At 43.0% G+C, this 144,179-nt stretch overlaps 6 protein-coding genes across 8 annotated transcripts; 3 read left to right on the top strand and 3 right to left on the bottom strand.

The window, feature by feature from the left end:
- Positions 1-31,628: 31,628 nt before the first annotated feature.
- pax3b (paired box 3b) lies at positions 31,629-56,192 on the bottom strand. 2 transcript variants are annotated; one of them, XM_041940000.1, is made up of 9 exons: positions 56,108-56,192; positions 55,327-55,562; positions 54,965-55,094; positions 54,338-54,481; positions 40,855-41,054; positions 39,917-40,082; positions 39,172-39,386; positions 35,807-36,086; positions 31,629-31,663 (listed from the first exon to the last, which is right to left on the bottom strand). In XM_041940000.1, the coding sequence occupies exons 1-9, from the start codon at positions 56,190-56,192 to the stop codon at positions 31,629-31,631; spliced, it is 1,491 nt and encodes a 496-aa protein (XP_041795934.1). The 2 variants fall into 2 exon arrangements, with proteins under 2 accessions (XP_041795934.1, XP_041795935.1); XM_041940001.1 differs by having other exon boundaries at positions 31,646-31,663; positions 35,802-36,086.
- A 4,929-nt stretch (positions 56,193-61,121) lies between these two features.
- On the bottom strand, positions 61,122-64,084 carry LOC121609043 (E3 ubiquitin-protein ligase rnf152-B). Its single transcript, XM_041940560.1, has one exon. It carries the CDS (start codon positions 64,020-64,022, stop codon positions 63,252-63,254), a length of 771 nt encoding a protein of 256 aa, XP_041796494.1. The 5' UTR covers positions 64,023-64,084; the 3' UTR covers positions 61,122-63,251.
- Positions 64,085-66,206: 2,122 nt separating this feature from the next.
- Positions 66,207-78,592, top strand: sgpp2 (sphingosine-1-phosphate phosphatase 2). Its single transcript, XM_041940559.1, has 5 exons — positions 66,207-66,589; positions 67,578-67,739; positions 73,695-73,874; positions 77,154-77,243; positions 77,840-78,592. Exons 1-5 carry the CDS (start codon positions 66,362-66,364, stop codon positions 78,383-78,385), a joined length of 1,206 nt encoding a protein of 401 aa, XP_041796493.1. The 5' UTR covers positions 66,207-66,361; the 3' UTR covers positions 78,386-78,592.
- A 532-nt stretch (positions 78,593-79,124) lies between these two features.
- farsb (phenylalanyl-tRNA synthetase subunit beta) lies at positions 79,125-93,331 on the bottom strand. The gene is made up of 18 exons (XM_041940239.1): positions 93,245-93,331; positions 92,733-92,788; positions 92,354-92,508; positions 91,950-92,022; positions 91,745-91,860; positions 90,780-90,930; positions 90,581-90,689; positions 90,231-90,301; positions 90,079-90,140; positions 89,328-89,379; positions 88,720-88,781; positions 88,033-88,240; positions 87,850-87,930; positions 87,368-87,460; positions 86,846-86,963; positions 86,209-86,361; positions 80,605-80,752; positions 79,125-80,136 (listed from the first exon to the last, which is right to left on the bottom strand). Exons 1-18 carry the CDS (start codon positions 93,300-93,302, stop codon positions 79,347-79,349), a joined length of 2,556 nt encoding a protein of 851 aa, XP_041796173.1. The 5' UTR covers positions 93,303-93,331; the 3' UTR covers positions 79,125-79,346.
- Positions 93,332-95,397: 2,066 nt separating this feature from the next.
- Positions 95,398-125,142, top strand: acsl3a (acyl-CoA synthetase long chain family member 3a). Of its 2 annotated transcripts, XM_041940216.1 has the most exons (15): positions 95,398-95,505; positions 100,551-101,117; positions 103,549-103,726; positions 107,431-107,540; positions 108,381-108,519; positions 110,620-110,770; positions 112,609-112,732; positions 113,493-113,564; positions 117,935-118,074; positions 118,203-118,375; positions 119,818-119,892; positions 120,402-120,593; positions 121,024-121,138; positions 122,825-122,982; positions 123,112-125,142. In XM_041940216.1, exons 2-15 carry the CDS (start codon positions 100,743-100,745, stop codon positions 123,267-123,269), a joined length of 2,160 nt encoding a protein of 719 aa, XP_041796150.1. In that variant the 5' UTR covers positions 95,398-95,505; positions 100,551-100,742; the 3' UTR covers positions 123,270-125,142. The 2 variants fall into 2 exon arrangements, with proteins under 2 accessions (XP_041796150.1, XP_041796149.1); XM_041940215.1 differs by lacking the exon at positions 95,398-95,505 and having other exon boundaries at positions 100,459-101,117.
- Positions 125,143-126,720: 1,578 nt separating this feature from the next.
- Positions 126,721-128,460, top strand: kcne4 (potassium voltage-gated channel, Isk-related family, member 4). The gene is made up of 2 exons (XM_041941329.1): positions 126,721-126,764; positions 127,349-128,460. Exon 2 carries the CDS (start codon positions 127,388-127,390, stop codon positions 127,931-127,933), a length of 546 nt encoding a protein of 181 aa, XP_041797263.1. The 5' UTR covers positions 126,721-126,764; positions 127,349-127,387; the 3' UTR covers positions 127,934-128,460.
- Positions 128,461-144,179: the final 15,719 nt, after the last annotated feature.

The following is a 144,179-nucleotide window of genomic DNA, read 5'->3' as shown; positions in this document are numbered from 1 at the left end:
TGTCATACAAAACAACACATAATGCTAATTCTCCCCCATCCCCTCAACCCACCAAGCCAACACAGCTCAAGCCTCAGTCAGGGGGGTGGTGCTCTTTCAGGTACATCCACGGGTGGCTTAGGGACACCCCGCCGCTCTGTCGTTAAACATCCCCCTTGTCACAGACCATGTACCCACACTCTTTTCACCCCACAAAAAGAGGATCCAGGCAGTTAGACGGGTCTGCTGGGGTGCAGGAGTAGTAATAGGAAGGGGGATGTTGATTGAGGTTGTGTGTGGGTTTGTGTTCCCACCCAGGTCCCCTGCAGCTAAAAGTACATAGGCTAATTCACAGTCAGCAGTCCCCCTACACACACATGCACACAAAGAGCCAAACAGACACACACATACACACACAGAGTTGTGTTTTACCCTAAAGGTATCCTTATATTCTCTGGAAGATGGGTTTTAAACTGCCTTGTTCGTGTTTCTCCCTCAGTGCACATCTTAATTTAGCTGCTCTGTTTGTTTCTTTGTGTGTGGGTGTGTGTGTGCGTGGGTGGGTGGATGTGTGTGTGTGTGTGTGTGGGTGCACATTCCTTTCATTCAGAGAGATAAGAGTGGCCTCCAGACATTCTTGATGCCCCCCTGCCTTGCTCTTCTTTAACCCAACTTAAAATCCATCTATCCCTTTATTTCTGCTTCTCCTGTCGCTTCCCTCCAACCCTCAGCACACACACACACAATGACTGTAGTGTTGACTTCATTGTTTCCTTCCCTCTCTCTTTTGCTCTCTCTTTCTATTTGTGTCGTCATCAATTTACACTACATTACAGTTTCCTTGATCCTTTGGCCCTGATTGATAAACACCATTTATCAAGGCAGACTGATGTTTGCACCTCAAATTCAAACAGGAAAGTCAGACTAGGGCTGAAAAATGGCATTCCTTAAGGGTGGAAGAAGAGCGTGTGTGTATTTATGTCTGTGTGTGTGTGTGTGTGTGTGTGTGTGTGTGTGTGTGTGTGTGTGTGGCATGTTATGGTTGTTTTGTCATGATCCCATCAACCTCCCAGTCTCTCCCAATCTGACCTGTGACATAAAAACACTCACAAACTCGTGCTCAGGAAGTCACACTTGTGCACACATTCATGAAGTCTCTGACACCTTCGTGTATGCTCACACACACACACACACGCACACGCACACACACACACACACACATATTCTTTGATCCACTCCTACATGCACCTTAACACAGAGACACACACACACACAAGCGTCCAGTGTCCAGGTGCAGAGTCTCCCACTGACAAAAGTCCAGCAGGTCACAGGGAGTCTAGATAGATCTGCTGGTTCTGTCTAATGAATGTGTGTGTTAACATGGGAAGTAACATGGCTGTACATCTAAACATTTACACGCCTGACAGCAGAGGCGAGATTGATCACTGTTATCCTGTCTGCACTCTGCGCTTCTTATCACAGAGAGTTAATTAGAGCTTTGACATATCAGATGAGACAGATGACATCACAGCTCAGTATGGCATCAATCATTAAAATGGCATTGAAATGCATCGCATCAGAAAGATGAATTACATTCCTGACAGTGAATTACCAGATCGAATTCACTAATTTAACTGCCATATACACAAAGAGAATCACTGGAAACATAAAATCAACGTAAATGATGGTGACTTTGAATTAGATTAAATTCGATAGGGTTCAGTTTCATTGGATTAAATTCTCATGATCCTCGTGAAGTAAAACTGGGTTATTGCAGCCCGTCCTCTCCAGAAACACATCCATATAGGTGTGTGCAGGTAGGTTATTTTGACCCATATTTAAGTTTAGAGTTAAGCTGCGACCTCTAGTGGCTGTAGTAATTATGACAGGAGCAAAGGAGGAAGTCAGGTGACATATTATAAAGTGCAAGAAAGTCCTACTATGGAGGAGGTGGGGTGTGGGTGTGGTGTGATGCCACTGTTTGTGTCCCGTGTGAAACTGAAAGTCACCTCAACTTATTGAAGTTAGACATATGGAACAGCAATGTTTTTCACCCATGAACCAAGTAGTTTTGGTGTCTACATCCACAGATGTTTCATGGTAAGTTACGAGTAGCAACAAGTAATTCATGTTAAAAGAGCATTTACTTGCTGTTGTCACAGAGCTAAAACATTAGGTAGAAGCAAACTACTACATCACTAGGTAGTTAAAATTGTTCTGACAGCCAAATCACAGGTCATAGGAACATTTTTTGATGTTCATTTTTCTTCCTGTCTACTGTAACAAACGCTATATTTACATTTATACTCATATTATACACCATTAGAAAGCGAAGATTCTGGTGAATCTATTGATGCAAACCATTTGTAGATACAGTTGCAACAGTAGGCACAATAAAGGCCAACAGCAGACAAACAACCATGTTTCAAATTGATGTAACATTGAGGCAACTCACTATTTAAGTCTCTCTGTGATCCACAAATCAATAACACTGCGACAAATATATATATATATATATATATATTAAATGACTGGTCCACTGACTGGTTTTATTTTGAGACAGATCGAAGTCGAACAGTTTCACTTTCAGTTTCTGAGCCGCTTTATTTTCCAAATAAAAGACAACCTGGCTTGTTTAGAAACTCATTAGTTACTTCGGTGAGTACACAATTTATTATAACTGATGATGATGACCAAATCTATGAAAGAAAGCTGTAAAAAAAACTGAATTCACCTTTTAGGTTGAGAGTCCGATCATGTGGCAAGCAATGGTCAGAAAATTAATATCAGATTAAATGTGATCATTTTCCAAATGTGGAATTAAATTATAAATTATAATTTATACTGTAGCTTCTTTTACTATATGGACTGAGCAAGAGTAGATAGATTGCGGAGGCCCTTTCTTTTCAAACAGAGCTTTTCTTATGGCACTCCACTTTTTAGAAACTCCTGTGGTTGCCAGTGTGTCTGAGAACATTCATTGTTTTGACACTGGCATTCATACTGGCAGTTTGGTAAGGCTCAACATTTGAAACATATTGCTTTGCAGGGCTGACGGATCAAGGGTCACCTGGTGAGGATACCTCCAGGACTGGGTGAGTGGAGGGGAGAGCTGGCAGATATGGTTTGGGAGGGGAGTTGAAAGGGTGGCTGTCATTGTGTAACTTCATTTTCACAGCTCTATGATGCAGGTACATTTGTCTCAGTGTTGTGGTGGAGAAGGAGAAATGTCAGACCACCCTTTCTCATCAGACCTAATTTCCTGACTCACCACAAAGCATCACCCACCGGCCCAGTGTGTGTGTGTGTGTGTGTGTGTGTGTGTGTGTGTGTGTGTGTGTGTGTGTGTGTGTCGGAGAGAAACAGAGGGAGATGAAGATATTTTTCCAGTTCATGTTCTAGTTGTTTTTCACAAGTGAGACAGAGAAATGTCTGGAATGCTTGCGATGAAAGGTTTTGTCAGCACACCAAGTGCAAAGTAATGGAAAAACGTTTTCTAACCACAAGCCACTAAGCATGCCACTCTCACACACACTCGTGTTCACACACACGCCCTCCAGCAGACACTAAAAAAAGAGAGTGTGTAAGAGCAGGAGACTGTAACCTTGCCTTGAGTTACTGTGTGGATTTTGTGACTTTGCTCTAAGATCATCCCACACCAAGCTGCACCTGTGATTCTGCAGCTGTTAGTTGATGAGCTCACTGATAAGTAAATCTTTTCTGCATCTTATCCCTCCGTGGCTATAAAGACCAACGGCGTATCGCCGTGCCTTCAGGCCCTAAATCCCGGGCTCCGTCACCCTTTCACCTCTGTCTCCCACGGGACTCCAGCCTGCTCTAACCAACTGGACAGCCGGGTCTGAGGCGGAGACGGCTATGTAATTGACCCATCTGTGAATGAATAGGGAAACAGAGGGGAGCTCGTCAATAATTAGGGCAGCTTCTGTATTATCAGGCATTGATTATGTGCGAGTCATCATCTGAGGCAAGAGCCAACTCTTGTTCCGCTTGCGTTAGCCCATTGCTGTGGATTGAATGATGAATTACCGATCAATAGTTGGGATGGCACTGAAACTGGATTTTATTTTGTAATTCCCCTTGATGTAGTGGTAAATCTAACTTTTTATAGGCTTTTTCTTTCCTGCAGTGGGTGGTTGACTTCAGTCTTGGCAAGACTGTGTATGAATCGCTGTAACAAAAAAACACGTAAAACACTGCAAGCTGTAATGTTTATAAAGAAATAATTAGCAAAGCACAATGGAGAGGAGTGGGGGAAAGACTGTAATATTTATGATGCTGATAAAAACGTGTGAAATACCACCATGACGACATGTGAGCAGCATATTCATTTGGTTAAGTGATCTGTGAGTTGCAGATGAAATAGTGTGGCAGGGGCTGCGAGTCAGGCCCCGCCAGGGGCCCGTGCTGCCCACTGGTTATACCCACATTTCCCGTAGTTGATTAAGGCATCCCATCCTCCTTCATTACATTAGCTCATGAACCATAGGGCCAATTAGAATGATTAAAATCATAAAAGTGCCCGCAGCCATCCTTCTTCTTAAGGTTTAAGCAAAATGATGTTGACCACAGGCGCAAATGTCCTCATTAAAGCATGATAACATGAAGTTCCTGGATGCCACCTCCATAACAGTTCAGGTGACACTACTGTTTCCCCCCACGCCCTCTCCTCCTCAAGGAGAGCCTGGCCCCGAGCACGTAAATGTAATTATCCAAATGACTGAGGTAACCTTTAACATTGGCATAATCATGTTCCGGGTGTCCCATTTGTGCAATCTGTATAGCTGGTAATTACATATTTAAATTCTGCTTGCCCTTGGATGCATAAAGCTACAGATAGAGACATTTGCTGCAAGCATGTGTGTGTGTGTGTGTTTCAAGAGGAAACAGGAAATGGTAAAAGCTTCATCCAAAGCATCCTTCCCAGCAGGCACAAATGTAAACACAATCCAATCCTTTCTCCTATGGACACACTCCAAAGAGAATAATTTCAATCTTTTATTCATGCTGTTTAATGTAACCCTTTAATCTGGGTGGGAGCCCAGGGGGCCTCTAATCCAGGAGTGCCAGCCGCCTGGTGTGTGCTGTATACCGCTCTGAGTACATGAGCCCCTATTGTGGTTCCAATCAATCACACACTCATTACACCAGCACTATAAATGCCAAGGCGTGCCAGCAGCTATGCCCCGGGCCCCAGTCGGCAGCTCTTCCAGATCATGTTTCTGCCAGGCTTAACAGTGTGTGGGCATGATTGCCACCTTGCCAACCTGGCTATACTGCTGTGTCAACATGTCCTGAGTGCGCCAGTGCTGTATTGTTATGATGCATGGGTTCTGTCTGATGCCGCAAGGCAGTGGCACACAGCAGTGCTTTCAGGCTGGAAGAGCCTTCTGGTAATGCCAATGTCTGTTCCAACCACCTGTGATTATTCGTCCTCATTTGCCTGCCAGCAAGCTGCTGCATGAATGGAGAAACGCACAATGGAATGATGGGGTATTGTCAGATTTGCATGATTGGCGTTTTTATTCATAAGGTTTGTTTCTGTAATTCAAAAGTAAAAGCAGGTTGCAGCACCAGGGTTCGTCTACAAAGGCTATCGTCTCAGACGCACGGTTCCCACAGTGGTGATTTCCAAAGAGGCGTTTGTTTCACAAGCAAACTTAGAAACAATAAAATGTCTTTTGCTGCTTCTTTCGCACTGTTTCAAGAAGCATTCTGAGAAAGTGCTGTGAACGCATCACAGCAATTCACCTCCTCCTTCTTAGCAAGGAATGACCTGCATGCTGGCCAGGAGGCGAGAGGGCCGAGGGGAGAGCAGGGAGGAGGTGAAGGGGAGGACAAAAGGCAGAATGCCACAACATTTGGACCCACCTTTACCTCCCACAGCTTTCTTAAGAGAGCACACTGTGCCTAATGATGACCTTTAACCCTTAGTGCAGTCTGTAGACAGATATTTATTTCTAAATGAATATGTGTTGTCACTCCGTTGCTTATTGCTAGAGCCAGTTCATGTACGATTTTCATTTGTTGAGGTGCACATGAGTGACATGTTTTTATGTTTTGCATGCTTTATGTTCATACAGGCAAGTTTTCAAGTGATCATGAGATGCATGCATAAGTTGGGATAGAAACAGGAATGCCTGGAAAATGTGAAAAGTTGTTTTGTGCCATCAACAGCACAAAGTAAACGGTGGAAAATGCTTCCTGAAATCTTTTTCACAGCCAGCGATGTTAATGGATGTTACTAATTTCAAATGTGGAATAAAGGGGTGCTTGCATGCATGGAGAACTTTGGTGCTTCATGTTAATGGTTTGGGACAAGCACTGGCCATTGTTCACTAGCTGCAACAGTTATTTTTCTGTAGTCTGGCTTAGCATTATTGCTATTGCTGCATTTTTCACTGGAATTCACTGTCAAAGTGAGGCCAGGAGTGAAAAAGATGTGGGAATGCAGGGATGAGCGTCGTATACAAAATCAACTCTATACATTTAAACACTAAACATTATAGAAAATGTCCATAGGCAAGACAAGATGAGCATTAGCATACCTCTACTGTCACCTAACAGAAAAATTAAAGATAGAACTGACAGAGAAAAGAAGACATCACCACAAAATCCAAAGAAGCAGCAGCATTCACACACTCTGCAGATGAAAGAGGCGGTATCATGTGTATAAGATTCATGTCTTTGTCCAGTAATGGACAATCTGTGGCACACTTTCTGTTCACAAAAGGTCATTATCAATAATATGGTTCATGGCAGTTTGGACGCTGACTGATAAGGACATGTCATGCTTGTCTAAATTTCAGTGAAAGATGCAGCAGGGTTAATACTTTCTAAGAGCAGAAAACTCTTATTGCACACATAGTCACACTATTTCATCTGATGAGGCATGACGTTGTATCTCTGAGCTACAACTCATCTGGATGAGCAGCGGATATACAGGAACAAACTGCCTCAGTTTCTATGTGGTCAAGGCCTAAAATAGAAAATGGAAAGTTGGAGAATGCCAGCTGCATATACTAATGCAATTTCTCAATAGCCTTTACCTGGAATGGTTTATTACAGTAAGGTTAATGGTGTACCTCAATGACAAAAATTTAAATGAAATAGGAAAGAGTCCAATAATGCTTTTCTGAGTTTAAGATCAATTGGGGGAAACCGAAGAAGGCTGACAAAAATTCCCTCAAAAGCTATAACCACTGCAATCAATACATGCAAACCCATTAACACAATTACTATTACAGCCATCTCCTTTTTTTCCATGAAAGTGTTGTACGCTGTTCCTTTTCAGCCCCCGACTATGAGAAATGAGGTCAAGTCTGACTCACATTCTTCTGTTCGTTTTAAAAGTTCATCTTCTTCTCTTCCTCTGCTGCGGTCATGTGTAGCTTGTCACCCCCTGCAGGACAGTTTGAGATGCCTCACAGGCTGAATGCTCAATGCCCTCAGAGTGGGAAATGCAACAAGCTTAAGAGGGTTATTGAAGCACTTTGTCTTGCACTCGATGTAATCACAAGCCATCGCTGCTCCTAATTACCTTAAGGCTTCTTTACATAAAAGTTACAGCTATCCCCTAAATTGTAAGGAATTGTTGTAAAGGATATACAGCTAAGTGAGAAATTTAAGGTGGAAGGTGTCGGGCTCTCCAGAACAGCTTCAGTGCTCCTTGTCATGCATTCTTCTAAGATTGTGGAACTCCCTTCTTCTCAAAGATTATCCCTGATTTGGTAATTTGATGATGGTGGTGGAGAGCAGATGTTGAGGTGCCCAGTTGGATTGATTCAAGATTCAATTCAAGATTCAAGAGTCTTTATTGTCATTGACCATGACATGTCAATGAAATTTTCATTGCAACCCCCATGTTAGAAACAGATAAGAAGATTAGAAAGAATAAAATTAAGATAACTACAATAAAATAAACCAACGTGCAATAAAAATGTTCGTAAATGCAATTACAAATATACCAGAATGAAAATATACTAAGGCAATAAAATATACTAAACTATAAACAATAAAATATGCCAGTGAAATGTGCCAACAGAATAAGATATATCAGTGAGATGTGGCGACAGTATTTACTTTATGTGTTTATATTGCACGTGGCTAACAGCTGTTAAAGAGACTAAAAAGCACTAAAAGATAAAAGATACATTAAGCAAAACAAAGCAGTGCTTTTAAAAAAATGCTGTAGTACTAAAATAAAAAACACCATATCTACCCACATGTACATATAAACACACACGTACAACACATATAAACACACACACCTTCTTCACTCTGTCCATTCAGTGTTTGCTGGGTAGCTAACGCTAGCCAACTGTCTGCAGATATTAGGCTAATGTCTTGCCAAGAAACACAGATATCTAGGAGATGAATTGGTGTGCAGTCTTTTCCTTTCAATCTGTGCTGAAACAGATTATTAAAGGGGATGTCTGCTCTCTGCTTAGTTGAATTTGGCACTGAATGAGATTTTTTTTGTTGAAACGAAGGAAAGTCTGACGTTTTTTTCTTGAAAAATGACCCGAGCGATGAATAATTATCAGAATAGTTGCAAATTATTTTCCCGTCCGGCAACTAATTGTTTCGGCTCGAACACACACGTGCACGCACACTGCTCACATGCAGATACATACATACAACATGAAAGGTTTTTCTTTCAATTTGGTGACATGGATTTGAAGCAGGGGTGCTGTGTATAAACATGAATAAAATTAGTTTGTTCAAATATGACTAGTTGAACATTATTTTACTGATTTGCTAAGTAGCCCTAAGCCTGTGACTCATGGCCAAAGTGTCATGATCACCAGTTAAACTGTAAATGTAACCATCTTACCTGAAAAATTACATCATTTAAAAGTTTTTTGATTCATCTACTTTGATCTGTCTTCAAAATCAGGTGCTCTCTTTGTATTTCAACACTCAGGCCTCTGTGTCGATGGCCAGAAATCAGGGTATGCATAAGCAGACCATTAGCCCTGCTGATAGTGGAGCATTGCCACCATTGATTAGCGTGTTTGTCTTGGTGGCCAGCCCAGCACTGGCCTAAATGAACTACTACATACAGCGTGCTTTAGGTTTGGAACACCAGTGCAGGGATCAGCCAAAGAGTGGGCGACTGAATTAACAATTAAAAATGAAACAGCTGTACAATAAATAGCATACGGTGGATAACGCGGCGCTAATACAGCAGAGCACAGAGAGCTAGGCCTCTGAGCCAGGCGAGGACTAGAGGCCCATGTGCTCTTCCCTGGAGTGCTCGTCATATTGACCTTCCAGCAGTGACAGAGATTATTAGGATAAGCATGGCTGCAGTGCTGAAAGGAACGCTGTTAAGCCATTTTGCTGCAATGTTCCTCCCAGCCTCATGGCGTAGAGGGATATTGTGGCAGAATTCATTGACATTGCTCATTCAAGCCTTTACGACCCTTCCTGATTGGCACCATTGTCTCTAAAAGAGCCTGCTGTAACTGTTTTATCATTTCAATTTAGCTGTTTCACCTCTCGTATTGTGTTTAACTGCAGCTGAGAAAGCCGGGGAAAATCAGTTGAATTCCAGCACTTCTATCAGCCAGCGTGAGACCAGCTGAGGTATCAAGGGTACAGACAATGTCAGCGCAGTTGTATTGGCAGCATCCTGCAAGCTTGCCAAGTCTTAGTCCGGCTTTAATGGGTTTTTCGCTCAATAACAATGAAGAGAGAGAGCACCATAAAGACAGAATCAGCCAATCCTTTCGGAATCTTAATAAGGACGGATGCATTTTAATACGACCGGTTGTGCGTCTAAGCCTGCTTTCCATGTCGAGTTCTCATGCACTGCCAATCAAGCAAGTTGCAGTCATTTACAGTCTGGCAAGAGTTTGGGGAAAATCGCCCAGAGGAGCTACAGTGCGCGTTTGCTGTATGAGCAAGGGAGCAGAAAGGCTTTTCTAATTACAGTCGCCGAGGAGGAAAATATGTCCCAAACAAGTCTCTGCCGTAATCTAACCCAGAGCAGCCACACCCAGCCCCTCCATGCATGAACAATCAAAACATTCATCTTATTTTTCATGCTTTGGACGACGTATCAGGCCTCGGACAATCAACCATTCCAGTCTAACAGTGTAATTCAGTGTTTACAGAGGAGAGGGTGCATATTGCTGTTGTGACTCAAATAAAACTATTCGCGTATTTTTTTAAACCATGCGCTCAATTCTTGAGACAGCTGAAACTGCTTGTGTGCCAACTCAGGCCCCTTTAGCAGTTATGACATGTGGCATGCAAGATACATATATATATACATATATATATATATATATATATATATATATAGTATATTGAAGAGTGTACAGATATAGACAAGCAGGTGGTGTGAGCTAAACAGCAGATGCCGCATTGCATGGCCAAACCATGGGCTGGCGGTGTGGTATAAAGTGGGTTAGTGGGTCGGGGGCTCGCTCTGATAGGAAACATATACTTTTCACACACGCTAGCTGCCCGTATAGATTTAATTTATTATCTTCAGCCGCTAGATGTCGAGTCAGCGTACAGCACCGGAGGGCCAATAAAACATTCGCACACAATGGTGGGAGAGAAATCAAGTCCAATTCAAGCTGGATTCAAACTCTGAAAAGAGAGCTTTGTGCGTTCACTCGTGTCATATAAAGGGTTATAAAAAAGTAAAGCCAGAAGAGGCATAAATTATCACACACATATCGCCCTTTGGTAAATGACTCATGCTTTTCTATTTGGGGGTCCTTGATATATAAAAAGTTTGCCTTCCCCTGATGCTGTTTTTTTTTTTTAAGGAGAGAAGTTCTTGCTGACTCACTCACAGAGCCAAATCATCTGACAAGCACACTGTGCTCAGGCCTCGTCAGCAAGGACGCACGGTAAACTGGAGCTTCCTATGCACGCTTAGGGAGGAAATAAGCACCGGGAGGAGCAATCAGTGTGGCACTTGATTGAGACCCGAGGAAAGTTTGCTTCTTCTCTTCCACTCTTGGTCAGATTTTATATTTCAGCCACGAAGCAACACTTTCTTACTCTCTAACAAGTTTTCAGACTGGAATATTCAGTTTTATGGCTTATTCTGTCATGAAGTGATATACATATATACACATATGCTTTTTGCTGAATTCCCTGTTCCCAGAATGCAGCCATGTCTCCCATCCAAAGCACAACATGTCTGTCTCTCTTTGGAAAGACTGATATCTCTGCTTCCTGTAAAATGGATTATTGGCCCGTGTGCCTGCTGAACATCTGTGCAAAGTGGCGAGTTTTGGAGAAAAACTTGTCCTTGCTCTTTGATTGTGAGGGACTGGCACCATACGCTGATTTTAAATAATTAGGTGATCCCCTAACTTCTCCTTAGAGCCACCCTGAGGTTCACATTTGTGGTTTTCACTACATTTTACTGGATGGATTGTCATGAAATTTGTCATCATGTGCCATCATGTGCTATAGATTTAATTGATTAGTCGATCGGCAGAAAATCAGTCAGCAACTGTTTTGATAATCAATCACTTGCTGCTTTCAGCCACACAGATGTCAGGATCTGAAGCTTTTCTTCATATACTATGTATACATAGGCATTTTTCACTGCTTTATGATATTTTCTGACAAAACAATTAATTGATTAATGAAGAAAATCATTGCTAATTAGCAAAAATTAGCATGTTGACTCTTGAAAACGTTCAGTACTGTCAGCACAGTTTGAATTGCTGTGCAAGAGTAGAGCTGGAAGAAACAGGAACTTATGTTCACCTGAGGAGCTGAATCTAGAGAGGGTAAATGATAAATGAACCCGCGAATGACATTCAGAAGGTTATTACAGCAAACACTAGCTGGCCTTGTGAATCTGGCCATTACACCATCTTATACACAGTTAATAGACGACAGCTTGTTTATGTAAAGAGTGTGAGGGAAATCAGTGTGTGAGAGGACACGATGTGAGACGCTGCCCTCCTCCTCCTCCTCCGTTCCCCTCGCTTTCTGCTTTAAAATCTCCTCCAGCTTGTCCCTCTCAGTTGTACGCCGAGGGCAACAAATTGCGGCGAGACCCATTTCCCCAGTGTTTGTGTTCCTGCAGCGAATTGCATCATCCGTTAAAAATGGGTAGGTGATGCATCTGGAGGGATGAAACATTTATCGGAGGACGATTTTTCATTAAGGCAAGGAGAGAGCCTCCATCAATATTTCAATGGCCCTGCCTGCCCACAGTGTGTCAGTGTGTGCAAGCCCCCGTGTGTGTTCCACTACATTTTATAACGACCGAATGTCCTCACCGGTAAAGACTGAATCCTCCACAGTAAGGTCAATGTGGCCGTTCTCACTTCTTCTGCCGTCTGAGTTAGACTGAGAGCAGAGATTCAATTTTAAAATTAGAATTAAGACTAAATTTAAGACAAAATGAGAGCAGTAATGCTCTGTGAACATCAATAAGCATAAGAACGTGACTGCATATTTAGAAGCAGATTCATGAAGACCTGCACCCTTCTGTTCACCATTTCCCTGATAATACAGATGTGTGTGTGTCTATACGCAACAGTTTCCGGCCTGCCGACCCTGCCATGCTTCTACACACTCACGTGCTGTCTCTCTTCTCCTGCCTGCCTCTCTCAGACGTCTCTCGGAGTAGCGGCTCTCCCTTCGTTTTGCTCCTAGATGGCTGTTGTAAGCCGCTCTCCTTTGAGCATTTCCAACTGTCACATTTTTTTCAGAGTTCACAGCGCCGGTTTTAGTCCCCCGCATCAAATATTCATAGAGGGAGAGTCAGGAGAGGCAGGTTCGCCACGTGCTCCTCCGTCCTCCACCCGTCTTCAGATGCCCCTTAAATCTCCCCCGACTCCCTGGTGTTCTCCTTCTCCTCCTCGTCCTTCCCAGAAAGAAACATCACTAAAATATTCCTAGGTTATTATTTAAAATGCGTCTATGATACAACAATAATATTTGGATCATGTTTGAATGACACTACGCCTCTGGCAGTGATGGAAGAAGTTTTCTGATTCTTTTATGACAATAAAGCAGCATTATTGATAACTGATATTTTTGGCCTATTGGGGGCAGCAGGACAAGCTGTCAACTTTGCCATCACATCACTTCATAAAGTTTTTATGGTGAACATGTTAGCAGACAAGTGCCATTTGACACATCCAACAGATGCAGAGCAACATTAGCATCCATTTGGAGTAGTGTTTCTAGCCACAGGACAAAATTAAGGTCAATATTGACCTTTTACCTCAGATTTGGTCTCCACCAACTTCAATTGTAATATCAAAACAAATTAACAGACAATATAAAGAAATAACTGCATAATAACTGAGAAGAGTTCACTCAGCTTGAAATATGTATTATATTATATATAACCCCAAGGTGGATAAATGTAAAATGTTAACACATACCTTATATGAGCTGACCTCAAAAGGGGTTATAACAGTAAAGATTAAGCTCTTTTAAGTTTCTCCTCCCAGGCCCCCACCTCCTTCTGTTTGAGCCCATAGCCTCAAATAACTCCATAATCCATATATCTTTATATGCACCACACCACTGATGTAGCTGAGGCTGAACACTGACACTCGCATTAAGGAGGTCTCCAAAATTGCTCCACCTGGTCTGCTGCAGCTGGTCTGCTGCTGGGTGCAGGGCAGGGAGTGTGCAGTGGGCTTACCAGAGCTTTTCACTGGAAACAGCTGCCTGCTGCGGCTGGAAAAACGGCTGATGAGAGCAGTGAGACTGGACCAAAACAGTAAAGCTGTGGTATGTAAAAGCAAAACGATGAGCAGAGAGACGCTGAAAACGCTCCACATCGCTGAGGGGAGCTGCAGAGTTGAGCGATGATGTCTCTACACGAGCCCTGAGCGAGCCCCTTTGCTTTGGACACAGTCATTTTATCAATTGTTAATTTAAAAATATTGATTAGTGCATCTTTAGAATTGAAAATACAGATTACGCAGACATGCCTTTTCATATTGTTTTAGTATCATATCATATCATATTACTGGATTCATATTAGTGATGCATTAATGCGGAGGCAGCGTTACAATGTTGTAGCTGGTTAGGGTGGAGCTGATTTTAATTTCTCCACATGCTGTTGTATATGTTATCCTACAGCATTAAATGATATTTCATAATCTGTTCATATGTTTTATATGTAAAATCAGGATCTCGGGAAGTCAAATAAACATCATGCATTAAGAAGTCCAATATTTCCCTTTCAAGTGGAGTAGAAGTATAAAGTAATATTAAATGGAAATACTCAAAGTACGAGAATCTTCTTTCCACAACTGGCCCTGTTATTGAGTTTAGTGATCCCACTGTGCTTTTTGTGATTTATATTATCTTTATGATGTTGCTGTTGGATTTACATCGACTCTGTCAGACAGTGCTATTTGTTATAGTTTATCCTCTTTCATATAACTACATTATTATTATTATTATAGGGACTTATAGTGAGTTTATCATGACATGATGATGTTAGGGTGCCCCAGGGCAAAAATGTATTGCTGGGCCACTATTGACCCCCCACCACCTTTTGCTCACTGTATATCATGTATATAGCCTGTTCCAATTAACTAACAATATTTGTCATTACTATAGTATTTGCTTTCCTCTGTGGGTTTCTGGAAGGACGACAAGCAGTTACGCATCCACTCAGCGTCCTTCAGTCCAGGATTACTCGTCTTTGCTTTCAGCTTCACTTAAGATGCATCAGTTTTGTTTTGTCATCACATGCACATCACGTTGAAAAGAGTCAAAGTGTTGCACTGCTCCTTTGTTATCTCAGTCAGGAACCGACTGGAAAACACTCATGTGCGAGTGCATATCACTCGCACATGATGTGTCACCTGCATGTGAAGTGTGACCCATACATGACACAGATGCACTTGTGCAGAGAGTACACTGTGCCATGAGCGGGCCGACAGAGAGATATGGGAGCTGAAGTATGGAGATGTGACATGTGAGGGGGCGAAAAAGCATCAGTGGGAGCGACAGAAGTAAAAATGACGTGATGTGGGGGTTAAACACACCGGGTAATGGAGAGATGAGGAGGGAGACGGTGGGAGGCCGTATGAATATTTGATCTTGCGATGAGGGGGAGCTGGCAAGGTGGGGAGGGCAGTCCCAGAAGTCCTCGTGATGAGTGGTGCGGTAAAAATATTTACCTCAAACACAGCACTGTAGGACATGAGCAGAAAGGAGGAATGTGATGTCAGTCCTTCCTTCCTTGCTTCCATCCTTCCTGCCATCTTTCCTCTCCTCTCCTCGTTGCTTCCTTCTCCCCTGCTCCCCGTCAGATAAAGTGGGTCAGCATTACACATCAGTACAGCACGCTGGAGGGGAGGAAGGGGAGGATTTACGCTGCAAGAGAGATAGATGGGAAAGATGGGAAGAGGTAAGTGCAAAAAGAAAGAGGTGCAGCAAAGACAGAAGGGTGAAGAGCAATGTTTAGACATAGAGAATGAATGGCAAGAGGTAGAGGCGAGTATTTGTAGGAGTGTGAGAAAAGGCAGGGACGCAGGAGATGAGGAATACAGGGCGAAGAGGAGCATGGCGGAAAAGGCAATGATTAATTCATCTTTATGTTTCGGTGGACCGTTAGCAGCGTGGGTCTGGCCCGCAGGCCCTAAGAGGCTCCGCATGATGGAGAGTCAGCCATTACCATGTTTAAAGAGTTGCCTCCCAACACTCTTCTCATCGTCCTCCCATCCCCTCTCACTCGTTCATCATTTCGATCCTCGGGTTTATGCAGTTTTGTTTTCAAAGTGTGGGAGACGATGAAGCGGCGCAAGAGGAGAGCTCGGGGAAAGGAGGAGAGAGAGAGAGAGCGAGAGAGGCAGATGAAGAGATTGAGAGAAGGATTAGTTCGGCCATGTGTCAGCCTGCGCCCGTGGGTGTATTTACCCATATCCAGTATCTGTGAACACATGTTTACCCACCTCACAGACATCCGGAGGCAGCCTCGTCACATTTCCCTCAGACATCTCAGCGTGCCCCACAGGCCAGCACAACATCAGAGCTGGCCAAAATAAGTCACCGACTGGTTCTTATTCTGGGCAGAGACCAGAACGCAGGTGATAACAACTAAAAAAACACGCTCTGTTATCTTGGCAGTTTGGATTTAGTGATGCTAAAACGAGTTTAACTCATTTTACTCACCTTTTATGAGGGGACAGCAGGTTACCATGTGGATAAGAGAAAAAAAGATATATAATGGTTTTAAAGGGTCAGTTCAATGAGTTGTTTTTCACTGTGCTGAGCACCACAAACATAAATCCACTCACCTCTATTATTTTGGGGTGGATGCAGAGATCTCCAGGATTTTAGAAATACTGAGCTCATTCCCCCCCACCCACTTTGTTTTTAATGAATTTTCGCTTTGTATTTTCTGTCATTTTCATGCCTTCACATTAAGGTCTAAATCTAAATTTAAATCAGTGGTGAATCACTCTGTGGGGCATTTAAAGGGCTGGGTGAAGAAACTCAACACATTCTGATCAGTCAAAATGCATCCATGGCATAGCATCCATAAAACCAATGCAAATGAGAACGGTGGACTGTGCCACGAACGATGAAAACGACTGAATAAAGAGGTAATTACAGAGCGTAAAAAGCTCTATATCGTTTAAAATACTGATCATAAATAGTATTACAATTGTGGTTTGATTTCATGACAATCTTATGGATTATATAGTAACTTGTGGCACCAATATCAATACCCAGCCGTATTAATTTTTATTTTGTTGGCATGAAAATTGTCCAGTTATGTGTATGGAGACTAACATACAGGGGTCTGTAAACTGTCCATTTTTAATTGAAGAATACAAACTTCTACCTGATTGTTAAACCCTCAAAATACCAGAAATAATAACATATAGCATAAATACTTAAATATTGTGTTCTGAGGTACAGTAATTACAGATCAAAGCAATTATTCCTTAATGATTTTCCTTCAAGTTCAATGGGAGATGCTGACACATTATAAAAACAGAGATGATTTGAGATGTTGATTTTGAAAAACAGCCTGCAAAGCAGTGACAAGAAGCCATTTTGTACATTCAGTCTAGTTTCCCCTCCTCTCTGTTTACCACTACATCACCTCTTCCACTTTCTGTTTAAGCACGTGCCAAGACAAATCCAGCACATCTAAGGTAGCTGAAACTGTGCAAACACTCGGTGAAGTACCTTTGCCTGATGCCATCCAAACCCACCTAGGTCCCCTATAAGCCTGCCAGCCGAGATGAAAACATCAGGACTTTTCTCAGGCTTTTCAAAAAAACTACAAAGCAAAAAGGTCTTTTTAAGTCTGGGGCCGGGACACCGTCGTGAGTGCCTCATCGACATCAAACGGTTGGCGGAGGGTTTGCCAACCAGCTGGTGCAGATGGCTGGACTCAAACGGGACATTCTAATGAGAAGCAGGTAGGGCATTAGTAGTCTGGGCAGGGTGGCAGCGCCCAGGAGACCGCAGCAACACACACATACATGCAGCTCGAACCAGCAATATGCAAAGAGGAGCGTATGCATGCTTTACAGGGTGAGGAGGGGGGGGCAGAAACCAGTGTGGAGCCTTGACGACTTACTTAATCTACAGACATATTCACATACACACGCACATAAAGATACATGATCATTCCACAGGCCAGCCAGGCAGCGTACCACGTCAGGGTTGAAACAGCATAACATAGGCTCATGTCTCTGTTAGTGCTGCGAGGTTGAGGTGGGAAAGTGGGGGTTAATCGGTTCATGAGCTCCAGTCAACAGAAGGCTACCACTGCCACCTGCTGAGCTTACTGGGTAAAAACATACCACGCCATAAAAGACAGTAAGGGCTTGTGAACAGCAGTAGGAAGAACATGCATGCTATGTGGATACTGTGTGGGGGTGTGATGTGAATAATATTTAAACTAGAAATTTAAGAATTGCATTTCAATAATGTAATTCCATAGAGGGGATGAGGGCTCCCTGAATGATTTGATGAGGATAAAAATGATATTAATCATATGCTACGAGCTCAGCCCAGCTCAGTAACTGTGGCAGATTTTGGACCAGCACTCTCCACCAACAGGATTAAAAAAATATCTATGACCAAAAGCATGGAAACTGCTCGGGAGGCAACACCTCTCTAAGACATGAGTTATGTTGCTATCCCTGATTTGTCAGCCATCATTATCTATTCATATTCATATATTATTTAATTTTGAGAATTCTTAATATTCATACAGGATGTTAGACAGCTATGACAGTTTAATAACAAATAATTACAACTGATTATCACAATCACAAAGTATAATAGTAATAATAATAATAAGAAAACTGTATCCATATATATATGTATGTATGTTTGTCTTATGTGGTTCTGAGGAAGCTTAGTCAAGTCTGAGAGAGTAACCCTGATGATGTCACCAGGGTTATCCAAGCTTGGGGCTTGAGACCTAATCAGATTCATCAGAGCCAGAAAGTCTTCTGCACTGGTGGCATGTTGTTAGAAAGATGCAGCTTGTCAGGGAGGACCTAATGAAAGATGATGAGTTGCATCATGGGAATTGTAGGATCCACTGGACCAAAGTTCAGCCTCTGCTCCGTCTGTTATGAGCACTCTTTTTTACTTGGGAATTCACAAACTTCACCAATTTCACCTCTATTAGCGAACAGACAGGAATACATTTCAGCACAATATTAATATCAACAGCCTAAACTGTAGTACACTAGACAGTCCAACACGGCTGAGGGTCTTATTTGTGTCCAGTCAGGATCTGTACCATCAGCCACAGCATATGAGCTGGACTCTGGGTGAATCAAAGACAACCAGAATGTTGTTTACAGCAAGCAGCCAGCAGAGGTCAGTGTTCAGCAGTGAATGTCCTGCAGAGCAGAGCAGCCACTGCAGCAGGAAACTGTGGATAATGCTGCATTCAAGGTCTCCATGCCATTATTTGTTTCCAAGTTTGGAACTGAATAGGCCATGTTCAACATTTCAGTAGGTGCTTTCAGTGAAAAGGTCATAAAGATTTTTGATGCTATGTTATTTTATATACCTGTTGTGTTGTTTTACATTTCAATCAGCACGAATGCAACACTAGAATTTATTTTTTTAAAAATTAACAAAATTGGATTTATTTAGTAACCAAAAGTAGAATGAATTAATTAATTCTACCTCAGTGATTATACCCGTGAAACATATGAGTATGATGAAGGTACAGTCCACATAAAAAAGTGATTAGCACCTGTACATATTCTACGTTTACACGAAAAAAAAAAGTTTTTTAAAAAGTTGATTAAAATGTTTCTTGTTGTTCTAGTTTATATATTGAAATGTAAATAATGTTAAACATCATATTAAAGTCATTGATCCAGTCACATCACTTTCAGCATTATTTTGTTCACATGGTTTTGGACCTGACTTGTCACACCACATTGATAATGTTCATCCTCCTGGTTGGATTCATTTTGTTGGCTTATCTGTGCGCACTGAACTTTGAATTTTAATGCGTCCGACTGTACTTGAAGGCAGCACAATATGGAAATTCCTTTGGAAACTAGAGAAAAGACAGGGTGAAGGAAACCTTTGCACTTGGATGTAAACTGAACAAACCTCAGTGAGGGAAGACTTATAGTAGCTTCTGTACATTAAGTTGAATGAAATCAGGTTTTGCATTCAAGTGATGTGAAATCACAAAATATCAGAATTTCTATAATACATCTTTGGTATGTCTGAGCTGAACTGAATAATTTGTATATTTTGCTTATTTTCCCATTATTGTTCAGAGTTGATGAAGCAGTAAGACTTCAATTTGTTTGCAGACTTTCCTTTTATGCACAGTATTGAGGATTTTTTGGAGGCTGCGCATCTGCTCAGTGTGACTGAGCCTCTTCCATCTGAAAGTTTGTGTTTCCTGTCTGTTCATAATTATCGCCCTTTGTTCTGCCTTCACAAAGATTGGATTTATTAGATGTCTGACACCACAAATACAAAATCCTGCCACAGCGATTTGACAGATGTCAATATGGCCATATTTCAGAGAAGATTATCTTCTGGGGACTATAATTAGCAGTCCGTCACAGTGTATGAAACTGTGGCGCACTGCTCTGGACACTGGATAAAATCATGGAAATGTTTATGAACATGACCCCAAGCAGCCACAGATGTTTATGGAGAGATTATGTCTTACATACAAACTTTGCTCGGTGCAGTTTTTGTGTGCTTATTTTCAGGAAAATGAAAAAGTGCATGCATATGTGGAATCTTAAAGACCTCCCAGAAAAAGGCTTTTACTAACACCTTCCAAATAATAACAAAAATACATGCAGTCATTTCAGATGTTTAGTATACATTATTGCTGATGCCTATTTGTTTGAGCACACTTGGGGAAAGGGATGAATTACCAGCTGAAGAATTTATTTCTTTATATATTCAAGCTATACAAGTTTAAACTTTGGAAATGTTTAAATTGTATTGATTCAAAATTAGTCTAGAACGTCTGTAAGTAAACAACCATTACGGTGTGTATATTTTCTGGAAATAACTCAGCAGGAGCGTCACATAAAGCTCGATAATTATCTGAGTCCATTAAATGCTCCTTTTTCCTCGGCCCATCTCTTTAGTGGCCTGTAAACTCAGATCATATGGGTTCACTATGGGTTGAAATCAGTCACAGTCTGTCGAGCTTAAGTCGAGCAGACAGGGATGATGGGCTTTAGGAAACCTTTCATTGCGGCAAACACACACGTTTCAAGGCCCATTGAAACAGCGACCTGCTCAGATGATCTGAGGGCAGAGTATCTGTTGCTCTTACCTCACGGCTGGCTCCTTTTCGCTTTGTTGTCTCCCTTCTTTCTTTGGTAATCTTTCTCTCATGCTAACCAACTTATCGCTACTTAGAAAAATTCAGATTTTTTTTTTACTTTAGTTTGTGGTTTTCTTTTTTTTTTTTTTCAAAGACACCAAAATTGTGAAAACTGCTGTTGAAGCTGAACTTGGTACAAATTGAAAATCTACAAGTTGGACGAAACTGCACAGAAATGACAGTGACCACAATGCAAATAAGTCTTCAGAGTTATTGTCTGATCCTTGATATGTAGACTCGATGTGTGATTTAAATCTCTGTTCAACCTCACAATAGCAAATAAACGTAACTAAAAACTGCCAAGTTGTCTTAGAGGTAACCTTGTTAATGTCAAAGCTGCTTGCTTTAGTTGCTGTTTCCAGATTTAATGCAGTGATGCTACAACAGTATTGTCCGCCCAGTCCTCCAGTGCCACCAGTGTATATACATGCTGGTGTAGTTTTATTACTGCTGTTTCATTAAAGATATAACACACACACACACACACACGCTGGACCAATCATTGCCCTGGACATATGTGGTTACACCATCTCACCCTAATAAGCATTTATTAACATTTTGAAAAATAACAAATCAATTATGAAATGTTTTCAAGACCAAAAAAAGGAAAAATATAATGAACCAGTGAAAAATCAATGAAATAGTAAATTAAACTACACTTCAGTGTTTTTGATTCACTTATCGAAATAATAGTTAGGTTTTAACATCCGATTGGAGGTTAAAGTGCAAAGCTTTGTATTACACTCAATTTTAATTATTTAACTGATCAAATGTTTTGACTTATTGACTCACTTTTGAATGTTTTTCTCCATACGTGCCTTCTTTACCATAAAACAATTAATGTCAAAATTGCCACGACTCTTTAATTGTTTCACATCGTATGTTTCTTGTGCACTTCGTGCATATAAATCTAAACTGTTTCGTATAAAATGCTGTGTTCATGTGCATATTTGCTTTCGCCTGCACTTCCAGGTTTGTATCTGCAGTGCACATAAGAGCCTGTTTGTTCTCATCCTCCCTGTGTGTGTGTGTGTTCCTTCATCCCTGCCAGTGTCGAGCCAAGGGCCCATCTGGCTCCTATGAGGGCCTCTGCTTCACGGTGCCTCAGCCTGATTCATGGGCGCTGGACAGCCTCAGCTGCTATCCCACTTCCACCGTTTTACATCACATACCTCTCCAAAAAACACTCCGCATACCTCCCAGCTCCCACCGCTCTCCCACCGGCATTCAAGCTCTGCAGAGATGCTTTATTTCTCCGAGTAGGTAGAGGAGGTCCTGCAAAAAATGTTGGCCATATTTACATATTCCTCTGTCCATCTGCATTACAAAATCCCTGCTAGTTCTTGATCTGGGAGTTGCTCTACAAAGCCATCTTTGTCTTTTTCTCTCCCTTTGCTTTCTCTCAGGGATTACCATATACCTCAAATGCCACAAACCCTCTGTGCCACGCCCTTGTGGAAGGATGTGTGTGCAAATTACAACCAACTTTCCTCCCTGTGTTGTTTTTCCTTTCTCTATCCCTTAATTCACTCTGCATCTTAATCACTCGCTTACTTTCCCTTGTCTTTTCAGCTTTCACACTCGCCAACATGACGCAACCACAAGTACAGGGTTGCCAGTTTGTCCTCAGACTGCCGGCCAGACCTCACTGCACTGGCTGCGTAGCTCATGGGCCATTCTGTTGCACAATCTGCAGCCACGAGGCGCTCATAAAGTCTCAGGTATGCACACATAGGCGCTCCATTATCAATCACACAGCAACAGCACAGAGCCCATGAGAGGACAAATGCAAATGCAAAGCGTGGATTCTGAATGGACACCGGCGGCCGCAGCGGCTTCATGTTCTCTGCTGATGTGACAGTATGGCAACCTGAAACACACTGTACAGAGAGGAGCTGTGTCTCAGCAGATTCACTTTTACTGTGTGCAATGTAACATGCAGTCAGCATTTAACCATTCCATGAAAAACAAACAAAAGAAACACTGCAAGATCCGTTTTTGTCTACTTGTTGCTGTGTTTTTTGGACTTCTTTTCCACACCGCATGAGTCAAACTGTGCTTTTCTTTTAATTCTCTCCTGATGCAGTGACCACATTGTAAAAAATGCCAACTTTTATTCTTGGATATGAATATATGTAGATTATAAGTTCTTAGTGCCTAGAAAATCATCAGCATATGAGTGATTCCTGATAACATCTTTATCTGGGATCAACTGCAAAGTCAGAAAGTTCTTTCAACTTGTCTTATTTTGTTTTGGCGTTCAGGAAAATCAGCTTTCAGACTTGACTCCACGATAACTTTATAACACATTCACTGTAAAATCACATTCAGTTATGTTAAATAAAGTGTCCTCTTATTAGTAACCCAGTGTAATTTACATTTTCTAGTTATCATTTTAAGAACATTCTTCAATAACTTTGTAGCATAAAGTGACGAGCACACTTACTGTCCAGCTGATCATTCACTGGTTAGATGTTGTTGTCATATAACACTTGATGTTTCCCAGCATGCATTGTAGTTGGATTAAAATGATCCAGAAAGTCTTTTTTCTCTCTGCTTTTTGAGTTTAAAGGGCAGTTTGGTGGGAACGCAGACACATACACTCATAAAGAGAACACACACTCCATGCCTGCACACAATCTTATCAAGAACTGAGCCAGAATGTGACAGCAGCTCCGTCTTAGAGCCTCACAAAATAGAAATGGTCAGACAAAGGTGTCAAGTGATCAGACTTTGTGTGATAAGTGGAACTTTTTGCTGCTGTTAAGTCTGCAAACAAAATTGTCTTTTCATGTGCAGGCGAGCTTAAGATGATGCATCATTTGGTGATGAATGAACATATAGAGGAGCACTGCTGAGCATCTCATCATTGTTCTGAGGGATTTCTGAGCATTTATGGTGTGCGTTAGGGATTTGGGGTCATTCTCAGTTGGCAACTTTTCCTCTTTAAGTCTCATGTCTAAAATCTGTGAATTAACTTATAATACAGCATTTTTTTAATGTGGAAAGTAAGGGCAACATATTCCAATTTACATACAAATTATAACCCTTTAAAAGAATTAATTCTACATATAAGGAAAAAAATGAAAGATTGATACCACTGGGGGGCAGGACCGCCCATCCAGAATTTGGCCCACCCAGCAGAAATCAGCTATTACTGCTATTATCACGTTACATTTTATTGTTGCTATTGGATCGACAGTGATTAATCCAAACGCTTCTTTTCTATTGAACTTGTACATTAGTGTATAGAAAGTCATTTTTTTATTGAGGGGTGAAGCATCTGTTTCTGATAATATCGTCACAATTAGTTCATAACAACTGAACCGAGTTTAGCTGTCATCATTGAAATGTACAGAACATGTATTGATCCTCTCATCTCAGTCTTAGCAGGAAAGAAAAACGTGTATGTCAAGCTAGTCCTGTAAGTCAGAGTCCAGCGAGCTCAGCTTGTTTTGTAGTTGCTGCTGCAGTTAAGGGGTTTTTTTGTCTGCACATACTGACTGTTGCTGTTCATGAAATCCAAGCATAAAATTCATCGCTTCCTGTGACCCAGGAAGGGCCGACCAACAGAAAAAGGCAAAGTGAGCGTTGCAGGGCTATTATCAGCGGAGTGGAAAAACAGATATGACCTGAACAGATATTTTTTTTGAAGCTGAGTGAAAAGTCGAACAGGAGAAGCCGTGGGTAGAGTCATCTTAGACAGAAGTGGATCCACATGAGCAGGGTTTTGCCGACAGATGTCTGTACGTCGGTCCAAATGACTGTCGGGAGAGATTAGACAGACGTGAGACCTGCCAGGAAGCCTGTTTCGACTTCTAATGTTTTCGGTGCTTTCCTGTTTGTGCTTGCAATTAACGCTCAATAATGTCACCTGGTCGCATTAGAACTGTTTGTGGTGTGTTACTGTACTGTGATATCAACATTGGTCCTGTGAGTCAAATGCAGCGCTGTGCACAGATGCCCTGAAGGCCCCGCTCAGCCCCTGATAGTTTCAGTGCCCACAACACACACACACACACACACACACACACACACAAGACATGTGATTTTCTCTGGGCAAAGTAAGATCCTGAAAGCAGTGCCAGTGTGCAGCTGAGGGGCGGCACAGCGCCCATATTGATGCAGTCACGTTGCTCTTGTTTTGCTAGCTGTCAGAAATTCCTGTCTGACTTCATTCCTCCAGCCATTTCCCTCTGATCTGCGTCACTGTCTGCCAATTGTCTTTTTGCCTTTACAGAGAAACACGTGCAAGCTGGAGCTCACATACTTTACATCGCTTCCTCTGACACACATAAAAAACAGTGTACACTTTGTTGTCAGCAAATCCTCTGCTCTCCTTCCCTCCCATCAGTCCTCACTCATCATGTGATTCCATAAAAAATGAATCATGTCGGTCCTGCTTTCCTGTCTGCCTCTGTTGAATGTCGTGGATCACCCTTCAAGTGATACTCAAGTGATTTGAGTATCACTGAGTGATGGCTTGATGGCTGGAAAAGGTCTGTAGTTTCCCTCTTCTCATAGAACAGCAGCTGTGGTCAGCTTGGACATCATGAACCACATCTGAGATGTCCATCCATATGTTCCAAACACTTGACCACATAATATGGCTAGATTCACAGCTGCCAGCAGAGCTTTGAGAGTCAAAGAGCGCAGCAGTGCGACAAGGAAGCGGTGTAAAACATAAATAAAAGACGACAGTGATAGTTTGCTAATCCTTTCTGACATATACTCAATATATTCAATGTTTGACCTCATTATCTTCATTGATTTATGTAGATATCTGCTTATTCTGAATTTGATGCAGCAACATGTTTCAAACAAGTTATGACAGGAGCAACTAAAGATAAGATAAGATAAGATAAGATAAGATAAATCTCACAATGGAGAAATTCACTCTTACAGAAGCTCTTCAGAACTCTTTTACAACTGTGAAAGTTTAAAGTGATCTTTGCCCTGCAGTAGTGGATTTGGATGTTTATAATCAGAGAAAAACAGAGGTTATTGCACATTATAACTATACATTGGATTTTACAGTCTGACAGGGGAGGGAATGAATGAATGACCTGTGGTAGCGCTACAATAGGAAGAACTAGTACAATATAGGTGCAAATAAGAACAATAAGTTGTTGAACGCTCCAAAAACACCTGTTTGGATCATTCCACAGGTAAACAGGTTGATTGATAACAGGTGATAGTATCATGATTGGGTATAAAAGGAGCATCCTGGAAAGGCTCAGTGATTCAGAGCGAGGATGGAGGGAGGTTCAACACTTTGTGACCATGTGATCGTAAAAAGGATGTTACTACATGGGCTCAGGAACACTTTGTGAAACCCTTTGTAAACGCAGCTTGTAAATGACTGCTTCCTGTTTTTCTTTACATTTTACACAACGTCCCATCTTTGGAATTGGGGTTGCATTTGAAGCTGCTTTACTCGACATTTTTACAAAGTGTGTGTATGTATGTCCAGCCAGCAGACAGGCTAACGGGCTGGAGTTAGCATTTAGCAGCTAAAGAGCCAGATATTCCTTCAGAAGTTGGTAGAGACCAAAATCAGAGCTAGTGCAAGTGTGTGTTGGACTTTCATATGACAGACACTTTCAGATAAAAGTGATGTTCTGCTGGCTCTATTTCTCACAGAGAGCGAAGCAAAGCTGAGTCTGATAAATGAGTTTTCTCACACTCCATAATATTTCTGTTTGCGCCTCTTTCAGTTAACTTAAAACAAGTGATGGTGGAGCTTCATTGATTCCCACAGGGGAAATGCAGCAGCAAAGCCATGAATGTACTGGAGCTGAAACTAATCTGGAAAAAATACAAGATAGAAAAGAAAGTTTGAAAATCTCCAACTAAAACAAAGGAAAAATGACTGTCTACATGAAAACCTTGTCCTGCCTACATGTCAGACCTGGTGTCACCTGAGTAAAACGGCGTTGTTTGTAATTCAACCACCGTGCTTTCATCTGTTCCTCTCAGGCTCTGAAAGGGTTTGCGAGACAGTCAACCTAAGGAAAACATATTAACTGCCAGATTTGGTACGTACAAGGCTTTTACATGACAAAAGAAATACATTGTATGGACATATTCGAAATTATGTTATACCCAATAATGTGGAAATGTATCACTTTACAGTTGTGTATCATCTGTTGGCTGTCTGCCAGTCTCATAAAGGCCCACTCTGATCCCTCATCCCTCTCTGTCTGCCCCTGTCAAACCCCCCCTCCTGGTCGGATGCCCTCCCTCTCCTCTGTCGATCTGTTTTTCCGTCTGGAGGTCCAGAGGTTAAGTTGTCCCCAGCATGTGTTAGTGCTCAGGTCAGCAGCAGCCGGGACCTGTGATGACAGAGTGTGTGAATGCCGGGGAGTGTCAGGGGTTAAGTGTGTGTACAGGGGTTGTATGGCAGGCGGGGGTATGCAGGAGACACCTTCCTTCCACCTGGTTACCTCCTGTGCAGGACGAGCAGGACGGATCCAGCGTTGACTGTATTTATAATAAGGCAAAGTGCAAACGCTGAAATTCAAACAAATCTATATATGAGTTCATGCTCGACAAAAAAAGATCACATCATCTGTTATCAATGGGAAGAACAATCAATCAAAAGTCTGCAAAAGTGCCTTTGAGAAATGTGTGAATTGAGAGTGGTTTCAATGTGCCTTTAACAGGCCTCTGTCACTTTAAGAGAGAGGAAAAATTATTTCTAAGTAAACATTTGTGTTTCTTAACCTCACAATAGTACCAAGTATTTAGATATCTGTCAGACTAACTGTGGCTGGAGTGGATAAAAGCAGGCCATGAGTTAAGTAATTTACAGCAGAGATAATGGGTCTTTTCAGAGGTTTCTACATAACTGTTCACTCTGCTCAGGACCCATAGAAACACATCACATCTAGATGGTGATAGTTTCCACATTACTTACTGTATCCTGCATGTCTTTGGACCGTAGAGGGAAACCAGAACATCTGGGGCAAACAAAACACAGACACATGGAGAAATGCAAACACCAGCCAGCTGGTCATCAGATTTGAACTGAAAACCCTCTGTACCAACCACCGAGTGAACACGCCAACGGGTTTCTCTCTGACTACATAATTATTTTTAGGTTATTTACTGTGTGCGCTCAAACAAAGAGCCACAACACACACGGTGGAGATGTACGCATCACAACGGGTTCACACACACACACACACACACACACACACACACACACACACACATTCACCATAGTGAGAATGACAGAAGCAGCTGCTGGCGTGATCTGGAGGTCATGTTAGATCACAACACTGAGGAAAAAAACAAATTCTTTAACCCAGGGGGCTGTCTATGTGAGTTACTGGATCACATGGTTACACAAGGCTGTGAGTGTATCCCTCAATGTGTGTGTGTGTGTGTGTGTGTGTGTCTGAGAGCGACAAAGACAGAGTGAGTTACTGTGTGTGTGCATAATAAGGCTTTACATTAGAAATCTTTTATTTACTGGGTTTACTTCAGTCAGAAGAAGTCCAAACGAGTGCAGCGGGAGCTCGTTTGCCACAGCAGGAGAGGCTTTAAAACTCACATACGCAGAACATAAAAATAATTAACACCTTGATAGATAACCGCGCTGTTGCCTTAAGCCAATAATCCAGCTCTACTGTAGTGCACACAGGTGTGAACTGAGCCAACAGACAAAGGAGGGATATTACTGTTTTGTGTATTGCTTTGAAACTAAAGAATAAGAGTCACTTAATGCATTCGAAGGCCAACACGTGCACCTGACCAATGCCAGTGGCTTATATTCCTGTTTTTGGAACATAGAGGGGTTTTCCTCTTTGAAATGGAAAAAAACGATAAATAAATTTGTCTGTTGATTTTGGATTTATTTGAATATAGCTGTATGTGTGGAGCCTGTTCGCCAGGCAAAGGTCCAACAATACAAAAATCTGTCATAATCTGGCAGTATGAAATACCATTAAAATAGTTCCATTTAACTACACTCTGGGGTGTATTAAAGAAATAATCGGCTTTTCAGTGCACGGGAGGGTTCATCAATAAAAATAATGTCTTAGCTTTGGAATTCTGCAGGTGTGATTTGTCTTCATCTTTAATGGTATGGACTGATTAAGAAAGCAAACAGTGTGTGTGTGTGTGTGTGTGTGTGTGTGTCCAAATGCACCTACATGCAATGTGTGCACATTTGTACACTGAAGTGTGTATCCGCAGGTGATTATAGAGAGATCGCTTGTACTTTTCCAGGGTGTGTGTGTGTGTGTGTCTGTATGTGTATAGATGTGTGTGTGTGTTTGTTGGCGTGCGTGCCCCAGTGTCCTCTCATTGGCTGAATTATTTAGGCTGAGCAAACAGAGCTGACAAGACTATGAGTGATCCTTAACTTTGTTATTGACTTAGACTTTATTTATAGTGTGTGGTCCCGCTGCACAAGCTGCACAGAGCGCCACCCCTCCGAGGCCTGTGAGCAGACACGATTAATCAGAAGAATGTTATAATTAGGCTTAATACCCTCAGGCTGCATGAACGCGCACACACACAGAAACAACACTACATGTGAACATGGACATAATGTATGAATGCATGTGGTGCGCACACACACACAGAGTGGGCCCTGTGTGTGCGAGCGGGGTGGATGGGTTGCAGAGGTTTTCAGAGGGGCTGTGTGCGCTGTTTGTCCAAAACGCTTTAAGGCTTGTTCTCTTCATCCGAGAGGTTGTTAAACAAAAGTCAGTTTGTTACAGTAGCAGGGGCCAGCGGGGGTATTAATACACACCAATGTAACGTCTGCACATTTTACAGCCATCCGTGAGAAAGCCTGTTGTGTTCAGTGTCAAATCTAATGTCTGGTGATCTCCATTTGGCCGGGGCCTATTTTGGTTGGAGGATTCACATGAGCGTCTTCAAAAGTACATATTTGTCTCTGAGTGCACTTGTATTCGTCTATAGAGTAAATCACAGTCGCTGGCTTTCTTTTTCTCAAGATGCGGCAAAAATATATACAAAGACTCCATTTAGTAATTACCATCAGCTGAACAAAGAATGAAAAAAAAACCCAGCAGCAACCATTTTCAGAATTTTTATTTTATTATAAATAGTAGTGATAATGCGCTTGTACACATGACATTATGTCATATCGCTTCGTCCAATAATACAAAAAATATATCAAAAGAATGAAAGGACTGGTTCATTCTAGCATATGTACAAAACAAGAGCGCTTCTGAAGGCACTCTATTCTGAGTCGTAGTTTGATGGCTAAAGTATTGTCACTCACTTGTACATTGTGAGAAGATTTACACTGAAACTGTTTGTCACACAGTTGGGACAATAAATATGTCTGGAATGCAAACCTAATCAATATTTTCTGTGTATGCACGATGGAAACAAAAAAAAGGTCCCGAGCAACACAAATAAATGAAGTAAAATACGGTTTTGGCTTCGTTATTCCTTGTAGTTTTCTGTTTATGTTGGCCTTCCCTTGATTCATTCTTTTCCTCGTGACACCACACTGACTGAAGTCCTGACAAATGTGGTCCTCTCAGTGTCCGATTACAGCAATATTAACAAGGTTTCAATTTGTTTTGGACCCAAAAGGCACATGTGTTGTTCCTTTGCCTCAAACTAGATCCAGAGTATGAATCCAAAGTGTTTTGTAAGACTTTAAGAGGCACGTTTTTTTTATTTTATTATTATTATTATTGTTTTAATGGTGAAGTTGACTCTAAGATACATGATATTGCACTTCTGGTCAGCTGGGAGAATGGCTGTCTTTAGTCTAAACTCTGTCTCAGTGTCTCGGTTTCTCAAGTGTCTCTCAGTCGTGACTTGTGACCCAGTGGCTTTTTCTCGCCGGGAGAGGGTCTTTAAAGGTTTTTCTTAACCCCTGTGATCGATCTTGCCTATCCCCCCACCACCATCACCACCACCTTTAAAGCCACTTCTCTGCCGCCCTCCTCTGCTGCTCTCTCATCTGTCACTTTCCCTAAAGTCACCCCTGACCTCCTCCGAGTTCCTCTCTAAAACTACAAAAGGCCGGGGTCCCTGACTCACCGTCCAAAACATCAATGAGACAGAAAGGGGAGAGGAGAGAGAGGGAGACACAGAGTGGGAGGAGGTAAGAGGAATGTTTGAATGAACTTTCTCTGCAGTACATCTGTGGTGTACAATAGAGTTTCTGATACAGTAAAACCCACAGATTTGTTTGCTCACGTTTGTTTTCTCTGTCTCTGGAAATTCTCTCCATGTGTGGGACGCAGAGATCTCAAATAAATGCAATAAAAACAACAAAGCCCTTTTCTTTCCCCCCTTCAGCAGATACAATTAGGGGATTAATTTGGAGATACATGGAATTTCATATGTACTCATGTGGCCCTAAGATATGTAAACATGCTCCTTCAAGCGTTGGCTCAAAGGCTGGAATTCAGTGACGATAGATTTGGGTTTGCTGTCCTCACACAGACTCCACAGGCAGAGTCCACGAATGGTGTTTGGTCACTGCATTTCCCTGTGCCAAGTGCCTCTCCGTGGCACCTGCCGATGGTCACAACTCCACTGAGCTAACCACATTAAGTGTTGACATCTCTGCCGCTCATCAACAACACTGATGCAGCAATGCTCACAGTCAATCATGAGTTTTTGGTCTGATATTTCTTCTTGTGGTCCCTTCTTTTATTGTCCATTTCTCCATCAAGAATCAATAATATAATGTCCTGCAGTAGAGAATGTGTCGTAGTAAATGGTGCCAAAGTTTGGTCCAGATATTAGAAGATTTCCATCGCTGTACACACAAACGTCCCTCTGTGGAGTCGGAAGCTCTCAATCAGGTGATTTCAGGCCTCAGATAAGGAAGGGCACCTGTAAAAAAAAGGATGAAAAAGTTCATTGTTAACAGTGAAAACAGATTTTGGAAAAATAAGCTGGAAAGATGATAAAACAGATATATGACCGCAACTAATTTGTAAAGTGTTTTAGTGTTAGCATAGCATGCGCTAACAGTGGTTTGGGGTGTAAGGTCAGCAGAGGGTGATGTGGGATCAGTCTGACGATGCCTCAAATAAATACTGTCTCAAGAGTTGTCACACTCAAAAGCAGCAAAATATGCAAGTACAGTAAAAAAAAAATGGAAAAAAAATGGAAAAATCTGAAAACCAGGGTCATTTAGTACATGCTACATGATATAAAAGGGTCTACACCCCACAAAATCTGACCTAAAATCTGATCTAAAATATTTTATTTATATGGATTTCTCATTCTTTATGCATTCAGTTAACTGTTCACTTATGTTTTTTGTAAATTGTATTTCCCAACATAATCTAGATGCTGCTTTACAATCTCCTTCGCGCTGCAAGCAACACAATTCTGGTAAGTCTGAATAATTGGTATTTATTTCAAAATACTGAAATTATACTATAAAATACCCATTGCGTAATATTTTCTGTACAGTATAACTGCGAAGCTGCTAAAAAAAATCAATAAAAACAAAAGGACATACCCTCCATGAAAAAAACTGAAATTTTATGTGGGAATTTTTCGATGCATTGATTAACCCCGTCTCCTTGTCTTTTATCGGCTTTACTTCCTCGCTGTTTGACCCAGCTGTGTGTGTGTGTGTGTGTGTGTGTGTGAAAATAGTAACAATATTTAGTGAAAAATCCACCTTTGTTTCTTTAACTAGTTACTTAAATATAATGGTATAATATTCATAACTTTGTCAAAATACTCTGTTACCAGCAAAAGTCCACCAATCAATATCTAATATTAGCATTAAACATACTTTAAGTACCAAAATGTAAAAGTACTCATACAAATATAGACTTTTTTCAGACTAATACATATTATCAGAGGATCATAATTATTGATGCATTAATGTTTAAACATCTCTAATGTTGCAGCTGGTGAGTGAGGAGCTACTTCATCATGCATCAGAATTTATTAGTTGATTTAGATTTTGTGTAAATAATCTGAACTAGTAAGCATCTAACTATTGTCAAATAAATGTACTGAAGTAAAAAGTACAATATTCCTTCCAGTATCAGAGTGGGGGTAGTGGAGTTTGAGTATACAAGCAGATTAAAATGGAAATAGTCAAGTAAGAGACAAGCACCTGAAAGCTGCACAATGCACTTAGTTACATTCCAGTGCAGATGTTACTAATGTATACAGGTCAAATCACGCTTCTTATGAACAAGAACTGCAGAGAACTCAAGAGAAATGTACACAAACTTATTTGGGATTGGGGGGAGTAGTGCTGCGTAAAAACTACAGTCCCTGATTACACACAAGGTAGATGAAAATACAGTTTTTGACTGCTGAAGTCTGAAGACCCAAAGCAGAAGTAATGCATATGTGCATTTTCTGTAGCAGATGTCTGAAATATGTCATCGCTTCAAAGTCAAGTCATGGTTACGTGCAATCATGAAAAGTCATGAAGTATCAATGTGATTTTGAGCTTTTCAAGATAGCCTGAGGTCAGCAGGGCCCCAAACAGAATAATAAACAATAACTATGGCTTTTTAAAAATCCATTTTATGGTAGTCAGATCACAGATCTTCGCTCTGATGCACAGGAAGTGATGTGTTTTATCGCTCTGGTTTCTGGAAGACTTGAGTACCTAGCGTGAGTTTTGATTAGCACCATAGCTTCATCAGCAGACGGTCCAAAGAGAAAGACTCTACAGTGTTGAGCAGGTGAGCTCTGCAAAGTGCTGTGCAAAACCACTGCTATGCCTGCTTAGCAACAGAGACATTGCCTAAATAAAAACAAACAAGTTTTTCATGGATTAGCACTGTAATTTCCGTGAGGCAGTCCAGTGAGAGCGGCACCATGTCAAAATGTGCAGCAGTGTGGATCGGTCTCTTGCACTGGAACCTGGAGCAGCGCTATTCAACACTGCTTCCCCAGCTGACCTCAGTCCTAGCACCTGTTTCTAATAGCCGCCCTGCCAGAGGCTATTAGGATCTGTCCACCCCCTGAAAGGACCTTTCCTCTGCAGCTCCAAACCCAACCGCACACCGGCTATCCAGTCGCACTGATTAATCACATCAAGATGGACTGCTCGGGCTCGTAACGCTTGTGGAGGTGTATGTTCGTGCGTGTGCTGTCCTGGTGGCTGCCTTTGAGCTCGTGCGTGCATGTACACGCGCCGTGCCACATGCTTGCAGGTTTTTCACGTGCGTCGTCCCAATCCTTTATTTGTTCACTTTGAGATATTTGACCGAGATATTTCATTAGACATTTGCTGCTCTCGGATATTAAGTCAGATATTCATTTGATACCTGCCGCCTCGCAGAGCTACATGCAGTCAGACTCATTGGACTGCTGCCACGCTCTTTGAAGGGCCTAGCTGAGGTTGCCACAAGGTCAGCGGATGAACCTGATTGGTCAACCCCCTGTGGACCATAATTGGAAACGGCGGCCGCTGTAATCACGCTGTGACGGAAGACGACGTTGCCTTCCAAAGTTCGATGGAGATTTGTTTGAAGTTGATTTTAACCCTTAAAGTAACAGTAATGTGAAGTGAAAAGACCCTCTCAGTGCTGGACAGGTAGGTATTCTCTGTGGACCACTGGAGCTACACTTTACCCTGATGGGAGCCGACGCTATACGGCGCACCGCGCCGCAGTATCAGCACCGGGCTGTTCGCTTCGTAGATGGAATCAGATCTGCACAATTAACCCCAACACTTGAGACTGCATGATGTTAGCAGTACTGCGGGAATTTTGCAGTTGCAAGTTATGTGTCTCAGACCAGGGGACTACCAGAATGCCTGATAATCATACACTGTATCAGCTAACTCGGTTCAGATGTTTGAATTCTACCACTGAAAATAAGTGAAAGGCCACTGTAAAACCAGTCAAAGGTTTGCAAAAGGAAATTGGAAAGGTCATCAAACTGTTTAAGGTCATAGATGGAAAAAAAACGAAATCCTATGGCTTTGTTGCTTTGTGGTCACATGATCTGTAAGCCCTGAGACAAGTATATTTTCAGAAAAAAAGAAAATATTTTTAATTTCTGCTATCATCACTGAATCAAGCTATGCAACAACACCGTTGATAGAGCTGCATAATCATCGCCGACGTTATATATATATGTCTGGAAATCAAGTGAAGTCAGTGTTTTGGGCTCCTAACCCAGGAGCAGGGTGAGTTTATATCTACCTGTCTGTCTATATCTATCAACCTGCAGAAAAACCCGGTGAGACCAGTTGAAAACAGGATTTATCTGATCTCAGTTATGAGTCCAAAATGTTCAGACTACAAATGTAATCAGACAGAAATTCTTTATCCATTCATGATGCTCGTCAGCCCTTCAATATTTAATATAAGTCAAGTTTTTATGTCAGGACCAGGACACCATCTGACTAACCCTCTGTCACAGCCTTTAAAGCATCCCAAGCATCACCTAAAAACTTATTACAGTCAGTGTGGATGGAGATAACTGATACTGAGTGGCAGTAACAAACTATATTTACTTGAGAACAATTCGAGGTGCTTGAGTATTTCTGTTTTGTGCTATTTGATCCTTCCACTCCACTGCACTATACTGTTTACTTTGAAACTTTTACACACAAAACTTATGAAACACGGTTATAGACAGAACATTTGTTGCACCAGATATAGCTAAAAGCTCTGGATCGTGAAAACTGTCAGATGTTGAGCAGTTCAGTCTTTGCTGTCAGAGACTTAAAAGCAAAGAACACGGATGGAGAAGCTTAGCCTGCTATAACATTCATATATCATGTTATATTCTGTTATGTTAAATTTGTATATGTTTGCTTTAATGTTATGTGTGCTTAATTCTATGATTTTTGCTGTACTCACTGCTTTTGCTTTTTGCTTTTGCTGCTGGTGTTTACTGTTTATCTGCTTTTATTATTTTGTCAACTCCTCTGATTATAGTATTACACATGATATTGATTTGATTTGATTTCAATTTGACCATTTGTCTGGGCGTGGAAGAAAAAGGTGGGAATAAAAAGGCGAAGTCTATTGACCTTACTTTGTCCGTACTGGCCGTACTGGTAGGATGCCACGTGGTCGACGGTGTAGCCCGGTGAGCTGTAGGAGGGGGTGCAGTAGGACTGGGAGCTGGGCAGCGAGGGCAGAGCCGACATGGAGGGAACGCTGGTCAGACCCTCCAGGCCCTTGATGTGATCCATGCGCTGGCTGCAGCTGGCGGCCATGCCGGCGGGGGGCTCGAGGCCGCCCGTCAACGGGGAGATGGCATAGTCGCTTTGCGGCTGATGTGGCACACCTCCCGGGTTCAGCAGACCCATCACCTGATCGGAAGGGAAGAAAGAAGGAATAAAGGAGGTAAAAATGAAAGGTGAATTAGTTTTGGGGTGTATTTTGGATTCTGTCAGAGCAATTTGAGCGGGTCTAATGTTAGCAGGACTTGTGGTGTTGTTGCGGTAGCTCATACAGTTAACCTCCCATTTGTTTGCTCATGTAGAAATCATCAACAGGAAAACACACTGAATTTGAGCACTGAGATATTTAAAATGACAGTGATTGGCCCAAACCCCAACCCCAGCACAAATTCTGACAAATCAGACAAGAGGGGCGGGGCATCACATGTGGAAGACATATTTTATGTTGTATTTTTAGTTTTCTAACAAGGCTTTATAATACGCTAAACATCTCTAATTTTTATCTTAGAGTGTGTGTAATAAGTATCAATACAGACACTGAGACAAACATACACACTCAGACACACACACACAGGAAATCCCCCTGTCGCGAACATCAAAAGGCTCTCAGCAAGCCCGTCCCAGACAGAGATAGCACCAGAGAGGAAGAATTAAGCAATTTGTCTCAGATCCACGGCTTCACTTATTCTAAAATTCCTATTTGACGCTGCTCCAAAAACCCATGGCACAAGATAACAACTTATCTCCCAGAAAGATACGCCGACAAAGATAACACAAAAGAAAGGTCTGTGTGAGCTCGGCCATGTTCACCCTCAGAATAGATTTGCAGTTTGAGAAATTTGTCTGCTCTTGACCTGGTCTTTATTAGCGACCAGATAATCAAATTTGGGGGAATATTCCTCGGCGGAAAAGAGCCGTGGGGCAAAGTGTTTCAACTGCTTTCAAAACAGACTCGATACCGCCGGTCCCCCCCTTCGACGCTCGCTGGATTTACCTGTCCATCATCAGAGTGCTCTGTAAACTGTTAATAGAAACTTAGACTGGCTTTATCATTGGTGAAAGTAACTCTAACTGAACCTGCTACCTCTAAATGTATCAAATCCCACCTCCTCCTCAACAGAGCAAAGGCCTCAAGGCTCCTCCAGTTGTCCTAATAAGAAGCAGGTATACCGCTCTTTGGGTCCTCTTGGACCTCTAAGTGACATATTATTCTACATCCACACACACACATGGTCCTGCTTAAATCATTTCCCAAGTAGGGGAGGTGAATGGAGGAGTCCATGTTGATTTGGAGAGGGGAGCTGCGTTTCCTCACATGCCCGGTAACATTTTCCTAAAAAATTAACCTGCTTTTGGAGGGTTTGGCTTAAACAGAACGCGAGCGAGGATACGCTTTGGCTTAAACAAGCCACCGGGAGCAGGGAGACATGCACTTTGATGGACTCTAGTTTGGCGACTTTATCTTTGCCCTTTTTAAATTTAAACAAACCCCTTCCCATCATCCCTCTCTCCTGAGCGCCTCCCTGCCTCATAACATGGCTGCCGGCTGGCCAACCAGGTCGTTTCATATCGGAGCGCCGAGGCCGTTGCCAGCGGCCTAAATCAGAGCGTCCAGGAGTTAGCGGGGAAGAATGTCGGGAACATCAGAAACAGGACATTCCTTCCCCGCTGTATGAAATATATACAAATAAATTAGAACCTTTGCTTTCACATGGAGGAATGTTGAAGCAAACATTTTAAGAATGCAATCACAAGGAGCTTCCCTTGAGGCTATGGTATAGCATGGAGTGTGTAGCAGTGTTATGGCAAATATATGTGACCATAAGGATGATGTGTCTATGCACAATATAGTTGGTAAAGTATATTCAGTTTAGTTCATGTTTCATGCATTCAGCAGTGTATATCTGTATGTCTGAAAGCTTATTCAATGCGTCAAATTAAAAGCATGAGGACAGACTTAGAGGAAGGGATCCTCTCGCGGCACACGCTTATTTCCCCAAAGACTTACAAACTGGCCAAAAATCAAAAAAGTAGTATGAACTTATTTGTGAATAAAACCTTCTCCCTGTTGGCGGTATTGCTGCTGTACTTGAAATGATACAAAATGCAGTAATCAATCTTCCGATCTAAACACAAGGTTGAAAAGTTGACTTAGGCATGCTGCTCAACCATGTCGTGTAATATTTGTGTAAAAGATGTTGCAAAATCCTGAACTGATCCTCAAAATGTCATGGAGTTGATCAATTATCTACACTGTGTGTGTGTGTGTGTGTGTCCCTGTAATTATGTGGACCTGTGAGCATGTGTGTATTGGTGCGAGTGTCTTCACACTGCTGCGGCCTGTTCTCTTAGGAGTCAGACCGCGCCAGGCTGAAATCTCATTTTCTGCCTGTTAGGGTCTCTAACTCCTCTGTCTCCTCTGCTGTACCCTCTGTCTAGGTGCAGAGACCTTGGGACTTCATGCCTGGATAATTGGCTGTAATTGTCTTTTCACTTCTCATTTGTCACACACTCAATTGTCCTCTATCCTTCTAGAGTCGTCTTACTTTTCTCCTCCGACAGCGGGCGACCCTCCCTCCAGGACTGCAGAGCACTGTATAGCGGAGGAGTGGATGAATCGCTGCATTTAAGCGTTCCACACCTGGGTGGAATATCACTTGAAAAGAGTGTTTGGCTTTTTAAAGCTCTTGATGTACTGTGAGAAGCTGAGTGTCTGACGGGGTAAATCATGCACATCTCACCCGGGTGCAACTCTTTGAAATCACCTTCAAATCTCATTCTGCCCAGCAGCTCTGCTGTAGCATGTTATGGGTATTATCCATGCAAGTACAAAATCTCTACTAGACGCATGTGCAGTATGAAACACACAGGTCTTATACTATCTGATACACTCCAAAAGACAAACTGAAATCTTTTGACTAGTATTACATTGTCTTTGGCTTAAAACAAATGAATCCAGAATGAGGGATTTTAGGAAAACTCGCCTTGTTATGGAACCAAATCACATTTCCGCTTTAAAGTTGAAACTGTTATTGATACATGTGAAGTCATCTCAATAATTGATTTGTTTTTCTTTCTTTCCGAAAAAAAAAATCACTAAGGAATTAAATCTGACATCAAATAATATTTCTTTAGCGGTCTGCTGTTTCATTGACTGAGCTACATCTCTGGCTTTGAGCAGCTCGAGTACACAGATTTTAGGCTGTAGCCTCACCTGTGAAGAAAGTCCGTTTCCTATGGCGGGGTTCATGGGATTGGCTGGTCCTGCGGGGCTCACAAAGCTGTCCGAGTAGCCCGAGAAGGAGTGGCGTCCGGAGGCGAGGCAGTAGGGGGAGCCTCCGTCTCCCTGCCCTCCACCACCGGAGGCTTGGTGGCCCGAGGAGGGAGGGAGAGGCTGGGGCCGGTGCACCGTGCTGGGGGGCTCCGACACTAGCAAAGGCATCGCAGAGAGCGTTCGTTAAAAGCTGCAAGACGTAACTGCTCAGCGGTTGGTACAGGGATCAGTGACAGTGCAATTAAAACCAGGATTTTCACTTCAGCAGACGCAAAGCTGAAAACATGTCTGGTCTAAATGTAGAGTAAATATTCTGGCTTTTTACTGTGATATAGCTTATTTTATGTCAAAATACACTTTAATATAATATTATTGATTTCAAGTGCAAAAAATGCTTATTATTTACAATGAGGATAGTGAGTAAACTGAGACTGAGAAGATTAAAACACTTCAGCTGGAGAGTTTCAGAATGAATCCATGCCTCTCTTTTGTGAGATATCGCTACCACAATGTTTTTTTTCAAACCAAATGAAAAATGCAATGAACAAAAAGTGCATCATTTGCATAAACAACAAACCTTACAGTAAGCTTATAGCATGCACACTGAAGTGAAGAACTATACAGTATATAAATATGTCTTCATACGTGAACTGTATCAACTAAATGAGTCCATCTCATCTCTCACCTTGTGCTATAGATGAGGGGGGATAGGTGCTCTCAGAGAGCTGGTAGGGGGGGATGCTGGACATGGCTGAAGGTGGGAAACCCCCTGGGATCAGGTGATTAAATGCCATCAGTTGATTGGCTCCTGCTTGCTTCCTCCACCTCGCCCGCCGGTTGCTGAACCAAACCTAGAAGGACAACGATGACGATGTTTGATCAGTGTGTGTGTTATGTATTTCTCAGACTACAGTATTACACAATCCATCTATGACATTAGCAGACACTTTAAAAAAAAAAACAGCTGAGTGGGTGTTCAATGTGTAGATGACCAGTTGCACTGTAGTGTGTGAGTGACATGCTGTGTCCATATGGACGAGGCTCATGCTGGGCCTGCTTACACTTCCCATATGGAGCCTGTGGAGGAGAATTTACTGCACCCCAGATCGGGAATAGGAAAGTTCAGATTGGGCCCCTGGGAGTGAGGATGAGAGGTGTGTGTATGTGCATTTGTACTGTTGTGTGGAGCAAACAGAGATCAGCAGGTTACCTTTAAATGACCAGGGAGTGTATAAAGCCACAGGATTTATGTCTCAAAGTGCGTGTGTGTGTGTGTGTGTGTGTGCGTGTGTGTGTGTGTGTGTGTGTGTGTGTGGGATGTTCACAGTAAAGACAGCTCATTAAGAGCATGTTGGTGTGTTAGGTCAGACAGAAGTGAAAGTGTGAGCAGAGTGTTGCTGCCGTCTTGTAAACATTTTCATGTTTAAACTTCTGTTGAAGGGTTTCATGGTTCTCTGTAAGATAAAATTTACAAGCCTTGAGCTTCTCAAACCCTTTCAAGAATCCATCATATGAATTCCTGTGTTTAACAAGCTAAAATCAGCTTTATCTCTGTGTGTTTTTTTAAAAAAGTTGACACTTGCTGACAGTGGATACACAGCGTGTGTGCACGCCCTCTCCCACCTGAACCCTGGCCTCTGTGAGTTTGGCCCTCTGGGCGAGCTCCTCCCTGGTGTAGATGTCTGGGTAGTGAGTCCTCTCGAAGGCCCTCTCCAGCTCCTCCAGCTGCTCTGCAGTGAAGGTGGTCCGACTGCGCCGCTGCTTCCTCTTAAGCGGCAGATCGGGCTCTGACTCCACTTCCGAACCCTCGTCTGAATGACTCGCTGTTCAGAAGCAGGAGAAAGAAAAATAAGAAAACAGTCAGAATGGGATTAATATCAGATTTTTTTTTTAATGGATGTTCCTGAAATTATGAAAGTTTCTTTCTGATAACCTCACACACACATTTAGTTTAACAGCGTCAGCAGAGTTAGAAGAGCCAAACAGACCAACACTACATGGTGCTGCAAGTGTGCCTGTAAAACCACACAGACTGTGCAGCAGAGTAGTGAAATGCCAATGGATTTGCTCAATGTTTTCACTCGCTGACGTATAGTTTTCACTGGACCACTTATAAAAGGTAGGCAATCTCTTTTCTTTACAACACTCCCGCACACACAGTCAGCATCAGGTCTTCCTTATGGCCTAGTGGTAACACAGACCTCCATTCAGAAGGAATATTCTGAGCCTAAGAAATAATCCCACTGGACAAGACTCCCCGGGCACTGCAGGGGGACTGGCGGACTAAAAGCCACACAAAAGGCTAATTTGGGTCTTTGAGTGTTCATCTGTGTGTGTATCTGTATCTCTGTGTGTGTGTGTGTGTGTGTGTGTGTGTGTGTGTGTGTGTGTGTGTGTGTGTGTGTGTGTGTGTGGATTAGCCTGGACGGCCAGAAGCTGTTGTCCAAATGAAGGACTGTTAACTTTGTAAACTCTTTCTGTCTCTTTCTGTATGAACTTAACGTATAAGTCATCAAGTCTAAATGGGGCATAAAATGTGTTTAGTACCAATTTACAGCGATAAACATTAAAAAAAATCTGGTCAAGTTTTAGGTTACTCAAACCCAAGTATTTATCATTCTATATAAAGTCTAATGTGAAACTAATGATATTTTGATGAGGTCACACACACACACACACACACACACACACACACACACACAAACACTAAACTCATAAAAAGTAATTTCACTGCAGATTAACTTTTGATTGTTTTGTCATTCACATGTCAGAAAAAAGCAGATAATGCCCATGAATGATTTCTGGTCCAGCGTGACGTCTTCAAATTGTTTGTCCAATCCCCAAATTTATTGAAATTTCCAGTTATCCCAAACTGTGAAAAAGAGTAACTCCTCACATTTGAGAAGCTGCAAAATGATAATATTTTTGCTTGACAACGGACATTTTTATTAAAACTGTACATTGAACCCCTGTATATAAAATGTATATTTTTGACTTGTCGTCAAGTGCGATCTTCAGCCTGACTGGGCTGCAGTGATGTTATGCTTCCTGACAGCTTTTGTGTTTCTACTTTTCATCTCTGTCTTAGATCAGTATTAATACTATTGTGAACGATGTTCTATAAGCCAGCAGCTTGGTTTTTAACTCACTACTTCAAACACTCCTTTAGCTCCCTTCTAAGTTCACCAAGGCCAGTGCGCCCACTTTTTGTGTTACACTTAATTAATTCCCCCTCGGTATAGGGGAAGTCTTGTGTGCAACACTGTATTAGTTCCCCCTCAGAAGCAACAATAAAATACAAGAGAATCCAAATAGCTCAGGGCCCCTCATGTGAAACTGATCCTCTCTCCCCCTTTGGCGATTTTCTCCTTGCAACACCAATAGCAGTGGGAGTCAACTTAACATGCATTAGGAGTAAATTGGTAAAGAAACACTCAAGCATGAGGAAGGCAATAAGTAAAATATTTTTCAAAGGGGGAGCGAGCGAAATGGAGACATTAAGCCTCTGCTGAATAAACTGCAATTTTTCCCTCATTGATTGCTAGCTCTTTATCAACCTGTGTGTTCGTTCAGCTTTTTAACAGGAACGATAACACTAACGATGATCTCCTCGATGGGATGTGCAGAAAAGAAGAAAAAAAGCAAAATGGCCATCGTGTTGCAAACTTCAAGCAACTGTTTTGCAATTTTTTGTCCTCAACGCAGTGACAAAGACTTTTCTGACTTTGCAACAAACTCGCCTGCATTTTATGTGACTAGTGGGGTTACAGGACATGTGTTGTAGATGTTGGGGAAGGAATTCGGGGTGTGGAGTGTGGGGCTCTGGAGTTTTGGACAGGATGGCTGAAAAACAAGAGATGAGGCCTTTTGTAGCCTCCCCCTCCGGTTCTTGCATGGAGGAGGGCTGCTAGGAATGCTTTTTCGCTCCCCCCCCACCCCCCAGACTTGAGCAGCATGCACGTTCCTCAGCATTTCACAGGGATTTGGGCCCTGGGAAAGCTGAGGCGGCCGGGAAAATCCTTAATCACTTTGGAATTACCTATCGGTTATGACTGCTACCGGGGTTTGGAGAACTTTTCAAAAGAAGCGACAGAGTGGCACCTCTGAAGTCTCGGGAGTCTAGTCGTGATACAATCAGATCCTTTACAGAGGGCTCAAGTGGGCTCATTTGTTTCACTTCACTCCATCAGATTGCTACATCACTTGATGTTAAGATATAACAAGATAAGATGATGGGACGAAATGATAGCAAGGTCTGCAGGGAAGCTGGGAAGGTGCGACATAATGATACCAAGAGATCAAATGCATTGAGCTGAACGTCTTGCAGCTGACAGGTAGAACACTTGGTGATAAAAATGGCGACCAGCACGTACACAAAAGTACAGAGAAAACGCAAGACTTGCACATTTTTTCACCTCAAACATTCGCAAACTCTCAGTTCTGTGCAACAAACACACTCTTTGCACTTCGGCACGCCACCCTCCTTAAACAAGCACCACCTTCTCCTCCCTCATCTCTCTCTCGCTCTCCCCCTCTCTCTCAGCCTCTCTTTGTCTCCCTTCTCCCCATCTCTCTCTTTTCGACCCATATTTCTCTCTGTGACTCTCGGGCTCTTTGTTGCTCCACAGAGCTGAGGTCTTTGCCGGCGATTTCCACGCTCCATCTGTGGAATCCGTCATGGCTCCCTCGGCCCTTCACAGTGGAGGGCTGTCACCTGCCCCACGGGGGAGCTGGAGGGGGGACATAAAGAGGCTCCGGAGAGGGCTTGGGGGGGTTGGGGTAGATGGGGGCACAGCCGGGGGCATTCTAGCCCTTCCCCCCCAAAAAAAATCACCCCCTTCCTCCAAAGGGAACTGTATGAGCACCTGAGGGGGTGAGCAGGGCAGTGGAGAGGGCCAACAGGGGCTGTTGTTGCCGATGTAAATGTACCCATGGGGATAGTCTGTCTGGGCATCTGTGTTGGTTTTTGTTGCTGTTATTGTTGGTAGAAGCTCAGTACATCCCCAGTCTGTGGGCCCTCTTCAATGCACGGACACTAGTTGAGGTGAAATGAAGTACGCCCCTCCTGGTGATTTCCCCCATCCTCTCTCTAAAATCAAATTAAATTAAAATCCTGTCTGTCTTTTAGTTTGTCTCTGGCGGACAATCATTATGGAGCCTCAAAAAGTGAGAACTCAACCATCAGCTGTGTTTTTACCTTACGTAGGAAAAGGAAAAGACGTTTTTCAGTTTACTGTGAATGCTTAAAAGGTGAAAATAAAATGGACCAAATATCTACAACACAACTATCTGTGCTTTTGCATTCAGTCTTTTCCAGTTATATTGAGAAACTTTGTCATTTCTTGAATTGTTTGGAGAAGATCTAATGACACATTAGACTAAATCTGATTAGAGCGTGAACGCAATCTTCACTTCCTTATAAAAGCATAGTTCTGACCACTCGTCATCACAAGAAAAGCATTTTTACTGTAGCCTGCAAGGATCAGCGTCCCGTTCCAGGGGAAAACAACTTTTGGACTCTCATAGGCTTAAAATCTGGGTGAAAATCAATTATTATAAATTACACAAATATTTAAATATAGAGCTACTTTACAGCAGAAATCACAAGAAGCCACTAAAAGTAACTTCCCCTGTGGCTTTCACGTAATAAAATGCAGCTCGGTTTCGAGTTTACCAATTACAGAATTTTTTTTTTTTCAATTACAGAATAAACTAACAGCAGCTTGCTGGACTTTATGTGCGTGTGTTTGTTTAGGACACTGCAGAACAAAAACCTGAAAGAAGTTTGCTCTGCCGCTGCACGCATCACGCATCAACCACATGCCTAAAATTCTGAAATATAATGTAATGCAAATTAAAGTGGCAGGTGATGAAGATTCACGCGGTGACACATGGGGCATTGAGGGTGTTCTGGTGGCAAACGTGTGCCAAGACGGAGGGCAGCCACCCAGTCACCCCTGAAGCTCACTGCTCCCCACAGCTTGGCTCAGGAGCTCATAAACACACACACACACACACACCGCACAGACTACCGCACTCCAACCACATGACCTTGCACACACATGTCCACAGCGCTGGGCTTCCCCTGATTCTACATGCATTTTAAGGCTACGTTAATCGAGCTTGTCAGCCCTGAGGCGTCTCCACTTTAGCATCCATTTACAGTGCTCCCCCTTAGTCACATGCCTTTATGTGTGGTCAAGCACAAGCATACGCACACATACACACACACACACACACACACACAATACTGTCCAAAATGATCTTTGCAAAGATGAAATACAATGGTAATTCAGCATCAGGATATATATCAAGAGGAGGAGAGGGAAGAGTAGATGTGGAGGGAAGAGGCTGAAACCTTTCCCCCGCTCCCCAGATCTTTTCCAAACTTGTAAACCTGTGGTTTCAGAGTGCCCCATTTGCCGTCATCGCCTCGCTATCCCTAAGATCTGATCACATCGATTTGGCACCGTCAAATAGCCTTGGCCAATCAAATTATCCACTCTAACCGTCATATCGCTCCCTGCCGGTATACATATGCTATATCTTAAAACGTTGTATTTATAGCCCCTGTAAACACTTTAACTTCTCTCTGTATGCTTTTGCTCCACCTCAGCCTAGGGAGCGGGGGTTGCAGACACGGTACTAGCTCTTGTCAGTTCATCGAAATATGAGAAAATGTGAGCCTTAAAAGGGTAAAATTATCCGAGCAGGAGAAGGCCTGGAAAAGCAGCGTCGGCGAGATCGCCCGGGAGCCCAGGAGCATTAAGCCGCAAAATAAGAGGAGCAGTTGGAGGGGGTGGGTGGAAGGGGTTAGAGGAGAAAAGAAAACTGTTTAATTTAACCAAACTGAAGCCCTGAGAGGCACACAGTGCATGGGACTCCAAGCCAAAACAACCTCTCCGGAGCCAAGAAAGCCCAAAATGGATCCCACCGTGCAACGCCATCCCAGGGCAGAGAAAATCGAGGCGGAGAAGAGGGAGGAGAATAGAGGATTTAGCTGAAACAGACTGTTGGAAAGACTTCGGCATTGCTGATTTTTTTTCTCCCCTTTTTCTGGGGGAGGGGGGGGTAGTCGGATGGGGACACAAAGGCTTAAATATGTCCACTGAGACATGAGACAGTACGCATTGAGCATGTATCCATGTGTGTGTGAGAGACAGATAGAGAGGGAGTGAAAGGGGATGTGTCAAACTTGGATTTTGGGACTTGGGGGAATTGACTGACCATATGTGGACTATTTACACCCCTCTTCGGACATCCCAGTAACTCTTCTGGGGCTTTGGTTAATAGTGGGGGTAAATTGAGCTTCTGACACGTCACCCCCCCTTCTCTCCACCTACCGCTCTCAAAAAACACAAAACAAAAGGCAGAGGAGACAAACGTAGCATTTATTTGGGCGGGCCGACCATGCTGCTCCTATTCAGGAGTCGGGGGACTAAGTGACTGGCCGACTGCATTAAACAGTATATAGAAGTCAAGACAGGCAGATGCTGGGCCGGATAATGGCTTTACTGACAGCTTATGGACCCATCTGTGACTCTTTCTGCTGGGTTAAGAAAAAGATGGTGTGTGTGTGTGTGTGTGTGTGCAGCGTGCATGCGTGTGTTTGCGTGTTGGAAGGACTGTGTGTGGGAGGAGGTTTGTAGGGCGAACTCACTTGACTTGCTAAGGAGGAGTTTCAACCTTCACAGCTGGCCCAGTAAACGAGAGTGTGCGAGAGCCGTGTGTGCGTGTGCATGTGTGTGTTGTGGGCTTTTTAGCGTGGGATTGTGATTACACAAAAAAAAAAATGATGTGAGCAATGATGTCATCAATCACAGCCTTGTTATGCTGCAAAGAGAGATAACATGACAAAGGGTATGAAGGAGTCCAGCAAAGAATTACAGGAGCCGCCGAGGATGTAGGGAGGAAATGGTTACCTGTCATTTGTAGCTAAATGTGTTTCTAACCCTGTTTCCTGTGCAGTGGTGGGGGAGAGCGACCCTCCGAGACCCTGTGACCCTGCTGTTCTTCCCTGTCTTTTAACTCTGAAAATGACTGAGAGGGGAACTTTTGAAGTACAACAGGGAGGTGAGCTGTTAGCAGGTTAACTGTCATCCTCAGTTTTTGCACATGACAAAGAGGATGTTTGACAATGTCATCTCTGTTCCGCTGTCAGACCGCCGCTGCAGCAGCTATTAATCTTTCTTATGAATGAATACAGTGGATTATGACGAAAATGGAAGGCTATCGTCAACTGCACAAAGAATCCACAACAACTGTAGCTGCATGACAAGTATTTATCCCTTAAGATTGCACTCATGCTTAAACAATTTTGGAAATTTTAACGCAAAACTGAAAGTATAAAACGATGCAGGGAGACATTTAGAATAGCAGCAATGTGCTGTATAATGCAGCATTCATGTTGTATGGGTGAGGGTAGATCTGAGTTTCCTACTTTTTACCTCAGCTTTCAGATGGTAAATATTACTAAGGAACTCATGGTTTGGCAGTGAATCCATATTTGAACAAAGAAATACTGTAATCAAGTTCTACAGAGCAGGACATTCATTTAAAAACCTGAGCAAAACTGATTATTTTCTTCGAACGCTGCATTTTTTAGCATAGGCTGTCAGCAATATGATCAAGTATCCAAAAAAGAAAACAATTCTGCATCTGCTCGATGCCATCAAGTTTGAGAGGGTGCACATCAGTGACTACAAAAGATACTCTCTCATGACTACAGCATAAACACACACTTTAAGCCTTTTTCACGACGCAACACAAAAGCTTCTGGGCTAATTAGTTAACAAAGCTCTGAATGAAAGTCAGGCTTCATCAGTCAGGTGATTGACAGCTGCCTGTCCCTCATCAGCACCATAGATGGTGCATTTACTGGCCTCTGGCTGGCCTTTGCAAACTTTGACACTCAACCCTAACCCCAATACACACACACACACACACACACGTACAAACACGCACATACGCACACATACAAAACAACCATGCTCACAAACACACAGACAGATGCATGAGAGGAAAACACACGCACTCACATTTTTTCTTTACTTTCACAGAAACACACACAAACACACTCATGCACATTAAAAAACAACCCCCCCCCCCCCTCCCTCCCCAGCTGTTGTGCCTATAGTGCATACTTGCAGCAGATAAAGAGGGGCCTTATTCTAAAGCGAGCCATTCTACTTGACCTTCGCTGGGCCTTTTCACTCTTTCACTCCCTTCAAACCGTCTTTGGGGCTCGCTCGCTCTCAGCTCAATGTGGCTAGTCCATCACGGGTGAAGGCTGGGGCGCTACAGCGGGTCCTGAAGGGGGAATACCCCAAATACCCCCTGCCCCTTCCCCCCCGACGCACACATGCACATACACACACACGCACACGGTCCCCCTCCCTCTCCGAAATCACCCTGACTTCAAAGTTGGTGTGCATTCATTAATTGCCCTTTGAATTGATATCAGAGGGTCACAATAAGAGTGTGAAAGGAAAAAGAGGCTTTAATGAAGCATAGAGCAGCCATTCATTTGCAGATAACTATGTTTTCATGCTTGAATAGTCATCATGCATGGGCTTATTAAAAAAAACTCACGAGAGAGGGAGGAGTGCAGGATGAGGAGCGAGGGACAGAGAGACAGAGAGAGCCCCGGGGTAGAGGAGAGTGATTTGGTGCTCGCCACTTGGCCCTCGTGCCCCCTTTTGCCCTCGTGCCCAGGGACTCACTGAGTGACACATTCATTCTTTCAGCGGACAGACAGAGCCCTCTTCACCAGACACTTGGCTCAGGCCAGTAATAGCCAAAAGCTATTATAAGATCCATCGAGAGCTTATTGCTTCTGTCTTTGTCGAAGTTGATGAGACAGAAACAGAAGCTGGCAGTTAATGAGGGCCACAACGAATGACTGTTTTCATTATCAATTGAGAATGATCATTATTATTATTATTAACTGTAAAATATTACAAAATGATTTTTTAAAAATGCAGATTCAAAGATCCAAGGTACTGCCCTCTGTCTTGCTTTGTCCAAGTCCAAAAGCAAAAAGCTACTAACAGATAAATTGAAAAAAGTAAAACCGGAGAATTTTGGGGCATTTTTTTCTTAAAATATGATCTAGATTAGTAATCCATTACCTGTTGATTAGCTAATCGATTAATTGACTAAAAGTTACGGAATCATTCGAATATAAGTATTTGTTTAATATCCTCACTCTTTCATTCTGTGTGTTAAAAAAATCTTTTATGATAGTTAACTTTGCTCATGACGGCTGGGCAAATCAGAGCTCAGCTCACTGGGATTTCATTTAGTTTGCAAAAAAACATGTAATAATGGGCAAGTGTAGAAAGGAAAAAATTATTTAATCGGTGAACAGTCTGAGCCGGCCTTAAGTCTCAAATGGCCGCGAACACCATCATCACACAGTGAATACACTGCACCTTGTGTCAGCCCATTCTCTGCCTCCACCTTCGCTCCCTCTCCTCTCCCTATCACTCCTCTTCCCTCGCCTCCTCCTCTCCTCTGCCCTGGCACTGATCCAGTGTGTGCCCACATATTACATTTGCAGCACGCCATCCTTCACCCCGAGCGGCAGAGAGACCCAAGTTCTTCATTCACCCGCATTATTTACACAAACAAAGTCCTACTCCGTTTCTGTGACAAAGCCAGCTAAATCTTTATGGCTCTTTCATGTATTGTCTGCTCACGGTTCCCTTTTGTCCCCCAGCCATTGGCCTGGGCCCTGGATACAATGAGCCCGGGGGAATGGAGGCAGATTGAAGGAATGCGCCTCAATAAACCTAATTATGACATGATGACTGCGCTCACCATGGTAGGGGTTTTTCAAAGATCCCGGGCTTATTCAATTAGCCCTTTCCAGGATCCCCTTTCACCAAATAAAGTTATCCCTTTGACTGTTTGCATTGCAGAGTGGAATGTGTGTGTGAGTGTGTGTGCATGTGTGTGTGTGTGTGTGTGTGTGTGTGTGTGTGCACGGCTGGCCTAAATGGAAATGTATCAGCCCTCAACAAGGCTCCTCTGTATTATCTGGCTAATTTCACCTAACGAAGTACGGACTCTAAAAGATACACTGTGAAAATGTGGAGCAGGAGGAGGGAGGAGGCGGGGACACCGTGACTGTTTTAATCATTAACTTTGTCTCCAGGGTTAATTGCTATGACGCTGGGAGTTTGGTACAGCCCAGCAACAGGCCTGGAGGGCCAGCGTCACTGCCAAATATATAAAGATTTGATCAAAAATGGACAGGGGGTGGGGATTTTTCAGTAGGAATTTCTTTCTGTTTTAACTTATATTTGCTTATTGGGTATTTTTTCAGTTAAATTATATGTCAAAAGATAAGGTTTGGATTTTATTTTAATTATCACCCTTTAATATTAAATTCTTTGAGCAACAGGCAGTGCATATGATGTAGTGCCTTTTAAGAATATTTAAAACTTCTCACCTTTAAGTTTGATTTGCATATTTCACTGCTCATTTGCTGATAATATGCATCAACTTAACATATCTTGTACAGAAACGTTGCAATAAATATGAGCTGCTCAAAGACAGACAGCTTCATCGGTTTGAAAATAAAGGCGGTCGCCAACTTAACTGATACAATTTCTACAAAATAAAAATCAGCCTTTGCCACTAAGCAGATGCACTGCAGTCCATTTTTAGGCATGACATTTTGAAATTGGAACAAAATGTATTTATAATCAAACCGCAAAATGCTCATAAGGAACTTAATTAGAAACTCTGTGGAAGCGGACTGACTTTCCTTTGTGCGCTCCGGTGGATGCAGCATATAAAACGGGCTTTGCGCCGCAGGCCGAGAGAAACAGAGAGACAGAGTAGGAAACAGAGGGTGAGGGGCGGTGTTGCTCTCCAGATGAAAGTGAGATGAAATAAAAGAGTCGATTTAATCTGCTTGAAGAGATTTGGGGAGCAAGTGGTGGAGAAGGGGGAGGGAGGGGCCGAGTTTTCGGAGTTGTGCGCTGCGCTGCGCACGGACGGGTGGCCGGGGCCCCCATTGTGAAGCTGCGCTCCGGGCCAGACCGGGGCTCTCCGGGGAGAACATTGGTCCCCATTCACGCAAAACACTCTTTAATACACTCCCTCCGTCATTAAATGTGACATAGCACAATATCGACATCATTTAGAGGACATTATTAATGTGCGAGGGGGCAAGGCCGGGACTCATCAAAGAATCAAAATGGATCATGAGTTTCAAACTGGAGCCGTCTCCGGATTATTAGCGTCATCCTTCAATGCGCAGAAGCCGCTTTGTTGTTGTTTTATTCTTTTGTTTTGTTTTTGTTGACCAGTGAATGTTATGACACACACAGCAATTAGGCTCCATTAAAAGCTGCAGAATCGGACAGTGTTTTAAAGCACAGGAATCACACATGCAGCAGGACAGCGACAAAGTTTGTCAAAGTTCACTTGCGTCAGAAAAAAGCAAATAAAGTGCGCGCAACGTCTGTCTAATTAATATACAGGATCTGAATTACAGCGACCGCTTATGTTTCTCGCTGACTTGTAAGCTTTATCGCCTGCTTTTGGGAAACAGGCGCCTTCATCTACACATGCTGCACCCCATATTTTGTTCCTTTGCAAACGGCACAGCTCACATCGAGGGCCAATTTTTTTACGCGTATTTGTGCGCGCACGCGTGTGTAACCGCGTGTGCGCAGGTTCTGGGAGCGAGCACGCATCCTTCGGCGATACGTGAGCGGATTTCAGAGGCCCCAGTTGCCATTCTGAATGGCAGTCGGCTTCTTTAGCCGACCCCAATAGGAAACATTTTGTAGGTGAAAACGGCCATTTTCTCTCGGTGAACGGGCCCTCTAAACCGTGCCGGGGCGCTCCCTGAATAATTCATCCTTCATTGCGGCCTCATAGTGTGTTTTGTCGGGCTGTTTTTTTCTGTGGAGAAGCTCTGCTCTCCCCTTCTTTCTCCTCTGGCTGAATTATAAACAGGTTGCCTTCTTCTTTAGCGGCGGCCAAAGCTGTTTCCAAGCTGGCCTTTTGTCCGCGCGCAGCCCAAGCGTGAGCCTCAAATAGACTCTCAGCCCTTTGTCTCCCAAGTTCATCCGCGAGCGTCCCGTTGTGCGCGCGAGGCGTGTCTTTGTGACGAGCTGGAAACCGTTGAACAAATGTTTGATCAACTCATCTGGGGGACATTTTGTCTCCTCAGACTCGAGTCCTTCATCTCTCCCCCACTACTTTGCTGCTGCGCGGACGAAGAAGGCGCAAACGGCGGAATGGTGCGCTAATTGTTGACTTTTCGCTGCTTAAATGGTTTTAAAGTGTGGAGAGAGAAGGGTTGGAAAGTGTTGAACGCATATTTGGACAACTCGCTTTGGGGTCCGTTTAGTCTCTGGTGCAAGAGGTGGACGGTGATGGATTATAAAGTGGCAAGCTTGTGTGTTTATACATGAAATAACTGCTGAGCATTTCTACATGTGGCTTATAATGTCGAGAGCGACTTGTCACACCTACCATCACCTGCAGTGTTTTTCCCCGGAATTACCCTGCCCCATTGCAATGCAGCCGTCACACACTGAGACTGATGAGTGTAATTAAATTCTCGAGGGTGAAAAGAAAAATATTTAAGCGTATTTCATCGAGTGAGCTGATGCATCCATTATGGAGGCTGTGATAATTTGGAAAGTGCCAGACCTGTTTCCACACCGATGACGTAGGCAAAAAATTCAAGTCGTGACATTCAAAACGGGCTAATTGGACCTAATGTACTGTAGAGCAATGAGCACAAAACCGCTCTTAAATCTCCAATTAGGCTACTGTGTGTGGAAGGGAATAAGGGAAATGAAGAAAATATGTCGCGTTTTATTCCTTGGCCTGCAACACATCCGGTGCCACATACAGTGTTTACTGAAAATGGCTTGTGCCTACTCTGGATAATGTCTTTATCTTTAAAAGGGCTTTAGCGAGTTTTTTCTCTCTCTCTCAAGTAGGAATAAACTTTCTGATGAGACAATTCCACTTTTTTCCCATGTAAATCACTGGAAAACGTGAGTTGGGTAGATCAGTCTATTCGACCTCGTTTAAAGCCACTAAAATAACTAAAACATCACTCGTTTAAATTATTTTCCCTTGTATAATAAAAATATGATCTTTGGACTGAATGTGGGACCTCGCTTGCACAGGTGGTCACGTTTTCACAGCGGAGGCTGCCGTTTGAAACACGAATAGAAATGGATTTGTTGCAGTGAATAATGGCCAAACTATAAGCAAACAGCGTACTAAGCAGCGTGAAGAGCAGTGTGAGCTACGTCTCGATACTTTCTGAAAGCACTGCGCCTCAATACAGTGGATGAGTTCACAGCGGTGGACGGCTCCTCCTCGCAATTTGCGTACTGACGAGAATAAAACAGCTTTTTTAATGTTTGGGCAGCCCATGCAGACTTGCTGTAACATTGACATTCATCCACGCTGCTTTTAAAACCACTGCCGAACATGCACGCGCACACGCGCAGACACACACTGCACACTCGCCTTTCCCGCACAGAGCCATCACCTGCTGTTTGATTTACGGTACGGCCTCATGGGAAAAGCATTAGACGGAGAGATGTGGTCGATAAAGAATTCCTAACAAAGGACGACACGCACTCTCTGCCCCCATCCAACAACTTTACAGCATACTAAAACTTCACATGGAGGCTAGTTACACGACTAAATAAAACCACTCTCCTTTACACCCTGCTCAAAAGCAATCAACAGGTTGGAGGTGTGGAGACTAGTGTTTCACAGATTCCTGGAGGAGGTTACCCTGCAAAATGGGATTGTGTTGTGTTCCTCTGTAATTTAATTCACTGGAAATGATCCCAATGAGAGGGTAAATGTGAAGCCTGCTAAGTTTTCACTTTCCCTGTTTCCCAAAGTTCGGCTCAAATAGACAGTTTAGTAATTGAATACGAAATTTCAAATCTTCCCATATGGACTCAGTGAGATGGTATCTGATGAAGCAGGGCTCCGCTGGGCTCTAATGTGTGTGTGGCCACTGATATGAAAAAGATAACCCCAGCTACAGCTAAATGCCAACTATTCTGTTCCACGTCAGGCGCAATAACTCGAGCAGCTCACTCACATCTGTCTCCTAAGATGCCTTCGATGCTGTGTTTGGCCCTCCGGTCGTTGTCCTCCATCTCTTTCTTGTCGAGTTCATCTTCGTCCTCCTCTTCATCGCCTTTCCCACCGAACTTACTCCGCATGATGCGACTGATGGCGCTCACTGTCGAAGTTCGTTGAGAAAGTGGAAATGACAAAAAATAATAAGTAACATGTAAAAATATTAAAACAACGGAAATCACACATGAATTGGCTTCACATTAAAATAGAATTAAAATTTGTACTTTTATGTTAAATAATAAGAGTTATAAAATTGTCAAAACAATCGAAAAATTAAAACGCTGAAAAGAAAGTGTTAAAGGAGTAAAAGTTTTTTGTACATTATTTACATTTTTTTTTAATAGTCTAAAATATTTAGCGATAGATATATGATAACCTGTTGAGGTCCAAGTTAAAATTCAGGGTTTCTGTAAATAATCACTTTAAAATGATTAGCCTAATACTACTACTACTCCAATTAATAACACTAACAATAATAATAATAACAATCATAATAATAATAATAATAATAATAATAATAATAATAATAATAATAATAATAATAATCATAATCATATGCACATTCATTCATTTCTGCCCTTTTTACCTGAAGGAACGTTGTTGCGGTCACATATCCCATCCTTCAGTAATTTATCCCGAATCTCCCAGCTAAACATACCCGGGTTTTCCCGCTTGTATTCTTCTATTCTCTTCTCTACGTCCGGCGTTGTTCCCTGCTTCAGAGGTCAGAAGAGTCGCAGTGTTTATTCATTTTGTTGTGGCCCTTGGGGCTCAATGCATACAATGACTTTATAGGCTGTAACTATAAAAATCAGTTAGTTCAGTCTTCTGTTGCTAGGCCTAATTAAGCATTCAATGTATGAATTTATATCAAAATTAAAATTTTAAATGTACAGTTCTGCAAACACGAGTATTACTAGCCTCTGGTGTGGCTTCTCTGGTCCATACCTTGGGTTTGCTGCCACCGATTGCCCCGGGTCTGATGGAGCCCGTCTCCTGGTACCGGCACAGGATCTTGGACACGCAGCCGTGGGAGACCCGGAGCTGTCGGGAGATGACGCACGGCCTGATGCCGTGGTGGGCCATCTCCACGATTTTATGTCGGATGTGGTTGGGCAGAGGTCTGCCATTTATGAAAACTCCTCCGAGCTGGTTCACTCGGCCTTGTCCCAACGGGGTAGACACTAAATGTGATCAAAACACGAGAGGAACTTGCCGTTATAGGGTACACAACACAACACCACGACGAGAAGAAAAGCTTTAACTGACCCTGACCGCAACTGAATGCACCAATAACAACTGCCCCAAAACAGCTGACAAACAAATGTTCTGCTTGTTACAATAACTTAAAGATACATACATAGTTTTAATATCATCCCGATGAAACAAGTACAAAGTAGGCTGCAATGTTAATAACCTGATGCTTCATATAGCCTGCAAACAAATTCGCGAAAACTTGCTAAAATTATAACAACCTTTGTGAGAAAAAACAGCAAAATAAGCACGAAAGCAGAGATAAAAATCATTCAAACATCATGAAATATGTCAGTTCAGCTGCTAACATGTAATTCTTTCAAACTTTAGTCCGTGTTTCTAATCCGAGGTTTGGGACAAGACTGACATGAAGGTTTATTCCTACATAAAAGCACCAGTGACTTTTGACTAACTAGCACTGAAACGCATCATCCATCAACATCCGCGGCCGCAGCTATCCAGTGTGATGCTTTACCTTCCAGAGGGAAACCACTGCGGGGGTAGTTCTGAGCCAGCGTGGGTCGCATCATCCTGGGTATTGACCCCGCCAACGCAGTCATACCTCCACCACCCCAGTGACTCCAGATACCTCCTCCTAACGGGGAGGCTGCCGCTCCAGCACCGAGCACGCAGCGGGAGGACGTCGCTGAAGTCGCCTCTTCGCCTGTGAGGAAGCTTCCTGGAGGGTTAGCCGCGGTTAGGGTTAGCCTCACCGGGGCTACAGCCAAGCACCAGCGTCCCGGGACAGCCACAGCCCTCTGAGGAGGCAAGTGTGACGACAGAAAAGAAGAAAATTGAATTTTTGGACGATAACAGGAGCTAGTTTGTCAGGCCCCTCGGTTATATTCGCCAGTGTTGAGGCTCTTGCAAATGTGGTTGCCAGGGCGGTGTAGGTAGGACGAAAATATTGTTGTTGTTGTTTGTTGACACCGGTTCAAAGTGAGACGAGTCAGTCAAAAGTAGCGGAGCTCTTCTCTCGCCCCGTCAGCGCTCCCGGATGTGATTGGTGGAGAGGGCGCACCCGGTACGCAGCGTGGCGCGAGGATTGGCTGAGGCTGAAAACTTTCGTCCAATCAGAGGCGCTGTCACAGTTCCGCTCGGACAGGACAGGGGAGTCGATTCATAAAATCCAAAGCGATGGCGGAGTCACTCACTGCATGTACTGTTTAACCACCAAAAACTCTCAAAATCTGCTTATGTGTTGAGTGAACTGTTGCGAGAAAGTGGAGGAACAAACCATGATTGACGAGGGAGTCTGTAATTATTTGGTTTATATGTTATATTTTAGTGAGACAGAATTTTGCGCAGACGCACATATTGATCCCCAAATACTGCTGATGAATCTGTTCTGATGTTACAAAAAATATATCTTAGAATTTATAAATAAGATCATGTCAAGTACTTCACTGCGTGGACTGTTGTTGTGTGCTGACTAACAGAGTCCCAAGAATGAAATGCAATCTAATCCAACAGACAAGACACATTTCTATAACTTTATCTTATTTCTATTTGTAATTGAGGTTGATAAAATATTAGAAAACGCGTTCAGTCCAAAACAGCACCAGCACTAAGCACAGCCTCTTAATGTTATAAGAAACCCAACAAAAACGGAACTTTTAGATTAATCACTGTTGCCCTGCTCTAGTGTTTTGCATTAGGATTATTTAGTTGCCTTATGTTTTACTTCTTTGACAGCTGACTCCATCTATGGATCTATAATTTAACACCAAAACGTTCCGCACACTTCTCAACCAAATTCACCGATCACCAACAAGCTTATTCATATTTGCTCATCTTATTACACATATAGGTCATTGTACTGTATATACCCAGCCCACATTAATTACTTTATTGTCGGCTACAGTTTCTACTGACTTTTGCTTTATCTCAACTCTCACTTTTAACGTAATGATAAAATCTGCATTGTGATCATAATCAACATTACCTAATGAGGCAGAGCCCAAATTTATGAATTTGCATATATTTCCGTAAAACTGATATGAGGGAGAGAAAAAAACGCTGAGATTCCTCTCTTGATGATTTTGTCACCAGTCCGTGCGTAATATCATCTGCATAGTGTTTAAAGCATTCTATCGCACACGACCCCTAATTTGTTTCCACCCCATGGCCTCATATATGACACAAATGGTGCTGAAGTGTGTGCACCTCAAGGAATTTATTGTGGTTTTCAGACTGAGCACCAGCCATCCGAGAACAGTCTGAAGGGGGACGTGCGCCACAGCAGGATACGACGCCAGGGCGGCCGTAAAGCCCGTCTAGCTCTGCGCCACTAACCCTAAGAGTGGTGGGTGTATTTTCATCCCCAAATGTCTCATAATCAATATGGTCACCTCTCAAAAAAAGAATAGAGTTCAGCTACGGGCCCTCTCTCTTTTTATAGGCGCTGAGATCCTGGGTCACAGCATCCTTGGGTCCCCGATCAATCACTGCAGCAAAGGTTTCCGCTCCTGAGCTTTGAAATCAGACAAAAGCTCGTTTCACTTCACTGTCCATCATCTGAAGAAAGGCAACCCCGTCCTCACCATTTTAGCTTCAAAGTTGATCCATTGAGAAGAAGAACATTTTGAAGAAGAGCTTTGGATTAATTCAAATTGAATTAATCAAATTAGCTGAATTCTTGTCTTCGGACGCACGGCAGAGCAACATGAGTCCGCCTTCCTCACGTCGCTCAGGTGGGGATTGGTGGTTCATGTATCTATTGGCAATCAAGCAACAGCATCCAAGACAACAAAGCAAACTGGTTAATATCTATTCGTAATTAAATGTGAGATCCAGGCCTAAAAGTATTCCGTGGGTGAGAGTGGGAAATCTGTTTCTGCCTCTGTTCGGTGCCTGCGAGGAAACCCTTGAAACTTTCGTGTAATTCATGCAAAACTAAAGCTGAAAAGCACCCCCAGCACCTGATCACCCCTTTCATGTCTCAACCTACTCACCTATGGGCCACAGAGCAATAACGGGGCGCGACGGGGGGGAGGCCCACCGGATTCCCTGTCATCCACCTTCATTTACGCAGGGAAGAGACATCCCACAGGCTAAGTAGGTTTCAATTAACATTAGCCTCTTTTAGTGGCTTTGGAAAAAACGCACTTCAAATGTGGACTTTGCTGTCAAAAACGCGTGTGGACAATGGGTGGACGCTGGGTTTAAAATAAGCAGGGCGGAGGGGGGTCTTTCACCTGCTAAAGAGGATGTCATTATCTTCAGGCAGAAGATTGCTATCGTGCCTGGAGACGAATGAATCATAACATGGCCTCAAAGAGAGGGGAAATGTGAGTTTGTTTTTGACTGATTTTACATTTGTAATAAACCAGATAGGCTGAGCTTTAAAGAATGGCTTGATTATGCTGTAGCTGATAATTATTTGTGTCCCAGTTCAGGCCAAATTATCATCAAATGAGTGGTAGGATGTTGCCTTTTGCATATCATATAAAATAAATGAACAGACCCTTGTTAATATACATGTTTTGAGAGTAACAGAATGAATGTGAGGCTGTGTGAGTAGTTTGGTTGCTGACTTATTCCTCAAAGGATGAAACCATCAGTCTTTGCACTGACGAACGTGACGATTTGGGGGTGTCAGTGATCTTACTGAAATTGGATATTACAGCCAAGAAGAAGGAGGAAAAAAAACAACAGAGTGAGCAAATGGAAAACAGAGAAAGTCATGATGCATACCTCGGCCCTTTCTTTAAAAGCGACACTGAATCTCCGTGTCCAATCCATTACCGGAGGATGAAATTCAAAGTCAGAAATCTGGCTTGATGAGAAATAAATTGGTTGCATCACATGCTCTGAGTGGAGGGCGCTCACAAACACATATTCGCAAATCAATTAGTTTCCATGGCACCCGGTCACGGTAATAATTCCTAAAGACAAGAGGCTAAAGACAGAGGGACTAAAGGAGGGCATGTCAATAAAATAAGGGTATAATAATTCACATCGCGACTTACAACGAGTCTACAGAGAAGAGAGATCAGCGTGACCATTGCGTGGTTTTGTCACTCCTTCTAATAGACGGTGCAGTGACGTTATTGTGCTTAACATGTTGCATTTTATGTGCAATGGTCAAATGTAGCGTTCCTGTAAATTAAAAGAGTTTATCTTCACGGGGAAGTATTGATATATTTTGCTTAAAGTTAAACAGCAAAGCCACAGTGGAAAAAAATGTATTACAGCCCTGCGTTCAAAATTCTACTCATTCCCTTTTTAATACCTCCATTATTTATATTAACATCGTTCATTGTATACTTTTAAAGTATACTAAAATGTTGGGTGTTTTTTGCAGTCTACAGGCAGCAGAGCCATGGTTTCTTGCCTCCTGACGCACTTTAAATGTTTTATACTGGTATTATGGCTAGATTTAATGTTTTACTAAAAAAAAATAGAGTCACGTTGTTGTCCAGGTAAAATTAGGGGTAATATGAAATACGGAAAAACATATGTAAGTAGCCAGTGCTAAGAGTAGTAATGTAGGTAATATGTTCTTTTTCTGCTAAGCGACTTAAAAGTGGGCCCTCTGCAGTGTCAAACCCTCGCCGTTAACGGACAACGTCACGCCATGTCGCGCGAGAACACTGAGCGGACATTTGTAGTTCAAAGGCCAAAACTGGATATGAAGCTAATGATGGTCATCAGGACTCATTCTAGTGTTGTGCTGCTGGGCTGATCTGACCAAGCAGCCAGCAGAGGCTTGTTTGCAGAATATGAAGGAGAGGACAGAATGACTGTGTATGATTTCAGGAAATAGACTGTGTGACAGCTTTAACTGATGGGGCACGGAGCTGTTGGTTAATACATGATGTGAAGTATGTATGGCCTAAATAGTAGCATGGTGATAGATCAACATTGGTTTGTATCTATTCTGCTTGTTTATGGGGGGAAAGTTGCTGAATGGCTTAGTTTATATGAAGTAAAAGGGAGCCTTGTATGAACAGGTAAACACATGTGAGAAATCTCAGTCTCTGATATTACCGGCACATCAGCATCCAGGCCACATTGAAAAAAAAAGTATTTACTTTTAATCAAGTTTCAGCCACAAGAAGTTTATACAACTGGACCTACATGAGAAATGAAAGAGGGGTAGGTCTTCACTTTTTAGGTAGCATGTAGAATCCTTTGTCGTCCAGTAGGGGGCGTATTTGATACACAGCAGGAAGGGCGATCTTGAGCCAGATGGATTTAGAGTTGATTTAACACTGAATTTTGAAGGGAGAACATAGTTTCTTTTCGATTTATGGGGGCATTTGATGACCGAAATCGTTGTTTGTTTGTTTTTTGTGTTGAGGGGTCAAATTTCTATATATATAGATTACCATAAGTCATTATGTAGCTAAGACTGAGCATATATAGAGCCCCTGTAACACTGCACTAAGACAACGAATGAATGCAATGGATATTCATGTTTCCTTTATTACTGAAATGTGTTTACGTATGTAAAACAGAACATAAGGAACATTTCTCTGTGCAAATACGTTTGGTACTTAAACAACAACCACAGATTCTCATAAAAACCAACATTTTCTAGGTCCTCTGAAATAAATACAATATGCTTACATTAGTCAAAGGTAGACCCCGTTACTTGTGTCAAATAAGAGGGTGAAAGTGCATCATCTGACAGTTGGGAAAAGGCTGAGCAGGATGACTGAAGCAAGTATGGGAATCAGATAAGGGCGGCTGAAGAATCCTGTTGGACTGTTTTTTTGTTTTTTTGCTTTTTCCCCATGCAGTGAGGTAGGGACACCTTGAGTGTGCGAGGGCAATAAGTGCTTAGATTGAACCACTTTGGTGTCCGAATCATCTCCGAATCCTTTGATAAATGCTGACAGGAAGGTCGGGGAGAAAGAACATAACACAGGGGTGCAATACACATGCTTCATGGACCGTCACACATTTGTCAATATGAGGGTCTTACACTGCACCACAAATAAGGTACCACTTTTTGCCATATTCAAGAGTTATAAATAAATAATTGTATAGATTGTACCAACAATTACATACACAGAATTTACCAACGGTTCACAGTAATATTCATAATAAGAAGTTAGCTTTCTTGATTGCACTGTGTTGTCTGATATCACTGAAAAGTCAGTTCAGTGTTTCTGTTTTGATACAGACCTGCAATGTATTTCTGAGGAAAAAACTCATATAAACCCAATTATATCAAGTTTTAGTTTAGGAAAAATTACATATTTGCATTGTATTAGTGCAGGCACTGAAAAAACACTAACTTGCTCGGCCCATACTGTAGTATGTAGTATGATTCTTTCTGATCTCAGCACAGCTCAAGGGGCTCTTGAAGTTTCCAGAGGTAATTATGACTCGTGACAATCTCAGAGTTACACCAAATATATCCTTTTATAAGCTGCTCCCCTTGTCTGGCTGGCCGAGAAACAGACACTTAAGATTCGCACATGTGGCTTTGAAGAAAGAAGAGGAGTGAACTTGAACATGGAAGCAGCTGAGGGTGGACTTTAGCCTGAATTATACCTGTTTAACAAATACTTCTAGTCACTGTTATCTATTTGACCTTTCTTCAAAGCCAGATGCAATGACCCACATTTCCCACAAGTATGACAAGGTGCCAATGTGGGATGCAGCTCCGTGCTGCGAACCCTGTTTTCAACTCCTGATGTGTGAATGATGTGACAGAAAGAGGAAATCCCTGCCGACACCCCAGCTGAACGCTGTAAGTGGCGGGAGGCCCGTGCATGATTTTGATAACAGTGAAGTTTTGCTTCATTCAGCAACAAGGTGAGGCACGCGAGTCAGGAGACACTTCTGTCAAAAGAAAAAAAAAAGTTCTAACAAACATCCTTGACCTTTCCGAAGCCTAACATGCACAGGAGTAGCCAAACGCAAGCAACCTCTTGGAATCCCTTTGAAAAACCTGGAAGAGGTGCACTTTTCAATGTGGGAAAGGAAACAGTGCCATCCTGTAGGATACGTTTAGAAAGGCTGATCACACCTATCCAGTATTCACGACTTCTCTGTGGACTATTTACAGTTTGGACTGTGGACACAACTCCCCTGTAGCAGAATGACATTTCAGAGGCTTCTCACATTAACATACAGGCCCTAAAAACCTAAATCCATCACCGGGAAACTCAGAAGTTAACATTGCCAAATATCTGTACAATACAATAGTGCTTTGTTGAGATATAAGAGTGAATCATCATGGACAGTTATCATACAGTGAGTGGCATAGTGGGATATGCATATTATTTGTTGGGATAAAGTGGGGAGGGCATCAAACCCTGGAAATGAGCACTTCACATTCAGTCATCAAACCCACCACAGTTTAGACCAGCACCAGGGGTCTAAGCCTTGGATGAGTTCACTCATCAAGACGCCCAGCCAACCGCGCCTACAGTCAATTCAAGTGCATAATTTAAGGAAAGATTATCAAGGATCATGTCGGCCTATTGCTCCAAACAACATCAAGGCCTTCGGGTGCTTGCTGTACTGATAAAAGGCCATTTTGGACGAGATTGATTCCTACAAAAAAGTAAAGGGAGCAGGAGTATCAGTTGCCAGCATTATGTACATAATCACACACCCACAGCACAGCATCTCCATGAGTAGTCAGAGCCAGCAGCCTATCAGGCGTTTCTCCGGGAGTTACTGGTGGCGGATGAGCGGCCTGTCTCATGATCCGGTCTGTATTTGAGCCAGCAGATGAGCCATGTGACGACCACCGAGAACATGGCCAGGATGCTGGCTACCGACAAGCAAATGGGTCCCGCCGGCGAGGGAGGAATGCTGTGACTGTGCACAAAGATCAGGCCCATGAACAGCAACACCAGCATGGACAGAAAGGAGAAGATCACGCACACGCAGCCGGTGGTCAGCGCCACTCTCTTGCAGCTCTGACAGCTGTCGTAGCGCACCGAGTCCTGGGAGAGGGTCGTGGCCGTGGACACGGTGGTGGACGGGGTCGCCTGGCTGGCGCTGGACGTCCCCGACGCCTCCTCCCGGCGGAGGGCGACGAGAGCCGGGTGCAGCGGCGGTGGGTACGGCGGCAGAGCGTCCTGAGGCAGGGGGTCCGAGTCGATGTAGAGCGGAAAATCCTCCGTCACCTTGGTGTTGTTGGGCAGGTTTTGTATCCGATAATCCGGCACCGGAGTCCGGTGGCGACAGACGGGGCAGCTGATGCGCCATGGCCGCTCCTCCCGGAGGTGAAGCGTGTTCAGGCACTCCTCGCAAAACGTGTGCAAACACTCCAAGATCTTCGGAGCCCGGCGGTCAAGGTCGAAATAATTGTAGCAGATTTTGCACTCGTACTCCTCGTAGGGAAACGCCGAGGAGGCCTCGCCGGGGGGTTCCGCTCCGTTTGATGCCAAATCTACCTCTGCCATGTCATCTTTCGCCATTCACATTCTCCGGTGAACACAAAGGGAGCTGGCGGACAGATGCTGATGACGGTGCACGTCTCTCCTCCTCTCCCCCTCCTCTCCTCCCCGTTCATTGAACCGCCATCATCCCCGCAGACGCTGTTGATGTGTTTTAATAATCCCCACAGCGTCCTTTGCGCGGAGCGGGGCGGCTGCTGCTCCGTCTGAGCGCCCGGGATCCCGCTTCAATATTAAACCGCTCTCGTTTGGCGTCGGGCTGTGTGGGAATAGATGATGTAATGGTGGTGACTCCGACGCGAGGGCTCATCCATCCAGAGTCCGAGCATCCCACAAACCACAGAGAGAGAGAGAGAGGGAGCAGCGATGTGCCGTCTGAAGTCCAGTAAAAGAGAGAGAGTGTGTGTGTTTGTGTGTGTGTGTTGTTGTTGTTGTTTTCAGGGCTCTGGATGCAGCTATGACAGCCATGCTCGGTCCCAGTTACGTAGACCATGCCAGACCACAGGATGCGCTAATTTGGTCAACCGGGGGCGTCAATCCACTGTTTCCTGTAACAAAGAACATCTTAAGTCACACAATGTGCCAGCAAAACTTCCAGTCAAACACAGGCCCGCGCTGTATTACATTACAAGGAGCTGAAGGGAGCAGCTGACTGTACTGTTGCATCCAGATAAACAGAGCAGACTTGATAAAGGGAGGGGGCTCTCCAGCTCCGCACACAGCCTTTATTCAATAAGTCATGGCAGAATCATGGAGGCTCCTGGCATCTGCGGAGCTGGAGAAAATGACAGATAGTCATCGTGTAGGTCTACATTTAGTAGAACCTCTTATTTCTCCACTGTAAACAACAATGAGGCACTTTTTTATTACTGCTTTCAGGCTGTCTAAAACCCCATGTCCAGAGTGTGCACCTGAATTTTCTAAATAGAATTATCTATATGTTAATTACTCACATGGCAACAAACATAACCTAGTTTTAGATATTTCAAACAGGCTTTATTGAGAGGCTGAGCTCAAACATCGGGCTTAAATCTTAATTCGATCACATGGTGAACTTTTCTTCAGACTGACACAAAAAGTTCTGTTCATCCCATTTACATCAAGCTGATTACACTGAAAGCACTGAGAGCAAACCATCAAGCATGAACACATCAGTCCTGATCTGACTGTTTCCACTGAGGTAACATACTGATAGAGGTCACATGACTGTATTTCCACAGTATTATTGTATGACCAATGTCCTGTGGTTCATTTCCCTAAAATATTGACACTTGCTGATGTGAAGAGTGAGAAGTGGATTCAACAAGAGGGACATTAAGTTGTGAGTGGAGGGCTCGCACGCATTGTCACAGTCCCCTTTAATACACATTAAGTCTCACAGATCAGAATCCAGGAAACTTGACCTGAAGCTGATGTAAGAGTCTGGCAGACGTGGTGACGGTGGATCATTGAACTGTTGTTCTTGCCATCAGATTTGCAGAGTTTGGGAGAATCGTAAATAAATCCTCATGTTTCTGGCACCTTTGGGACCTGCTGAGTGTCCAAAGGCTCCATATGGAGGCACCACTGACCAATGACCAGCATGCTTTTGTTCAGGGATCACCCTCTAAATGTTCTGAGATTTCTTGAGCAAAGCTTCCTTACGATGATGATGGTGGTTTTGGTGTTAATAAAGGAGAAATAACACGCTAACAAAATGAAATAAACATAAAAAAGGAGCATTTCCAAGCTGCATTTTTCTCTCACCCTCACACACACATTGACAGAATGTCTGTCTGTCCTGTTATACACATGGATTTTAGCACATCAGCTGGGTGTTGGCCATCAGATTGAATCAGATGCCTTTGAAATAAACATGAATTACTGATTTGTGCCCAAAATGTTCCAAATGATGACCATTTACTGCAAAAAGGTGTCACAGAATGACCTGTGCTGATGACAGCTGCACTCTCTTATGTGTCTCTGTACCATCAGTTAACAAGGTTGAACAATATCCTTGAATCCCATATCAGCCTGTATTTGGGCCACTGAGCTATCTACTTATTTTATTGTCCTACCTTTCACTTTGTTTACAGTTCTCAGCAGTGGAAAGGTCCGGAAACGCCTGCTATCATGTATATGCAATAACCCTTCCGCTTGCAATAAATACTGTGATACCATTTGACCCATCCCAGAGTAAAGGTCGGACAACTTCTCCAGAACACCGGTTCTTTCCCCTTCTGGCCACGCCCCACTGAGCACACCTGTGGCGCACCGCGGCCGCACCTGTATGGAGCTGTGCGAACTGCTCGGTAAAATATCACCCTCCATTGCCTTTCCTGCGCAGAAAATCGACACCCGCCGTGTCTCCTTCACCTGAAATGCTGGAGCTCCTGGCTTACCTTCAAGACCCGGAGCTCGTGGCCCGGTTCCAGAGGCGATGCGGACTCTTCCTCGTCGAAGCCGCGCATCACAGCCGAGGGAAGACGAGCTCTCCGGCGGGAACCCCGGTCCACGCCGACAAATCACGTGAACAGCTGAGGGGAAGATGGGACCACCAGGATAACAATTCAAACTATAAACACAAGGAGAACGGATATGCAGCTGGTGTAAGTCGTCCACTCCTGTCAATATTTTAATGCGTTGATCCTTTGAAGTTATTCTGAAGGGAATAAATGCTCAGAGGTGTGGTGTCAGAGCTCTGGGTGCATTATCTCAGAACTCTGCCCCCGAAATCTTGAAACACAAGAAGTAATTTTAACACACTGGCCTGACGAGTTTGGAGAGAACAAACTGACATTTATTTCGAGAAGTTTGGATTTGCAGAGCACACTGTGACTGGCTTTTCTCGTTTGACAGGGTGTCTGCGACAGCCGCCCCTCATTTGCACAATGACCACAGTAAAGGGATGTTTACATTCTTCTCGTTTCTCCATAATCTTCGACAAACAGTTTATTTAGGTTATTAACAAAAAGAAGGTGACGACAGTCAAGTGACTGTCTGCCTCAGGAGTGTAGGATCTCTTGATAACGCAACCTAAATAGTGCATCTTAGATGGACCAGCTGCAATATGAAACACCACCAGTGCACAACTTAAGTAGTGTGATGTCTTCTGTGGCTCTTGTTCAGTCTAAGATAACAACCCTGATGATGTCATAGTGATATCATCAGGGTTATCTTGGCTCGGGCTCGGAAACAACAGATTTATAACAGAAAGTCTATGGTAAAATCTGGGAAAAGGGAGCATTTAGGAAGCGTCGGGGGACTTCATCTAAAGAAAGCTGAAGATGAAGTCTCGGCCTCTGTTGCGCTGATTTTTGATCACTATTTGTTTAAATTTGTCTCTTGCGAGGCCCCAAACTTCGTGGAAATGATTAAGGTTCATGTGCAACCTTAATCAGTTGAATATCCAATAGATTCTGACATGCTGCCTGGCAATAAAGAATGAAATGTGATGTAAAGAAGCTGCAAAAAAAAAGGCGACAGGCGTGTAGCCAACATAGTGTGTGACGTGAGGTTTGCTTGTAGATCTAAGTCCACGATCTGGTACCGCAGGAGCCATCACATTTAGCGTTCAATGGTATTTACTGTCTGCAGGCCTGCAGCACGCCTCAGTATGAGGTAAGAAACTGGCTGCTGCACCTCCTCTTCCTGTTGTCGGCAGGCCTGGGCCACGAGATCTTCTACATCACCTGTCTGCCCTGCATACACTGGAGCCTGGACCCGTTCCTGTGTCGACGCCTGGTCAACATGTGGGCTGTAAGTCACAGCTGGAGAGAAAGTGTGTGTTTGTGTGTGTGTGTGTGTGTGTGTGAGTGTGTCAGAGCATTTCAGCAGGCACAAACACGAGTTCTCAGTCAGATGTCTGTCCACAATGCCACCTCTTTTCCCCCTGCTCTTCATCTCCCTCTCTTCACCTCTCAACCTCCTTTCATCCCCCCCCCCCCCACTCCAGTGACCTGTCTCTGACACCACCACGTCCATATATCCCCAGGCCAGGGGGGGGCAACGGGGGCCAGCCTGGCCAGGGCCCCTGACATGGTGAGAGGCCACACATGAGGACATGTCAGTGCAAAGACTGCTAGGATCTCCCCTTTAGATGTTGATCCTGATAGTGTCCAGCACATGGTGACAGGAGACCCTGAGAACATGTCGCATGTGATCCCAGAAAGAGTGTATCTGACACTTTTAGTGGCACACAGACAGACACAGACGGCCTTACCCCCTCGCCCCTGCACTGTGTGTGTGTTTGGCAGTGTGTTTTCGTGCCCTTTGTGTCCCCGCCCCGAGCGCTTGGTGGGTGCCCTGTGTCTGAACCCCTTGTTTGGCCCCCCAGGGGAAAGAGATACCATTCTTCTGGCATCCTGGCTGCACCAGGCCCCTGCGTGAACTCCCTTCAAACACACATAAACACCAACACACACACACACGCTCACACTCCCCACCTCGCCTGCTAAACACACTCGTTGCCCTCCCTCTAGTTAGACATTACCAGCTTTACTCTGTGTTCTCCTCCCCCTGCTCTACCAGCAGAGGGTTTTATTGGCCTCATCAGCGCTCTGAGCTTTCTCTCTCTTTGGACCGGCCATTTGGTCTGTCAGCCCTCGGGGCGCTTCACCCCGCACTTTAACTTCTAACAGCACCCTGCCATTGTGCTGGTGGAGTTATCTAGGGTTCACGGAGGGCTGCGCACTCTCTCTCTCTCCCCCCCGTCTCACACACAAAACTGGCATCTCACGCCAACGATTAAAGTGCACCCATGCAAATTAAGACTTGTATTCATGAGAAAACAAATTACAGGCCCATGCATGACAAACACACACCCACATACACACACGTGTGCCTTTGTGTCCTTCACTACTCTCTGTTGCCTTTACTCGCAGTCTGACTTTGGTTGACTTAGAAAACAATAACTGTCATTAACCATATGGTCATGAATTATATTGCCGTGTTGTATGGTATTATTGTAGCATAGTGTTATGCAAATCATACACCTACTGTGCTGCTTGGAATATCAAAACTTTCAAGTTGTACTTTGGCATACTGTAAAGACACGGAGGGCATGCGCTGATGACCGAAGAGTGTTTAGAAGGAAACTGCATGTGAAGTTCTCACCAGTGATGACAGATGATGGCCACATTCAGTGACAAAACTCCCTTTATTCCCAGAGGATGAAACTTTTTCAGCGACAGGGCCTCTATCAGTCATGGATCAGCCATCAGAAAGCGTTTAATCTGTGGATAAAAAGACATCTCATCACTTAATTGGCAGAGTGTGACCCCGTCCTGTCGTCACTACGAGGAAACTGTGGTCACTGCTGTTTGTACCGCCATGGTAACCACATTTTGTGCTTGAAAACGACCAGAACAAAAATGCACAGATTATAATTTACAAAAATGATGACCAAACCATGAACTATGAATTAAGTAAAGTATTGTATTAGTGGACGGAGACTTAAGGCAGGGCCACACGTTATGATTGATGAGCCAGTTATGAAGACGATTCAGGCGTGTGGGCTGATCGGACCAAGTTGGACCGGGTCTGTTCCAGTCTGGGTAAGTTGGTGAACTGGTGGATCTGTGCTTTTTCCTCTCCTTTTTTGGCCTTTTCAGCACAAATTGCACTGCATATAAACAGTGCAAAGTGCTGGTTGCCGTCCTTGTTTATTTTGATACAAGTGCAGGCAAAAAATTGGCGCTCTTGCAGGATTTGCGAGGTCCTCTGCAGTAAGAACTCCAATCGTTAGTGTCAGTGTGCAATCTAGTGTATTTACTCAGTCATAAGCTTTATGCTCCATCCTGACTGGAAACAGTGTTTATGTGTGGTTTGTTCGGTCTTAAGAGCTTTCAGACAGTCTTCTGGTTTGTCCCAAACAAGTCCACAGCCGTGCTAGCAGCTCTGTGAGGCTGTACTAACAGGCACAGCATGGTGCTTTGAATAAAATGCTAACGTCAGCGTGTTAACTAATCACAAGGACAGCCTTAACATGTTGATGTTTAGCCTTCAGGTGTAATGTTTACCATGCTCACTCGCTCTCTTAGTTTCATGCATGATCTCGCTGCCATTAGCTAATTAGCACTAAACACAAAGTACAGCTCAGGCTGATGGGAGTGTCATTCTTTACGCAGGTATTTGGTCATAACACAGAGTCTTGGACAAATTCAGTCAACCTGATTGTCATTGCCACTGTGAGCATGTTAGCATGCTTAGCAGCAGCCTCACAGGGCCACAGCCGCAGCAGTACACTTACTCTTGCTGTGCTTAACAAGCCATGTGATATGAATTATGTTTTTGTGGAGAAGCAAAGGCCCACTCAGCAAAACACAAACCGTACAAAAGTCGAGTAAAGCGATATTCTAAAAGATATGTATAAAAACAAATTCACAAAAGAGCAAGAGGATTGTAAATCAAAGAGTGGGCCATAAAGCAGGAGCAGCACTTGAATTATCTCAGTAAATTGCAGGAACCATGCTGTAGGGATTTGGCATATTGGCTCCACAGTCATATTATGGGGAAACTGTTACATGCTTGCAGAAAACACACCTTTGTTCAAGAGAGCAGGTAGCAGCATGGCTCCTAAAATACCTATTGAACAGATCAGCCTCCATTATGTGCTGCTGACGGGTTTTACAGTCAGTTAAACTCCTAACTCAGATACGATTTTCTGATGTGAAATATGTTACTATCACAGATGTGTCCACAGATCATGTTTATCCCACTGAGAATTTACCCCAGGAGTGCAGTTTATTATCACCAATAATTCTATTAGTATCACTGTGTTTTCCTGTACCTCGGTGGTCACAGGGCTGTAATGCATCACAAAAATATGAACTTGTAATCAAATCAGCTATTTATTAAGTTGCTGTGGAACAAAACAAACATCTTGTGTTTTCTCCATACAAACAGTGACCTGTACAATAGCTCCTCTTTTGTGTGTCTACACACACACACACACACACACACACACACACACACACAGTCCCTGTGATCCACATGTTGACAGATCAAAGTCCAAAGCTGCACCAGCCTCGATCAATACTCTTATTCATGAGAAAACACACACTCTAGCACAACTATGTCTGTTCGTGTGTCTTGAGCTGTCTTTAAATATCCCCTTAATGTGATCAGACTGTCCCTGGGTCAGTGCTTTGATGTGACTCGCACAAAGGCACCACTGACACACTGTCTTTACTGGAGCCAGCTGAATATGATGTGTGTGTTGATGGGGAGTGCAGGGGGCGGGGCGAGGGTATCATATCATGCAAGCACTTGGGCTGGTAGGCATATTCATTGTGTGAGGGCAGAGTGGGGAGCACAGTGGGCGATGTGCACACAGTGTGGCTTGTATGAATACACAGTCATGATGAATGGATGGGGTCAGGCGTGCTAAATGGGTTTACCATTGTCTGTCCTCTGTTTATTGTCCACTTAATGTGGTTAATTCTGTCTGGGCGTGTGTACCTGTATGTAGGTACAGTGTAGGTCGATGGAAATATTGAAATAATAAAGGTTATATTCAGACACGATCAGAGGACAGAGAAATGGAAAGGAAAGTGTGAACTTTTGGAAAGACCAACGCTCCACTCTCATATTTATGCTGATTAGGTTACTCTGCCTCTCACCCTACAATGGTGTGTTTTTGCTCAGGGGCTGTATCCACACATTATATTTCCAAGTAAGAGAGTGTCGAGCTGAACTGGAGCCTGCACATTTTTAGCAGTGCCATCATCAGGTCATCATCCCCAGTCTGTCTAATACAGCCATGTCCAAACTATTCCATAAAGGGCCGTGTGGCTGCAGGTTTTCGTTCCAACCAAGGAGGAGCGCACCAGGCTGGACTCATTTAATCAGCTGATCTCCCTTTTCAGCTGATAACTAAGGGATCCCTTGATGTTGATTGGTTGGCCTGGTGTGCTCCTCCTTGGTTGGAACGAAAACCTGCAGCCACACGGCCCTTTATGGAATAGTTTGGACATGCCTGGTCTAATATGTTGTTCTACAACCAAATACATGCAAAACTAATGACATTCCCATGAGGCTCCACTGTGCTTTGTGTTTAGTTCTGATTAGCGAATGTTAGCATGTTAACACACTGAACTAAGATACTTGAACACTGTACTTGCTAAAAATCATCATGCTAGCTTTGTCATTGTGAGCCTGTTCACATGCTGGCTTTAGCATTTAGCTCCAAGCACTGCTTTGCCAATGCCTCCTCACAGAGCCTCTGGCCTGGAAAGACTCTCAGTCTTTCAACATCTCCGCTTGTGTACGGATTAAACAAACAAGCTATTAATGAGGTTTAGATAAGCTGTTAGACATGTTTCTGAACTTTGGAGAGAGCCAGACTCACTGCAGTACATCCGCTGCTCCCAGCCTTTCTGATAAAACCAAGGCTAAAAGCTCTGTAGGCTACTTAATGCACAGGCCTGAGTCACAACTATCTTCTCATCTGGCTCTCAGCAAGAAAGTGGCTGAATGTATTTCCAGACATGCCAAACTAAACAAGGGAAATCTTAATGCCACAGCAGACAGTGGTGTCTTAGCCAACGTGTGACAACGTCCACATGCACAAAGCCAGGTTCATAGGCAACACCTCTGGGATGAACGTGTTGCCCAACATCGGTGTTGGACCTCACTGCTGCTCTTGTGGCTGAACGGGAACAAATCCCTGCAGCCATCATGCAAAATGTTGCCCCATCTCTGCCTCCACCCTTCAGAGAAAACTCATTTCTGACCATTTTGAGTGCTTTAATTTCTATCCATCTGCGAGCCTGTCTGTGTCTGAAAGTTAAGCTGCACAAACACCAGGTCAGTAGATGCACTTTTATCTCATTTGCCATGGTAACAAGAATTTCCTGATTACAGTTTCAGTGGAGATGGTAATAACCACCTCTCTATTCTCTCCCTTAAACGCACACATTAGTGTCCTGCTAGCTCTCTGTGCACTGCCTCCCTGCTCCTCGCTAAGACAGCCATTCATTAAATATACAAGGCTGAGCTTTAAATAAACCTGGAGCTGGAGCAGGCTGCCCCTCCGAGGGCCGCTGAGGATCTCATGAAAGAGAATAGGCAGCACATTTGGCAAGAGACACACACACACACACACACACACACACACACTCACCTATGCACCACACACACACCTTGCACTGAGTGTGTCATTGTGTCAAGAGGCCTCAGTCTGACCCCACCGGCTCAAGACGCTGTGTCAGCAAACGCTGCCTTCTTCAATTCTCAGTTTCTGACAATAGATTTTGTTACTGTGCGACTGCGGCGTCTGCACTTTATCCCAGGGTGGGTCTCCGCTCTTTCTTTTTTTACCTCCTTTTTTTGTTGAGTGGGAACGGTGATTACTTATTTATGAGAGAGTGTGGTTAGATCAAGAGCATAGCCTAATCAGGATTTTACTTCATCGACTCATTACTTTATTATCATCTTCCACCATCTCTAATTTTTGCACACTGCAGTACTCTCCTCTAGTCTTTTCTCCTGTTTTATTGTAATGATTTACTCATTGGCTTATTTCTGTCAGGTACAGATGACATATCTACACTGTATGATGCCAACAATGCTATTTAAATTGCAAACGCATGTGAAATCTGATAAAATTGTAGAAATTAGTGTCAGTTCAGAGTAAGTTTTCCTATGACACTGATAAAACATATATTTGGTGGGAGCCTGCTTCTTAGAGACACGCTCTCTGTCCTCTCTCAGCTGGTGATGTACGTCGGCCAGGTGATGAAAGACCTGCTGAAGCTGCCTCGCCCCCCCTCGCCTCCTGTGGTCAAGCTGGAGACACGTGTCGATGCAGAGTACGGACTGCCCTCCACCCACGCCATGGCTGCAACTGCCATCTCCTTCACGCTTTTACTAAGCGCTCCCGCCAGGATACAGGTGAGCATCACAGATAGCTGCCATTAAATACAGTACAATAAAGCAGCCCAGAAGTGCTCTCTGCAGTTGTGAGTTACAGTGCTTTCAGCCAAATCTCACAGTCTTCATCAGCGAATGGAGGTGGCTCAGGTCACAGCACTGACAGGGAAGCATCCACCAGGAGTCAGTGGATGGTGGAGAATAATCAAAGAGACCATTCACGTCCAATGTCAAAGACCGGTTTTGGCCCAAGACAGGGTTATGGTCTTCATATGCTGAGGAAGACACTGAGATATGGTTTAAAGGCTCACAGAAGCTAATAATTTCATATTTGATGTTAGATTATTAGCCAAATAGCCACACAACCATTGTAGCTTTATGACTGGCAGTGCTCCGTCCGTCACTTTGGTCCAGACTGAAATATCTTTTTTGGTGGATTGGCGTTAAATTTTGTACAGACATTCATGGAGCTCAGAGGATGAAGACTAATGACTTTGGAGATGTTTGGACTTTTCTTCTAATGCCATTATGACTTTGATATCTGTGGTTTTGAGTGAAATGTCTCGACAACCACTGGGTGGATTTCCATGAAACCTGGTTCGAGACACTCCCCTCAGGAACCAGCACCATGGTTTCATTCAGCACCATCGTCAGATCAACATTTTAATTTGTCTTGTACCACAGTTTATGACCAAATACCTGCAAAACCAATGCAGTTCCCATCAGCCTCAGCTGTTCACTGTGTGTAGTGCTAATTAGCAAATGTTGCTATGCTTACCAGCTAACTAATTTGAACATGTAGTATATATTATACCTGCAAAACGTTAGCATGTTCGCACTGTTATTGTGACCTTGTTAAGATACTAACTTCAGCATTTAGGTCAAAGCACCGTCGTTCTGAAGTACAGCCTCACAGAGCCGCTAGCCTGGCTGTTAGCCTTGCTTTGCTACATATACTCTTTGAACTCGTGAGGCAGCTGGATTTGTGAGATCATGAGATCTTAAAAGGGCACACGAGCCAAGAATCCATCTTGCCAGACCAAGACAAGATGAAATAAGAAAGTGCTGGAAGCTACGGGCGAGCATGCTCTGGGTTTGACCGTGAGAGAAGCGACTGCTCGCTCCAAAACAACAATGGCGGCTCTTGAAGAGGTTAGCGTAGATGCTGCGATAGCATCGTGTCTATCAGAGCTGGACAATATTCAGAGCAAAGAACAGACTGAAGGCTTTTCTTGATGGAAAGTATGTTTTCACTCTTCTTCAGACCGGCTTCAGAGTTTGATTTACAACATCATATGGTTCATTGATCTGATTGGTTGAAGTTAGCCCATGATAGACAAATGGGTCATCCAATCACCTGCCAAGTATTGTTTCAAACTGTCTGTCCTTCTCCTCGCACAACTTCCAAGATGGTTCTGAGTAACAAACCGTCTGGCACGTCAGGTTACATACTCTTACCAAAAGGTGAAATTATTTCTGTGCTTCTGTTTTACATGAGTTATACCTTCTATTGCTTTTAAGTCTAAATGTATAATCTCCGCTGTGACTGAAGCGGTATCTCTTCTGTTAATCATTATGGAGACAAAATACGATTATTGCCCCAATTTGCAAGTGCCTCCACCATTTCAAGTGTTAATTGAATTTTTTTTTTTCATGTTTAGAGATGGTAGTAACAATTACTGCACAACGTTTCTTGATTGGCAATTTACTGAAACTGTGATAGTCAATGGTTAGACTGTTCATTACAATGAAAAATGGCATTGCTGACTGCAAATGACCTACTTACGCCTCATTAGAGCTAGGAAGGGTAGGCTAAGTGGATGTTGAACTGTAATTGTGACCCTAGGTATCTCATTAGAAGCGCTATTACACACTGCCATTGGATTTTATGGATTCCCTTCAAGATTAGTGTGGGACCAGTTAAATAAGTTGATCCAAATGAGCAGCTTCACTCAGATCAAAGCGCTGAATGCATTACAGTTTGAGGCACTGGGAGCCTGTGGACGGCAGCTTGCTCACTGCTAGCTGAGTGGGATGAAGGGAGTGGCTCCGCTGTCCATCACAGAATCCTCACTGAGCTGTTGGACAATGGGCAGGCAGGGGCGGGGCCAGCAGTCACCATCAGTCACCATCAGCCACACCCGTCGAGCTGCTGTTTAGCCTTCTGATGGACTCAACTGAGTCAATGACTGTCAGTCCACGTCTCCACCTCCCTCCTCCTCCTCCTCCTGACTCTTCCCCTCTTTATCTCTCCCACTCTACAGCCAAGTCAATAAAACACTCAGTGGCTCAATCATAGGCCGTCTTAATCAAGCACTGTTTTAATGAAGAACTGAATGCATGCTAAATCCTTCACTTAGTAGTTTACAGCCTCTACAGCTGTCAGCCTGATTTGTGGTCAGTTCAGCTATTTGCCTTCATTTTCTCGCAGTGGCGTTGTCAAGGTCAGAGAAATTATCTCAACAACCCCCGAGACACCCCGTGTACAGTAGAGCACTCACGGCAGTGGCCCGACATTCCTCAAGGATTCCCCCGAAAGAAAAGAGCATGCATAGCTATAGATGAGTAGCGGGCTGTTGCAGAGGCTCCTGAATGGCCAAAGGCCTCAGGGCAACTCGCCCGGTTCCCGGAGCAGGTCGGAGGTCACGACAGTCAATCACAGAGTGACCCCCTCCTGTCCCCTGCATCCTTTGTGGCCATTCAAAAAAAACCCTCTCTTCATGAACTACCAGTGAATAGGCTTCCAGCTGCAAAAGACAGGAAAGGACACAGGAAAAAAAGGCAGCGAGGAGGAGAGGAGAGGAGGGGGGGCACAGGAGGGGAGGGCGGAGGAGGTGAATGAATGCACAAGGCCTCTCTTCTCACTGTTATTGAAATGGAGGGGGGAACAAAACCTGCCGCCGTAGGTAAAGGAGGGCGGGCAGAGAGGATGGAGAGACAGTAGAGGAATAAAGGAGCAGTGACTTAATGATGGGCAGTACGTCAACCTGGCAGAATGGATAAGCGGCAGACAGAGGGGCTACACGTCGCCATCAAGAGGATTGACGAATGAATGATTTGATCAGAAACTAACAGGGAAGTGGAGGAAGGTTAGAAAAGCACCAAATGACAGCTGCTGTTGTCCTTCCACTGAGGAATGTTAGGAATGCGAGGGGCATGTGACAGACAACACTCTCCTTTCACTGATTTCATCTTTTATCACCCTAATCGGGGAGTGGTGTTTTTGTCGTCGTGTGTGTATGTGAAGTAAACATCAGTGTGTGACGGTTAGTGATCTAAGTGTGTGTTTTTGTGTCTCAGTTCCAGTTTGAGGTGGGTCTGCTGATCGCAGTGACGCTGTCGTCCTTGGTGTGTCTGAGCCGCCTCTACACTGGCATGCACTCAGTTTTGGTGAGCTAGACACACACACACACTCACATAACCTACAGCATAAAACATTCAAGCTCAATGCAGGATTCATAATTCATATCTGTGTCTGTTTAAACTGTCTGGCTGAGGCTTTGATCCAAGGCTTTTAATGCAGCAGGCACTTTCTGTTCCTTTCATTTGAAAATCTCGATGCCATAATATGAAGTTATTAGATGAGTTATGTTTAAGTACTCATCTATCACAGCTTTAAGGGCGGCCTCATTACTGCAACACAGCTTTATGGGTAGCTTTAGCTTAGCTTATTTCAGCAGAAATACTGGAAGCAGGGGGAAACAGCGAGCCTGGCTCTGTCCAAACAAAACCTACCTGCCAACACCTCTAAAGGTCGCTGACAACACATATGATCAGTAAAAAGTGCAAAAAAAATAAACATTAAAACGTTGTGGTTTTATACTGCACCTATACAAAACACAACCTGAAAGTGTTCAGTATTTTTCTTAAGGTTAAACAAGATATAGCAAGCTAATTACTGAGTTTTTATATTTAATATTTAAAAAAAAATATTCCCTCTTGGCAGGAAGTTTTCCTGCTAAATATTGTCCTTGTTCTGCTTTCAGGATGTGATCTGTGGCATTTTAATCTCAGCCATCCTCATGTTTGCCACCTACCCATATTGGGAAACCTTCGACCATTTCCAGCTCACCAGCCACGTCTCCCCCGTGGTGGCGTTGGCGCTGCCCTTCTTCCTGTGCTACACATACCCAGAGCTGGACTATTACAGCACCACGCGGGGGGACACGACCACCATTCTAGGAGCGGGGGCCGGGAGCTCCGTGGGATACTGGGTGAATGAGCAACTGGGGCAGACGTTTGAGCCCCAGGGGGTATTACCTGTACCCCTGCCCACACTGACAGCAAACGTGCTGGCGCTAGGAGTCGCCCGCCTACTTGTCGGAGCGCTGGCGTTAGTGGGAACTCGGCAGGTAGTGAAAACCTTGAGCCTGCGGGTGTTGTACTCATGGTACAGAGTGCCGAACCATGACGACAGTGCCAGGAGGAGGAGAGAGATTGAGGTGCCGTATAAGTTTGTCACATACACAGCTGTTGGACTTGTCAATTCTATAGTGGTCAGTAGAGTCTTTGTTGTACTGGGGCTGCTATGAACTGTTAAAGTAAAAAATGATGTAAAATGATCTGAACAAAATTGGACCTCATATTTATTTCAATGTGCATCAAATTACCTTTTTTTCTTTTATACATGTTAACTGTCTTAAACAAGGAGCTTCCGCTGGGAATGATTAACAAGAGCATACTTGTAACTGACCGGAAAGCAGTAAAGCTCACCTTGCAATAAAGTTTTTATGATTGAATTACCAGTCTGATCACTGTTTGAATTGTGTAGTCACTGACTTACTGCTGCGTTGTGTTTTTCAGAAGCTGCACATGCTAAAACCTTCCACCAGGCAGGTTTCCCATTAGCATCTTCCAATGGGAGTACCCCCTCTTGAGCCAGACAAGCTCATACCAGTCAGGAAAATCCTATCAAAACCACCTTAACGGAAACTTGGCAATGTCATTTCAGTGGCACCTGTCTTTGCCTTTGTCCTCTTAAGTCATATCACTTGTTGGGTTAGAACAGGCCATCTGCTACACCATGTGGGCCTGGTTACTGTATCTTCAGGCCTGACTGAGCAGTAATGAAAGAGTTAAAGCTCCCTTCGCTACAGTAGAGTCTGAAGGAATGCCGGAGCACCTGTCAGACTGAATTTACAACAAGGCTTGTCATCTGCACAGCTCAGTTTCATATTGGAGGCTACTGGCTGCAACAATTTCAACTGTTTGAATTCAAAAAGCGAATAAAACCACGCACTACAAAAACAAACAATTCAAAGCCCTCCGTCAGAAGTTACAATGGCTTTATTCGATGTCTGAAGGCAAGAATCTTCTGTACTTGTATCAAAGGATAAACAGTATTTTAAATGAAGGACCTGAGCTTTGATTATTGTGTTAATGGACGTTGGAGCAGTGGTTGAACATAGTGTTTCATATTACATCCCCTATCTTAAACCAAGACCAGAAAACATCATGGTACCATTCAGTGAGTTTGTTCTGTGTTGCTATGATTCAGATCTTATTGAAGGCAGCCACGTCCACAGACTGAACATATTCCTCGAAGGCGGTGATTGCTTCCTCCAGCAGATCCGTGCCCACTTTGTCATCCTCCACCACACATCCTATCTGGAGCTTCTTGATGCCGTAGCCCACCGGCACCAGCTTGGACTGCCCCCACAGCAGCCCGTCCATGCTGACGCTGCGGACGCACTCCTCCAGCTTGCTCATGTCCGTCTCGTCGTCCCAGGGCTTGACGTCAAGCAAGATGGAAGACTTGGCGATGAGAGCAGGCTTCTTGGACTTCTTGGCGGCATACTCGGCGAGGCGCTGCTCCTTGATTCTGGCCGCCTCGGCGCCCTCGGCCTCGTCGTCTGAGCCAAAAAGGTCAATGTCATCATCATCATCAACATCGCTGGTGTTGTTTTTCGAGGAGGGGGGCGTAGCAGGGAGGACAAACTGACTCTGAGCTGATGGAAGGCCGGCTCTTTCCCTATGGAAGGACTTAATGTGGTTATACCAGCGGCTGAGGTGGCAGAAGGTCGGCGAGGGAGCAGAAGGGATGGCGTCAAACATCGCCGTGTCTGCCTGGGACACTGTGAATCCCTCCATGTAGCTTTTGTCGGCCAGAAAATCATTGAGAGCTTTAAGGCCAGCTGGTGTGCTCGTGTCACCAAACACAGTTTTTGTAGAAGCTGGGCGGGAGGATGGGGCCTGCGAGGATTCGTCTCGCGTGGGGAACTTGTGCTGGAGGACTTCCTGCATGGGGACGTCGTGTGTGAGGGTGGTTTCAGCTGTGTGGCCACTGGAAGAACCAAGGCAACAAAGCAACAGGTAATGAGTCACTGAGTTTAATTACCAAGCATCCACCCCAAGGCACAAGTAACCTAAATTAAGAACAGGCATGCATGTTCAAGCCCACACACAGATGCACACCATTCACTTCACAAGCACAATGGAGTCTTGTTAATTTTTAATTCTTCTGACTTTAGTAAAAACAGCCTTGTTACTGATATATAAAGCACATTGGCTGCACATAATAATGCTGCAGTTTGGTCCTTTGCTTTTCTTTTGCAACAGCTGAACAGATAATCTGCACCACACTTCAACCACAACAGCCAAACACCCGTTATCTTTGTCACAAATCTCAAACCATTCAGTATATCAGTATATATTTTCCCCATGAATCTCATTGCTTTGTTTTGACCTGAGAATACAAATTATGTCAATTCTGTTTTTGAGCACGGGTTTAGGTTTAGGAAGGTGAAATCACAGGAAGGGTTCGATGTCCATCTCCAGGGCCGAGCAGGGCATGGTCAGCTCGAAACAATTGATGATGTCTGGGTGGAGGACCCCGAGACGCCCTACGCTCTTTCCACGGACGAAGATCTCAGCGCAGCGACCAGGGAAGAAGGTGGAATCTAAGAAAAACAGAAATCAGTGGAAAATTTAAGAAATGAATAATTCAAGTGCAAGGGCAGTCGCAGGCAAGTGGATTTTGGGTTTTAACATTTGGTACATAACACCTACACCTGGCACTGACTACTACTTCTCTTACTAAAGCCCAGACTGTCAAGGCACATCCATTTGTAGCTTTTTAAAACAATTGTCACCTCCACTTGTTTGCAATCTGTTTGTATCCTGGCAAACTACTTCTGACCAGCGTGTTACTATCTAACACGCCATCTGTTTGTTCTGGGTGGTTCTTGGATCATGTTTCTGCCACTATATAGCTGCAACGTGTACAACAGAGATGTATATGCACGCCATTGCACAAGCATTCATTTGTGTTTGTATTGTAAGTATTGATGACGTCGTTGGTGGCTGAAGTGGATTCTGCACATCGTATCGCAGAGATTATGAGTCAATCATATAGTGTGGGCGGTGCTGTGCTGCCTTTTCTCTTGATAATTATTAACTCACCCACATTTGTTAAAAAAAAAATCAGTTCTTCACCAATTTATTCCAAACAAACACAATACACAAAAGGCATTACTTCCTGCACCAGATAATTTTTCCAAGAAAAGTAAAAAAACGTAAGCTTTGGACAGGGAATAAGTTGGATCGCTAATGTTTAATATCCATCACTGACAAAGCTGCGAAATGATCACTGTTTATGTGAAAGTGTCACAGGTCATTACTCTAAAGCAACCACCTCCGCAGGCAGTTGGACCACAATTACATTTTCTGTCTCAGTCACTTTTCACACAGACACGCACACACCTCCGTCTGATTAAAATCTGATGCTCTCGTTTGTATGTCTCATGTCAGGAGTGGAGGTCACTTCAGTCTCGAGGGAATAAAAAGCCTCCATCATCAGCGAGATGAACACACACACATGTCAGTGTGAGAGGCGTTTGCTCACTTGACGAGCAAGCAGACAGAAAGACGGTCTTGTCAGAGATTTAACAAGATACAGGGGTTGCCATGACAACAGCCCCACACACAGAGACATGGCATTCTCCCATAGTGCACCGCTTCTTCCCACGCTGCCTTGCTAATGGGTTCCAGAGTCCACCGCTTAGATGTTCACTCATCACTATGTATGAAGGCTTATAAAACACATGTACTGTACTTTCAAATGTGTGTGTGTGTGTGGACGTGGACGTGTATTGTGTATTACTCATGTTGTGGGGACAGGCGTCTGTTTACACACACACACATTGTGGGGACTCGCCTTCCTAATGCCAACAAAATGCAAGTCCCCATAATGTAAATCATTAAATTTTAGGGTGAAGATTTGGGTCAAGGTTGGGGTAAATTTAGGTTAAGGTTAGGCAGGTAGTGGTTATGGTCAGAGTAGATCTTCAGGAAATGAATGTGAGTTTGTCTGTAATGTCCCCAATATAGTGGAAACACAACTACGTGTGTGTGTGTGTGAGGGAGGAGGCAACTAAAGCAGGGAAATATTAACATTTTTCCTGCTCTGTGTCTGTCAGGTGTATTAAATCGGTGGAATGTGCCTGCGTCGGCTCACACGTCATCTACTTGTACCATGAGCGGGATGCCATGGCAACTATATAAATAGCTCTGGTACATCTTAAATAACCAATCAGTCAATGAAAATCCTACACTTGAGCCGGGCCACTTTCCACCCACTCTCCTCCAACTTTCAGCGGAAAGCAGGGTTAGACGGTTGCAACAGCTGGCTGATATTGCCATCATTTTGCCAAAGGGTTTATGGCTATTTTAGACCACTGGACAGAGAATTCACACAGGTTCTTATTGGAGCAGCAAAAACCTGCGATGAAATGAATGTCTCATCCTGCATTAAGGAGCTTCTAACACACCTAAAATGATTACTAGCATCAGTGACTTGTAAGGATTAGTTGGGATTGTTAGGATTAGTATAGGTTTCACTGTTGAGGATCTTGTTTATGGTTTTTGGGGGGGTTTCCATACCAGACAAAAATGCTGAAGTGTGTTCCATTTTATTTCCAGGTCTTGTTTTCATAGTTTTGTCACATCTCTATGCAGTGACCTTATCTAAAGCGAAGTCTGATGGGGATAACAACAGGCAGTCAGTCAGACGATCAGTTAAAGGATAAGGCTAGCGATATTCTGTGTTGTTGTTATTGTCAGCAAAACCTATGAAAAGACCTAAACCAAAAATGTGTTAGTATGTCCCTCACTAACAGAAGTATCATTTATTCTGAACACTGCAGCAGCCATTTTCTCTAAAAACCCACTGTACACTACCTGCTCAGCACCAAACAGCACACAGATACAGATACTTCCCTCAGGAGTTGGTAGAGACCAAAAACAGAGCTAAAATAGAGATAATATTGGAAGAGTGAATATTGGACTTGCGTTCATCATTGTGGCCAAAACACAACTTCAAATGAATGATAATGTTTCTCTGGACTGCTGGATGTGGAAACGAGAAACATTTTGCTAACACATTTGCCACCAACTTAAAGGTGTTGTGTTCAAAATGTGTTTCTGCTGCCCCCCGTTGGCAAAAATCAGCTATTGCAGGTTTTAAAAAAACTTGATCATTCAGACGTCATTACTAACCATCAAAACACATACAGGCCAAACACTTCCTGTCAGTTACTGACCAAAAAGTCACATGAACATGGTCTCTTTCCTATGAAAGGGTGTATATGGTCCAAGACATTGGACACAGTTGTTAAGTGAAACACAGGCATCTGTCTCTTAAGTGGTTCCTTCCCCCACTTCTGATCGCCTGGACAAGACTCAGCTGACATGTATTCCCTCAGCCACTCACTCTCTCTGCGCTGGGAGGGATGGTGAGCTGTCTGTAGTGCTGTTTCACCCTGCTGATGGACACATCCTGAGGGTGTGTGTCTGCATCAGGTGAGCTCTTAAGACTGGGGTCATGACCTAATAATGGGGTTACGGACACACTGACATATGTGTGTGTGCGGGGGGTGGTGTTAGACTAATGGTACATAAAGTATGGAGAAGAAAAAAATAGAGAAGACTGAGTGGGAGTGTGTGTCCAGTGTGTTGTGCATTAGTGCGTACAGTGAGAGCATGTCTACTTCGGCCTCCTTTTAAGTTGTGTGTTTTCGTGCCTGTCAGATGGGCAGTCTAAGCACCCGTGGGTGGGCGTGTATGTGCCAGTCTGTCTCGCTGCTCAGCACTGCAGTGGGTGACGTGACTCCCTTGCACTCTCCCACACTGCAGACTTTACACGCTCTCATAGCCTTCCTTGCTTACGCCTCAAGCCGTCGCTCTGTCGCTCTCCTGTCACCCTCCCTCTCTCCAGTCTCATCTCATCCCTTGCTCTGCTCCCATGTCTGCCTTCCCCTCTCCTCGCTGCTCTCATTCACTGATACTTGAGCCCATTGATTTGCAGTCTGAATGGGCCAACGGAGCCACAGCGGATATCCTGCAGTTTGACCTTGGAGTGTGCAAGCCACAGGGAGAGGGGAAAAGTATGCAGAGAGCAAGGACTGAGTGGGGGATCCAAAACTCAAATGATGTATGAGAGTCTCTCTGGGAATATAGGGGCCAAAATGCATACAGATTGGCGTCTGCAGTTCTTCAGGTCCTTACATCGAACCTTTCTCCTTACTAACCTCAAGGGAATGTATCAGCTGCATCAGAGAGATGAACCCCACCTGAGTCATCCCTCTATCTGCAGTTAAAGCACAACTTCATTGCAAGAATCACTGTGGCAGTGGCATGTCACCACTGATTACTGTAACTCTGCTGTGAAAGCGAAGCTATGAAAAAGAACTTGCACTCTCCAGTTTACAGGATTGTTGTTCTCCATTAACGTGCAAAACAGGCTTTCAGAGTGAAGCTCATCGCAAGTCAAGTCAGACTCGGAGCGCTGATGCAATACAACTGACAGGCCCATCTCATTCATGATGACTTGAGAGAGAAAACCTTTGAAAACTTACACTCTTACTCGAATGCATTTCATCATTAGAGACACAGTGAAGTTGTATGAAAAGATTTCTTGGCCCGCAACCCACGATCCAAGAGTGCTGATATGACACCTTTGATTGTTATTGAGCAAAATGATGACAGGACACTGTACATCTATGCCATGTGGTTTGGTTTCCAGTGGCTTCTGGTTCAGAGGCCATAGTTTCCCACAGTGGGGGCCCATGACCTAAAAATGACATCTGTTCATTCATAGCTTGTCAGCTTTTTGAAGTGGTTTCTATTTAAAATGGGTTAAAATCTAACAAATAAAATCACTGTATACACCAAGTTGTCAAACACGTTCTACCATGACCCTGTAAAGTTTTCTATTTGGGTACTTCTCTGATTTTCTCCTGCCCACAATAAAACTTTAAGTAAAAGTTTCTACTTCTAAAGGTTTAAAGACATATTACATACTAATCACACTAAAAGTATGACTTTAGCAGATAGGAGTGAAATAATGCTTAAGTGACATTTTTGACTATAAGCCACATATGTTTAGTGCTAGCTTGTGCCCAGTGCACAGTGAAACAGAGACAGCATCAGATGAGAGCAGAGAAGAGGTGGAGGATGAGCGAGCACACTACACATTTTCAATTATTCTGTCAGGATTTCTGTCTGTGTGTATTTGGGGTCTATATAATGCTGCATAAAAATCTGGGGCTATTTGGATTCAATGATGGTGTAACCAATTGTTTAGTGAATACGATATCCAACACATTTTGGGTTCAATCACTTCTTCATTGCACAACATGGTCGTAACATATCAGATTCTCAATTTACTCAACTTTTTAGTCAAAACGTGTAGAAAGATAAAAGTTTAAACATTCATTTACAACATTACCATTTAAAAATCTAAAAAACAAAACCAAAAAAATCCAATAATTTAATAACCACCACATTTATAGCTTGAATGATACAGTACTTTTTAGACTGATACTGATCTCAGTATTTTTTATCTTAAAAACTAATCTTGTTTTTCTCAAAACATTCAGAAAAACAGATTTGATCTCTTAAATTTCTTTTTTTTTTTTTTTAATTGTGACAAAGATATATACGGAAGCGAAACATTTCACAGTGGAAAAGATCTAATCTTAACTAATCACCCAAGTTGCAAGTTAATTTTGAGTTGAAGCCAAATTGTGCTTGTCACTGCCATGGAAACTGCTCTGTTAATAAAACAAAGAACATGATGCCCTTAACAATGCAGTCACTGCTCATCATAGACCAGATTAGGATAATCTCAACAAAACCTGCCTTTTAACCTCACATGACGTAGATTTATTTGTTCACCAGCTTGTCAAGGAAAAAAACATGTTCTACCGTCAATCTAAGAGCTAAAATCAGTCACTGGGATTTTCTCCTCTCAGTGTAAATCCAGTCTTAAGATATTTAGCAGCACAGCTAGCTGTGAAGTATATTCCTGCAGACCTGAATGTTGGCTTCCACTGCCCTCTCTCTCAAGCCTTCTTACCGTCTGCAGCCTGGATGTGGTAGCCGTCCCCGCGGGAGGACTTCACCTCCAGCAGTTGCATGGTTCGGTCCAGCAGGCCGTGGATCACCTCGAAGCCCGGACTCTTGTTGTAGTAAACAGCACAGAAACGCCTGCTGTTCCTCGCCCCGACATCTGGTTGGTGGGATGAGGGGGAGGAAGTGTTAGGGACATTGAGAACAGCACTTTACCAATGACTTACTAATATATTGAGTCAATATTGGGATTTTATTAAAAATATAGCTTCCTGTAAGTGTCATTCCCCTCCTGAGGTCATGAAAATGATGTTTTCCATGTTTATTTTCCTAATTGATCATCTATGATCTCTTTACAAAAATTGGTTATAAAAGAATCTTCAGACGTTAATCGCTGTTAGCAATAATTTAGCATCCTGGTATAGCAAAATTATGTTTCAGAGACTTTTCCAATCATCCCACTGCCCTGAAAAAAAAGTAATTAAATTAGCATCAGCACTGTCTATTATCAGCATCTAACCCAAAAACATCAGTGAGACAACAGGGTTTCAAAAATGTTTTTTTAAGGTGTATGAGGTACAGTGTGTATGTGTTATGCAAGACTAAATGATTTTCTCCATCATTTCACACATGCAGACGCCTACCTTTGGTCTCATCCTTCAGCACCACGTCAGATATCTCAAACAGTTTGAGGGGCAGGGGCATCTTCCTGTTGGCAGCTACGGTTTTCAGCAGGCCTGGCAGCAAGGTGGTGCGCGCCACCTGGTGGTGACAAACGATGGTGAGGCCAGACACAAAGCTACAATCCTTCATAGAGGAGAAGAGTGCCCTCTTCTGGAAATATGACTGTATAACTTGGGAGCGTGGGAACACCCATCACTTGGTTGCTTTTTGACTTTTAAAAACACTCCTACATGAATGTCTTTCTTATCGAATGGGCACTTTTCCTCACAGTCCTCATTTTCAAATATCTTTCCAAGTTAAATGAAGGACAGAGAAAAATTAACTTAAGTAACACAGACGTAACATTTTCACATTTGTTTGCAGAAGAGTAATATTGCAACTTTCAAATTACGTCCCTGAACATAATTTGCAGGGCAAACTAACATGCAAACATTAAAGCATTGCAGAATTATATCTGTAGAATTGGTTATATTCTTCTTTACCTGGAACTCGACTGTCTTGGGGTTGGAGATATGAACCGCTCTGGTCTCTGTGATCTTCTTTCCAATCTTATCAGCTATATCTTCTTGAGAACACTAGAGAAAGAGAGAGGGATCATATTCCTTTGATCATGCATCTTTTTGGCTACAATTGACGGTTATAGAATCATGCTAAATGTTACTGTTTAGCTAAGTGAACTGTAGCAGTATCACATGTGGAGCATGTGAGGTCATAACTTTGTGAGCTGACTCAGTAATATCCATTATACAGCTCTATTTACCCAAAGTTTGCAAACATTAGCCACCATCAATTACTGGTCATTTCAGACCTACTACAGCTGTTGCAGCAAACCCTATGAGTGTTTTGAGTTGGTGTGTTTTACTGCTTATGAATTCAGATTTTCATTTAACATTGTGTTAGTTCTTCCCTCAAAAGAAGGACAGACTTGAAGGAATAGGCTTTACGCTGGTGTGACTTTTCTCACCAGGGCAAAGTTGAGGGCCTCTGTGAATCCAGCTGCTGCCAGGTCTTGTCTCAATAGCTCTGTCAGTTTATTCAGTGGGAACTGTGAACATACAGAACAAATACATAAAAGGCACCATTACTTGATGAGATACAGTATTTGGTTAAACACACACTTGAAATATGCCAAAGAAAACCAATGAACCTGGTTGGCTATGGTGTAGGTGCGCGGTGTGGTGCGGGTGACGTTGTTGAATCCGTAGGCTATGGCGGCATCCTCCATGATGTCACAGGCATGGATGACGTCTGAGCGTGTGGGTGGGATCTCAACCTCGATCTCATCACCAACACCTGTAGCCTGGGAGAGCAGGCACATCCTCGTCAGCAGCTGGGCGATGTTCTCGGTTGACTCACTGTCAGGAGAAGAAAAAACAAATGCTGTTAATAAGAAAATTTGACTTATCAAGTTCCTGTAGATACACTGACACCAAGCAGCTGGCTGGAAAACAGGCCACATATACTCTGTCCAATAAATCAGCAGCTGTTCTATGTGATTTCTGTTTAACAGCCCAGATTCATTTGAAGTGAAGTAGAATAGACATGCATAATCAAACTAACTTACTAAAAATTAGATATAATGTTCACAATATCATTAATCACATTACTCTGTATTTCTGTCACAGAGTACAGCTAACGACATGCTGTTGGCCACTGGATTAATATTTCCTTATTGCTTCAGGTCCTTGTAATGTTGCAGGGTTGCTGTACTAGATAATGGAAACTGTAACAAAAGCAAAACGGTGTGCATCTTAACAAACCTGCAGGCACTTTACATGTCTTTTACTGTATCTTGTACTTTCACTACCAGACAGAGCTGCTCCAAATGACTTACTTGATGCCAACTTTTCGATTGATGAACTCACTGGACAACTTCTCCTTCCTGTAAGCCAGCTCCTGAAGTACAAACCAGGAAACAACAGCAGAGAATTAGGAGACAGTCGAAGTTCTTGTCACATTTAAAAAAAACTAGGTGAGTGGAGGCTGCCTGCAAAGCCCCTGCTTGTTGCATAAAGTCACCCATTGAGCAAGCACTACTCTACATATTGCAACTACCTGCTTCTCACTATTAGAGGCAAGATACTAAAGTCAAGATTGTTTGTGTATCACAACAGGACAAATTACTAGAACTATTAAAGTACAAGTACAATAAAACATCAGAGAACAGTTGTATGATGTCCTCTGTGTCTGTGAGGGGGAAAAAATCTTGGATTGAGTTTGTCACTTCAGATTTGTACCTGACAGCCAGAGTAATTAACTCTGGGGGTGGGAGTGTTTACCAGTGAGAGAGTATCTAACAAAAGAGGTGTGGAGTCACTTTATGGGAAATCTAGCTTCTTCAATCAATGGCAGAGAATAAGGAGACAGAAGAAGAAGTTAATGTCACATTAAAAAAAGAACACAGTTTAAGATGATATAAGATAACTGTAGTGATCACAGTACTGGGTATTTGCAGGTCTTGCCGTCCGGATACACCACCTCGGCCTCCTCTACCCTGAAAGAGCAAGACACAGACTTTGACTTTGTATCATGGTTGTAAAGGTTTTATGTAGCCAGCTAAGAGTCTTTCAGTTATTGTTGGCAGGCATTTCACCCGTTTTTCCTTTCCTTTGAATCCATTTTTCTCTCTACCAGTGAAAAGCTCTCCATGCCACTGGCTGAAACACAAGCTCAAAGCATGATCGATCCACCCCTGTGCTTGACAGTTGGAGAGGTGTTCTTCATGAAACTCTACACCCTTTTTTCTCCAAACATACCTTTGCTCATTGTGGCCAAAAGGTTCTGTAGTAACTTAATCAGCACACAGGACCTGGTTCCAAAATGCATCAGGCTTGTTTAGATGTTCTTTGGGAAACTTCTGACACTGAATTTTGTGGTGAGGACGCAGGAAAGGTTTTCCTCTGATGACTCTTCCATGAAGGTCAGAGTCTGCTAAATCTTTATGAAAGTCTTTTACAGTCAAAAGGGGTTTTGATTTGACTTTCTAGCAAACCAGCAGTTCTCTCTGAAAGGTTTCTTGTCTTCCAGACCTCAACCTGACTTCAACTGTTCATGTTAACTGCCAAGGTTTGAGCAGTCACAGTATTTATAAACCTTCACCTGAACTTTCCTAACAATGATTGTGAACAAGCCCTGCTACCATGCGTCTCCATGGAGATGAAAAGCTATCATTTGAGACAAAAATGTGACTTACGTGAAAGGCTGCGAACAATACTCGCTGAACATGGTCACCATCATGTCCAACACGATCTTTGCCTGGAGACAACAAGGTCAAGTTTAATCCCATTTTCCTTCTTACACTGATGAGAAACATATGAGATTTCTCTGTTCTCCCCTCTGTTGTACCTTGGTCAGGTCTGTAGCCGTGCACTCAATGAAGACATTCTTTGTCTTCAGAGTGATTTTTGAATGGTCCCCTGGAAAAAAGAAATAAATGTTTACTATTATAAAGACAGGGGGTATTTTATTATCTTTCTATAGTTCATTTTTACCTTGTTTTCTACGGTTTCAGCTCAAGATTTTTGAATGTTTCCTTAAAAGACTGTCTGAAACTATGTCATTTTGCTAGCTGGAACATCAGATCTCTGACATTTTTGTCTGTCAGATGTTTCAAATCCCACACATTTAGATAACTGTTGACTAAATATCCAGTGTATGAAACAGAGGCAAAAAACACAGTCAGAGACAGTACTCACCATTGATGATGGGAGGCATGGACAGCACAATGCCATTGCTGTCATAGATGATGGGGTACACAGGCTTGTCTTCAATAATGTGAAGGTAATGCCTCAGGTGGCTGTCTGTCTGTACAAGTCAGGACAACAATACCAGGTCAGCACAGCTCAAACAGATAAACAGCTCTTCTAACCAAAGTCCAGCCAACTGGCTGCTCACCTTGTAGAGGCTCATGAGCTGGGTGGCAGTGTACTCTTTAGTCTGGTTGAGGGGTTTGAAGATGATGTCTCCCGGAGGTTTGGCTGTGTATGTGAAAGGACCGGAGATGGTGTCCAAGTCATGGGTCCCAATCGCCACCAGGCTCCTCTTCCTGCACACAAAACAGTTAATGGTTGAATAACATTAAAATGACATTTCCTTACAAGCTCATTTGAGTAATTTGCAAAAATGCCAAAGATTTGCTGGTTCCAGCTCGTCAGATCTGAGAATTTGATGCTTTTCTTTATCTTACATCATTGGAAACTGAGTGTCTGTCTAAGCTGAGTGTCTGTCTAAGCTGTATCTAAAAAAAACATCTGCACTGTTGTTCTGACAAAACAGATACTTTGAAGACATCACATGGGCCTCTAGATGTGATGGACATTTTTTTACTGTTTTCTGGCATTTTACAAACCAAACCACTGATCGATTAATCGGAGAAGTAATTGGTGGTTTAATTGATGATAAAAATCAGCCCTGGTTCATTACTCATTTAATTCCTTCAAAGCTTGCACTCTGTTGCCGCTTGTATACACCTGCTCTGTAACACAAGTGCACAAGTGCCAAGGATGCAGCAGCTGCAACTTCTCAGAGATTGCCACCGTGCTGGGATTCTCATGGAACTACCTTGTTAGTAAATGTCCAGTAGAACAATGTGACACAAAATATGTATCCATAAGAAAAAATAACAGGATGTGTTAGCATCTGTATGGAGCTTTCACTGAACTGTTCAAAGCATGTTTTTAGCTGGGTGCTGGAAACAAATTCAGTTGTTCAGGTTGTAAAAGGCACCTAACAACGTGACTATAATGACCATATAAACAGGTTAAGCCAAGTCATTACACAGGTGTAACCACATCTCCAAGAGAAGGTGACAGAGGGTATTCCAGGTGTGAAGTTGTTCAAAGTTTAACAGCTGGTCTGACCTGCAGATGTTTTGGTGGAGCTTCTCTTGAAGCTCGATGAAGCTGTCGTAGCGCTCCTGTGTGAAGGTGATGTTCCTCAGCACTGCTGCCACAGCATGGGGTCGAACTGCTGCTGTCTGCACAGATCACACATATTTGTAACAAACTAAAAGTTTACTATAGTAACAGACAGACTATTCGTTTACCATTAAAAATTACCACCCACCTCCTTAGTAATAATCAGCTTCTGAGGCTCCCCACTGGCCGGGGTAACACGTCTGTAGCGAGGTGCCTCCAACCTGCAACACAAATACAATCTCTGTAGCAACAGTGACTCAAGTCTGCATGCACTACATCTATAATGGAGAAGCACCTTGATATGTTTTAAGCACAACCAAAAACACACCTTCATCCACAAGAATGTTTTAATGCTATGAATCACTGCCATACCATCTATTCCTAAACATATTCACCCTCCGTATTTTAGAAAAGGGCAATAAAGTATACTCTTGTGTTTCTCTGTTTTGTCAGCGCTGAATGAAATCTTGGCATGCATTTAGCAATCTCTCTTCACTTAGATTGAAGCAATCACAACAGTATGCCAGTTCTACCATACAAGAAACCACTCACTTATTCTTGAAGACCTGCAGTCCACGGACCAGCCCTTCCAGACACAGCAGGTCATAGCGGTTAGCAGGTACATCAATCTTGTACAGGATGATGTCAGATGCTCCTGATGCCTTAGAGTCACCCTGCTCTCTGCTGATTATGTCCTTCTCCGAGGTCTGTAATTGGGTAAGAGCTAAGTTCACTTTACATGTCACGGTTCAGTAGATATTTTTGACACTAATGTACGAGCAACAGACCTGTTATTACATCATATACAGTTATTTATTTTTTACTATAACAATTCATACAGTACACCACGACACAGGTCTACTGTATTCAGCAAAATATACATATATTATGATAGATTGTGGTATGATCTCCTTGAACGTTGATTACTCACAATTTCATCCAGCTCCAGCCCAAATTCAAAGCACAGCTCGTCAAACTCCTCGTCGGCTAAAACAAGCAGGAAACAATCACTATTTAAGACATCTTCACATGCCGTTAAGTACCCACTGGCTGCTATCTTCCCAATACTGCTCCTGAACAGCAACCTGCTCAGGTTTAAATGACAGGAGCTGAGGGAAATGATGCAATCACGCTGACATCCAATACAGAGATGTCAGTGTGCTAAAACAACTTTCTTACTGGAATAAACAGCAGCAGAAATAAGCATATCATACAAGTTGTTTTTTAGCACGAATTTTAATTAAAAAATATATTTTCTCATTCAAGACAGTTACAGCAAAGCCAGATAGCTAGCCGCTCGTGAGCAGCTGCTGTGTTGCTAACCATCAGGCTAATGAGTTCAAGAAGTATACTGTCTTCCTCTGTCTTTAAGAGCCAAAATGATATTTGATAACAAGGCAGACAATTTGTCCGTTTCTTGAATATGAAGTGAATATGACTTACTGTAAGTTCTGCCCAAAGCTTTGAAGAGAAGATCTCTTTTTACTCCGACAGTCGGCATGTTGGCTGCTAATCCTCCTCGACCCAGGGTAAAAGGACCCCTTCAGAGCCGGCTGTAGCTGTCTAAAGCGGTGCCTGAATGAAAACCAGTTAAATTGGAGACTTTGTATGCGCAAATCATCAGTGGATACATTGTCATCCATTTGTGACTCAGGTAGGATAATCACTTCCATCCGAAATAAGGGTTCTTCCCAAAGATAAGAGATAACAGATAATAACCATATCTTATTTCGCATGGTTTACTGAGAGAAATACATAGCCGCATAATATTAATGCGTTGCCTGGGGAATAGAATTTTGGAAATGTATGATAACAGATCATGATTAATATTAATTGTTTTTGATCATCAGAGCACTTCAAAAATAGGCAAAAAATATGGAGCACAATATCAGTTGAATATCTACATACAGGTGTCATGACTATAACTATTAATGATACATCATATCAAACAAACTGTTCAATTTCATTCAGTTGTCCGGACTGACACAATGAACAGTTAAGTACAGTAAGGACAACAGGGCTGACCAGGACACACTTTAGAGTCATTGAAGAAAGTAAGTCTGAAAACTACTGAAAGATACATTCCAATTATGAAATGATGAATTAACCATATTCTCTTTTTAGTAATCAGATGGCAGTCCTGGAAATGAAGCATTATTATTACAACCCTGAGCAGAAAGTGGAGACAGCGGGCTAAGCAAGCCTCATTTCACTGTTTCATTTTTCCAGTAATAAGTCTGTTGGTGAATCTGCCTTCTGCTCCTCTTTCTGTCTCTGTGATAGACTGTATCACACTGCCTCTGCATGATACTGCAGAGTGAGTCACCGCACTGCCAGTGTCACCCTTTCATAGCTCCCTATGTTCTTAGGTCAACAACAAAAAAGAACATTTGGACAGAAAAAAATCAATATTCATTATGCATGACAGATATTACAGAATAAAGACATTTCAGAAGTCACAGAAATGTTATACTGGATATTCACTCTGCTTCAAGCCCCCAGATAACATCACGCACCATTATAGTAAGACCAGGCTTGTAATCAGAGAGTTGCCAGTTCTAATCCAGCCATAGCCCCGGAAAATCTGGATGACAAGTGCACTCCCTGCCCCCAGCGACTCCTGTGTGTGTATGAAAAAATATATATCAACATACGTATGAGGAGACACATTTTCTCATTAACATCATGGGCATCCTCATTAAAATAAAGTGTTCTGACATTTGGGTATACCAACTGTGCAAGTGTGCACTGTGTGCACAAATTATACTGTCAGAGTGGACTGTTCTCTGCAGGAAACTGTGTCAAGTCAATATAGTAACAGTTGGATGAGTAGTTTTTCCTACTTCTGCATGGTGGAGGTAGTTGTTATGTTGGGGTAATCTGTGAAGCAGAAATTGGGTTCCCTGTCATAATGGACCCCCAACCCATTGGTTGAAATTTTGAAAATTTTGTGACCATATGACACAAAATTTAGATGCACAGAATTGTGTTGTTACTGCTAGCTAAAAAACAAACAAACAAACAAACAAAACAAAACAAACAAACTAAATAGCACAGTTAATGTGGACCCTGTCCAGGATGCCCACTTCAGTCTCCCCCTTATTCCACTTTGGTAATCTTCACTGGACCCTTTGATGGACCAGGAGACAAACCTATAATTTACCTCATTATTTACAATTTATATTCACTTTCACACTTCACAAGTTGTAACCTGTGGAACAAAATCGTCCCATATGACAGCTTTCTTCCTCTTTCGTCTTCTTTATTACCCTGATATAACTGATGGTCTTCTGCTGACATTACAGGAGTGACTCTGGACCACAGCGTGCGGTGTGCGCGTCTGGTCGGTCGTGAGCACCGTGCGCGTGGCCTCAGCTCCTTTTGACACTCAGTAACCCATGCAGTCACCTCGAGCCCTCCTTCCATCTGGCCCGGCCCCTCGCACGCGCCACTTCGACGAGTCCAATCATAACGCGGGGAATGCCCCCCCAACCCGCCATCCATCCATCCATCCATACAACAACACAGCGCTCGTGTGACTTCCGGCCTCAGATTGCACAGTGCAGTGTTAACGTTGAGCTCGAAGCCGGCGGGTGAATATATTTGCAGAGCTGTCTCAAACAGGGTCCGAACACGGCGAGGCTGAAAGTCGGCTCTTCGCTGCTGTAGCCTGGAGAAATTACCCCCGGCGGAAACATCCACAGGTAAGTTTCTTTGTCGTTAAGGTGTCGTTTTGTAATGCGCGTTTCTATCCAGATGTGCGGGATGCTGCAGTTGCGTCAAGTCGCCCACTACAGAGACAGTTCTCGAAGTAACGAACTTCACGCTGAAAAAAATATAACTATAGCTAATTTAACGCTGCTGGAAAAGAAAATCGTCCGCCAAAATGTGGTTAAAGAAAGAGAGAGTAACTGAAGTTACTGATATTTTTTTACCCTCGTCTGAAAACTCTGGGTTTGAATGTGTTGTGCAAATGACAGTGTTTAAAATGACAATTCTGCTCGTAGTTACCAGGCTTCATTAGCTTCTCTAGGTACGACGAAATGATTTCGTAGGACGGAATATAGTAATAACCTCGTATGGTCCACATTATTTTGCCATAAATACTGATTAAATTATATTTACGGTCGTCCAAAATGACGCGACCCGCTTTAAGATATTTTATTTTGAAAATCTTAACCGGAATTTATCTTGACAGTCGTAAGTGCGCCTGAATGATGCAGCTTGAGCGTCTATGGCGCATTGAGACCAGTGAAATTATTTTATTATATATATCGTAGTCTTATGTTACTTATTAGCTTTAATTTAAATAAGGAATGAGGAAGTGTCACGCCTGTGCGCATGTTCACTAGTTTTTTTTTAACATGGAATCCAACTTTTAGAAAAATCAGCACACTTCTTTTTTGTTGACACAATTCTACAGTTGTGACATGCAGACAAGTAGGACTTTTCTTAACAGCATGTGTTTTATTCAAAGAAAAAAACTTCAGATATTCACAACAATTCTACTCTACTTACCTCTTTAAGATCTAGTTACACAGCTGGAGTGAATGTGCCAATGCTGCTATCAAATGATGCAGGGCCACTAGAAGGCTCCTGTACCTACATACAGAGATGCTATTGTCCGGGATTGTCCGGTGTGATCAGATAACACACGCTGCTTCTCTGTGGTGGCCATGTTTCTCAGAAGTGTAAGTGAGGAGGACAGGAGTCTGAATTATTATGGTGTTATAAAACACATGTTAGGTAATTTAATTCATGAGCAGAGAGTCTGCTGAGAGATGACTGAAAACAGTAAAAGAGTTCTTGGTTTCTATTGACTGATGAAACCTGTGATAAATAAACTTATATTAAAGGAAAGCCAACACGCTTTATTGATTTAGCTGTACTATAAATAATCATAAACCCAAGGCAAAAGCATTGAGAGATTATAGTGGAGAATAGGTTGGTGACTGACATGTTTGCCAGTAGTTTATGTCACCATGAGCACACAAAAGCAGAGAAAAGCTGCATTCTGGTCCACATAATCCAACCAGTGTTTCTTGCTTTCACTCTCAATGAAATCAAACTTAAAACGCTTCAGTCGTTTTGCAAGCTCTTGATTATGTCACTATTCGAAATAGGCAAATACACCTCACTTGTGCAAATCTGTCCTGCACCTCCACACACCCACACACAAGCACAAACACACATCTCCTGTTTCTCTGTCACACACACACACGCAGTCTGACCCTTGGGACAAGGTCGTGCGCTTGTGCGTCGTCTCACCACAATGGCCACGTTGAAGTTTCTGCAAGACTTCAGCCTGCCTGCTTAGCTGAGTGGGTGAAAGCACAATGACGTCGGCACACAAAAGACCCCATTCACACAATCTATTGAGGAAGCAATGATTCCCTCATATACACACATGCACACGCACACATGCATGCTCACCCCACCACTACACAGACCATGTAACAATATTACTCAATTAATCAGGTGAGTGGAGGCTGCCCGCAAAGCCCCTGCTTGTTGCATAAAGCCACACATTGAGCAAGCACTGCTCTACATATTGCAACTACCCGCTTCTCACTGTTAGAGGTAAGAGATTAGAGTCAAGATTGTTTGTGTATTGCAAGAGGACAAATTATGGTCTTGACCTCTCACAGAAACAGAGGAGTTGGTTTTGTTAATCTATTATATCTTGTACTATGTGCTACGACTGCATCACCTTATCTCTCTGCCCACATGTAATCGGACTAGTGGTACCTGGCACTGCCCACAGTACTCCCCATTGTTAACTTTTGTATAACCATGGCACAGTTTAAAATGATTGTCCAACACAGAATTGATCAACAGTTTTAGAGTGCTATGAAACCTCAGAGAACAGTTGTATGATGTCCTCAGTGCCTGTGAGGGGAGTTTTCCAAAGTGTGAAAAATCTTGGATTGAGTTTGTCCCTTCAGACTTGTACCTGAGAGCCAGAGTAATGAACTGCGGGTGTGGAGTTTGAAAGAAAGAGTGTTTACCAGTCAGGGAGTATCTAACAAGAGAGTGCGGAGTCACTTTATGAGAAATCTAGCTTCTAGTTTGACCTCTTTAAACATCTCTCCAAGTGCTTTACAAAATTGCTTGAGTACAACTTTAACATCTAATCTCAAGCAACATAAAATCGTTGAGATTCAGTCGATACTAGTTAGCAGTTCCTGCTCTATACTGTTTGCTGCTTTTTAGTGTAGTTGCAGGAAATAATATCCTGATGTCAGGTGTGTTTTGGATGGTTTGCAAAAGATTATGGGTGTTTTTACAGTCTAGTATTTTTGGACAGCAGACCTAAAACCTGTGTTCAGCGTCCACAGAAAAGGGCAGTGGAAGAAGCTCAAGTCTGTCAGCACCGTGCTCTGTTGCTTCTTTTCCTCTAGTCTGACAGTTTGTTTATCCCAGTTGACCACACAGCTCCTCCGTGGCCTCAGTTTCATCGACCTTTACTCTCTCTCTGCAAAAAATAAAGGAATTCCAAGAGAAAGTGAAACCAGCAAGCAAGCAGTGGATGATAGCAGGAGATGGGGTTAAGAATGTGTTCCACCAGGGTGCAGTTTTGGTAAGCTGTGGCGTCCTGTGATGAAGTAAGGCGTCCAAGCCGTATAACAAGACACCAAGCAGAACAACAGCGCTGTGGAGAATCCCACAAGGAACAGATGGTATTCTGGGAGAGCACTGCTGGTAAAACCTTTGATTTATTTATGAGTCTCAAAGAGACACTTGAGGGATGAGTGTATTTGGGAGACTAGTAGGTGCAGTGTGTGTCAGTTTTGGGAGGGGAAGGATTGTGGGGCTTCAGGGGAGCAAGATGAGCCTCTCCCTCATATGAATAATAAATTACCGCTGCCAGAATAGACTGTTAACCCCTTAACACCGATTGTCGTAAATTTGCATCGTACCGCTTTAATCCACATTGCAGCCGAATCGGGCATGCATTCCTCTAATGCAGGTTTGTGCATATTCAACACACACCTACCTTTTGCAAGCACTGGGTTCTCGTCGGACAGGTCAAAGTGAAAGCTACAGCTTGTGTTGTGTTGTTGTTACAATGTAATGACTGTAAACAATTTTGTGGCTTTTATGATGCACATTTATGAATTAAAAGTAAAAGTATTTTTATGCAAATTAGCGGCAACAGGCGTTAATGCTTAAATGCAAGCAGTAACAGTTGTTGTCGCTAATTTGCATCATAACAAACTCCTCTTAATTTAGGATCAATTTGAAAGCAAAAACACAAAGAATTATTTTTTAAATATAATTCTAAATAAATTCAGGCATCAAGAGGTTAAGGCCCTTCGGAGTGTGTGTTTGTGCATGCTCAAACCATTTTGACAAGGGACATGTTTTTTTTTAGTTGCAAGGACAGTTGGTGGGCTGAATCGAAGTGTCAATATGCATTATCGTTATTTCTCACACTGGTGGCCTGAAGTGGCAGTTTAAGAACCCAGGAATCTTTTATTATCTGACAGAGGTTTGGCTATCATGGGCGAGTCCAGCTCCCTCAGTTGTAAGAGAAGCCTTTTTGCTACATCCAAAAGGTAAATAATAACAGTCAAAGTAACCCATAATAATCCTAATTATAAAAATGATGACTATGTTGTATCTCTAAGGGAATGGGACACTCATGTAGAGCTGGCAGTAAACCTCTGACACACTTACAGATTCAGATTTTTACAGGTCCTTGAATCTTTTTCTTTACCTTTCTACAATTTTCAATAAATACACTGTCTACACATTTAAAACCATGCCTAGCCCTGTTAATAAGATACTGTATATTTCAATAACAGTGTTGTTTGATTGATCTGAATGCTAGGATCAGTGCTTGACAGTAGGTCAAAGTATGGAGACCTGCTAGTGCTAACAGGAAACCTGTCAGCCAAGGTGATGAGATAACCTGATCACTGATCTGTCTTCAGAACTCTTCAAAGCTCCCTGCAACGATTGCACATTACAGTTTCCATCACCACCCTAGTAGTTTGTACCGAGCGTGTCCAAGATACAGTTTTATTGCAATCAATATTAGGAAGTGAGATGAATTCTAGAAAATGTACTCCGAGAGTGTGTGACTATCCTGAGCATAACCCAGTGCTGTGATTTGGAGGATCCCCTACTTAGCGGTACACACACCTGAGCTTCAGTTTGCTCTTTCTGTGGACTCATCTGTCCCTCTCGGCCGTCTCCTCCTGTCTAGTGACTTGCACCCTGTCACACACACTCACACATGCTCGTTCACAAGCCTCTTATATGCCTCGCGCTAAGTGTCGTTCATGTCTGTTAGAAATGGTCTTTTTCATTTGACTTTCTCTTCTGTTTTTAAATACTTTTCTGTCTTTCCTAATCTTTCCTTGCTGCTTTCTTTCTTGTCCTCTCTTTTGTTCTTTGACACAGACAGTGACACTGACTATGCGATATTCATGCTGTGATCTTAGTGATTGCACTGGATTCAGGAGCTGCAGGAAGAAAAAGGAGCATTTGAAACACAGAGCCAGTCTGTTTGTCACACCATGGTTTGCTTAAAACAGCATTTTTCTTCTGCTTTTTGTGAGTGCTAGAGTAAATGTGACTCATTGCTTTGTTTCAGTTTCTGAATGAATGGACTTTTCTGTTCTTTAAGGCACTAAAGACTCAGGATAATCATTAGCACAGACATAATCTCATTTGGAAACTAGTGCACAAAGGAAGTGCGAGTTGTTGCTGTATTGTCAGGTTAATGTCATTTATTTTCCAGGGGTATTCTGGACCTGTGGGCATTTCACTGCCAGAGAGTACGAGTGAAGCTCTAAAAGAGAGAAGGAAGAAAACGAAGGGGAAGAAAGAAAAGAGACTGACTGCAACAGCTCAGTGGGACCTTTTTCTCACAACTCGTCTTCCTCCACACTCTCTCGTCGCTGCTCTCCGGCGTGTTCACAGCTTCACCAAGATGAAGCTGAAGGAGGACCTGAACCCCATGCTGCTGCTCCTCTTCCACCTCATGGTATGGATCTACACCTTCATCACCTTCCTGCCCTTCTACATCCTCAGCTTGGTCTCCAGACCTGACGGGGGCTTCTACGACTCCGAGAAGAAGCGAGCCAAGAGAGCGAAGGCCTGCTCGTTGCTGGGACATCCCGAGGGGCCTTACCGAGTGGTGAGCTCCACCAAGAGGTTGGTTACGTCGCTGCACCCGGGAGTGGACACCCTGGATAAGATGTTTGAGTACGCAGTCGCGAGGTTCCCACACAGAGACTGCCTGGGGACGAGGGAGGTGATCAATGAGGAGGACGAGCGACAGAGCAATGGAAAGGTGTTCAAAAAGGTAAAGACTGATGCAGAACATGTGGTCATAGAAGCAGCAACATCTGATAGCATGCAGCAAGAAAACAAATCAAAGTGAAATAAGTCTAGCATTAAACTTATTTCTATTTGATTTAAACACAGGATTGGAGTTACTTCAAAAGAATGGTTTGACATTTTGGAAAATACTCTTATAGCTATCATGCTAGGAGTTAAATGAGAATATTAATACTGCTCTCATACCTGTTTACAGCCACAAGCCAGTTAGCCAAGCTTACTATAAAGACTGGAAACATGTAGCTTCATATTAAGCATGCAGATGAGAGGGTGTACAAGAAATTGAAGAAGCGGCATATAATTATGTCCGATATGAAATGTACAAAAATACTGAGCCTTTTGCAAGCACTGGTTTCTCGTCGGACCGGTCAAAGTGAAAGAACCCCTGTTCTAATTGTTGTTAAAATGTTATGGTTGTAAGCCAATTTTGTGGCTGTTTTGATAAAATAAATTAATTTTGAATACACAAAAAAGATGTTTTTACTGCATTTAAGCATTGAAAAAAGTGGACATATACTGTTTGTTTGAACCCTATTCTAGTTGGTGAACCTACCTAAATGTATATCTGTTGTATGTGCTAAAGAAAAATTAACAAACTCCTCTTAATTTAGGATCAATTTGAAAGCAAAAATACAAATAATAAATTTTTTTATATAATTCTAAATAAATTCAGACATCAAGGGGTTAAACCATGAGAAACTTTGAATGATTATTGTAATCATGGGTTCAATTCTTACCAATACGATATCCCAAATACAGTTCATATAGCATAGATGATACTACATTACCACCAATAAAGACCCTGTCATGTGGCTCATCAGTGGTAGCTCTCATCCACTGATGGCACTTTTTTTATTTTTAAGCTAAATCATTTCTAAAAACAACTGGGAACTGTAGCTTTTTTTAAGCAGAATTGAGTCAACCCAGAGTGAAAAGTGCATTAGTTATTGACTATTTTAAGCAGCATATTTGCTGCACTTCTGACTATTTACAGCTCTAGGACGGTGTATGTGGGACTGACTCAAAATACAGTGCAGTGTTCATCACAATGAAAGAACGTGTCCTTCAGTGCAACAGTGTGACTCACTGATGTGTTTTTAATAGCTCTTTGACAACAATGGAGCTCTACAGCCCAAAGGAGTCAGGTATACTGTATCAGGCTTTGGATACACAGACCAGACTTGTTATGGGGATCAATTCATTTTGTGTTTTTACTGAATTCACTGATATTCAGAAAAATTGCCAGACTCATCATTTAATGTGTGTCTGTTTGGGGATCTATATTGTAGTATAAAAACATCCAAGAACCCACCGCAGTATTGTTAATGTTGTATTGTTTTTTTTTTAATGCGAGGTGGGATGAATGGAGAAGATACTGACTAAGAGACTGCATGGCCGGGGTTGGACAGTGGTGTCAAGGCTTTCACAAAGGACAGAGCAGGGAAGAATGAATTGAAGGAACACTGCGTGGAGAAAAAAATCTGTGCCCCACCTTCAAATCAAAATGGGACTGCTTAAATTGTCAGATTTGTTTCATAGATTGTACTAATGCAGACAAACACCTGTATTCATGGATGGTCTATTCAGCATTCAGTGTAAACTTTACCCAAGTGAGGAGTTAACAAAATTGACGTGCAGTTACATTACCTCTGAATTACTCCACTAATCCCAACAGCCTGATCCTCCTAATCCTCTTCAACCCCACTGCTGAAACACTTATTGCTGTAAGAGAACATGTTGAGCCGTCTACTTATTGTTTCCAACCGGTGGAAAACAGGACTGTGTGGTCATCATTGCTGGGTGTGTGTGTGTGTGTGTGTGTGTGTGCACTACCACATATTAACCATTAGGAGCCAGTATAACCTCACTAATACATGCAGGAAGCTCCTTTTTTCTTACTGTGTGTCATCAGTGTATGAGTGTTGAAGAGCGTGTCCAGAAATCTGTGTTTATCTTCTGTTCATGCTGATGATGACCGTGAAATGCCACAGCATGAGAATGACAGCAGAAGAGGAAGTAGCTCTGTTTGGCAGTAGTGAACCGTTGCCCCCTTTCCTGTGAGTTTTTAATATGAAACAGGCCAAGCATGAGTGTGGGTTATAACTGCTGTGCTAAATGTACCCACCAAGACCTAATAAACTGAAGAATAAAATGTTCTTTGGTTAGAGTAATGGCTCAGTACATCCTCTAAATAGTTAAAAAAGAACATTTAATGAACACTGGGTACGGGGATTTTAACTGCAATGATTTGGAACATTGCACGCTTGGAGCATCCATCCTTCCTTTCTTTCTTTGCCTACTGTGTCTTTTTATTTCCCCTTTGCCTCATCACTAAAAAGTGTGACTACACAGTGCTTTTCTCTCACACTCTCTCACCCCCCGCTCTCCCGCTGCAGTTGGTTCTGGGTGAGTACCGCTGGCTCTCCTATGAGGAAGTCCTCACAGCAGCATCCCAGCTGGGCAGTGGTTTGGCATCACTGGGTCAGCGGCCAAAAAACAACATCGCCATCTTCTGCGAGACACGAGCCGAGTGGATCATTGCTGCCCAGGCCTGCTTCATGTACAACTTCCAATGTAAGTCCAGCAAGCCTGTGAGTGTGAACACAGAAATATACAGAGTGGAGGGTGAACAAATGGTGTTAACATCTCATGAAAAGGGCTGTTTAAGTAAAAATTTAAGTAACTAAGTCTTGATTATAAACACTGCAGTAAAGGTGTGTCATACTGAGTTGCATGCCAATTAGATGCATCAATCCCTGATACACCAGGTATGTCTGTCATATCCCTGCTCACTGCTTTGTCTGTGCTGTTTGTATGGTTTTAACATATGCATGGTTTTCAACATCTTTCTTGCATTTCTTGGAAGTCGGTTACCAAAATAGCTGCACAATAGTCTTCTGCCAGTCAACCAATCAGTGAATCAACCACTAGTTGCAGCTCTAGTTGTTAGAATTGTAAGACTCTTTTCTTGTACGTGGTCTACATTTGGTGTCAGACATTTTCTGCTAATAAAAGTCAGAGTCTACAAAACACTGCAATCCATGGAGAAAGCACTTCCACCGACAATAGGAACTAATGCTTAAAAATTCAGCTTAAAAGGGTATTAAAAATGATGGGAGCCTGCAGTAGAGCTGACTGCTGCGACTCTCTGTGTTCACTCTTCTCCTCAGTTTGGTCTTTCCCACTAAGCATCTTCCCAATGTGTCTGAATCAGGCTGATTTATAGTTATTTCTGTTTGTGTGAGCGAGTGTGCGTGTGTGTGTGTGTGTGTGTGTGTGTGTGTGTGTGTGTGTACGTGCACATCTTAGTTGTTGCAGTAGACAACTTGTAACATGCAGGGCCCAGCTGAGACAGAAGAAGGTCAATTTGTCCCTTCTGCTTCGCTGTTATATAAGTGTCCCATTTCTCCTCCTTCCCTCCTTTTTTTTCTTCATCCATTTCACGTTCTTGTGATGGAAACACACTCAAGTCTTGTTTTTATTTCATATCTATACAGCATTGCCACTTAAACATTGATTGGACTCAAACAAAAGGGATTCTTTTGCACTGGAAAATAGTCCTTTCAGCTTGTATAACACTAGCCATCATTTTTCTCATGTAACAAACTAATGATAAATCTGTTCCTAGCAGTACCTGGTTCAGATGAATGATTTAACATTAGCTCAAGGCAGATTGTTACAGGGGACATTAAAAGAAGTGTGACATTACAAACAGCAGAATTACTTCAAATAAATAAAAGAAAAATCTGCAAAAAACACAGTAAACCACAGACAAGGCAGTGGCAAGTTTTCTTCTTCCGCCTTCAATAAGACTTAAAATTGTCTGCAGCAGCCTTCTGCCTTGAGGGGGTCACCGCTGATTTACTCTTTAATATGTTCTGTACCAAAGGATCCTCTCTTTAATATGAGCATCCACAGCAGCACTTTAAGTTCATTAAATCTTTTTGATTGTCCTTGAAGGACCCTTTATTTTCTCTGTGTGCTCTGGTTTATGCTCCATAAAACTGTCATGCTTTGAAAATATGCTGAAAGTACAGGCCAGCACGGCATCTTTATAAAGCATCTTTCTCTCTTGCAAACACAAACAGTGGGACAGTAGAAAGCCTGGGCCAGTGGATAACATATCGTGTGTGTGTGTGTGTGGGGGGGGGCAGTAGAGAGGAGTTAAAGGTTGGAAAGAGCGATGGAGGAAGAGACAAAGGGGAGGAAAGAGAGGGAGAGAAGTGAGGGGTGATGGCGTCAGAAGAGGGGTTAGAGAGGCTACATGAACATCTGATGTTGACAGAGGCATCAAGGAGTCAGCCAAAGGCCCCCAGTGAACTCAAACACTTGATGCGTGCATGTATGTGTGCCTCCGTGCGTGTGTGTACGTTGTATATTTGCTGCACATTGGCTCTTTATCGAACGGCACATGTGCTCATCATCTGTCAGTTGTGTGCGAGCAGCAGTTACTCCGCATACATTCTTTACATAATGGTGTCATGTTGAATCGAGGAAAAATACTGTTTGACTCTTGGGAGCCTTTCAAGTCCCCGTTTGTTAGACTGAAAAAAGCACAGTGACCAGGTCGACACAAGGCTGAATATCTCACAACGTGTCGCTGCTGAGAGGAGCATGGACGCTTGAGTTTTCTGTGTTGAAATAACGCGCAGTGAGCGGCGTGTGATCGTGCAAGCTGGGGCCCACTCTAGTGTTTAGATCTCACGGCTGAAGGTGTCATGGCCCTCATCCACACTCAGTCGCACACACAGTAGCGGAGCAGGAAGTATTGGAGCTCCATGACGCAAGAATGTGATGCGACTAAGCCCTGTCCCATAAACCCCTGTGTCTGTGTCGATGTGGGGTTAGAAACTGTGCTCCTCTGTGTTGTTCTACTCCCCTCTCTCTCTCTGTTGCTTCCTCCTGTCACCTTTCTCCCCTTCTCTTTCACTCTCACCCCTTTTCTCTTCCTCTGTCTGTTTTTTCTCAGAAGCGAGGGTTGACCTGACAGTTTGCGGCAAGTATGTAATCAACGTGTGGGAAAAATGAAAACCGTATGAATTTTTTATAAGTGGGAAAAGTCAAAAGTTAGCCAGTCTGAGTCAGGTGGGGACGCGAGGGGTAAAGGTCACTGCTGTACTGCCAGTCTGATGGTTCATGGTTTTAGAAGGACATATTCAACAATCACGTATGAGTATCATGTTTGGGTGTCCAAACACTGACTCGTCAATAGCTGATTTTAATAGAAGCTATTAAAACTCCAACCCCAATAGCTCCAACTACTGATGCTCCCATGTGGACACAAGTTTGCAGTCACACATACCAGCGCTCCATCAGACATATGCTCTTAGTCATAACACACACACACACACACAGCCTCCCTCACATACCAATACTGTTTATATCCCCAGAAGAGCTTATCAGGCACTGAGAGGTTGTGTCCCATTGGCTCAAATGCTGCGCTGAGGCCTCTTGAGGTGGCTGATGATGTCATCAGTGCGGGAGGGGCCAAGCCAAAACGGATGAGCGGCGTAGACAGAGCGCACGTACATTGTCCGTCTTCACACATGCTTCACTGTCAGAGTGTGGTAACACACACACACACGCACTCACATGCGCAGAAAAATGTCAAATCTGAAAGCTCCCTTTAGTGACACTTCCCCTGAATTTGGATTAAACGTCTGGCTGACATTTGAGAAAAGGCATACAGATATGGAGTCATTGTGGGCTGCGAGCCGGATCAAGCAAAAACACTAAGTTATCTGTTTATTCCAAGAAGTGTGACTTTTAACCGGTAACCAATGAAATGGCTGATATTTAAAGAGCGGCGCGGCTGATGGCTGATACATGCAGATGCAGATACCGTGTTGTTTTTTTGCATCTGATAAAGTATGATATTTTAATAATAACAAACAAGAAACAATTGCTTAAATGAACTTTTCTTCAACACTAATGTTGTTGTCTGCTTAAGTAGATGCTCTCTCTGTCTGCGGTGCACTTACTAGAAAAATGTCCACAGAAAATACCCAAATGAACAGCGTTCATTTTTAATTTTTTAATCTTGCATAAATAAATAAAAATATATGAACAATATTTATTTCTAGTGCATCACCCAAGGCTCATTATCTCAAAATACCAGGTATCAGCCTCAGTGATAGACCGATTGATCTGTCTACCACTGTTGGAAGTGATTAACTGTGTTACATGACATGTGTAAATAAACTGAAGAGAAAAGGCCTATAGAATATTTATGATTGAGTAATATGTGATAATATTTTTTTTATGCCTGTGTGTTGCAGTGGTCACCATTTACTCCACCCTGGGAGGTCCAGCCATTGCTCATGGGCTGAATGAGACTCAGGTCACCCACATCATCACCAGCAGAGAGCTCCTGGAGACCAGACTCAAGGTTAGAATACACACCGCCACACAAAGGTGTGCTGAAAATGTATTCTGTTTACACACGCTTAAACTACAGGTGTGCCAAATAATGTTGCTCAGGATAATGTAAGTATAATTTTAATATGATTTAATATGAAAAGGTATGTAGTGATAATGACAATATTCTGTCTTGTTGATGTAATAACGTTATACCGTGACACACAGCAACAACAAGCCAGGCTGAAAGTGAAAGTGATATTGCTGCCAGCTCCACAGGGAGCGACTTCAGTGGTGTGGAAGTGGTTTGGTTACAAAAGACCGGATACACAACAAACCACTGCAAGAAGCGCAAGAAGACTGTAACAGTAAACGTTAGTTTGAAGGTCGAAAAAGACGTTTTTTTGTTTGTCTATTCCTGCAAACAAAGCCAAGTAAACTAAGTTAATATGGGTTTATATCACTGATCCAAAATCTGTCAGTGGTTCCTGACATCAGAGTGTCCCTTGTCTACATGACTAGAGCAGTAATATGACAATAGGCAACTTCAGGTCGCTGTTATCCATCAGAGAGAATCTGAGAGGCAGAGTGTGTCACCATAGAGACATAAAAACAAGAGGAAGTACACATGCTGGATGTTAAGGACTGTTTTTGACAGGTTCAATCCCCAAAGATGAATGGTGCTCGTGCAGCTCATCTCCCCTTTTATCAAGGTGGCATAAACATAGCTCCTCTGCTCACTCTCACACATCCGCTCTCAGCCCAAATATTGATGAAGATGACGTGCCTGCCGCTTGTCTAAGAAGAAACCTGCTTCTCATCACGTGCTAATGTGTACACAATACCCGTGTGCTTGTCGTATTTGTATCAGGGCATCCTAATTGAAGTTCCGAGCCTGCAGCATATCATCGTAGTGGACAACACACCGAGCTCATGGCCCGGCTATCCACGTGGCATCAGTGTCCACAACATGGCTGCAGTCCAGAAGCTGGGAGCCAGTCCTGAGAATGGTGAGCCTGTGTATGTGTGTGTGTGTGAAAAAGAGCACCATCAACAGATGCCCCTAGAATGAATCAAATATATCATTATCAGCCTTCCAAAACCTCTGCTTATCTAACCTCTGTGCATCCCCATTGTTTTAGTAGCATAGTTTAAAACTCTTAGAAAAAGATAGTAAAATATAGTCCCACTCTAAAAGGGACGGTTATGGTGGGGTTTTCTCGGGGTAGGAGGGTGGGGGTGGATTGGTATCAGTCCCATTGGGTCATGTGAATGAGGAAGTGCTCACATCTGTGTCAGATTAAAGTCGATACAATGCTTATTCACTTAGCGGGTTGGATGGAGGAGGGAACATTTTCGCCCCCTCTTTGCCTTTTAGTGTGGCCCCTTGAACTGACTGACCCAAAACAAGAGAAGCTGGTAGTGTCATGTGCAGATAGAGAGGGAAGGAAGTAGGTTTAGGAAGGGAGGATGGAGCTCTGGGATATAAGGGAGGGTCATGTTTACACACAGCACTGTTAACTTCACATGACATCAAGTCTCAGAGCACACACTCCTACATGACTCGTATCTGAGTAAGAGGAAAGAGGAAGAGGGGAGGCCCTCCCCCTGTAATGTACTCTACTCTCCCTTCCTCTCCTTTATGCCTCCTGTCATCCTCTGTTTGGTCTTTTTGGGGCCTGCCACACTCAAAAAGATGCCGAACAGAAAGAAAAATTTCTCACATCACACATGAAGAGTGGCACAAAGTAACTTTTTTCATTCGTTGCACAACTCCCTCTGTCACGTTTTGTGTAGAAAGGAGAGCAGCACCATTAATTCCTTTGGAAAAAGATTGTCAGAACGTTATTCCTGTTTGTACGCCTTATTGCATTTTGCATTGCATTTCCACCTTCAAGTGTGGCCATTTGAAGCAGCTACAGACACTTCTGCCTTCAGATGTGGATGGACGACACGTAGTGTGAACTAGTTTCTTTGAAGCATAACCCGGGTCTTCAGAGTTAGCAGCGCAGTCTGCACACCTATAACATCCAACTTTTAGTATCAGCTGAAGACTCACACTTGCATTAGAGTACTTGAAGTAAATACTTGTTGCATGCATGGACAGCCAGGGCTGGATCGACAGAAGATAACGCAGTACCCACCAAATACACAGCTGAAGTTAGTCGTGTAGTGAAACGTAGTGGATCCATGATCTGTACGGACCCCTCCCCATGGCACGCATGTCAAAATTTGACGTCATCTAAGATCTTAACTGGAAATCCAGGAGAATAATGCGTGACACCTTCTTACCTCCGATTTACTTGGTATTATAAGGAAATTACTACACGACTACATTACTTAATCTTGTCTGGTGTCAAATTGGACATCTTGAATGCTGTTTGCATCTCCATGGTCTTTAATGAAGGGCAAAAGTTCTTTGCTTTCACTGTTTTACAGAATAAATGGAAAGCAAAATTGCATTTGTTCCCTCCCCCTCTTTTTCTTCTGATGTGAAAAATGGACTCAAAAACTGTGACACGATCTGGGCCGTGAGTTTTGCAAGCCGTTGCACCCCTGCTTGAAGTGCCTAATAAGACAGAAAATAAAGAGCATGATGAAAGAGTGTCACAAAGGGGGTAAAGGAGACAGTGTTTTTTGGCTAGCACAGTCAGACACAAGCTGTTCATTGTGCCAAGAGGAGTCTGATTGTTTAATATCACAGCTGACTATTTTCCATCCATGTGTTTGAACTTTTACACGGCCTCTATTGAATTACAGACACTTTTAAATATTTCCTCAGCCTTGGACACCCGCTTCATGTTCTTTTATAGAATCTGACTGTCCTGCACACATACAACACACAGAGGCCATTGCTTTTATTCCAAGAATGTGTCTGTGTGGACAATGTATAAACATGGAGGCATTTCTGTGCATAGCTGTTACACTTTAGTCTGTGTTCTCGTGTGTGTGTGTGTGTGGGGGGGGGGGGCTGTGTGTGTGTGTAGCCAGTTAATATGCTGTATAAATACAATATACACAAATGACAGTGTCATGTTACAAGCCAGCTCTGTCGTAATCAGCTCATATGCGTGTTTGTGTTTTGCGTGTTTTCTCTGTTCACATTACAGCGGCACGCGAGCGTAAGCAGCCACTGCCTTCAGACATTGCAGTCATTATGTACACCAGCGGATCCACGGGCATACCAAAGGGTGTCATGATCTCCCATGGCAACATCATCGCTGGCATCACAGGAATGGCCGAGCGGACACCCAACCTGTGGTAGGCAACACAAACTCGTATCTAAAAACCATATGCCACACACTTGGACATGTGACACATAGCATGCAGGACATTTTAGTTCTTTTTTTGTTTATCATCGGACTGTATGCTTGCAGCATATTTCCTATATTGTCTGCTCAGATTTGTAATCTAGTTTACTGATTCTTTGATCAGATCCCCTATTTTAATCATAATTTTGTCAATTCTAGACTGTGTTTTTTAGGGGGCAAAAGTTCCTGTATGTCTGCTTGTAGTCTGACTTTATTTTGTCAACTTAAAGTAAACCGTGTTTATATTTCTCAAGGAATGTACTAGTATCAAAAATTGCTTATTCACTTAGAAACAGATGAGTAAATGAATAACACTCTTAGGTCTGTACACTAGCATAAAGAATGGAAACAGGAGGAAACAGCTGGCCTGGCTCTGTCCAAAGGTCACACAATCCACGACCAGCAAAAATGCATGTGTCCCAAAATCTTGAACTGTTCCTTTAAACTAATCAAAGTCAAGCCGTTTGACAGTTTCTGAGACTGAACAGAATTATTCACTATTGCCTTTTTATTGCTATCACGATCACTGTTTGCCCAAAGTGAGCAGGGTGCTCCTGAATCTGCTTATGCCTGAGAAAGTCTCCTCAGCTCAGTGTATCTGCAGAAGAGACAAGCAGTTTAAATTGCATTATGTCAGCGCAGCGAGGACATTAACTTCCTCTTATCTGCTGCTTCACTGGCTAAAATGTTGTCGGCTATAAGGTTGTCTGATAGCGCTGTGTTTAAGGAAAAATGCCAAATGCTCCTTCAGGCTGACTTATTGGTCGAGGCATCCATGTCAGCTGAGAACGTGCACAAGTATGAGTCAGCCTGTAATTACCATCATACAACACAAGTGTTTACATAAAAACAAGAGCCGAGCCTCCCTGGGGAATGAGATGGGGGTGAGAGGAAATGCAGAAGAAAGGGAGTTCAGTAAGAGTGGAGGAAAATACTGGCAGTACTGGAGTAAGGGTGGGAAGGATGGAGGTCAAAGGGCTTAACGACGTTACGATCTCAGTCAGTCGTCTTATAAAAATTATAGCTTTCCTCTTGTATGCCATGAGTTGCATACACGTTCATTCAAATGTGACTCCCTAGAACAGTGATGGTCCACTGGTGGCCTGTGGTCCATATCCAGACCGGCAAAGCTTCTCATCCAGCCCGCAGAATGGAATTCGCCCATTCTACTGAATCTGGTGAATCTCCATCCTCTCTGCTTCATGCACCCACCATGAAACCACCCAGCTCCCACGCTGGTCATTCCCTGGCATGGCCAAAAGATGGGAGGTACCTCTGGAGTTGTCCTAAAATCACCAAGCTTGTCAAGCAGACGTAAGAGACGTGACATGGGTTTATTTTCATTGGCCGACTACTGTATTGAGTCCCAAACTGAGTGTTTTCGTTTGCTCCCTGGGATCCAGAAGAGAAGTTTTTGAGATAAGGACTCATTCATAGTTGCTGTGGGTTTGTATTGAGCACAGGCTGCCTGCTTGGTGGAGGTCTGAGAGCAATTTCTAGTTAATTATATAGTGATCAATATGATTTTTTAAGTAGTCTGTTCACACTGATATAGGGTAAAAAAAAAAGGAAAAGATGGCCCCTCTTTTGTACACATAACCTGTCATCATCTATCTCTTTAAAGATTACTATCATTTGATTTATGGTTAAATGTGATTGCACAGCAGATTGCAGATGTATAAATTGCATTTATTCATCTTTTTGAACATCGTTAGATTAGTTAATGCTTGAATGAGATAGCACTGATTACGTTCTGACCTGTTTGTAAGTGTGTCTTTATGTTTACAGTGAGGAGGACACCTACATTGGCTACCTGCCTCTCGCCCACGTCCTGGAGCTCAGTGCAGAGCTCGTATGTATTTCTCACGGCTGTAGGATTGGCTACTCCTCACCTCAGACTCTAGCTGACCAGGTACAGTAAGACTGAAACAGGTATGTTTTTGCATTTCATCATAAACATAATGTACATTGTATATTGTACAATCCAATAAGGGAATGCAGTAGAGGTTGTTTTTTGTTTTCCACCCCACCGGATGAGCTTCTCGACCACAGTACATTGCCCTAGACATACTGTATGTTCACGTTGTACAGCTGGGGCTGGTTATTGAACACCAATATTTTCAGTGCTAACCACAGTGTGGCTGTGGACTTGATTATGGGTAACTTTGTAACTTACTTTTAGTCAAACTTCTTGTGACTGCATGTTTAATTATGAATGTTAATGCATGCATGCAGTTATGACTCACTGACAGTTTGGGAATCCTGTTGAGGGTTTTTCCCAAAGAAAATGTGATGCGCTGAACATCCTACTGCCACCATGTTTTTCATGTGTGATAGTGCACATTCACAACGATCCAGACAATAATTATCTGCACTTCAATACCACCAAATACCAAAGCAGCGCAGCCGATGACATAGCCTCAGTGCATCCCAGGAAAATATCAGTACACTGGTGTGACACTGTACGGATGCAAAAACAGAGCCCAAAGAAAGCATTTAGTATGTAGTGGCCAGATATGTTTTCTACACCCTGTGTTGCGGATTGTACAAGAAATCTTAGCATCGATTAAAAATATTTGGCACTAGTTGAGCAAGTCTTGGTCCAAATGATAATCTTCAAATCTGATGTGTACAATCATTGTTGTGATACTGCTTCTTTTTCTCACCCAAAGTCAACAAAGATCAAGAAGGGAGCCAAGGGAGACACCAGCGTCCTGCAGCCCACTCTGATGGCAGCTGTCCCGGTACGCCAAGACAGAACACTCATCATCTCAACACGCCGTATGATAAAGTACAGTGTTTGAGAAGGCTTTACCTTCGCCTTAAGTTGGTGTTTCAAACAATGCTGTTTGGCCTCGTCTGGCAGCAGGTCAGACTTCTAGTCAGATTACGTTCATAGTCCAGCTGCGGAGAGCAGTGACAAAGTCCAGCAGGCCTGGGTCTGGACTGACTGTGACGTAAATACTCTATGCCTCCTACTCGCCAATGCTGCTCTTCATCACTAAACAATGTTAGACACGCAGGGGCTAAAATGGCATTTCTGAGGTTGGCTAGTGCTCAGGGACGGATCAAGAGAAATATACATGGGGTGACAAGAGGGGAACATGAAGACTTTAAGGGGTGGCAGAACAATATACATTAATAATTGCAATCACATCAACCAATATACCCTCCAATTTAGATATGTTTATATATATATATATATATATATATATATATATATATACACTGCCTTGCCAAAAAAAAAAGTCGCCACCTGGATTTAACTAAGCACATAGGTATGAGCCTCCTATTGGGCAATTACTGCATGGGCGATTATCTTTCAGCTGGCAACAAGTTATTTAACCCCAACTGGTGCAATGAGTTGCTTCTCATTTCCTAAGCAACCATGTCGAAAGACACATCCCAAGGTCGTGGAAAAGATGTAAGTCTGTTTGAGAAGGGTCAAATCATTGGCAAGCATCAAGCAGAGAAAACATCTAAGGAGATTGCAGAAACTACTAAAACTGGAAGGATAGTGGGGATCCATCATCTTCAAGGATGAAATGTGGCCGGAAAAAAATCCTCAATGATCGTAATCAGCGTTTGGTGAGATCAAATCGAAGAAAAACAACAGTAGAACTCAGGGCTATGTTTAATAGTGAAAGTAAAAGCATTTCCACACGCACAATGCGAAGGGAACTCAAGGGACTGGGACTGAACAGCTGTGTAGCCTTAAGAAAACCACTAATCAGTGAGGCTAACCGGAAAAAATATATTTGAAATAGTCTGTGTATATGAAAGGGGTTGCTTGTAGTGACAAACCCACAGAGCTTTATTAGTTATGTTGTAGTTCCCCTCAGTTCTGTGGTGCATTTTAGCATCTTTCAGCCTATTTGTTTTGATTTTCATGGCCTGCAACTTTTGGTTCAATCACACTGATCTCATCAACATCTTTCAGGAGGCAGCTGTTTTGACTGAAAAGGCTCTAAACCCCTCTGAACACTTGCTGCCCAGCACCAAATGGCAGACAGACAACGTTAGCAACTAGCCGGAGAATTTAGCAGCTAAAGAATCAGATATTTCCCTCCTTTCAACAACAAGACCATTCAGTGCTTTATGTAAGACATTAGGGCTTTATGACAACAATGCTAATGTCCCTGCGTAAATGCTGGATGTGTAAATAAGCAGTAAATACCAACTTTATTGTGTGATAACGCGTTAATCTTATGTTTACAACTTATTTCAGCTGCTAGTTTAAGGTTCTGGTCAGACCTCTGTTGTGGTCTACTGTAGCTGGATCATAAAATTCACATAGATGTTGTAAAGAGTGTCAGAACTGACAGCCTGTCAAAGAGTAATGACAAAAGTTGTGTGTGGCTAATATCCACTGACTGCTTCAAAAAGAAGCCCATCATGATGGACATGATGGGCTTTTCTGAATAAATTTTATAAAGTTACCATCTCTTTACTTTACTTTACTTCTCAGTGTATGTTTGCCGGTATTTTTAAGGTTTATTAACTGGAAGTCAAGGCTATTATAAATAATGAAGCCATGACTCTGCTGTGATGTTGCAGCAGACTTTGATTCAACAAGGCAGATCTGTCACAAAGAGGTTTGCATATCAGTGGTCTTCATTCTGTTATGCCAAACACAAAAAGATAATGATTTTTATTTATTCAAACCCCAAAGATGGCTAAACTGATGTTTTTATATTTGAGAATGAAATATATGTAGATATGACCAACCTTTAACTGTCATGAAGAAATCTGATATGACCCTGACAGGGTCAGGAGATTATAATATAACTCCTAAGCCCTTGCCGCTGTTTGTTCTCCTCTCTCTCACACCATGAGCTCAGCCCCGCCCCCACCCCCATCTCCCAGTGGTCGTAGTGTAAAGGGCAGAGGGCCCCGATGTCTGGAACCATTCACAGCTGTAAACAGAACGTGAGAAAGCCCCATGTGGTTATCCCCACGACACACACACTAACACACATACTCACACACACGTACAAATTGTTTGCTGTGATATGACAGCGGGCTGCTGCATGAATCCTACTCGACTTCCTCTCTCACTGCTTTAGCTTCACACACACAAGGACCAGCCATTTTTATTGTTTGTTTGTTTTTTTGCTTGTTTGTGCCCTTTTCCCCATTAAACTATGAGTCCACCATTAAAAGATGCTCTGCTGATTTGGAAGACGAGGTGTTTCTGATCTGAGGGTTTCAGTTCTCTCCACTGCGGTCCCTTTGAGAGTAGTCGAGATAGGCATACATCAGTGTTGTGGCCAAGATGCAAAATAACATCAATTCCTTTGATGTTGCAGTTCCCAGCACAGCCCTGTTGCTATCACCAGCTCACCCCATTTTATCCAAGTTACTGCCAACGAAAGCAAAACTAAATAAACAGATTCACTGAGGCCCAATTCACTCTCATAAACACTTTACACAGTTTTACCTGCATAGCACCAACCACATTCATCCAAATTTACTGAGTGGCTGGTGGGATTTTTCAAGCATCTAGCTGCAAAACAGAAACCAAAACAGTCTGCTTGATGTTTATGTTGCCAATAGTTTCTTAATATTTTAGCCAGAAACTAGCAACGTGTGGTGGCTGTGTCCTTAAGTCATCTTACAACTTCACAAAATTTTGCTGTAAGCCCGTTTTTCTTTTACTTTGTCTGTAATTTTTACAGATTGCTGTACTTTCCTGCACGCATTAGTCAAACTGAGGGATTCATTCACACAACGTGTCTATACCTTAGCCTTAAACCACGCCTAACAACTAGCATCTGAGAGAGAAGGATTCAGATCTGCTGAGTTTCATGTACAGGTTTCACTCTCCTCTACAGGTGGAACTGCAGTTCTCTTCGGTTTTTCATGTAACCCACCCAGAGCTTCACTCTAGTGGATCCCCTTGGTTTCCCTCTTGTTTTGTAGGTCACTTGTTTTGGTTAATCCGTTGGGGAGCCTTGCTGTTATGTAACCAAACTTAAGAACACACGTTCCGCATGTGTTCCTCTGGTCTACGGTTGGGTTGTCTTTTCTGTTTTCATATGCTCCAGTCGTGGTCACTTGGCATCGCTGATAGGCAATCCGATCTCCAGGGGGCAGTGGGAGTAGGAGGGGGTGGGGGGATTTCCATTTAACATTATCTTATTGGAATGATCACAATCCAAATCATATCCATAATGCTAACTACGAAGATGGAAGGCAGAGCAAAGTCTTGGTGAGCAGGCACACAGAGAACAGAGATGGCAAACTGGTTTGTGAGTAAGGATTTAAAATGAACTTCTTAGTCATGCTGATTAATGGGGGTCAGCAGGTGGACATGCTGCTTCAGCACAGACATTTCTGAAGGCACAGTAGGGCACTGATTCTAGATTATTTTTTATAACATTTTAATTATGATAGTGAATTAGTTGAAATGACCCTAACAGCTTAAAACCAGTCGATGATCACCACTTCTGTCGTCAATATATGAGCTGATCTGCAATCAGTACAGACCTACTCTGGACTAGTTGTATGGACTTGTTGTATTCAGAGAAAGTTGTTCTGTTCTTGTGCTTTTTTTTTTTTTTTTTTTTTTACGAGTTCCGGCACTCTTAAATCATCTGGGTCATGTGCGACCACAGCTGGGACCCAACTTCAGCTTCCTCAGCTTTTCTTTGTACCCATCCCAGTACACTTAAAAAATGCTAACAGAAAAGGAGCTCTAAATATAATTGATGACCCAAATGTCTTTTGGGTTTAACCTAGTCAAGTATATACGTACTGTGCCTCTGTAGTTCAGATCCAGTGGCCTGTGGCAGAATCTCCACTCCGCTGGGTCCCACATCAGGAGCTGTGAAGGCAATGCAACTGTGCTGCACTTCCTGTCTCGTAAACGTGTATCTTTTCACCAGACAGATAAGAACAGGACTTAATAACCAACATTTATCTTATCTCACCATATTGTCTGACTGTAATTTATCCTTCTTCTTCATTCTTTTCTGTCTTTTGTCTTCCTCTGCATCAGTCTTACATATTGCCTCTGCTTTTTTTCCTTTACAGTTTTCTCTTATTTGTTCATTTGGCCTCACTTCTGTCTTTGTCTCTGTGACACCATCTCTGCTCCCCTGCCTGGTTCCAGGAGATCATGGATCGGATCTATAAGAACGTGATGACCAAGGTGGAGGAGATGAACTTTGTCCAGAGAACGCTCTTCATTCTGGCGTACAACTACAAACTGGAGCAGCTCCTCAAAGGATACAGCACACCTCTATGTGACAAGTGTGTAGATGAGTTGTTACAGTGGCATTTTGATAAGAGCTGCAAAGAATTTCCTCAACCAATAGAAGAGCATGTTTTTCTCAGGTTCACATGCCTCCCCTGTTAATCTACGCCATTCATCTATCCAGGCTGGTGTTCAAGAAAGTTCGCTCTCTGCTGGGAGGTCAGATACGAGTCTTGTTATCAGGTGGAGCACCGCTCTCCGCCGCTACACAACGCTTCATGAATGTGTGTTTCTGCTGTCCGGTGGGTCAGGGGTACGGCCTGACGGAGACCTGCGGCGTTGGAACCATTAGCGAGAGTAAGCAGTAACGATGGCTGCACAGTAGTATACAGTTATAAACGAAGTAGAAATATTATAAAAATATTTAGGAATATGAATATCACTATGAACCCACCAACTATCGGATGATAGCCATGAAATTTTGTACTTAATTACTTTGATGTTCCCGACATGAAATTTGGTACAAACGTTCATGTACCCCTCAGGGTGAATTGCAACAGGTTTAGGGATCTGTCAGTCCCTCAGGTTAAAATTTGTCCAATATTGTGCAATACGTGTGTGTGTGTGTGTGTGTGTGTGTGCATATATACACATATATATGTATATATATATATATATATATACACACACATATATATATATATATACAAAAATATACACACAGGCACACACACACACATACACATACATACATACAGACATATATACACTCACACATACATATATATATATTGATGGTAGCTGCTGTGCTAATGTCACAGAGCCACTAGCATGACCATAGACTCTTAGCCTTGTTTATCTGCAATAACTCAGTGTGGAGGACAGCAATATATCAACAGTAACGACTGCTTTTTAACTAGACTGAAATTAAACTAAGAATTTGCTCCAAATGAGGATTTATTAACTGGAAAAGCTGCACATTATTGAGCAATTGTGGGAAGTTATTAAGAAAATGTTTCCACAACCTACAAGCAGAGATAAAAGCAGTGGGAGGACATGAAGGGGGAAGGAGAATTTTACAGCAGGGATGGGAAAACGGATGAGAGGAAAGTAATAAGTAGCTATATTGTGCGTGGGCTGAAGTGAACAGAGAAGGGAGTAGGTAATCTGCATCGAAAAAGAAAACAGTGGTGTGGAAAAAAAATCAACATTAGCAACAAGTCCAACTTCATCAAGGACCCAGTTAGCATAAACTAAACTGCTGTAAAACTAAAACTAAATTAAGGGATATGAAAGTCTTTGCTCATCTTGTTTTGCAAAATAAAAACAGTTGATTGTCAGCCCCCAAAAAATGCAGACATTACTTACTGCCTCTCGTAAACAGAGAAATCATTTTCTTATCTCTTTATAATGTGCGTAAAATCATGCCAGTCATATCTGTGGTGGTGATGGCTATCCCAGTAATCTGTTTTGAACTTCATAGCTTATCTATTGGCTTCATTGCCAACACATGTCAAATAATGGAAACACTCCCAGCCTTTCCCAGGCAGACTAAACCAACAGAGCAGCCCACTGCCCGTCACTCTCCACTGCGGTCATTCGAGCCAGGAAAACACTGTTATGTGGACATTCCTTGGGGATGGGGTTTCCATGGCGAGGGAACAAGTGAGGTCGTGTTGCCATGGTAATAAATGTCGTTCCTTGATGCTCGTGCGCTTCCTGATCATGCGTGCGTGCGTGCGTGCGTGCGTGTGTGTGTGTGTGTGTGCGCGTGCGTGTGTGTGTGTTGTCTGTTCCAGTGTGGGACTACAGCACTGGGAGAGTGGGCAGGCCGCTGGTTTGCTGTGAGATCAAGCTCAAAGACTGGGTGGAGGGTGAGTGAGACTGGGAGAGGAGCAGCACACAGAATCCATGATGAAATGCTGCACAGTGTCACGTGGAGTCACAGGGACACACACCAGTCCTTGTTGCTTTTCTTTCTTATGTGTCATCTCATGCACACACACACACACTTTTCTGAGTTTAGCAATCCATCCGCCACTAAGCATTTCCCAGGCCAGTGAGACTGTCAGCATTTCAGGAGAGATCACAGTAGTTGGTCCATGACCTTGTAAGGAAAGCATACTTGTTTCCCTTCCACTCCTGTCCAACTTCCATCTTTTTACATCAGGGATCATAACTCCTTTTTATTGCACTCTGTTGAAGCATGATGCTTATCAAGTTGAGTTTATTGCTCGCTTGGTTCGCACAGCAGAAATGGAATTTAAAGTAAGCGTGCTGTCAGATTTTTATCTCTGCAAAACTGGTATATAGCAGAATCAGGAGAATGTTTGTTTTATTGCGGTTGTCATTGCCTTCCACTGACTTTAAACCCTGCTCCCAGGTGGTTACCGTTGCACCGACAAGCCGCATCCAAGAGGAGAGATTCTGATTGGTGGACCCAGCGTAACCATGGGATACTACAAGAACGAGGCGAAAACCAGAGAAGATTTCTTTGTAGATGAAAACGGCCAGCGGTGGTTCTGCACAGGAGACATCGGAGAGTTTCACGAAGACGGATGCCTCAAGATAATTGGTGAGGAAAGGTGGATGGAGGGGTGGTGGTGGAATAGTGAAGTGGGTGGATGTGTGGTGCATGCATAGCTGGTTTTACAGGTGGTAATCTGCACTGCTTCAGATGCTGCTACATCAAAAGCACAAATGGCCAGCATTGTTCCCCAGATTCCTGGATTTTTTCCAGACAACCTCTCTGTTCCTCCTCCATCAATCAGTCTGGCAGGAAACCTTTTAACAAATCAGATTTTACCTCACTTCCAAGAATTACTCCACCGTCCTGTTTACTTCAGGCGGAGCCCTGAATTTTCTCTGTTATCTCGATGACACTGGTCAGATATGTAAGCAGTGGAACACGTGTCCATCCCCCCTTCTTCTCTTTATCTTAAGAAATGCAAACATGTCCACACTTGCATATGTGTATCACAGACAGCTCTCTCTGCTGTGTCCAGATCGAAAGAAAGACTTGGTGAAGCTGCAGGCGGGAGAGTACGTCTCCCTGGGAAAGGTGGAGGCCATGCTGAAGAGCTGCCCTCTGGTTGACAACATCTGTGCCTACGCCAACAGGTGCGTGTGTGAGCTAGTGCATCACATGAGAGGACTACAGTGTGCTTCTGTTGTTCACACATACTATATACATAAATACAGAAATCATGAAATACATGTGGATGTCTCACATTTGCTCACATTTTCAGTTAGATGTGAGAGGACCCATTCAAGTAGTTTTAGTGTAGCTTCTCCTCAGTCACTAAATGTTAAAACTGCACTTACCAATATTATTTATTGTCAAAATTAAAATTACAATCACAGAGAATTATCATCCATCTCTGCAGCTTTTTAGCTTCTTTTATTTCATTGTTTTTGCTTTCGAGTTTACGGATTTGCTTTCAGTCTCACCGCTCTCATCAATCTCCAACCTTGTTGCTATCAGCAGCAAGTAGCTGCTTACGGCAAAAAGCCGTAAAACCAACCTCTCACAGCATGATCGTTTATCCTCTGTGACATTTACAGGAAAGAGCTTTCTTTTGGTGAATGGAAGTGTCAAGGCCACTGCTTGACAGTAGCTGTTACATAACTGCACATAAAGCAGCGGGGCGATCACTGAGTTGCTACATGTGAACGTCACATGAGTCACAACACATGTCCGTGTACACATGATATAGAGCATTTTCTAACTTTTCTGCCTGTTTTTGGCCACCTCATCCCGACTTCTTATTGCCTGTTGGTTATTTGTACACCCTGTTGTTTAGCAATATTTTTATGTCCAAAATAAATCAAATGACGATGTGTAATGTGAAAGGAGTCACTCATAGTGATGAACTCACAAAGACTTTTCACCGACTGTGCAGCCCCTCTCAGCTCTACACATCAGACAGCAGACAGAACAGAACAACAGAACTTTTTAGTTTCTTTCAGCTCATTGCTTTGGTTTTCACGGCACGCGACTTGTGGGTCTGTCTCACTGCAGGGGGAAATTACGCTTTATTAAAAAGAATTACGCTGAACAGCTTGCAGCTATACCACCAGACATTTTTCTGAGGAGCTGGAATAGTGTAAAACAGAGCTCGAAGGAAAGTCACTGTGAAACTTTCATCAAGTGGCCAGAAACATGGCTCCACATGAATGCTGGTGTTGCTGCCTTTAGGCTGCATCAACTTTTATAAGGTGTTAATATGTCACGGCTACATTTATGTTCAACTTGTTGCGTTCTTCTGCCCCCTAATGACCAAAAAGCATCATCTTCTTGTTTAAACATTGTAGATGTTTTCAAACATTCAATAGTTCCTAAAGGTGATTCCTTTAATGCCTTTGACTGACTTGACTGAATCGAACTACGTGGGAAGTTACAACCTCTGTTACACATTTGCATTTACATAAAAACTGATTTTGAAGGTGGTGGTGCCTCCTGCTCCACGCATGAAATTTTAGACCTTAACCCTGAATCTGAGCATATTTCTGCAGCCTGAAATGTTTATTCAGTTGAGTGTCATAGTGCAACAGATACTGCTCCAAAGATGTCTTGCAGTCTGTTCACACTCTGCTCTGGCATGTCCCGTTTCTGTTTCCTTTTATGGCAAATATCTCACTTGGTGAAGAATTGATGGTTTGTGCATGCACATGTTTGTGCTCCATCACCCCGCTCGGATAAACGCTCAGTTGCCAGAATGCACATTAAGACCAGTGTCACTTAATAACTGCGCTCTGTTTTCCTTTCACTTCCCTCTTATCGTCTCCTCTCCACCCGCTCTGCAGTGATGAGACATATGTGATTGGCTTTGTGGTGCCCAGTCAGAAGCAGTTGCTGGCTCTGGCTGACCGGTACAGTATCAGAGGCTCATGGGAGGAGCTGTGCAACAGTAAAGCCATGGAGGAACTGGTCCTCAAGGCCATCACTGAGGCCGCTCTGGCAGGTGAGAAGATGTCAAAGACTAGCTGAAGCTGTAGCTCAGAGATCCAGACGTGGATCCGTCCAGTTTTTACCACGTTGGAACTGTGTGGGCTTCAGTCATGATATGATGTGTCTTCTTCTTCTGTCGCAGCCCAGCTAGAGCGCTTTGAGATCCCTCGCAAGATACGTCTGAGCCCAGACCCGTGGACTCCTGAGACAGGATTAGTGACTGACGCATTCAAGCTCAAACGCCAGGAGCTGAAAAGGCACTACCAGGACGACATCCAGAGGATGTACGGCGGGAAATAACAAGGACCGGCACAGCATTGGTCATTCTCAAAGCACAGACCAACACTTGATTCTGAACGCTCTCAGTACCCTCTCACTGTTCCTCACGTGTTGAGGAAGATACAAACGATCCCTGTCCACTGCTGCCTTTTCCCCTTCTTCACCCAGGTGTATGACCTCAGTGTGGAGGTCTTTATTGTTTCAGATGTGAGTTATGAAACAGATGGCGTGTTGGCTAATGTTGTCTGTTGAACTCTTTCTGAGCAGAAGCTCAGCTGAGTTTTTTTTTCTTGTCTTTTTTGTCACATGTTTTGAGTTCTGCCAGTGGTTTATTTTGTCTCCCACCCACAGTCAGACTGTGACACCCACGGTCGTGGGAGGTCTCTCCCATCAGAACATCTTCACACCAAAAGCATACAGTTATTTGAGGGCAAATGAGAGCAGACTGGTAAAAATGCCATATCACATCTGGTTGAACAATTTTTAAGGCCATATGCCTGTTTTTAGAAAAAGACATACATTTGTGCTATTTAAAAAGAAAAGAAACAAAGATGCACTGTTGTTTAGTCTATTGTATTTTCCTACAATGATAAAGTATACTTTTTATGTGCTGCACAGACCACACTGTGCACAAAATGCACATTTATTTTCTTGTATTACAGATGAAATGTCTGTGTAATCATTGTCATATTTGATAAATCATGTTTGTCTAAATAAGCCAGTTACAGACAGGACATGAATAAAGCTTTCTCATTGTGCGTGGATGCACTGCTTCTAAAAGCACACTTTGACAAAGTGTGTGTGTTTAGCATTTACTGTGCTGAGGGGTGAACTAAGAAGTGAGATTAATGGGTTAGCCGCGCAGCCAGAGTGTTCAGTGTCATGACGATGGTTCTCTTCAACTTGGTGAGCTGTTGGTAAAAAATGTGTAATCAGAGCAATGCAAACTGTGTGCTATGAGAACCTACATGCCTTTTCCCTTTTAAACTTTATATCATCCATCCATATCATCAAGAGAATGATGAAGGCACAGTAACAACAGACCACTCAGGATTATGTCTTTGTGCCCGGTCTGTTTCACGCTGCTTGGTATTGCAGTTTATAGGACACCGATGAGAAAATGCATTAGTCTATTCAGAAATTATTATTTCACTTTGATGTGTCCTTCATTAGGGCACAGTGTCAGACCTAAATACACAATGCGTGGTAAAATACATATATCAACTTACAAATTTACAGGATTAGCAGTTTTCTGCCAGCATTCATCTTTTACCTTATTTGCAGCAGCAGTGTTGCTTTTTGCTATAATAATTGTTTTATATTCTTCATAGTTCTCCATTATACTGATCTGCTCCTCTGGACTGAAGTAGGCGGCACATAATCGATCCAGTTTGTGAGGAAGAAGAGTCAAATGGGGCACCAAACAGAGCCTGATGAAGAAGACCTGGAATAACAAAGAAAGTTGTTAACCACAGTCGTGATACTCATTGTCTCTGACATGCAAAGAAAGCCTGGCTGTGTCCGACTTGCTTCATAGTAAACACCCCAGGACTGTCTTCACCAGCTTAAAGCCTTGCCACATATTTGTGTCATCTGCACAAGAATGACTGAGTGACTCTTCAAGTCCACACTTGGCACAAACATGGTCCCAGTATCCCTCACGATGTGACACCTGTTGCCTTCTCCATGACTCTGAGTCACACCTTTCTAATCCCTGACTGATTTTTTATTTGATGTTTCTCCTTAAGTGTACATATATGTATGTGGAGCTGTGATCAGCAGAGGAAGCACATGTATAGCCTCTATTTTAACTTTATGATCATAGAGCAGTTTTGGAGCTCCACTGCCTTGTAACATAAGTGCATCCAGCTATTTATTTGTAATTCGCCATTGGAAAAACACTCAAATGAAGGAAATAAAGATTGTGTTTGGTCTATATGCAGGAGTGTTTTTTTGTTTCTGAGAAATACATTTCATATGTCTGCTATAATCGCCCTATAATTCTTTTGGATTAAGCATATCAGCCTCAGTGGGTGTGACCAAAAGTCAGATGATGACGTGTATTTATGTCTGTACCTCTGAAACAACAGAACTGTGTGAAATCAGCCCTCACTAATTCAATAATAGTCACAAGTGATTGGAACCTAATCAAATTCAGCCATTAACTGCTCACCATTTATTACAATATCGAGGTGTAAATTCTCAGGGTCGTCAGACTGATCCTCGGCTGTGTCTGCTGAAAAGGGAGGAGTTGACTCAAATTAAATCAGTCACTTGGAGATCACATTTTTAAAAGAAAAGGAGCCAACCTTATGACCCAGAAACAAAATAAATCTTTAGCTGAACCAAACACTTGTAAACAGCAGTGCATCAGGTGTTGTGTGCACCTCGTGCAGCCTTATGATGTTTCCAAAATCCTAACTTTAATATAGAATTCTGCACTGGTGAAAAAGTAACTGAGTACTATTATTTACTCCAGTACTACACAACTTGCACAACTTTGAGCTACTCAAAATACTAATTTCCATGTCCGGCTACACTTCTTCTCTACTACTGTATGTCAGAGGGAGATATTGCACTTTTCCTCCATTACATTTATTTGAAAGGTAAAGTTTTCTATAAGATTAAAGTCCCGAAGCTAGAACTGCCCCTTTAATTATCCTGCTCCCAAGTGCTTTGTGTGTGGAGTTCCCAACCCGCAGGTTGGGAACCACTGGACTAAACCACCAAACTGTTTTTAAAGCAGATAAAAACAACTCCACCTCAAGCAATGGCAACATGTTAAGATATTGATACATATGTATTAATCAGTATTTATACTGATGTATCAATGTGATTGTGATTTTTTATGAAAAATCTATTGATGCAGTGTATGATAATATTCACTTAGAGGGGAACAGGATAGTGGAAGTACAGTGCTGATAATAGCTCCGTACTTCCACCATCAGATTCAGTTGTAGTGAAGTATTTTTATAGTCCTATTGGTACTTTTACTTGTGTAAAAGATATGAGTTCTTCTACAACTGGAATTTTACTGGAGATTTAAAAAAAATGTGTTCAGCGTGGCATTTGAACTGTAGATCCCAATACACAGAGTGTTATTGAGTGACAAGGATTAGTTCACATCGTATCACCAGTTTCTAAACACTTGGCGTTCCTTCATAACTGTATTTTTCCATCACATCCCCTTGAGGCCTCTTTCTGGACTCCAGAGATGATGTAGTAATCATTGAGTAAGTTAGTAAGTTTAATATACTCATGGGTATTTCATGATTTCATCACATCTCCCTAGATGCACGGATAATGTCGAAAGATACTTTGTTTTATATCTTTTAAACATAGGGTCCCTTCAGGGCTTCCATAGCCAAAGGACTCAGCTTACGATCAGTCCCCGTCACGTGACTCATGATGACGGTCCAGGGTCTGTCTATAAATCAGTAGAGCTGCCAAACTCCAGAGGAGCTCCAGGAGGATACAAGCGGAGAAGTTTCTCATGAGACTTAACTCTTCGGTCCGGTGAGTAGGCAGTTTATGACTTTGTCATTTGTGTTTCGAAATTATTCGTTCAGTTTTATGTGAACTAAAAACTTTTGGTAACTTTTTCTAACCGACTAGCAAAAGTTGTCTTCTACACAAAAAGGCAGAAATGCCAAATTAAAAAAATATGCAAGTACAAAACTTCAAAATAAATTCAACGATATATTTTTATGAGGACTTGTTTATTTAAGTATTTTGATGGAAGGTTAATAATTCACTATAGTTGCAAGAATGCAATGAACTGCAAACTGCATGCACGGAATGTAATTGTAAAGCATCAATTACAACTTTTTTCTTTTTTCTCCTGCTTTTTTTGTTTTTCATAGAACTGGCCATGGCGTAGGGTTAAGATACAGCTAATTAAATTTCATTATCAGTTACAAGTGGACTTTTTTTTTGTCTATAACGTCATAAATGTGGGTGTATAGTGACTCTACAAATGTTCTCTCACAGTTTTTCATCACTTTGTAATCACTCGTGCAGCAAAACTCCACTCGTGCGTAAAGTGTGCGTAAAAGTGAAAAACGCTCATATTCACGGATGTGCTTCTATATCTTTTTCAGTGCACTTTTCAGATCCTCTACGTACCCTGCACTGAAAACATGGAGCACCTGAAAAACTCCACAGCATCACCCAAACCCCTCTTCCTGCACACACAGAGCACCGCGGAGTCCCAGGCGGACAAAAGCGGTGACAACGCGTACCTGTACATACTAATAGTCATGTGTTTCTATGGAGTCTTCCTCTGTGGTATAATGCTGGGCTACTTCCGCTCCAAAAGGAGAGAGAAGAGGAGGATCAACATCTTCACGCGCCTGGTGCACGAGGAGGAGCAGCGGGAGTGGGGAGCGCTGCCCAAGAAGCACAGCCTCACCTTTCCCGCCGCTGTGTCGGGCCTGCACTCGGTGCAGGTGTCCCTTCCGTTCTGCGGTAACCACGGCAACCACTTTGGACATCTCCAATACGAGGGCGCGCTGCCCTCTCCGCTGGCCTGCGCGCTTTGCACGGAGCAGAGCAGCATCAGCTCCCTGTGTTCCTCCGCGGACACGCGCTTCGCCATAGAGGAGGAGTCGGACAGCGGCACGGCGGAGGAACCGGAGGAGAGCACGAAGGCAGGACACGAGAACAGCGGAGATGACTCCGGCTGAGCTCCTCCCAGAAAAAAAGAGGAGAAACATCACCTGGAGGGAAGACCAGAAGGTCCTCAGTCTGCATGTCACTGAGGCCCAAACAGCCCAACCACCAGCAGCAATGCTTCAAGCGTCTATTTCCCTTAAAAAACCTCCCAGAACCAAAATCATCCATGATATGGTATCCATGAAAGGGCTGGGAGAAGTCAGGATGTGATTAGACCTTAGTCAGTAGATAGCTGACAGTGTAGAGGGGGCTTGGCCCACAGTAGTTTTTGTTTGCTGTGTTTTGAACTGATTTTATTCATTTTTGCACAATCTCTGCTCTCCATATTAACCACATTTTGACTCAGCGCCTCACCATACCCACACATAACAGAGAGAGTGAAACACGTGACCGGATGGTCATTTATATGTCGTGTGTTGGGATAACCTATAAAGAGTGACGTGATCATTCTGATCAATTTGATACAGCTTTATCTATTCTTGCAGTGGTAGTTGAATGCAGCAGCTCCACACCCCGGTCAATACACACACATGTTGGATTCATGAATAAATACATACAAATAAATATAGATCTCGAAATATTTCTAAAAAACCCCACTAGTAATGAATCTTTAAAAATGAATGGAAGCGATATCAAAGTGAAACTGAGAGGAACCCAGTGGAAATAGAACACTGTTTACTATCATACTGTGTCATTTCATTGTATCACCATGACTTTGCTCCATCTGGTTGTGACCCCCCCTGCTGGAGCCCGCTCATGACGCCACACCGAGGAGCAGCCAGCCAGTTTGGAGTGATGAGTCACCCTGCAGGGGGCCGAGCGTCAGTCTGGCTCCCTGGCCGTTTGGACTGAACTTGACTCGCTCTTGCCGACACGGTCTCGAGTGTTGTAACGTACCTGGAACCCACTTGAAAGATTGTCTTAAACCAAGATGTGTTTGTTGTAGCTTCATGATCGACACTGTTCACACACGGTCAGTGATGTAGGTTTACTTGATGAAAGCAATGCACTGTACATACTGTTTGACTTTTTTCACCTCGTGAGGCTTTAATTTAAGAGAGTCTTTGTAGCGTTTCTGAAAAAAATAAATGCTGACGAAACTGATGCGAGCCTAATTTTCTTCCTCTGTTGTACTATGATGTTTCACCAGTGGAGGACACTCTTGTCGTTCTCTCTTATCGTGTTGCTTCTAAAAAATAAGGAAGATGAAAGCAAAGGAGTGACTATTATTATCATGGTATTTTTAGAGCCAGCCTACATTAGATGAAGCAGAATAGGGCAGACAATAACTGAACCAGTCCTACCAACGCATCACTACTCACCTTTTTTAGCTTGTGTCCTCAATTAAACCTGCCTCTGACCCTCTCGTTCTTACACAGAGACACAGCACACTGTGTCCCAATTATCCTAATTATGTTCTTATGCATAAAACTAACACTGTTCAAACTTTTGGTGGCAATTAAGGAGCCTAAAGGAAAGGAAATTGTTATTTTTTTCATTTATTAGTATTGTTTCATTGGTGTGGGGGTTTATGGTCCTGCAAAATGCCCCCTAAGGGATCTGAGTCAATTTAAACACCCATCAGACTGGATTATCACATGCTGAATGGCGAACAACAGTTCTCCTTTCAATGAGCAGGTTCCTTATCTGAAGATATAAAACCTGCCACAAACGACCAGGACGCAGCTTCAAGTTTTCTGTTCCTCCAAAGCAACGCTCTTTTGTGTTTTCTCTCTGCTGCGTCACTCACCCACTGCCTCTCTCTCTATCTGTCTCACACACAAACACAGGCTATCAGCAGCACTGCAGGCCCTCAGTCCCACAACTCACTGCAATGACAGCTCGCCACACGAACGTAAGGAACAGTAATGGCCGGAGGGAATACACACATAGATTTTATGACGTACATTCATTGACAGTGTTATAGCCCTGATAGGTCCAAAAGGCATCTGGAAGGGCCTGGGTTGGATGTGCGTGTGTGTGCGTGTGTGTGCGTGTGTGTGTGTGTGTGTGTGTGTGAATGGATTTCAATCTCGTCCTCCTCTCTCATTCAGGCATTTTCAATTTAGTGCCAGTGCAAATAAATCTTTGTGAACTGAAAGGACTCTGAGCATCATTAGGCACAGCAGCTGGCAGGAAATCAGCTCCATTGTCACGCAGTACTTATTTACGTGTCTTTACTTCGAAAGACTTTATCCTCATTTAACCTACTGTCTGCCCAATACTGTACTCAGAATGTCACACAAAGACCAGTTTAAGAGGAACTCGCCTGTTTGTGTATGAGTATATGGTGCCATGGTGGGCCTCTCTCCATTTCTTCATGACGGATTGAACTATACTCCATGCATGCTCAGCTGCTTTTTACATTTCCTTACTTCCATCCACTGACTTGTGCCTTTCAATTACCGTTTTGCAGAGTTGCATGGTGGGGTGGTGGGTGTTTTCTTGTAATTCATGTTCTAGATCACTTTGTAGAGATCTCTTTTCACTGTGACATTAAAGGATAATTTTCTGTTGATCAGTGTAAAAAAGCCACTTCATGGGAATGCTTTCATAGGCACTGTGAGTGTTAGGAATGAACATGCTCAAGTTCCTATATAACAAAAAATACATGCAACCAATGGTAAAAAAAAAAAAAAAAAAAATCTGAATGATCTTATCTTTGCTCACAGAAAGATCAAATATCTGTGAGTTGATGCAAAAAAAAGAGGAAGATAGAAGTATTTTTGTGTCTCTCCATCTCTGTCTTCCTATCTTCCGGACAGCTTGAAACAGATACTTACTTGTTGAAGCATTTGCAATCTTATTTCCTACACAACGTAAACACCCCACTGAATAATTCATGTACAACAAACACACACGACCACACAGTGAACCATTCATTTATTATCAACAAGGAAGTTGTGGGGGATGCACCGCTGCGTCTCCAGCGAGTAGCAGCAAAAATATGTGCGAGCTGCCTCGTCCTCTTTTATGGTGCCACAGCAGCTGTGCATGCGTGTGTGTGTGTGTGTGTATGAGAGAGATAGTGGGACAGAAAGCAAGGGAGTTTTTCTCAGGAAAAAGGAGAAGTCAGAGTAAGCAGGGTGAGAATAAGAAGCAGATGTGATGCACGCAGCGTCTCCTGCACTGTGAAGCAGGATGTTTGTCATTAGCGTCCCCCTGTGAGACTTGATGGTGGGGCCTGTGTTCTTCCTCAGGCTTCACACATACACACCATGAATGAGTCTGGAAACAAGCTCCTTCAAACCCACCATGTTTCTGCCTGTTTCCATTCTCACCCCCCAACAACAGCGGCAGAAAGCTGCTTGAGCAAAAAAGCTAAAAAAGATGCTTCTACTGTACGCTAACTGTCCAGCACCAAACAACAGACAAGGCTAGCAACTAGCTGGCCAAGCTAAAGTCCTGTTTATGTTTTTCAGAGGATGGTGGAGACCAAAAGAGAGTCATAATTTTGGAATGGCATTCCTCAAGTCACAAGAAACTCGCCTCCAAATAAATGCTAATGTTGCTCCTCGTCTAACTCGTTAGCAATCTAAACTTTACAAAGGCCACGTCAACCTTTTAGTGGCCTAAAAAGAAATAATGCAACTAAAGCTGCATGAACTAATTCATATTTTTACATTAACAATGGATGAAATGATTAAATGTATAATGTGAATGGTGCCAATTTTCTGCACCTTCAGCTCATTATCGGCAAACAATGTTTGCAACTAGCTGGCGAACATGCTAGCACACAGCAGCAAAAAAGCCACATTTACTGTAATATGTCAAACGTGTGTGATTTGTTTTGCATTTTTAACTCGCCTTCCTTTCCTTTCATCCTCACAGCCTCTTCTGGAACGTAATAACGTGCAAGCAGAGGTGCTGCAATGATGGAAAAGTACTCAGATACGAGGCAGTGCTGATGAGCTTGTTATAAGAACCACAACTTTCTCTAGGGTTCTCGCTTCGGCTCTGACCTTTTGATCTTTATCTCAGAGTCCATTAGAGTTTAATCTTAGAACGCTTCTCATTATATTATGTTTGTTTAATGTGCCATTCTCCTGAGCGGATTGTGATAACTAACTAACCATTGCAGGCTTCAGCAGGAGTCTGTTGAGACACTTAACCTTGACTGAATTAATGAGATTTGGGCTCAAGATGAGACAGATTTACCTTTTCCTTAGCACAGTTCTTATTGGTGTGTGTGTGCTGACCGCCTCCTCTTTGAATACAAACAGCTATTCTGTCAGTTTTCCTCAGCAGTCCCCTCTATAAACATGCGCTCACACACCTGCCATCACAAACAAAAGGCAAATGGGCTCAAATATTTGCTTGTCCGGAAATGGAATGTGCTGCTTTCAGAGGGTGGGTAGCTTTGCTTTCCTGTACACAAACAGCAGTCAAGAGTCAACCTTTTACTTAATGAGTGTTACTATGGAAACATAAGACAAAGGCTGATTTGCATTTGTGTTGCTGGTCTGGAGATGCGGCCGCACAAGTCAAGAAAGAGGAGAGCCTTAAACATGAAACATTTCAAACATGTGCTGCGACGAATACGACCGTGTTTTTAAAATATCACATTCACATATCACATGTCAGTCTCAGTGCACTGGAGTATTTCCCATCAAACATCAGTTTGTTGTCATCCGTCTTTCTTAAAAGTAACAGAGATACGTGATGCCTCCCTTGAAATATCATCCACCTCATGTCACCCACTGCATGAGCTGTTCCTTTTATTTCAGAGTCTGACTAATGTGGATTTCAGGGGGCGAGTGGACATTCACACATTTGGCATGAAGCCCGGCGTAGCAGGTCTTACCCAGGTCTGAAAATACGTGCTCACACGGCTTTGTTAGCGCTGCGTGTGAAGCTTCATTAAGGCAGTGGGAGGTGTCGCTGCCTCATGCCACTTTGGCGTGGATCACCACTAATGAGCGCCGTCATAGTTCACTGTCGAGGTGCAGAAAGGCAAAATTGCCATTTATTTCTCACTGGCCCATGTAGCCACACGCTACCGTCCTTCTGTTTCATGGCAAACGAAGCAAACAGCAGAAGACTGTTTAAACACACCTTGAGCCCCACTGGTTAATTATGCAAAGACAAGTCCCCTGTATGCTTGTTACCGTGACAACCATACGCTGATGCAGGAGTCTCCATCATTAGCTACATGAAAGCTACACTCTGTTACTGTCACCAAGAAACACGAGCGATCTGAGGAAAATCAGCTCATCCTTCCTCGGGTCTGCACTTTGTGTGACTGGACAAATACGTACATGTGTGTCTACTGACATAGAGAGCACTTTACTGTGGTGCACACCATGTACCAGACGTGCTGATAGCTGACACTCATGGGAAATGTTTCCCCTGTGGAAGGACTGAATGCCTCTGATACACCTACAAGTTTGCAACAGCTCTGTCAATCAGTTTCTTAATAACACCTCATCCATATTTAAGTCTGGAGTACAAGCAGGCTAATTGTGTACTGCCTTATGGTGTAAGTGATTATAACCTACAATTACATTCTACATGGGTGGGGAATCTTATAAAGCCTGTCCATTTGGCAAAATTGAGTGATGGGCAAAATTATTACTTCATCAATAGGTGATTAGCAATTCATTAGCTCAAGTTATGTTACTCCACTGCCAATCAGTTTCGTGAAAGACTTTGATTACATTTGGAGACGGTATTAAATTACTATCACTTTTCATAGGGAAAGTTCGGTGGTGTTGAACTGCATTGAAGAGAGGAGCAGTTGCTTCAGCATTTCCAGCCAATTGTTCTGAAGGTTTTCTCTAAATTAATTAAATCATACTTGTGCTCACAAATGTCATATTCCTTTGTTATTTTAGTTCGGCCCTGTGTCAAATGAGGCCCAGCCTTATATCAGACAGAGCACTGAAGACGCGCTTATATATCCTGATTAGCATATGCTGCACGATGATTGGCTCATTCACAGCAGCGTGACAAGTAACACCCAATCATATTATTGCAGGTGCGCATCCTGGACATTATGATAAGACATCAGATGATCACAGTCATGCCAGCATTTTTGCTGCTGTTGCTCCCTCCACCACCTCAAGCTCCCTGCCAAAGGGGGCGGCCCCTGCAGCAAGTGTGGAGGTTTTTTACTCACAAGGCATCCCATTATGCTAATCATTTCACGACGCACTCAGAGTGTGGATGATATGTCGATTTAATTTGGTCTAACAGTTGTTCGTATTTGTGCACGTCCTTGTTCTTTCCCTTAAAAGTGGAGGTTTTGAAAAAAAAAAAAAATACAGTCCGAACTCAACAGGCATATAATGTGTTAGTGTTTTTTAGGGCTTTCAACTGTACCACATGGTCTACATCAAATTGCTCAGTTGTGATGGATCTCTCGATTAGATCCTCCCTGCCCAGTGAAAGCTCAGGTTTTTTTTTAAACCCCACACCCCCAGTTTGTGACACACACTTTCAGCTAAAACTTAAGCCAGATGGAGAGCTCCCTTCACCACCACAGTGGACATTATACAACTATTGTCACAGGCTGATTAATACTGCATGATGGGTAGACTGAAAAGTTTGAAGACGTTTTTTAGAGATCTCACAAGTGTAATTCACAGAACTTGTGAACACACACTGTGCACGATACTTCCAATTCGAACAGATGTTTAGTCAAATGTTTCATCATGCCACAACACACAATCACATCATTGGGTTTCTGATATGAGTTTAAACCAGTAGGCTGAGCCCAGTCTGTACTCTCTGTTTCTTGTTAACACCAAGACCATGTAACATCATCATCTCCCTAATTAGCACCGAGCAGGTAGCGGCCTTCTGCAGTGAGCTGCTGATGTTGCAACTGGCTGTTTGGGGACTAACCTGCATAACAACAGTGTGCACAGTGGCTGAGTGGAGCAAGCTGTTTATGTGACTGCATGGGTTTGCAGAGCAGTTATTTATACTAATGAACAAGGGATGAGCGTAGATGGAGAGAGTCAGAGTAAGAGAGTGAGGGAGGAAGTAAAGACTGAACTGCCCGCATTCACACACATGTGATACAACTTGTGGAAAAAAATGCTTCACACTTTCTTTGGAAATTTCTTCAATTGAAATTTTTCAGATTAAAAGCTGCACTTATCAATATTTATCATACTTACAACGGGTAAAATGAAAAGTGTGAGGAACCAACACACACTTATCACCGACTCTGCAGTTCCACTCAGCTCTGGAGCATTTATTGCCTATTTAGCATATTTGGTTTGGTTGTTCGGCTGAAAAGCTGCTAAACAGGCAAGTTTTTTTTTGCCAGCATAGCACATTTGTCAAAACAGCTTTATAAAAGTGGCACCATTTTAGATGCTGTGTTATCAGATTGTTATATATATGTCTGTACTTTATCTTTATATACAGTATATAGTATGTATAGTAGTACGTGGTCTGTGGTAGCGAGTGCCCTCCTGTACGCAGTAGTGTGCTGGGGGAGCAGCTTAAAGAAAAAGGACGCAGCACACCTGGACAAACTGGTGAGGGAGGCAGGCACAGAGCTGGACAGTCTAACATCTGTGGCAGAGCGACGGACACTGAACAAGCTCCTGTCTATAATAGACAATCCTGATCACCCACTGCACAGCGCCACCTCCAGGCAGAGGAGCAGCTTCAGTGGCAGACTGCTGTCATTGTCCTGCTCTATGGACAGACTGAAAGGATCGTTCCTCCCCCACGCCAGACAGCTCTTCATAAGAGTAATAATCAACACAACAACTCCGGACTCACTACACACTCACACCACACAGCATGGACACACGCACTTTATCACACACATCTATATGCTGGACTTAAGTGTGGACAAACTGACTGTTGCACACTGTCATTTTGCACAACTGCACTACTGTGCCCATATTTAACCACCAGATGTTTATTTTATACAGCTTAGTTCTATATTTTTTATCTCACTATTTTTTCTTACATTGTTAGTTTGCATTCTGTATTGTATTTTTGCCTCCTTACTTGAAAGTTGTTCTTTTTTGCATGCCCTTGTGTTTCCACCCTTTGAGCTGCTGAACTGTAAATTTCTCTTTGGAGATTAATAAAGCATCTATCTATCTATCTTTCTATCTATCTATATCATATATAGACAGACAGATATAATGCAATAACTGTGTGAGCTTCAGTATTGTTGTATTGGTCAGCTGAAGCCTTGTGTACATGCCACAGTTATGTAGACGGCTACGTCAGTGCATCATCAGTCTCCATGCTGCCGGACAGATCTCCAGCACATTCTCATAAATGGCCGCATGATAAGTCTGTGCCTGAGAGCAGGTCAGAGAGATTAGAGAGGGAGTCACAATGAGTGAACAGTTATCAAATCTTTATTACGTGAGTGTGTGTAATTAAAGGTGCTGTTACCAGCCTTGCTTTGATTTGCTGAGCACGCCTGTGATGCAAGGGCGAGAGACGCAGTACACAATGTGAGTAGTGAATTATGACTCACCCACACAGGGTAATTATAGACCAAGGGACAAAACAGAGCAAAAATCATTAGAGGCAAATGTCACAAAATGATAACTTACATGGAAACACAGTTTTACTTCATCTCTTCCTGCCACCAGAGTGGAGATTAATTAACAGAGAAAGAGCAAAATAAGGTCAGAGAAAGAGCAATAAATCCTCAAAGCAACAAAATGAATCTGATGCTCCAGATGGGTTGATTCACAGAACCATCTGGGAGGTATCTTTGGAAGCTGTTTGGAAAAGGGCAGGCACTTTCACTAAATACCTGGCAGGTGATTGGATGAACCATTTCTCTGTCACCGGCTAACATTAACCAATCAGTTCAAAGAACCATATGATCGAGTAAAAACTCTCACTGAAGCCGGTCGAGAGACGAGTGAAAATATCTTCATCATGGAGAATAGCCTTGAGTGCTGTTCTTTGCTCTTCTTCTGCTCTGACCAAGTATCCTAAATGGAACATAGGAGCGTTTTCTGATAAGACACAGCTCCCATAAGACCATGGTCAGTGCTAAGAGGAGCCAACTCAGACTAATGGATGGAATGTGAAAGGGACGACATCTTTGGTCTGTTTTCCAAAACTGCCACAAAGACGTGTGTTAGGAGTTTTATGATGTAACACTGATAAAGTTTGGTTAGGTTTAGGCACAAAAAGACTTGGTTAAGTTGATCAAAAGATCATGGTTTGGGTGAAAGTAGCTTCATTGTTGCGGTTAGGGAAAGTTATGCTTTGACTGTTTTTACTGTGTTTGTTTAAACTATAGACCGTATGTTCACACAGCAAACTCATTTCCCTCTGTTGAAAAAAATCAGCCAGTCATGCCGTCCACACCACTGCTGGTGAGAGTAGTGAGAGTGTCTGTCCATTCATATGATTCACACTTAACTTTTCTCCTTAGTTTTAAGCTTCTGAGCAGACACAGGCAGTCACTTGGTTAAAGTGCAAATCCTTCCTTTCTCCCTCAAAGCCAGGTCTCCGGACACTTCAGAGCTATTTTATAAAGAAGAAATGCTACCTTTGAAAATGTTCAATCCCATAGAAGTCTGGGAATTATCCAGAGTAAACAGGACCTAGTTTTTTAAAGTTCCTTAAATTTCATTTTCTATGCTGAGCACCGAAAAATCACATTCTATTCACCTCCATTGTATTGAGGTGGTGGAGGAAGTCTCAAAAGAGGCGCTATCAGCATGGTTAGATACCACTGGGGGTATGAAAAAGATAGCTTAATCATCCTTTAAAGCCACCTTTGAAGTCTACTATAGATAAGTGTTCGGTACTCAAAATGATTTTGGATGGGGAATCACTTAAAAGTGTGAGTGCACATGCAGTGAATGGATTGCAGCAAAGACAGCACCGAACAGGACTGTTGCACCTTCCTTGTATTCTTCATGAAAGGAAATCCCATGGCAGTGTTCCCAAAATCCTCACACCACCGATCAGACGTGCTGACTGCAGTGGCCTGACAATTTTCAGTGTTTGAGGACCAATCTAATCCACCTCCATCACCATGCCCCGAGGGGTCTGCCAACAAAATGGGCTTTGACCCTCCAAATCTTCCAACTTCATCCCTCAACAGTTTAGGACTGAGCGAAACTTCTTAAACCAGCCAGCTGGAGCCCCAGCTGAATTCAGCCATTCTCCAGCCTTAATGAGAACAAGCAGCCCCACTTTCACCTCCTCCATCACACAATAGTTTTTAGAGTGTGTTACTGTATAATTACCCCCACCTAAACCAGCCTGTACATGACAGACACACACACACACACATACACAAGCTGCACATCAGTAATAACCTCTGAAATGTCTTCTCCCCTAACTGTTGTGCACATTTCTCTGTTTGAGCATCTCTTTCTATCTTCAGTGGAAAACGCTTACTCTTACTGCCTGTGAATATTCTCATTCATCCAGGTCATTGTAAGCTTTAGGGCATTCAATCGTTCGCAACTGGACCTCGTCAGTTTGTCTTAGAAAGACAAACTGACGAGGTCCAGTTGCAGAGAATTGTTGAGCCGCTTCCTCCCTTCAGCTGTTAGGTACGTGATCTGAAGAAACTTAGTGTCTGTGTGTGAATGTGTATTTGGGTTCAGCAAATATTTAAACTCAATACCAAGCAATACCATCCTTTACCTGACCCTGGCTCTCTGAGACATGGGTGCTTTGCAACAAGACCTTTGGCTACACTTTCATAATGGTCTTTGTTGGGATAGGTCGTGATTTTGGATATGATATCAGCAAGTCTGTCCAGTATTTCACTGCTCACACCCTTTGAGATGACCATCACAGTTCCCTCCTGGGCATAGGCATCATTTGCTGCACTCAACAAAGTGCAGTTGAAGCTGCCACAGTATGCTCCCTCTGCCCTCGACTGTGTAGCTAGCTAGCCTGCTAACGTTGCCAATGTCAGCTGAAGCGAGCAAACTTCATGTCGAAGGTCCATGAAGAACTTCAAAACATTTTTAGCTTTCTATCACAACTTATTATTAAGCATGATGTACAAAGTTAACTCTATTATATTTATGTTACAACTCCAAAGTTAATGGCAAAGGATTAAAGATCTTTAACTCATTTACACTCACCTCCTGCCTGTCTTTCAGCAGGAATTAAACCGTAGGTTGACGTATTACTCCGCCTCAATTGGATGGCCGTATGCAGGTACATAGAATCCCTCCACCGGCAGCAGTAGTCCTCTAATTGCAAAATGTGTCTATGCCTTAGTCCAGGTATGACCAAACTATTCCATGAAGGGCCGTGTGGCTGCAGGTTTTCATTCCAGCCAAGGAGGAGCACACCAGGCTGGACTCATTTCATCAGCTGATTATTAGGTGACCTCTTGATTGGTTGGATAAAAAACCTGCAGCCCTGGCCCTTTATGGAATAGTCTGGACATGTCTGCTTTCGTCCAGCTTAAAGCAAGGCATATCTCCAGGATATAATAAGTTGTTTATGTCTATGTTTAACCCTGCCATTAGTTTAAAGAGGTGTTTTTTTTTTTCAAACTCAAATGCGGAAGCAAGTATTTTTTCTCTGTAGCTCACAGAACTTCTCTCCCAACCTTTTTTTCTTTTCTTTTTTCAACTGATAACTTGATACAGCAAGTTCAGTAAATTTTACACATTTTTCAAGTCATCAAGAAAGTGATCTATGGTACCCACTTTACTCGGGGATCAGCCAGGGCTCCCTCCACCATCTGCAGGCGCTGCAAAGCACCGCTGCTCAATTCCTCACAGCAACAAAGAGGCATGATCACAGGACCTCTGTGCTGCCTCCCTACACTGGCTCCCTGATAGATTTGGAAATGGTTTAAAAATGTATTGCTTACATTTAAAGGTCTATAATGGTCTTGTCCCAAAAACCCATTTGTGATCCGTTGACCTGGTACATGCCCCCTTGATCATTAAGATCGGTGGATGGAGCCCTGCTGGTTCCTCGCAGGTCTCGTTTATAACTGAGGGTGATGGGCTTTAGCTATCAGACCCCCACACTATGAAACTCGCTGCCTCCTGAACTCTCTGGATTCTTTTAAATCTCATCTTCAAACTTTTCTTTTTGTGGAAGCTTTTGGAAATGTTTGATACATTTCTGCCTTATCTGGTTTTATTTTGAGTTTGATTTTGTAAAGCTGTGTGTAACATTGTTATGGAAGGTGCTATATAAACAAAGTTTATTGTTGTATTATTATTATTATACATGTATTTTTTCTGTAGTGTGGAAGTCGGTGTCGTACGCCAACACCTCTGACATCTTAAATCTCCTGGACTTTTGGCTGAGAGGCAACTCTTTGCTGACATCTTCACCTTCTCAGCTTGTTGACATGATGATATTATGTTTACAGCTCACTTTGGGACGACACACCTGTTGCAATCACTGAGCTGAGCTATAAGACTCAGTGTTTCCACCCATTGCCTTTTTCGCACCTTCCATCCTTTTTGAATTCTGACCTCCATCCAGTTGCAATGAGAGGAACTCATTCATGTCGATTTGGTTGCGACCTAGGCAGTGTGCATGTGTTTCAGTTGAAAGACTGTGATCTCTGCTCTAAAATGTGCATACAGCCAATCACACAGATGCTGTCATTAACCTGCACACGTGCTGATTTGGTCAGCCGGGCTGTCAATCACCACTGTTCTCAACACACCAAAACAACCACTGGAATATAAAGTAGTCACATCTGTGACCTTTTTCTTCCTCTTTATAATTATAAGACACACTTTGGTTTTTCTGCTACAGGTCCAATAACTTTATTTCAGGCTGTTAACAATCCTATCTACACAAACAAGACACTTAAGTCACCACATAATTCCATCAAGTCAAATACAATTTGTATTGGGTTTAGTTTAAATTTGTTTATTTTATAGAAATGATTCGTTCTTTGGAGTTACATTTCATTTTGTTGTTGAAAAAAAATGTAAAGGTAATTTAGGATGGGGAGGGTCATCAAATTTCAAAAAATAAGCTCCTGCTGCTCTTCTTCTTTGTCTTCTTCTTGGTTGTGAGTTGGATGTTTTCTTGCGTCAGGTGTTGGATGTCTTCGTTCCTCGCTGCCTCTTCGTGTGCCCATATTCTGTCTTTGACCAGCAGCATCCGCTCCAGCTCTTTCTTTTCTTTTTCCCACTGCTCTGCTCTTCTGGCCCAACTCTCTGACAGTCTGGACAGCTCCTCTTTGCACCTGTCTCTGTCGTCTGAGAGCTCCTTTCTAAAGCTCTCCTCTCTCTCAGAGAGCTCCTTCTGGTGGCTTCGGTCTTCTGCTGCCAGCCGCTCTCGTAGTTCTTCGCAGGTCGCTTTGCTCTGATTTAGAGCCGACTCTACGTCAGTCAGCTGGGCCAAGGTGACGATGTAAGCATTGGTCCGAGCTCGTCTTTTCTTGGTGGCCCTGCTGATCTGTTTGTCTTTCTGCATGAGGACCTCTTTCAGCTGGCTCACTTCTGCCTGCCACTTCTCTTTCAGGGCTGTCACTCCACTGGAGGCTTCGAGCTCTTCTACAGAGGCTCTCATCCTCTCAGATTCGTCTTTCTCAGAGAGGAGGCTCTGATTAAGAGAGACCAACTCCTCAGCTCTCTTTTTCAGGTCCTCCTTTAGTGCCCTGCGCTCGTGGTTCCAGCTTTCGATGGCTTCCTCATGTGTGCGCTTCAGATCGGTGACACGTTTTTGCAAATAGCCGATCCATTCGTCTCTCTCGTCGATCCCCTTGATGGCATTACGGAGGTCGGCCTTTAACTTTTTGTTCTCCTCCTCTGCGCTGGAGAGTTTCTCCCGCAACGTCCTTCTGTCTTCCAGAGGCGACTCCTGAGCATAATGAGCAACAGGATGCCGCTGTCTCTGGTTCGAGGTGTTTATCCATCTGCCACTGTCCTGTCTTCTTGCCATTGTGGTTGATGTTGTTCTGAACTGATGATCTGATGTTCTCAAAAAAAAAGCTACACTGTCTCTTAATACAACTACTCAAAATACCAATAGTGAGGGACTGGCTTCTTGGCTCTGGGGTGCCTAAGTATAGACAGTGACAGTGACATCAAAGATCAAGGTATGCCCATATATGGAAGTTGACTCCGCCTTAAAAAGAATGCACTTTTGAAAAAAAACAAAAGGCTGAACAATAAGTTAAATAGTGCAAAAACATAAAAATGAACAATATATACAAAGAATGGTGAGGCAATAAACAATATAAACAATAAAATTTACTGTTGGCAGTAACAGTGAGTGGTGTTAAACTGCTCATTAATGGATGAGAAATGGCCAGTCAGTGGAGCCTCAGCCTTTTGTTTTTTTTCAAAAGTGCATTCTTTTTAAGGCGGAGTCAACTTCCATATATGGGCATACCTTGATCTTTGATGTCACTGTCACTGTCTATACTTAGGCACCCCAGAGCCAAGAAGCCAGTCCCTCACTATTGGTATTTTGAGTAGTTGTATTAAGAGACAGTTTAGCTTTTTTTTTGAGAACATCAGATCATCAGTTCAGAACAACATCAACCACAATGGCAAGAAGACAGGACAGTGGCAGATGGATAAACACCTCGAACCAGAGACAGCGGCATCCTGTTGCTCATTATGCTCAGGAGTCGCCTCTGGAAGACAGAAGGACGTTGCGGGAGAAACTCTCCAGCGCAGAGGAGGAGAACAAAAAGTTAAAGGCCGACCTCCGTAATGCCATCAAGGGGATCGACGAGAGAGACGAATGGATCGGCTATTTGCAAAAACGTGTCACCGATCTGAAGCGCACACATGAGGAAGCCATCGAAAGCTGGAACCACGAGCGCAGGGCGCTACAGGAGGACCTGAAAAAGAGAGCTGAGGAGTTGGTCTCTCTTAATCAGAGCCTCCTCTCTGAGAAAGACGAATCTGAGAGGATGAGAGCCTCTGTAGACGAGCTCGAAGCCTCCAGTGGAGTGACAGCCCTGAAAGAGAAGTGGCAGGCAGAAGTGAGCCAGCTGAAAGAGGTCCTCATGCAGAAAGACAAACAGATCAGCAGGGCCACCAAGAAAAGACGAGCTCGGACCAATGCTTACATCGTCACCTTGGCCCAGCTGACTGACGCAGAGTCGGCTCTAAATCAGAGCAAAGCGACCTGCGAAGAACTACGAGAGCGGCTGGCAGCAGAAGACCGAAGCCACCAGAAGGAGCTCTCTGAGAGAGAGGAGAGCTTTAGAAAGGAGCTCTCAGACGACAGAGACAGGTGCAAAGAGGAGCTGTCCAGACTGTCAGAGAGTTGGGCCAGAAGAGCAGAGCAGTGGGAAAAAGAAAAGAAAGAGCTGGAGCGGATGCTGCTGGTCAAAGACAGAATATGGGCACACGAAGAGGCAGCGAGGAACGAAGACATCCAACACCTGACGCAAGAAAACATCCAACTCACAACCAAGAAGAAGACAAAGAAGAAGAGCAGCAGGAGGATATTTTTTGAAATTTGATGACCCTCCCCATCCTAAATTACCTTTACATTTTTTTTCAACAACAAAATGAAATGTAACTCCAGAGAACGAATCATTTCTATAAAATAAACAAATTTAAACTAAACCCAATACAAATTGTATTTGACTTGATGGAATTATGTGGTGACTTAAGTGTCTTGTTTGTGTAGATAGGATTGTTAACAGCCTGAAATAAAGTTATTGGACTTCTAGCAGAAAAACCAAAGTGTGTCTTATAATTATAAAGAGGAAGAAAAAGGTCACAGATGTGACTACTTTATATTCCAGTGGTTGTTTTGGTGTGTTGAGAACAGCGGTGATTGACAGCCCGGCTGACCAAATCAGCACGTGTGCAGGTTAATGACAGCATCTGTGTGATTGGCTGTATGCACATTTTAGAGCAGAGATCACAGTCTTTCAACTGAAACACATGCACACTGCCTAGGTCGCAACCAAATCGACATGAATGAGTTACTCTCATTGCAACTGGATGGAGGTCAGAATTCAAAATGAATGAAAGTTTTAAGATGAGATTTAAAAGAAGCCAGAGAGTTTCATCGTGTTGAGGGTCTGATAGCAGAAGCCCATCACCCTCAGTCATAAACCGTGACCCGTGAGGAAGCAGCATTTCTGCAAAGGCCCACAAATAAAGCAGAAATAGTCACTAAAAGGTGATGTAAACTGTAAATTGACTGGCTGGTGGAGGCATACAGCCATGAGGCGGCAATTCCAAGTTTGTTCTGTTGTGATCGGCACAGAACCCGATGTTAGAAGCTTCTAGATGGGCTTCCCTGTGGGTTGAAATACACGATAGCTGAGAAATTTCATTTATTTTCCTTTTCTTTAATATAACAGCTCCTTTTTGTAACATAATT

Source organism: Chelmon rostratus, chromosome 7 (assembly GCF_017976325.1).
Source record: "Chelmon rostratus isolate fCheRos1 chromosome 7, fCheRos1.pri, whole genome shotgun sequence".
NCBI classification, from domain to species: domain Eukaryota; kingdom Metazoa; phylum Chordata; class Actinopteri; order Chaetodontiformes; family Chaetodontidae; genus Chelmon; species Chelmon rostratus.
This window is presented reverse-complemented; position numbering and strand designations above follow the sequence as displayed.

Coding starts and splice junctions, on each gene's coding strand:
- pax3b (XM_041940000.1), bottom strand. CDS start 56,192: ATGACTGCGTTGGCGGGGTCAATACCCAGGATGATGCGACCCACGCTG. Junction 54,482..54,964: donor CCGCAACAACGTTCCTTCAG/GTAAAAAGGGCA, acceptor GAACTTCGACAG/TGAGCGCCATCAGTCGCATC. Junction 40,083..40,854: donor TCACAGAGGCCAGGGTTCAG/GTGGGAGAGGGC, acceptor TTGTCCTTCTAG/GTTTGGTTCAGCAACCGGCG.
- acsl3a (XM_041940215.1), top strand. CDS start 100,533: ATGTCATTTATTTTCCAGGGGTATTCTGGACCTGTGGGCATTTCACTG. Junction 101,118..103,548: donor ATGGAAAGGTGTTCAAAAAG/GTAAAGACTGAT, acceptor CTCCCGCTGCAG/TTGGTTCTGGGTGAGTACCG. Junction 110,771..112,608: donor GAGCGGACACCCAACCTGTG/GTAGGCAACACA, acceptor TTATGTTTACAG/TGAGGAGGACACCTACATTG.
- farsb (XM_041940239.1), bottom strand. CDS start 93,302: ATGCCGACTGTCGGAGTAAAAAGAGATCTTCTCTTCAAAGCTTTGGGC. Junction 92,789..93,244: donor AGCTTTGGGCAGAACTTACA/GTAAGTCATATT, acceptor TGCTTGTTTTAG/CCGACGAGGAGTTTGACGAG. Junction 87,461..87,849: donor AGGCCCTCAACTTTGCCCTG/GTGAGAAAAGTC, acceptor CTCTTTCTCTAG/TGTTCTCAAGAAGATATAGC.
- kcne4 (XM_041941329.1), top strand. CDS start 127,388: ATGGAGCACCTGAAAAACTCCACAGCATCACCCAAACCCCTCTTCCTG.
- sgpp2 (XM_041940559.1), top strand. CDS start 66,362: ATGCTGGAGCTCCTGGCTTACCTTCAAGACCCGGAGCTCGTGGCCCGG. Junction 67,740..73,694: donor GCCTGGTCAACATGTGGGCT/GTAAGTCACAGC, acceptor GTCCTCTCTCAG/CTGGTGATGTACGTCGGCCA. Junction 77,244..77,839: donor CTGGCATGCACTCAGTTTTG/GTGAGCTAGACA, acceptor TTCTGCTTTCAG/GATGTGATCTGTGGCATTTT.
- LOC121609043 (XM_041940560.1), bottom strand. CDS start 64,022: ATGGCGAAAGATGACATGGCAGAGGTAGATTTGGCATCAAACGGAGCG.